Below are 144,179 nucleotides of genomic sequence, written 5' to 3'. Positions count from 1 at the left end.
ATAATAATTAATGAAGATGTTACGTAGCTAATGAGTGCTGCCTACGTTTTGTAATCAGGTGGTGAAGATGTTAGTATGATTGTTATAAATGTATGGATACGGCATATGCCGCGTTTTCGCTTAACACTAAAGCGAAAGCTGGTATATATAACAGTATAGCTTCAGCACGTGCCGGCCTTCACTGGCCTCTTTTTTTTTAATAGCCGCGTTAAATGAATACCACGTCGCATAATGTAAACGTCGGTAATGCGCTAGGAAGCAAACTATCGCAGCGCAGATGTTACTGTGCCATTGCTAGTGGTAGCTATGACGTTGAGGTGTGATGCTTGCCTATAACTATACTTTAGGCTCAAAGACGTGTGACTGATTCGTCTAGTTGGTGCACCAGTAGCTTTTTGCTGCAAGAGAGTGTATACGCGTCCCAATAAAACAGGACGACATGCAGCAGGCAAGGACGAAAAGTCCGACAGGTCTATAAGATGCATGGACATAGAAATGCTCACAGTGCATATATGTTAGTCAACGAGCGTTTGCAATACATATATATATATATATAAGGAAAAGCATCACATCTCCTGCGAAACGCACCCTCGTGCACCAGCTTTCTTATATATATGTTTTTTTTTTCTGCCGTATCGAAAAAGCGCAGAGAACAATGCAAAGAAGGAATCAACAAAGCCGCGTGTCTGTTTGTTGTTTTTGTTAATGTGGTTTCTTTACAGTATACCAATAATGCGTGACAACGAGCATTTGGGGAGGTGAGTCGGTCTCATAATTTGCCAGCAGCTCTCTTCGCCATATGTTACATGTTCGCGTGTATCATTTCGCTTGTTTAAAGAAGGCTAATTATGTAAAAAGAAAAACCGTTGTTCGTGTTAATTGTTCTTTAAAGATTAACCAGAGAAAATCTCTAAATTTGGACAACCGGGAAACGAAACCGTGATTTCGCGCCGGGTTTCTCTTTTTAGAAATAGCACCCAATTCTTACGCCACCATACCCCCCCCCCCCCCACCCCCCCGGCCCATTTCTAGAAATATTAAACCCAGAAACGATGGACCCTAATTATATGTGACTTCCTTCTGCATAAACGAGAAGAAAGGGGGTTAACCGAGGGGCCCGATTTTTATTAGTCATCTCATAAGAAGCCAACAAACACTGACACCAAGGACAACATATGGGAAATTACTTGTGCTTAATAAATGAAATAAGGAAACGATAAATTAATGGATTAAAGTGGACCTGCGGCATGTTGTTTTTTCATCCACTTTAATTACCATTAATTCATCGTTTCCTTATTTCATTTATTAAGCACATGTAATTTCCCCTAAGTGGCTTCTTATGAGATTCCTTCTGCATATGGTATTTCTGTTATCGTTGCCAAGAAATCTCATATATATATATATATATATATATATATATATATATATATATATATATATATGTGTGTGTGTGTGTGTGTGTGTGTGTGTGTGTGTGTGTGTGTGTGTGTGTGTGTGTGTGTGTGTGTGTGTGTGTGTGTGTGTGTGTGTGTTGTTACAAAGAGCCACTGCAATTGAAACGCGTGAAGCGAGAGTGGAGAAAAAGGAGGGCGACGTTGTTGCTCCTACGACTTTCACGGTCCTTGTGCCTCTGTGATCATTAAAACACCCCCTGAAACCCCTCTCCAGAGCCCGTAACAGATTGGCGGAGGTGACGGGGTGGCCGGCAAGGCGTGCGTGGTGGCCGTGGCGTATAGAGAACGGGCGGTCGAAAAGCTGCGAAGACGTGTGCAGGGGATCTGGCTCGTAACAAGGGCGGTGTAGCTGCAAAAGTGCGAGCCGTATAGCACACCGGAAGAGGTCGAGACTCGTGCGACAGCTCGGAGTAGCCAGGCCTCTCAGAAGGCATTGAATGGATAGTATGTCGCTCCTTCGGTGGGGACGGTATAGCAGTGGCGTAGCTAGGTCGTCTGGCACCCGGGGCCCATAGGTCTTCTGTGAACCCCCCTCCTACCGGGGGGAGGCGAGGAAGGCGAGGATATCGACAATTTCCGGGTGTCTTCAGACGCATATGACACCCCCCCCCCCCCCCTCTGGCCCCTTGCAACCGGGTGCCACGCCCCCCCCCCCCCCCCCCCCCTTTGCTACGCCACTGGACGGTATCCATGCCGACGTTCGTCGAGAGAAACGCGACGAGCGAAAACGGCGCCCGTAATTGGAGGGTGGTCGATGTGAGTACCCAGATCGTGGTGTTCCTCGGTATTCATCGACGACGTCTGCTGCGTTAATTGCCATGGCTGCCACATGGGGCCGAAGCGGCCGGCGTTCGCGTGCGTTCTGTTTCTCATGCATAGCCGTCCTGAAAGCCACCGGGGCAATATGAGAGACTCGCTCACGTCGTAGTAATTCTTCCCTTACAGTCTGCCGTATTGTCGACGAGAGGCCAGTATAGGCGTGTCATATCACATGTACGCCGCACATATCCAATAATCTCGTATGATCATATGGGAACAAGAAGAAAGAAGGTTAACCGAGGTGCCCGATTTTTTATTAATCATGTAACGAGAAGCCAACAAACAAGGACACCAAAGAAAACATAGGGGAAATTACTTATACTTACTAATTGAATAAAAAAATGATAAATTAATGGCAAATGAACGTGGATGAAAAAACAACTTGCCGCAGGTGGCGAATGACCCACGTCTTCGCATTACGCGTGGGATGCTCTTCTTTTTCCTTTCTTTTTTTTTCAAAAGTTTTTTTTCGAATACACGAGCATTTCGGAGAAATATTAAATTTCAGTTTATCATAAGCTAAATTGGCGGTATAAATGTGTACAAAATTGATTTATGTGGTGATCGCGTGTTTTTACGCTATTTGTATTTACTTGCGTTGTGTATTTTGCAGCGCAAGTGCTTGTGTTCTGCGTTTTCGGCCATTCGAAATATTTGACTTTATATATGCCTATGTGCACTGAACTCACGCACAAAACTTTGCGATTCATTAAATGTTGGACTGTGTTGTTTTTATACATATAGTGTTCTACTGAGTGTCGTATATTGTGACATTATTCTCCGTTTTTGTGCATATTTGCTTCCTTTGCTAAGTGACAAGGAGTATAGCCAGTGCCGTCATAAAGGCGCCAACCTCTCCTGTTAATGATTTCAATAAAAAATAATAATAAAAAAAAGCTTCGTTATTATCCGTGGCAAGATGCGAAGGTTCACGTCACATGTTGCAGTCTCGCATTCGCGCCAGTCACGTGCAGTTAATTTGAGGTACTCACAAGTTAAGTTTTAAGTTATACGATAGGCTTCACAATAATTTTATGCACAGTGCGTGTCCACTGATCCGGACGGTTATAATTGCCTTTCGCATTTTCGGACAAAGACTTATCGATCGCGATTGCGAGCGGTTCCGACGGGGAAAAAAATTACTCGTACTCCAAGTTCCCGAATGCAGGTTTCGCATTAAGTCTCGGCCGCGGACAAAGAGCAACGTTGTGGCATGGAAAGAGAGAAGAAGAAAAAAAAGAAAATAATAATGCGCCGACGCAGGTCAGCCGAACGATTATTTCTCGATCAAGCGAGTTCACCTTTACGCGGCCAGCTGTCATTACTTTCCCGATTCATTTCTCTTACCCGATATTTTTGTTTCGAGCGTTAACCTCCCGAAGCGACTCGGGGGCTGAGAGTATATTGGAGGGCCGCGGATAAATTTCGGCCACCACGAATGGGGCGATCCCTTTGACGTGCACCTATCAATCTAGACGCATGAACGCGTGTTCGCATTTCGCGCTCGTCGAAATGCGGCCGCCGGCAGCCTGCGGGCGAAAGGAAGAAGGAAAGTAATGGAATGAACACGTACGTTTACGGGGCTCACATCTACGAAACGCGCATCTTACCGCTCCTGACTCGTCGTGTAAGGGAAACTGCTTGAAAATCCGTCGTCTCACTCCCCCCCCCCCCCCCCCCCCCAAAAAAAAAAAAAAATATATGCGAAGAAATATGCGCCCCTTTCTATTTTTGTTTCTATTTTTTTTTTCACCGCCGTCGGAGAGCTCGAGACGTGATTCGTTTAATTAATTCATATCGTGCTTCACACCCACCCGCATCTGCGAAAAAGGCTCGGTGCAATGCTGTCATATCGAATCGTTTCTCACATCGCCTTCCTCCTTTCCGAAAAAAAAGAAAAAAAAAAAGAGAGCGATCGACAACCTAAAACCACGGTGTCTCGTCTCAGACGACGACTATATCACTTGTATACCGTCGGGATTGAAGGTATTAAAACAAATATGTGTTTTTACACGCGAATAAACTCAAGGTAGCGGAGATGAATGATGAAAGTATATAGAGATCGAGATATAGCATTACGATTATCGAGCAACCATTATTTCACGCCCTTAGTGCGGATCTTACACCGAAAGGTTGGCGCATTGTCGCCGCACAGCAGAAGACGCGTCATCAATCTCCTATAGTTCCTCATTATACTGTATTGATTGCGGGCATGGTAAATGTCGATACCGCGCGATACTTGCAAACAATGGAACGGATCGCCGTGCGTATGCAGAGGGCGGTGTCCACACTTTCGTCGCGAGAACGTGCCCCATATTGGGGTGAGATAAATCGTACAATGCGTTCGCACCGCCCAGTATGAAAGCGGGGTTGCCTCACTGCAATTGACGATAAGTAAATATAATTATTAATATTATTATTATTTGTTTTGAACACATATACACATATACACAGGTATCAGGAAAGGGAAAGCGAGTACCAGGCTGGCAACTGCCACCGGAAGGGGCACAACGCCTGGCTACTCCTCTGAAGGGAGGTGACAGCAACACAGAAATGGAAGATAGGAAGGAGGATCGCTGCGCAGTGTGCAAAGCAGCCTGGCACCCTAACAACGATTAGTGGAAGAAGCCATTCAATGTAATTATTTACGTGCTAATCGCCATAAATATCATCTTCTGCAGCGGATAAGCTTGATAATTAATGAATATGTTAACAAAGAAACATATTCACTTGCTGTCAAGAAGCGGGCGTGCGAATCGGGAAGCATTTAAATGCAATATTATGCGTTTACCGACCATATAGTATATCAGGAGCGTACGTACGTATCACGATATGACTATTCAGTTGGAGCTACATTAAGAAACATACGTCGCACCTAAATATGATTATTTGTACGTTTATTATACACGAAGCCTCGGGTCACTGTTACGCGCGTCTGCAACCAAAATGTGCGTGTATAGTTGACATGATAACAACGTTGCAAAAACCATGCGCGCCAACCGTCACATAAATTTCTGTAAAAATTGGTTTGGTGCAAAAAAAATTTTTTTTTTGCGTAAATATTTAGTTGTGTTTGAAGCATTCATAACCTCACAAGTACCTGCAGTTAGACTCTCAGATCTGTTCTTATCTGCTGAATTAAATTCGAGCGTGCCTGACAGAGGCATTCGCATTCTTTTAGCCCGCATATACTCCGCATTTTAATGCGACGAAAACACGCGTTGCCGCTGTCAACCTAATCTAATCAAATTCAGCTTCGACCGACTTCAAGTTCTCGAAAATGCGCGCAGTTATTATATCTGACAGCGCCTAAATGCAAACACAAGGCTGCCCGAGAATTGTAGGTTGGGCTTACCTGCACAGCGTTGGAGTAATGCGTGCGGCTTACTCCGTCTGGTTTCCCCAAAGCGCCGTTCTGGGTTTCACTCGTGATCCGTACGCAATGAGGAAACTTTGCACACTCTAGGTGGGCAGCTTGTGACTGGTTGCTCTTTTCGGCACTGGAAGTGTGTTTTGGAAAACAAAGAACCACGCACACACACCGCTGACAACATCCTCGGAAACGAGTTTTGTGGTGAAGAGTACCCGAAGGCGACAACGAAAGGCAGACTGTGTCGCCATCTGGTTTACGGAAGCGCGGCACACAAAGTTAAATAAATAGGTTAGTTGAATGAATGCATTGATACCCTTCGGAATTATCTCCGTATTAACGTCCGCGTAGTCTTACGAGTGTTGTTTGATAGTATTGTGAAACGTATACATTGTATTTACTCAAAGAGCGCATGAAGTATTATTTTATTTGTGGCTCTGTAGACTCATTTTATTCCATTATAGTATGTCTATTTGGTTCGTTCTAGTGGAAAGTAATAACAGCTACGAGAAAAGTAAATTTGTGACCTGCCGGCTGACATAATTTTTTTTTTCATTCAATGCTAAATTATGTCGATGCTGGCGACGTGCCACGGCGGTTTGTCGAAGCTTCGTCGGCGTCTCTCGTAAGGGTTTCTGGGAATGTCAACAAGCCTGTGCGTGCGTGCGTGAGTCATTGCGTGAGCACGTTTTTTGTTGTCAGCGCCGTATATTTGTCATTTTTCCGCCTCGACGCTCTGGTGATCGACCTTGTTCTGTGCCGTGACCGAACGAGCCATATGGAGGTGCCGCTGAGACCACGTTGACTGACTGCGCCCGGCGAGGCATCGTGACCGCGTCCGTGTCGACCCCCTCTCAACGAAAAAAAAAAGAGCGTAAGCGACCCATTAGCATCACACCGTCTATTTAAAAATGTCCGCCGCAGCGTGCTGTGCACGCGCGCTTTGTTGTCGCAAATGAGCTTGCTCGCTTTGTCGTCACGTGCGCAGCAACCTCATTTGACGAAGCCGCGCAGTCTTATCGGAAGGGATAGCTGGGCGGAGCATTCCTCGCGCGTAGTGTCTTATCGGCGAGCATCGCCAAGCTAGGGTACCAGGCTGCTTTGCACACTGCGCAGCGTTTCGTTTTACGTGCGCTACCCGCAGCCGATAAATGTGTTCGGCCGCGAATTCGACCCATAGCACTGAGTTAAATACCAGACCGTCTTCTGTGCCGCCGTCACTTGTGTGTTGTAAATTTCTGCAACCTGCGACTTTTCTGGAACATTTGCTCTAATGTTGGTTGTTGCGTGTTAGTAGGGTGCATCACCGCCTCAGGGGCAGTTCCGATCCGGTGCTCGACCATCCGGGCTAGCGGAACATGCGTTTAGAACAGACTCTACTCCTATGTACTACCTGCGATGTCAAAAGCTTAAAATATTACCCGAGGAAACGAGTTTTTATGGTACGCAGCGGTGAAGTCGCTGCCTTTGCGTGCTCCGTAGTAGGTCGGGGTTGGTCGTCGCATCTTGCACTCGTATAACTGCTGGCTTCACCTACCACCGTGATTGCGAGATCTCCGAGCGAGAAAAAAAAAGAGAAACTCTTCTGTTCGCAGCGTCCGCCGTGTTGAATACACCAAACACACGGCGTCGGCGAGGTCGATAGCTCCCACGGTCCGCCGTTCCGCTACGGTGCTACGCTACGCACCTGTAGCGCGTAACCGCGAGACCCGGATGTCCGCATGATCTCGGCACTATTCTTGACGCCAGCTGCATAACTCACCGGCCGCCAACGCTCCATTCGGGGCGCGCGCAGTTTGCGTGCCTGCTTCGTTTGTTTGCGTGCTCGTTTCCTTTTGTTGTTTGAAATCGCGTGCATCGACCGCCGAGGTGTGGCTCGGTGGCTTTGCACGGGCGTGTAGCAAGAGATATGCCGCGCGCTCTTTTGAGCGATGCGAGAGATTGCGGCGTGAAAAAGTGGCGGGGTGGAGCTTGCAAGCGCTCGCTTGTCGGCTGCGATTGGCGCGTAGCTGCTTGTTTTCTCGCGTCTGTCTTGCGCAAAGGCGCCCGGCTCGGGAGCGCGAGTAATAATATCGGTGCACAGCTGCACTGGGCTGTCTCTGCACAGCTGTCTTGGGCGCGCACTCGAAACTAAATGTGCGGGGCTTTTGCGTGTAGTCCCGCTTGCCGTTGTGTATCCTTTTCAGCGTCACGGAGTCGTTCTGATAACTAGTCTGTGTGCCTGCACTGTTGTATACACTCACAAATTTATCCAAGAGCATTCTACAGGTTTACAAGAAACGCTGTGCAAGCCAAGCAGATGTTACGTTTGCACATGCCTTATGCGTCTTCACGGGCATTACGCGCCGTGAGAGTATGTCAACAAAAATTCACTAATAAACTTTTTAATTACGAACTTTAGCACACATGTGTAATTATGGAGCCAGTATGTGCTTACAGATGGGGCAGGGAAGGTCGAACACAGCACTTTGAAGGAACGCTTACGTAAAAGGCAGTGCCAGCACATTGGCCTTTGTTTTTCCACAAAGCTTTCGATGCAGTCTGGTGTGCAAAATTGTGTGCAATACTTATGTCGCATATCTTGGGGCCGTATATATTAAAACTGAGGATAGCCAAAGCATTTCTGTTGAATGTGCATTCCTTGAGCACTTATTGGCTTCAATTCCACAATCACATGGCATCAAGGTCTAAGGCTAACAATGTAAATCATGAGTCGTAGTATGTGTTTCATAAGGGCAAAGCTTTTGCAAATAATATTTGCCAAAGAGCATATTTCTCTTTAAAAGCATCATTTGTGTAGCTCGCAAAGTGTGCTTAGTGTGATTGGTGTAATGTTAGAAGCAAGAGCATGTTGCTGGGCTAGTTTGTTTGTACTTACAGGATTCAAAAAGTGCATGTCGCAACAACATGTCACAGGACGAAAGAAGACAGACGCAGGGCCAAGCACCCGTCCCATATCCATTTTCTTTCGTACTATCTCAAGCAGAGCGCTTCTTGAAACTTGCAATTGAGAGAGAGAAAGACATCATAAAGATAGGAAAACAAAATGTGGCCTGAATCCTAACAAACACCTAAAAAGTGTATTCATTATAAAAACATTTTTGCTTGCACAAACGTGGCGAGTGTTGGCAACGTGGCAAACGTAAGTGTTGACATTAAGCCAACACTTGTGACAGTGGCTCAGTGTGCTAGAAAATGGGATATTTAACATTTCTCTCTTACATTTTACATTGTTAACATATTTTTTCACGTGCCTAGAGCTGGCAGTGTTATAGTTTACGGAATGAAAATTAAGAGTAGTAGTCCGTGCCTGCAATGATGCACAGGAAAGTGTCACACTTTCGGCAATGAATCAGCATGCTCAAGTTGCATCGAGTTTTCAGCCACTCTGTGGAGATTCCACAGGCATTGGCCAGTGATTGCTGTCATCAAATCTGGAGTTCGCCGGCATTGGCCTTGAAGTGTGCAAGCCTCAGCGATGAACGGATGAACAAATATTAAGAGTTTCCTAATTGAAATGATGTGGTGGCAGATGTCACGAAGATCATAACTTTTACCTTTCTTCTGCGCCGAGTTTCATTCTTTAAGACACCCGGTTTGTGCTAACAACTCATTAATCCCGAAAGAAATTTATTGCCCCAAATTATATTCTTTATGTTCCTTACTCTTGCACCAGCAGTAATCTTTTTTTTTTTTTACCATTCTCCACCACAGATTAGGTAAGCTTTCCTTTACTGTCCCTAAAATCCCAGTGCCTAGCATAGAGTTTCTACATCCTCATTGATCTCTGGATGGATACTGCGATATGTTAACAAAATACATGGTTTCCACATTATTTCCACGTGCTATGCATAGTACTATTGTCATCATCGGCAAATTTCCTCCTATAACACCTTCAGTGCTGTGATTGCTACTCTAGTTGTTCCAAACTGCTCCAAAAGGAAACCTTGCTGCATCCTGCTGCATTTTCCTTAATGTGTGTTAAAGCAGCGGCAAAATTTGTTTTCTGCTACTTTCTAAAACTACCGTATAGACTCGTGTAAGGGCCGCATGCATGTAATGGCTGCACTCCGAACTTGGCAGCCCAAAATTTGGAAAAAAACATTCCAGCGGAGAAGCAATCGCAATCGTTGAGCAATGCTGCTCGCGTGCATTGGTGAATTTTGGCGCGCTGCATACTTCTGCATGTCGCTACTAGGTGGCGAGAGCTGCGCGTCGATCTCTGATGCAGTGGCCTCAACATTCTCAAGCACATTACAGTTAAACATTGCAGTAGGAGGGAGCTTAGGACTTGCCCTTCAGTACCATGTCATTTTTTTATTGCGATAAACATTGCACTGAAAATTAATTAAGGATATGAAAAGTCCCTTATGTGCTTTCCCATACAATGTCAAAGGTGCCAATCTTGGTGTAATGTTTAGGTCTAAAATTCTTGCTGCTGGTAATAAGGTGCTGGCAGTTCATTCAGAAAGCACGAAAAAAAATGTGCACCCTGCACCTCAGAGAAGTTGAAATGGATGAAAATGCAGTTTGCGCCTTCGGTGTTCGTATGCACGCACCACCACTGACGAGGATAAGAGAGATACATGGAGTTTGACAAATCGTGTAATGTGCAGAGCAGATAATGAACCCTTTGCATAACTGTAAAGCTAGCTTTTCAGCCAGGTAGTGTGCCCAGCTAATGACGGCATGGTCATTTCTGCAAACAGCGTATACAAGCGTGGTTTGGTTGTGTCGTGACCTGAAAAAATGCAGACGTGGCTCTTGTGATGAAACCATGCGCATTAAATGAGACCCAGCATGGGTAGCTAGCACTCCATTTGTAAGATTACCGGTGCTACCATTAGCTGGGCTAATGCCAAGTGCAGGGAAGCGCAGTTGTAAAGTGAGAAAAAAAAGGTCTATTCAGAGAAACGGAATGTGTGCTAAGGCTGGCTAAAGGAAGAGAAAAACATTCAACGATGGTGGATGATTGGCTGGTGCAATGAAATTAGGAAGTTAGCAGGCATAAGATAAGAGTCAGTTGATGTGGAACAAGCGTAACTATTACTGGGAGAAGCGTTTGACCTGCAGTGGACTGGACTTAGGTAGGTTGATGACGATATAGGCCAGGCACCTGGGCAGAATCACCGTTGCACCATACAAGACCTGAAACTAAGTCTTATGTGGCTGCCATGTAATACCCGTGTCACACGGGCGTTTGGAAGGCCTTCCAACCGATAGTTGACTCAAAGGTCAAGTTCGAGCTGCTACATGGGCGGTTTCGAAGGCCGCCGAGTCAATAGTCTATCGAGTCAACGGAGCACCCTGCAACTCTATCGAAATCTCGATGGCCTTTGAGCAACGGAAGCGGAAACAGCGCGAACATGCCCTCTCGTTCACAGTGTGCTCGTACTCACGGTTAGAAAGAACAAATCAAACCAAATGCTCTAAAAATACTATATATGAGTGTCATTCATTATTCAATAAAATGTTTTTGCCACTTGACATGTGCGAACACACACCAAAACGGCAGCCGCATCGAGTGGCGCAAATGTTGCCGCAGTTTCGCTACTCAACAACTTGAAAATTAAACATATATGTATGGCAATGTATAAACAAACATAAAAGAAATTATAGTATATTTAAATGGTTTCAATGTTGTTTACCTTTTCGTGACATGAAAACGAAAATAAAGATCCACAGCGCCACACAATTTTGTGAGAAACGCCTGAACCACTCAACGGCCTTTCAAAAGTGCCGTGTAGCAGCGCGACAACTCCTTTGAGTCGATAGAGTTGTGGCATTTCAAAGGCCGTTGACTGGAAGGCCTTCCAAATGTGCCCGTGTGACACAGGTATAAGTAATTTATGCACATCCTACTAGGAGTCCCGATGACTGCCTTCTGTACTTTCATAAGTGTGAAAGGATTCTTGTAGCACATTGGATAAATTTATTTTTAATAGTATTGGTCACAGGGGGCGCATTGTTGCACATCTATTCAGGTAACATCAGGTAGCATTTATGTTGTGGAAAAATTTGTTATACGAATGGTGAATTAGTACTAAGTGACACGGTTTAAAAAAGTAGTTAATGAAAAAAACCTTGCTGGAACTTTTTTTCATTCCGTCTTTTGTATTTAACCATGACATGGAATGCAACACAAAGGCCTTTGTCATTTGTTTTGTCCTTAAGCTGCAAATTCTGCGTTGGCTTTTTCGTGGTGCGGTTTCGTGTGCGCAAGGCTGCTCTGACAACCACGTTGGCATGGACTTGTTGCAGGCAGCTGCTGTTCCATCAGTGGCAACAGCGGTGTGCGCCGTCTCCCACCAGTCGCCGTGTCGTCAGTTCCCTGTGGTGGTGCACGTGGCGGCACCCAGTGGTGATGGAGCATGGGGGGATGCCTCAGTCTTGACGATGAGGAGAGGAAGGCGCGTCTGCGCAGTGCCCAGATCGACCGGCAGATCGCCGAGCTTGCACGCCAGGAGTGCAATGTCATCAAGATCCTGCTGCTCGGTGGGTGCACGGTCCTCCTTTCCTCTTCCTTTCCTCCTCGGTATTCACCATGGTGGCTTAGTGGCTATGGCTGCTAAGCGACCACTAAACGAAATGTGGCTGCCGTGGCCAGGATTTGATCCCACGACCTCGTGCTTAGCGGCACGAGGTCGTGGGATCAAATCCTGGCCATGGCAACCGCATTTCATTGCGGACAAAATTAAAGAACTCCCTCGTGCCATGCATTGGGTGCACATTGAAAAACCTCAGCCAGTCAAAATTAAACCGGAGTCCCCCACTACGTCATGTCTCATAATCAGATTGTGGTTTTGGCACGTAAAACCCGAATATAATGCTTTCTTTTCCTGCTCGAGATACAGATTGTTCTGTAAATGGCAGCGTGAGGTATACATGACACTTCCGGCTAATGCGCCAGCTCTCTTATGCTCATACTTCATACAGCGGAGGAAGTGCATGCAACCATATATGAGTGCTATGTTCCTTGAAGGGACAGTAAAGGCAAATGCTAAGTCGACGTGGACTTGCAACGCTTGTTTCGCGCCAAGAAAAGACTTAGTTTACAAAAACGTTGCATCTGAAAGGTCCGAATACCTTTTTTGAAATTGAAATCTCCCACCACCCAACCGGGGGAGTGGTGACGTTGCATATGCCATCACCACCCTTTGCTGCCGTTGGTGAGTAAAACGGCACCCAACAGACGGTGGTACTGAGCCAAGACAGAGCGGTGGATTCGTCGCTGCAGCTGCTTTTTGGTCAAGTGGCCTAGACCATTCGGGCATCCCGCAACAACACATGGAAGTTGAATTCTCTGCTACTTGCAGTTTGTGCGAGTTTCGCGAGCCAGCAAAACCAGCACAGCACTATGCGATAACGAAACTACTAAAACACGAAAGCGTGGGCGGTGCGGAATCGAGCGAAAACGAAACCTTTCGACCACCCGTCTCATTGTCAAGGGTAATTTCACTGTGTTCCTTTTGTAAAAGTGACATAGAACTGGACAAGTAGGATTTTATTTCGTCTTATGATACAATACAAGGATGTGTTGTTTTGCAACGAGTGGTTGAGTACTAGTGACAATTTAACTGAGGAGTGCTTTCGTCATTGGGCAAGTACTTGAATATCCCAGGGGAGTGTCTAATCACGTCCTGCATTTACCTCAATTTCTCGATTATGAAGGCTCTGTTCGGGATAATATTGACGCCTTATTGTTTCTCGAGCACTGATCTATCACTTTAGTTGGACTTAATATTTGCCTTTAGTGTCCCTTAAGGTGTTTAATTCATAATCGATCGAAAGTATATGTCATGTGCAGCATTGCTATATAAAAACACTATTCAGCATTCACAGGAACAGGACGATGTACAGTCGAGTGCACCTATAACAATACCAGTTTTAAATATATTTTAGATATAACATGAGCAGCCAATGCACCGTCAACTTTGTATGTGCTCTATGGTAAAATAAACCGCTGACTACAGTGCTTCCATGCCGTGTTATTCATTGTAACACTGAAATCTGGCTCCTAGGTGTGTCCATCGAAAGGAAAATTAATGCAAGATCCTTGGGAGGGAGGGTTGAAGGGAGGGTTACTCAAGCCCGTTTGTCACACTTGCCTTTGTACCATGCATCCTGCTCGTCACACCTTCGTTGCATCGCATCAGTGGCCTCGTGCAGCCCTCTCCCATTTCCCTTCTGCCTTCTTGCCAATGTCGGAGGGGCGGAAGGGAGATGGAAGAGAGGCTACAAAGGCATGTCGTGTCGGGTATGCTGCACGAAGGTAGGTGTGGCGAAATGGCTCTCATTTTTCTTTTCTTTATTTTCCTGGATTTCGCGTTCCTTTTCTCTTCGTTGCAGACACCTACTAGTACCCAAGTTCAATTGTCGTAGTCAATAAAGCAGCATGGGAACATTGTAGTAAGCAGTTTACTTTACCCTAGACTACGCGCAAAAGTTCAGCGTGGGGCAGCTGCTTATTGTTACATTCGAATGTTGTTAAATACAGTAATGTATAAGTGGGTTTGACTTTGTTTCTTTCTGTCTCAATGAAATGTTTGAATGTTTGTCCCCTCTGCTTACTTTCTTTTGACCCTGTTATAACAATTGTTAGTTGTAACAATGGGATTTTCTTGGCACTTGAACATTATTGTAAGTGGGTTCAACTGTAATGACGAAACCGGGTGCATGTTTTGTTTTACCCTAATAATGACAGATGGCACCACTGTTCCATTTCAGCAAAATCACCTGCTCAACTTTTCTTTCTTTTCTCCTTTCTTTCTCTCTCTCTTTTGCATTGCATGGCTGCAGATAACAAGTATTTCCAGTTCATAGGCATGTAGTAAGCTAGGCAAGCATATAGCGCAGTGTTGAAACTCCATGCACCTCGAAGTGCTGTGTCTGTGCAAAATTTGAATGCAAGTGACTTGGAAGAGTTGTGTTCACCCAATATATATTCAGCGCATGTGCATCTGTTACTTTGCTACGGCACAATGAATGTTGATAATGTGCACAATGTCAAAGAAAATGTGAGAAAGCCCACAAGATGGCAAGCATGGAATGCAAATGGTGAATTGTGACCAGACAGCTTGGCATGGGAAAAACAAAAGACAGAAATCGGTGCAAAAAGACTAAAGTGGTGTCACTGAGCCTAGTTGGTTAAATTTTCGCCCCTAAAAGAAATGCATGGCCACACTATCTGGAAAACTAGTGTGCCGCGACTTCTGGTGAGCTGCAGTGTTTTTCTTGTGTGGTGTGGTGTGGAGCACTGTGCAACTAAGAGTTGATTGTACATAACTGCAGGTTAGGTTGCAGCTCGTTGAGGGATGTCTCCGTAGTTTGTGCTCAATGGGGATCAATCATGAAAGCGGTTATATACAGAAAAACCTAGCTTGCATCTCACTTTGTACACTAAATCTCGTTGTCGGTGCCTTTACATGCTCAGCTAGCCGTCATAGTACTGTATTTAGATGACCTCTTTGTTTTCAGCCATTGATCTTTGCGTGAGATCACACTTATCGATTAGCCCTTAAAGGGCAGTTTATGTTTTTCTATTGCAGATTTCTAAATTCAGAATAACTTGTTTCCAGAAAAATTCAGCAAATGATTTTTTTTTCTTATGTAACGTTAGAATGACAAAAAAGATTTCGTACCGTCTATGTGGTTTATGCTTTAATACACGAATGTTCAATAATAAGTATTTAAATACATAGTAAAATTCCTGTGACTAGATTGTATCTCCAAAATAGCTGAAACAACCAGCATATGCAGCCGTAGTAAAAGTCATGTGTGCATGTGAGCACGCACATATAAGTTTGTCTGAAAGAGCAAGCAAATTAAAAATACGATGCAGTAGTTGCTTGTCGGATCACTAAATTGGATACAATCTGATCTCCCATGTCAAGAGAAAAGAAAGACATGCATGGCATTGTCGTCAATCTCTGAACACTTGCCCGTCAGCAGAGGAATTGCAAGCCTGTGAGAGAACCATACTGGCAAGCATCTCATGGAAATGACAGGAAATGTGATACAAATCAGTTTTTGCTGCCCCCATAACCAGAAACTGTGTGCAGGTGTGAGTATGCAGCAGCAAGCAAAGGTGAAGCATGCAGCCAGTGTGGTGGTGGCCACCAGTTTGCAAAGTGATGACTGTTTCTCACAGGATCCAAGTGGCAAATGAACATAAATATATTTTTTTGCTGGTGCTTCGTTGCAAAAGGCACATCTTTCAGACATGCAGTCCTCGTGATATGTGTATTTATTTATTATTTATTTATTATTTATTTACAAATACTGCAACCTCAATATGAAGTTTGAGCAGTGTGGATTTACATTTGCTAGGGCTTTGGAAATTGGCAAACAAAAAATAAAAAAAATGAAAGAAAACATGTATGCCTTGTTTGCAGCTTGTTTTCAGTGCCATACATGTGGGGTGGTGACCCCGAAAGGGTTAATAATGGCCCACACATCAAGTTTGTTGCGACAGCAGGAGTCTTGACAGTGGCTTTGTTTCCATGTCCCACCAGGTGCTGGGGAGAGCGGCAAGAGCACCATCGTGAAGCAGATGAAAATCATCCACAGCGAAGGCTTCTCTGATGAAGAGCTGCGCAGCTTCAGGGTGAGCGACGAGGTCTCGGACCACGTTTCCCATTGGCTTCATGACTGCGTGCTTGCGTAGCATGATGCCCTCGTGGCAGGGGTTTCCAGTGAACAACATAAAAAATAATAGTAATACAGTGGAACCCCGATTATATGACTTTTGTGTGACCTTGCAAAAACATTGTTAATCCGATCATCTTATAGTCCAACTAACAAAAATTATGTCTATAATACATGACTTTGTGTGGCAGAGTTGCAAGGAGCTTCACTTTAAGCTATAGAACAATACCCTGCAGGACTCAGAAATGAAAACTGCCAGGAAAGCATATGCAAAAAAAAAAAAAAAATACTGCAGTGCAGGTGCCAGTCACGGTTTATTGGATGGATTTAGCATAACATGTACCACGATCCTCCCTGCCAGCATGCTCAAACATTTTTTTTTTCTTCTAACCTACAAACTTTTAAAAAATTGGTCAGTTTCTTATAGACTTTCTTTGAACCACTTAGCAAGAGCATTCTTTTGAGTGAGCAGCATCGGCTAGGAGGCTATCTACAGCATCACCTGTACAGATGAACTTCTGAATGTTGTCGATGCTACGTAGCGCATCCACAAGCACAGGCACTGGCACGGCAGCATCCGTGGTGTCATTCTCCTCCGAGGCAATGGCCAGCAGTGTCGGCACGAGGCAGTGCACCTCGCACGTCCCGTCTCTTGCAACGACCCACACGAAACCAGTAACCCAGCGACGGGTGCATGAAAGGTCTTGTGGGCTTGCGTGTTAACAGAAAGCTCCAGACTGTGTACGCGAACATACATTTCTGATACAATCTGCGTGCCTTCCAGTAGCTAATCGGTTCGATCTTCACACATGTTTTTATACGTTACTTACCTGCTGGGGCAGTAGTCTCGGGTAATTACTTTCAAAGATCACTTTCGCGTGACTCTGCACTGGAAGCATTGAAGCAGACGGCTGATAGCAGTCTTGGCACTGTGCAAATATGGCAAGCTTGACTGACACTCTGACCAATAATGCGGAGGCATTCAATGCCAAGTCACGTGAAAGTGAAACCATCTTGGCAAAAGAAGTGTGGAAGCACATGGACAAGCAGTAAACACAAGAGACACTGAAAGAGAGGAAGCGCAATGAAACAGCAATGAAAGGACGAAGGTTAGCAGCGGTTGAGCGAGGCAAAGAGGAGGAGGAAAAACAAACGCTAAGACGGCAGCGTTGTGGGAGATACGGGTGTTCTCTCCTCCGTACTCTTGGGACAAAGGAACGACAACACACAGTAGTGCAAACAATCACAAGGGCATTTATTGCACCTTTCATAGATCAATGCCAGCTAGCCGAGTGGCTATCCACAAAACATGCCGATGGGCGCGCGACAAATCTAGAAGTCCGACTCACCGCGTCCTCGCGAGCGAATATGTTCGCTCCATGCTGGATCCCAACGCCTGGTCGTTCGCGTGTATAGTCACGCGAATCGTGGCGCGTTCGAAGGCGGCCACGCGAGGCGGTCTCGCAGATGCATCGGTCGCCGCGCGCTCGCGGGAGACGTCCTCCGCCGCGCGCCGACCCGCCGGGAAAGAGGGGCGCTGCACGCGCGGCAGGTCCGTGCGGCCTGCTGTCTCCAACCCAAGAGGCCAAGCGCCTTCCCTTTCGGCGCCCGAGTAACCCCGCCGCGACAGTCGCGCCATCTCTCGCACCGCGCTTGTACCACGCCGCGGGCGCCAGGCCACGCGAGCCGTGCGGGAAAACAGCATATCAGGGGATGCGCTATGCGGGAAAAACATCAGGGGACGCGCGAGAGTCGCGCATCCCCACAGCGTACATGAAGGAAGGAAAAAGGAGGCTAGGGAGAGAGCCCAGAAACCACTTTTAATTTTCTGCATACGAAGGGGACAGCGTCGTAAAGCTATTGGAGGCTGGGTGGCGCTTCTCACGTGCCTGCCGTGAGGTTCGCAGTTTCACGTGGGTCATCACGCGAGATGGGACGAGCATATCTCGCATCGTATAGTCGAGGTCTTTAATGTATTGTTTATATGAGGGCGGGAGTTCGCTAGGACTGCACTAATTTATCGTTAAACCCAGGTCGTCGCAAAATCGAGCGATGCATAACTGGGGTTTTGTTGTAATTGACAAAAATGACCCAATAGACTGTATTGATACACATTTGCTAAGAATCACTTTGTTGGACAGCAAGTCCACTGTGGCTTGATTGGCACCATTTAACATGCTAAGGGAACAACTAGTGCCGCGGGAGACCTCATTTGCAAGGACTTCGAATGCTTTAAGCACCTTATATCAAAACGTGGCCTCAGCGGCTGGGAGTCAAACTCGCTACATTGGGCTCAGTCGATAGAGGGTTGAAGGAATTTTGCAGTTTCCACAGTGTTGGAAGATCATCTCTTTCATTTCGTGGCAGTTGGTTGGGATTGACAGTGATGCAACAGATGCCGATTTGACAGAATTTCAGGAGTCCTTGTGCTTACTCTTACTGGCACTGGTCTGTCAGTGCGATTGTGCGATTGCTTGGCGTCTTTGTGGTGGCTTTCTGCAACAAAATGTGGTGTGTTGCCTCTCGGATCAATCTTCCAAGGAATACCATGCACTGTTCAGTGAGACCCACATTTATATGCAGTTATATATCAGACACATTAGTCGTGGCCTAAATGTGCTCTCACTGAATGTCTTACACTAGACACACGCTAACAGTAATCGATGCTTTAATAAACAAGCATTTTCGGCGGCCAGAGAGAGCATTATGATACACTTAAACTGGTCATGAATTTACTTGTTCAAGTAGACAAGGGAAGCAATACTTCTTAAATGTTGCCACATTATCCACTCAGTGCCATCGCACCTTGGCTAACTCCAGTCTTCAGTCTTCTTAGTTTGTGCCAATGCTGCAACGAACTGGCCACTTTTTGCCATCACTCCAATACCATCAAAACAAGTAGCTTTCGGAGCTAAACTAAATGTTTCAGACTGCTGCAAACTGTGTTCTTGCGCAGAAGGGGTAGGTGCTGTCACAAACAATTTGGTGGTGACACAACATGGTAGTCTGTGGAAACCTAAGAATGCAGTGTAAAATACTCTACTGGGCACCTGAAATTGAATGTGTACCATGTTTACTCGATAATGCACCCCCTAGTGTAACACACAGCCGGTTTTATTCGCGGCCAGAAATGAAAAGTGAAACACCTTTGATCGCACTGCACACTCCTATCATCGAGAGGAACAGCATAATTTGTTTTCCCTCAGAAAAATAAATATTTTAAACTCTGAAGTTGCTGGAGGCGAGATTTAGACGCGTCCCAATGCTGACAAACTTCCTGTGCTCAGAGTATGACAAAGCAGTGCCTTTGAGATTAGAAGATGGGGTTTGAGATTGGGCGGGTGGAATTTGGGCATTCCCCATTGCATTCGTAGTCGATTCTGACGAGCACATCATATTTCAGTAAATTTTTCCAGAAAGAGGTTCTGGCCGTTAGAATCGAGTGAATATGGTGTATAGATGAGCCAGACAGCTGCATTAACCCATTAGTGTGATGTCACAGCAGAAATGGACTTCTTTCAGTATCGGCATTTCTCAGAAGTTATGTTGCCGAGATGTGGTTCTGTGGGCGAAATTTTTGTGGAAGTCTCGGGTTGTTATACTGAGCACAGTGTGTGCTGGCAGTGACTCAACTATATTTTGTCATATGGTGCCTGTGCCATGCAGCCGACGGTGCTGGACAACATACTGGGCTCTATGAAGTACGTCCTGACAGGCATGGGCATCCTGCGCATCAACCTCGAGAATCCCAAGAACAAGGTGGGCACACAAGATGCTTCGGTTTAAACCTAGCCTCTTGCATTTTTACAGTGCCTGCTGAGTCATGCATGTGCACGGGCAGTCGAAGCCACTTATAACAATATTCAACTGCCAAGAAAATGCCATTATAGCCAATAATTGTTATGACCAGGTTGCATTAAAAAAGCTGATGGGACAAACATTCAAATATTTTAATTAGGCAGAAGTACAGTCGAACCCACTTATGGCATTACTGGTTTTAACAATACACGGATGTAACAATGAGGAACTGCTGCACTCTGAACCTTTGTATGTGTTCTGTAGTAAACTAAACTGCTTACTATAATGTTCCCGTGCTGCATTATTGGCTATAAGAATTAAATCTGGCTACTAGGTGTCTGCGCTGAGAAGTAACGAAATGCAGGGCAAGAAAAAAAAAAATGCCAGCTAGTTTGCCACAGCTCCTGCCTTTGTGCCACTCACCCTGCACGGCACGCCCTTGTCGCCCCTTTTTCGTCTCTTCCACCCCTCCAGTGTGAGAGGGCGTACGAGGCCGGCAATGTGATGCGACGAAGGTGTGCCGTGCAGGATATGCGGGACAAAAGTGGATGTGGCGAAGTGGCTCACATTGTCCTTTCTTTTTTTTTTAAGCTAATAGCTTTCTTTGGCCCTGTAAGCCATTTTTACTGTAGGTCATTGGTAAGGCGGCAGCCGGACGTGGGCGAGGAAAAGAGCCAGCCAAAAAGGCGCATACTTTTAGGCAACCAAGTTACAAGGAGGGGGGGGGGGGTCATTGTGCATGAGCTCTCGCACAATGGAGTGGTGAGGAGGGATGGGAAGGAGGCAAGGGCACTGTCACTTCCTTAATTCGCTTGCTCATTTGCCGCAGGAAGACAAGGGACAGTTCGCATGTTCTCAGGTGCGCGAGTTGCGGGGTAGAGCTGGAGGGAGGAGGAGAGATGAGGCTTTCATTCGTTCGTAACAGGACATGCTGGAAGGTCTGGTGACAAAAGAGGTGGCTTGCTTGCCCGAGCTGAATTACTCCAGGCACCAGATATATTAGGTCCTTGACACTGTTGCAGGAACATATTGAAGCAGCTAAGGCCTAACTGCTGTTAGCACGCTTTTAACCCATGCACGGGCCCACTGCATCAACTCGACTGACCCTCCTGCCTGCCTCCATTGTGTGGGATACTCTAATGGACCACACATCCTTTGGGAATGTCCCGCCATTCGGCCCCACTTGGCCCAATATCCCGCTTGGCCCAGCCTGGCTCGATCAAGCGACATCTGCAGAAGACCAGCAGTGTCTTTATCTGAGCCAGAAAGACACCCTGCAATAAGGGTGTCGTGTCGCTAGCGACAGAGTTTTGTCATCGTCGTCGTTTGTCACATGTCTATCTCCATGGCTGTCAGGAAAGAACTCCTTGAAGGTGAAGGGAGATGGCGAGGGAAATGGTGTATGCTCTCGAGTACTAGCGGGGATGGGTGGCAAGAAGGGGAGGGGGTAATGACCTCACTCTCTTGTCCATCCGTTTGTTCGTTTGGGCTATCACTTGATTGACAATTGTCGCCGATGGTTTGTGCATAATAATTTTTTTATTTTTCAGTTCAACAAAGGCGTTTCGTGCTTGGTGTACGGCACAAACACGTGTGGTGAACCTGCTCATTGCTGTTTATTCTGTGGATTTTGCTTATTTTTATTCTTTCGGTGCACACACCTGGTAACCAAATCGTTATAACTGATAATGCGGCACGTGAGCATTCTAGTAAGCAGTTTATTTCGCCATAGAATGCATACAACAGTTGATTGTTCACCAGCCAGTGTATTGTTAAAACTGGTATATTACTATAAGTACTATTACTATAGACTGTACATGGCCTGATACCAGCATCATCATCTGCTCATTTTATGTCCACAGTAGGATGAAGGCCTCTTCCCCCTTCCTAGTGAACTCTAATCATAGTACCTTTGTCTTGTGCCAACTGTAACTCATCTTATGCCTGCAAATATCCTGAATTTCATCACATCACTTCTCTGCTGTTGTTGACTGCACTTCCCTTTTCTTGGCTGCAATCCTGTTACTCCACTTGACCATTAGTTATCTGCCCTATACATTAACATGGCCTGCCCCACTTCATTTCTTCCTCATGATGTCAACTAGAATGTTGGCAGCCCTCGTTTGCCATCTAATATTCATTTCCTCTTATCATTCCTTTAAAGTTGTTTAGGTATTTCAAGACGTCTTACTTTCTATTGATGAATACAGTCCTTACACAAGTGTTTATCTATGTTCTTTTCTCCTTATTGCAATGGCAATTGTCTAAGGTATTTCGAGACGTCTTACTTTCTATTGATGAATACGCTCCTTGCGCGAGTGGTTATCTATGTTTTTTTTTTTCTCCTTATTGCAATGGCAATTGTCTGAGCCTAACCTTAAGCTGGTCCATTGCGCTGAAGATGTATGCGCAGACGGTGCTGAGCTGTCAGTGCTGCTTTGACGAGAGCATGACCATGCTGCCATTTGTGGCGTCCGCCCTGAAGAACCTCTGGAACGACAAGGGTGTCCGGTTGGCTGTCGCACGGGGCTTCGAGTACGAGCTCAACGACTCTGCGCTGTAGTGAGTGATGCACCAATGTACTCCCTCTAAGACTTGGGGGTCCTGTTCCTACAAGCAGCTGTAGCCTGAACTGGTGGTTATAGTGCTACAAGTGCTGCTGCCCTGTGCAGTGACAGTGTGCGGTGATAGTGACAGACTGTGGTTGTGTACCTGTGCTCCCTTTCTCTCTCTCTACTCTCTCTCTGTCCCTTTCCCTCTCTCCCCAGCGTAGGGTAGCAAACCGGATCCTCTCCTCTGGTTAACCTCCCTTTGTTTCCCCTTTCTTCTGTCTCTCTCTGTCGTTTAGAGCCCTGTGTGAGCAGTAAACAGAACTGGCTGAACTTCCAGCTGCAAATGGCCACATTTTAATGGGTGCAAAATGCAAAAAACAATTGTGTACTTAGATTTAGGTGCATGTTAAAGAACTACAGGCAATCAAAATTAATCTGCAGCCCTAATTAATCAACTGTGATGAATTGACCCTAATTTTGCACTATGTCTGGGAGGAAAAATCTGTTACGCTAGTAAATGTGGTACACTGTTTCTCTATGTGTTCACGCATGTGTTTATATTTGACAGCCTAAGATAGCACACTGCATTATATTCGCAACCAGGCTCGGAATATAATGTGAGATTGTAATTATAATGTGCAAAACAACAAAAAGCTGAGAAAGTTTCCATCATGATTTTAAAAAGCAGGCAAAAAAAATAAACAAGCTTTGTGTTGTCCTTTTCATGTCTCTTGGGGTAATGTTTTCTTACGCCTGCTTTTGAGAAGTCATCTTTGAGATGCTTTTGCAAGTCGGGAGGTGATGTGTGCGTGCCCACTAGGCTACAGAGGGCAAGGTGACATGATGATGCTTCATTGCGACAAAGCTGCAAGCAGAACAACAATGTGGGGAAATGGATGACCGTGCCCGCCTCTTTTGCAGCCTGTTTGAGAACATGGACCGCATCTGCTCGGAGAAGTACATGCCGACGCCACGGGACGTACTCAGGGCCCGAGTGCGCACCAACGGCATCATCGAGACCCACTTCAAGATCGACGACATTGTCTTCAGGTGGGGGTCACAGAATATTGTTACATGCGGAAAGACACAGACAAAAGAGACTAGTATTTACACTATATTCACGAGAGCAGCACAGCCAGAGGCCAATATGGTGACCAGCTCATGCCAAGCCCAGATGCCTGTCTTTGTCTTACTTTGCGCCAGCCATGTCTCTTAAGCGCGCCTGTTGTATTGCAATAATATCTCCACAATTGATTCTGCGTGGAGTCGATACGTCTTGGTTGCATGTATGTAGTGAGTAACACGTTTGCTTTGACTTGGCTGATTTGATGTGGAGGTTAAGCTGGTGTCGCCAATGTTTGCCACTACCAATTGTTTTGAATGTACTGCCTCGTGAAAGAGCTGTTTCAACATTACCCAGGTCTTGGCTTATTGGTTGTAATTTTGGTTGTAAAATGCCTTGAAGTGCATCTGAAGTGAATGGAAGGGCTGCAACATAGCACTAGTGTTAATTGCTGTTGCAACTCTGTGATCTATCTTGGGCTTGGTATGCTTTCCATAATCTGACTTGCATGCAACCTTGTGAATATGCTAAACCATTGTCTCTTTCATACCAGTAAGAGGTTTATACCTTCAGAAAAAAACAAAAGCTCGGCCATCGTGTAATGTGACCAACAATCAGTTGCCTAGGCAACGTCTAGTGGCATCGAATGCTTACTTTTTATAGCTTCCACTTGACTGCGCCTTGTCTGCTTGCACTTCCTCCTTCCACTGCGTCATCTACTGCAATGAAGATTCCTCACTTTTTGATGGAAAAAACATCAAGATTCTTGGGAATTGTAGTCAGTGCTTTCGAAATGTGTGCTGTGGTCCAGTAATAAACTGAATTGTGCGTCGACCAATCTGCCATCACTGCAAGATGGCACCGGTTGGTTAGGCAGCGCTTGAATGGCGCTCGCTCTAAGTTCGAGTTGTTTCAGCGCATGCTTGTCACTGCCGCAACTCGTTATATATTTTATTTGTGGTAGCTTTGCGATGAATTAAGTACTTATAATTACTGAAAAGGTAGTTTATGGCATATACAGCCCAAATATGCAGTTTTCTAAAAGTAGAGGTTTTCACGATTTTTTTTTGCTTTGAAAGGCCGCTACTAACAGAATTCTAGTATACTGGAACAGGGTGAGAAGTTCACACCTCTACAAATCTCACTCGACTGCTTGTCAAAACAGCACCTTTTGTAGCTTTAACAAATAAAGCCTTAAAGGTCTCTCAGATAGGGGTACAGATATGAGAACCAAATTTTCCAGCACCATATGTGCATTTTACGCAGATGTTTTTGTGTGCGGATATAGCATACAGGTCCTTTGCAGTAGGTCATACCCTATTGGGATGTGTGGTTGTTCACCGCTATGCCACTTGAGACTGTACTGTACTGTAGCGCTGCATCTCTCTCTGTGGTTATCGCCTGCCTGCAGGATGTTTGACGTGGGTGGCCAGCGGTCAGAACGGCGCAAGTGGATCCAGTGCTTTGACGACGTCAAGGCCGTCCTCTATGTCGTGGCCCTGAGCGGCTACGACATGACCCTCCAAGAGGACCCCACTGTGGTGAGTGGGCGATGCGAAGAATCTTTTAAGTTCCCTGCATTGGGCACTTACTCATGCAGTGCCCGCTGCGGTAGTGCAGTAGCTATGGCGATCCCGGCCGGAGTGGCTGCATTTTGATGGGGATGAAATGCAGAAACGGTTGTGTACATAGATTTAGGTGCACCTTAAAGAATCCCAGGTGGTCAAAATCAATCTGGAGTACACCACTACAATGTGCCCCATAATCAGATTGGAGTTTTGGCACATAAAACTCCAGAATGTTTTTCTCACTCAGGTAGCATTCACTGGGCATCTGCTTTACACTGACTTGGTTTATCTGCTCCTTGCTTCTCCTGTTCTATTTGTGATAGTACTGCCACATCTCAATGTGCGAACCAAGCAGCCTTTGAGAAATTCTAGGCAAAATAGTTCAAGCCTAACTTTGTGCATAGAGACTTCAGCACAAACGAGTTGAGGTGAGGAAGAACGTAAAGAAAGCAGCAACTACAGTAGAACCCCTGTAACACATTTTCCTCATAACTGCTGAAGAAAATGTACACCAGAGAAACGTATTGCACGAATATGCTGTTAAAATCACACAAACATGCTGTTAAATATTAAAACAGACACTGCATGGCTCAGCCTCCAAAGGATACACAGTCATAATGTGGTCTAGAGGGGGACAACCTAAACGTCCGATATATTGGATGCGGCAGAGAATGAGTGACTTACCCTTAAGATGGCTGAACGCATCGGCATCTATGAGCGGCGGCTTTCTTGGCTCAGTGCCAAACAAATGGTCTTGTCACAGTGCCAGGATTGCTGTTGCTTATTGACGCATCCAGGGCCGGTATTTTGTAGCGATGCCTTTTCCGATTCTATGCTTTTTCAGGCTTTTCACGCTTGGCCAGTGGTCAGAGCGACGGTCTACCCACATTATCAACGGGATCAGGCGGCCGTGTGTGGTGGATTGTGTCACTATCTTATGTGCAAATTAAAGAAACACTCGATGCGCAGAACTTGTGCGACAAACAGCAGATGCTGCCGATGCGGCCTCTCAACACTTAGTGGCTTGGCTTGTCCTGCAGTTTGGGTGCATTTGGCAACTACTGTATCGACTAGGCTTTGCTAGTTCTGGTTTCGAGGAGGAGCTGGTGACATGTCTCGACTTGTCCAGTAGATGCATAATTTTTCCTGGCAAGGTACTTGTGTTGTGAGTGCTTGGGATTGTTCCTATGGTGGGGATGCCTCACTGCTTGCGTTCCTTGTGAGCCTGTTGCTCACTAATAGTATGCGTTCTGCGTGTGGCTTGTTACAGAACCGGCTGCACGAGAGCCTGAAGCTGTTCTCTTCCATCTGCAACAACATGTTCTTCACCGACACGTCCATGGTCAGTAACTTACTTCCACTCTTGTGTCTGCCACCGATGCTGAAGCCGCCGCCTACCACACACATCTAAAACTCGCGCCTAAATATCTATATGTCACACATCTCGAACTGCTATAGGAATGTGCACTGTAGATAATGGACATCTTTTCTAAAGAGGACAGTGAAAATCTTACAATGAGCTTTCCATTCTCATTAACATTATAACCATAGACAACTTCCAGATTATATCAAGCCTGTTTTCTTTGCCAGCTAGAAAAGCAGTCACGTCTCCAATGGCAAGTTCAATTTGTTTATTTGTCGTAATGTATATTGTCATGTAGTGGTGACGGTGTCCTGGCAGGAACATATAGAGGCAAAGTTCAATGATAAACTGCACTTCATCACTACGACTGTAACAGTTTATTGTTTACGCAAATGGCAATATGCTGAAAGGTTTTTGTAGGACTTTGTAGGTGTAAGGATCTGGAACACTATTCCAACTTACATGAAACATGCCATACATTTCAACTTTAGCTGCAAACTTTTCCTGCTTACTCATCAAGTCTCAGATAAACACTCTGCCAAAATCTTGTCTGTGCCGTATTTTATTTCGATTTGCTCGCAGTGACTTTTTATTTGCTGTATTTCTTTCTCTTAAGTCATCTTGCAGCTGATCTTGGGCAATATTCTGTAACGGTTCACTTTCACAAATGCCATTGGCTGGCGCTTCATGGTCGTCATTCCTGGTGGCCGTGACTACAAATTTTGTTGTCGTCGCACAGTTTGCCAATCATCTGGAAAGTGAACTCGTCATCTGCTACGACCAGAACCACATAGAAGTGATTCACTCAAGGGTCACGATCCTGATCTCGAGGGTTGCTAAGGCAACCAAGGCCGCCAGTTAGTCTTGCGTTGGCCGGCACGATGAGACAGACGCCAATGACTGCTCGTTTGGTTGCAAGCATTGGCGAAAGACAATGACGTGGTGAGAGGCAATGGCGCGACACATCTGACATGAGTGAAGGAGAGTTCCGAAGGCATTTTAGGCTCTCCGAAGACACAGTGCGATGGATTTGTGACGAGCTAGAATATCTCGGACCACAAGATTTAGTAGCGTTGACATTATGACAAAAGTACTGTGCGCATTGCGTTTTTTTTTTTCATGCGTTTTCAGCATTCTGTCTGGAATGAAGAAGCGGCTGCATTGCCACAACCGTCAGTCAGTCGCATCATTACCGCCATCGCTAGGGCCAGTACGGATGAGGGAAAATAAAAGGTGTAGGTGAGATTTCCCTCCACGATGCAGGAGAAAGCTGCATTCAAGAAACACATCCTTGACCCCGGCAAGATTTTCGAAGTTGTGGGATCTGTGGATGGAACTTTCATCGCAGTAGTCTGCCCTAAAAAGCTCAGCCCCAGCTAAACGGAATCCTATTAGAGCTGCAGCATACACCTAGAGAACTGCCTGGATTACTTAACGTATGGTGCACCATCTAGCGACCAAAAAATAAATAAACAGTGCAGTATGAAATTAAAACCACCAGCTGTCCATGTCGTAAGCTCTCAGCTATTACTGGAAATTAAACGCATGTATTTTATACAAGCCAATGATTTTTATCCAACTAGTGACATCCTTTAGTTACTGTCTCATCCCCAAAGTACAAACAAAAACAATGACGTTACTTCCTGGCATATCGCCACTCGTTGATCCGTTCCACTCTTCCTCTGAGTGACGTAACATCCAGAGTGAACCATTACAGAATATGGCCCCTGTACAATCCTTATTGGTTTGTACAGATTTTATCAAATGTAATCCATAACACTTGAATTGATTTTATATAGAATATAATTTGTCCTCGTATAAATCCTCATGAGCCACAGCAATTCAGGTGTTTTGAGGTCTTTTTCTGTTTGCTTATTCGTGATTTCAAAGAGAATAACAGGCGGCTAATGGCTGATGGGAATTTCAGCGTGTCATCGGATGCACTTGAACACCAACATGAACTTTATTGCAGATCTTGTTTCTGAACAAGCTGGACCTGTTCCGAGAAAAGATCCTCTACTCAGACCGGCATCTGCGCTATTACATGCCAGACTACAAAGGTAGGCAAGCTCATACTCTCATTCAATCATATTTTTCTCCCCCTTGAGTGTGGTGGACTCATTCTGGATGTTCTACTAATAAACCAAATAGTTTTCATAAATACTGTACCTTTATACATACAAGCCACACCCAGAATACACAGTCGAACCTAATTATACCAAACTCCGGAGGATTTGCAAAATAGTTTGTTATAGCCAATATATGCAATATAAAATGGCCTGGAAAATTGCCCAACACTAGCATGAATCAGTCGGCAGGTAGCCTAGAATTGATGGGACACTTACCTGTGCAAACGCAGTAACTTATTGAGACCTAAAAGACATTGGCAGGATGTTTGTTTTTCTGCATTGATGGTGTGCCGTATAATGCCTTGCTGCTCATTGTTACATCCACTGTGCAGCAATAGCACTGCGTCAAAGTCAAGGCAGCCACAGCCTTGCCTGAACTTGGTGGCAAGATGTTTTCGAAGTCCACAGTTTCATCCTATGCGGCTTCATTCGCAAGCTGCTGGTGTGTCACCTCGGCAGCAGTTTCCAAATTTGTTAGTCTGGCAACCACCTTTGATGCGCCGTTGTCGCCAATAAAGTCAGCCACTGTCACCGTGTCTGACACATTGCCCACCAACTATAAAAAATATTGCCCCATGTTTCTTTAAGCTCAAGCATTTCTTCACGCTCGTCAGCAGTTCCATCTCCAGTGTGCTCTTCAGCCGCTTCGGCGCGAACGATGACGCCACCGTGCTGAAAGCAGCTGGCGACCGTTTCTTCGTTCAGCAATTGTATTGCACCGAACAGGTAAATTTCTAGCTCTACATTCATTTGAACGCGAACGAGTAGCCTCTCGTTTAGCCTTCACTTGTAGAATGCCTTGAAGGAACGAATAAAGCCTTGATACAGTGGCTGGAGCTGGGGCGTGGTATGTATTTCATGGCAGCAACTTGAGCCCTATATTGCTGAACAGCACATCTGTGTAGTGTGTCGGGCAAATGTGAACGAGGAGGCACACTTTCCGGCACCGATCCTCGAGCTCTCCATCCCAATCCCCCAACCATTTCCCGAACATTTCACATGTCATCCACAATTTCCTGTTCCAAGCAAAAGTGACTGGGAGGTTGACTGGGGGGCAGTTCAAGCAATTCGGTGTCTGTAACTCTGCAATCCCAAATGGACAAAGCTTCTTTGTGCCATCCATGCTTGTAGCAGGCAGGACCGTGATCCAGGCTTTGTTCTGTTTGCTACCGTGACATTTCTCCCTGCGAGTGTCAAGAGTTTGCCACGGCAGCATCTGCCAGAAGAGGCCCATTTCATCCATGTTGAAAATTTTCCTTGGTTGGTACTTGGCAAGCATCTGAGGCCACTCTTCTCTCGGTCACTTACTCATTGCTATGGTGTTGGCAGAGTCTCTCTCCCAAGATGCCTTTTGCAACAATAGAGAGTTTTAGAATAGGGGCCCCAATATTTTGGGGCCCCAAAGAGCTTTGCGGGTGTTTGCGTTGGGGCACGCAGGAGTGAAGAGTTTTAGAATAGGGCTTTGCGTTTGCAGATAGCGTCTTGCGCTGACAGTGCCACTACGGCGTCTAAGAAAAACGATTAAAAATAATTAAATAAAATATACCATGTTATGATATGAATAGTAATTTTGACTTGCGTGTATTCGCGTTTAATTACAATTTAGAGGTTATTCTTCAAGCAGCAAACAATTAGTTGTGCTTAGTTTGGAGCAACAAAACCAATTTTACGTGCCTTCACCAGCCAAGCTTAGCCGTGTTAGGCCTACGAGCCATAAAATCCACACTCGAATTCGGAATCAGCGGCGTCTAATGAATCAATCTTCATAACACACGCTAGTTGAGAGAAAGCGATAACTGCAGTCACTTCTCCTAGCTTGCGAACTTCACGCATTACCGCGAATCGAACCCAGTTTGGTGCTAGGTTAGAGCCGTCGCTTCGATGGGTGCCGCCATGTTTGTTGACGCAAAGCTTTTGGGAACGCTATTTGAGCTCCCGCTAAATCGGTGAAATAGCGTTCCCAACGCAAAACCCAAACGCAGTTTGCGTCTCGCGCATGCGCAGTGGCTTCGACGCTATTTCTTTGCGGCCCCAAAATGTTTGGGGCCCCTATTCTAAAACTCTCTAATGTCGTAGCGATTCTCATAGCGCTGAAGCGTCGGCCCGGACATTGCAACAGTTCGAGCCCTGACGTCAACAACCCACCACTTGTGCAGGCATTCTTCCACATCTTTAGAAGCGATGGGCCGAACACGCCGTGTGTTGGAATGCTTGCCTCCATCCTTCTCCTCTCTCCATTTTCCTCCTTCAACTTCAACGTTTCCCGCCATGGTCAGTGCACACAGTACCGACAGCCTGCCGACCACCAAGCTCACATGCACTAGGCAACGAGCAGAAACACCAAACGCGCATGTACAAAAGCAACCGGCATAAACTAGAAATGGCGACGTGTCAAGTTGGCCATTTATGTTGCTATGCTTGAGTAGTGCGCTAGGCACATCGGATGTAAAAATGCCACCGCCGTCTACCATTTGCTACATTCTAGTGGCGCTCTAGGCACTTCGGATGTAAGCGCAGCAATGACTAGGCTCAAGAGCTCGCCGCGCCATTGCAAACTACCGCTGTGCAGCACAGAAGCCTAGTGTGTGCTCTCAAAGTGCTCGTACTCCTGCCGTAGAAAATTCTGTTTATCCATTGTACGTTCAAAAGGGTTCACTATAAATATCTTGAACGGCATGTAATTCTTAAAAATTTTGGGCTTGAGTTTGGCATATGCAATAATTCGCTATATCCGCATTCATTATATCGAGGTTGAACTGTACCCTGCACCCTGAAATTACAACTTTCAGAAAATAGAAAAGAAATTAATGAGAAATATAATGCATGCATATCACATCTGTGAATAACCACATACAAAAATGCACTCAAGCATTCACAAGACTAGCAATCCATGCTTCATTAGGTGTACACTGCTTCACGGCAGTGTGCACCTAGAGGTAAAATCCACATGTCATATACAGCACCCCGCCCCCACATTGCACTGCATATGTCTAGAATTTTTGGTGCATGTTAAGCACGTGAAAATGATGTATTATCGTAACTGTAGTTGCTATCTTAGCTGTACTGGCGGGGGATAGTGCTGTACAACTTGCATTGAGCTCTTTCTTTTTCTTTTCTTTTTTCTCTCCTTCTCTTGCGCGCCACTTTAGCCATTGTTGCCAACAAAAGACAGGGTGTTGAACTAAACTGGAACCTAAAACCAAAATGAAAATTATGTGGATCCCATGCACTGTGGGAATCGACGTAAGCGAAGCTTTCTGTGCTGATTGCTTTGATTGACGATAATTAACGGTGATGTTGACGGCAAATGTTTAATTTCTTCAGCACTTAGTCAAATACAAGAGAGGTGATATTAAACATTACCTTTTGTGCACTACTGCTATTTGTCTGTATAGTACGCAGAACACACAGCAAGGCGTATTTGCTTGAGGTGTTATGTGAAATTGTTCATAACCTCGAGAAGTTTAGTATTGTCATTGCCTCACATGTCACATCGCATAGTGGCAGAAGTGTTAAACTTTAATTAAATTATGGGGCTGCACGTGCCAAAACCAAGTGGATTATGAGGCACGCCGTAGTGGCAGACTACGGAATAATTTTGACCTCCTGGGGTTCTTTAACGGGCACGAAAATTCAAGTGCACGAGCGTTTTTGCATTTCACCCCAGTCGAAATGTGGCTACCGTGGTCGGGATAGAACCCGCAACCTTCGGCAATGCCGTAGGCACAGAGCTACCACAGCAGCCACAGAAGTATTGATTTGATGTGTGACCACTTCCGTAGCGTCACCTAGACGTTAATGCAGCTTTGCGTCTGCATGCCATGTGTCAGTTGTCCGCTTGACAAATTTGCTTATTTATTTTTCAGAAATAGCAGAAATGTACCGTACTGTACCTTGAACTTAAATTTATCCAGTTTGTCCGCAACCTCTGTCATGTCTAGTAGTAACGTTTCCTCGCCTTCTCATGTTTCCCTTTCCCTCTCATGCCCTCCCCCCAAATGTGGGGACTGTGAGCAAAGAGTTGCAAGGCTGTTATTCACTCGTTTGGTGGCTGCATCAGTTCTATCCATTCTCTACCTTCTCTACCTACCTCCGCTCTACCATTCTATCTACTTCCCCTCTAGACTGTTACATGTTAGTAGAAAGGTAAATGCTGCAGTTTCTGCAGTGCTTTTGGGGAGGGGGCCCCACGGATAATTACAGCTGTCAAGAGGGTATTGTGGCGACCCCAGGGAGCTCCAGAGAGCATTGTGCACATGCAACGCAATGGAAAGGTCCAAACAAGTTACTTGGCATCGCCTTTCCTCTCTGGCTCCCTCCTGCCATGTAAATATGCGTGCTCTGAACCACCTCCTGATGTGGCATGCAAGACAGTAACAGCAGCAGCAGCAGCAGCAGTGGAAAGTTGAAGGAAGAGGCAGAGAAAGCTTCGCTATAAAACACATTACCTTTGCACAAACCAGGAGTGAAACATTAACTGTTTATTCTACTCCGGAGGGAGACCAAAAACAAACAAGAAACGACAGCTTTTGGTTCAGGCTTGACAATCCTTTTTAAGAACTTCATCCATGCATTTTCTGTAATTGTGGTTCCAATGCGTGGCACATTCATGAACAAATATGGGCCTAATGTCATTTTAGAGGTGGCAGAACCCTTGTTATGGATCTCAGCATAGCTCGCCAGGAGCAGGCATGTTAGCGATACACTCTGCAGCATTCAAAACTAGTTGCCATCAAGTGGCTTGGCAGTGGTTGCAGACCTGCACAGATCACAGGTCATAAAAAAAGGCTTCCTAGATGGGTGATTGCATTCGATCACACTGGTATATACATTGAAGATGTGACATAATGACTGTGGATCATATAACCAACTCAATTCACTGAGTGGAAGCCACACACATATTTATTTAAGCATTAGCTTTCTTTACTTCTGTGGGTCCTTGTGATTGTGCCTCTCTCCTGTCTCTCTGTCCTGTCACCTCTTTCTTTCCTTCGAAATAGAAAGGACTGTGTACCTCCGTGGTGCACATACCCTATACGACGTTAACACAGGGTGCTCTCACAAACTCCTAATAAACTCACAAGATGTCAGAACTTGCTGCATTTTGGATGTCTCCCAGGAAACTTGCAGAACTCTTGTGGTTGTGAGTCTCATACATTGAGTTCAGTAGGCACTGGTGCATCCAAGACAAGTTGCATTGTTGAATGCACTTCTGTATGCAGGTGCCGACTACGACGTGGACAGTGGCGCGCTTTTCATTCAGCACAAGTTCCAGAGCCGCAACCGGGACCCGAACAAGGTGGTGTATCCTCACTTTACCACGGCCACTGACACCAGCAACGTCCAAGTGGTGTTCCAGGTTGCCATGGACACCGTCTTGAGGGGAAACCTGCGTACTGCCACCCTCCTTTAGGTGATCGGCACGGTCACTCCATGGTCATTTCGTGGTCAGCCTGGCGATGATTGATGCTACCGGGCTTGCAAACAAAAGGCAGCACATCAGAGATCTCGAGAAAATGTGCACAGTTTCTCGTATGTTTTGCGGAATGTAGAAGATGTCTGTACATGTGTACGCTTGATTACAGCTGTCCAACGTGAACAATGAATGCATGCCGCAGTTAGTCGAGTTCATTGCATTTCTCTCTGTACATTTGCCCATGATTTGCATCTGTGGACACTGCAGACATCTGTGCCGCTCACGGTCCCACATCGTGAGCAGTGGTCAGGTTCCGCGCTGACGGCGAAAGAGAGGGACGCCCTCCATCGCTGGAGCCTTTGTGCTGTAATGTTTTATTGACAGTTGCATAGCACGCAAAAGGAAATAGGGAGTTTTAGCTTGTCTCTAAACGTATTTCCCTTTGCGGAATACTAGGTTATCGGTGACATAAATGTGGGCAGTTGGGATGGTGCTGCTATCTGGTGACATGTAGGTTAACCAGAGAAGACACAGAGCTGGTATTGCACTGATCAAGTACATTCTACTTAATTGCTGAGGTAAATTTTTTGACTGCCACATGATCGTTAACATGCGGCCTTTGTTCATTTTTATTCGACAAGAACACCCACGTAAACACGAGGATGTGTCTACTGTGTTGTAATTAGACAAAACGTCACAAGATGTCGCCACCAGAGTTGTTTCTGCCGCTCACGTTCCCTGTAGCCTGGTATGACATGAAGTTTAATGCGTTTATGGATGAACTAAAACTCTTTTACGGGCGGCATAGTCATTTGAAGATCTAGCCTGTTACTGCATGCGAGCGTCTACTATAGTAGGAGGATGGTTACTTTTTTTTTTTTTTTTTTTGAAAGGCAATGGCTCTATTTGAAACTGCGAGTGATGGCAATCTGGTTACCTTGCTGCTCAGGGTATTGTAGATCCCTGTTGAGAATCTCCCCCTCACTCTTGCTCTGTTCCTCTCCGATAATGATGACTTTTGCCACAGGGTTATTCACTCCGATGCAAGTTCGCCATTATGTGCATGTTATATGCTGCACGAGAAAGAATGAATGAGTGGATGCTTCTTCTGGAACAATTTGCAGGTCACGTGCAATATGCGTCCACTCCACCTTTTGACGTGTTCATGCTCAAGCAGCATCTGTAATTGCCGCCCCTGCATTTCTTTCGGTCGGTTTGGTAGTGGATCTTCGGCCCTGGTGTAGTCCTGGCCTTGCCCATCTCTAACTTCAGATTTTTCAACCATGCGGTGACATTGTGCAATATTATGTTCAAACTGCTCGCACTCCGTAAAACTGATGTCGGGACATGAGTTGCATCCTGGGAATTTTACTGCACATGTCTTGGAAGCATATTTTTGGCTCATCACGCTGCGGTGCTCTGAAGCACAGCTACATATTTAGCTTGTCGATAAGGAGCATTTATTTGGCGTGTTTTGTTCATGCATTTGGCAACAACGGAAAGCACTCTGATGTTCTTTTTCTACATTTTCTGAGCGTCTTTTTGGTCAAAGGAGCTGTGAGGTCTGGCTAGTACAGGGCAAAATGACTGTGCGGTCACCCTCCTTCAGAGGCAAGCTCCGAGGTGCAGAAGTTGTCCATCTGCGTCGTTTACCGGTGTTCTTGTTCCTACAAAAATCTGACACTTATTCAGCTCGGGTACACTGACTGCGGCTTAAAGGTCCAAGAGCGACCAGCTAAGGGTACCGTTTCTGAGAACTACCACATCTTTCTAAGCGGCAAGGTTTGAGGGCTGCAGTCGAATCAAAAGCAGAAAATTATGCTTCATGTATTTTTGGAACAGTATATATAACAATATTTTGGTTGTGGTTCCTATGTAACAGACATGTCCATAAAGGGCAGCCTTTCTTCTGCCTACCCTGCTCATGATTAGCATACCGGTCAGTGTGATTGTTGGTGCAGCCGGTGCAAAGCCTACAAGGGATACAAAGTGCCTTCTGGGGACGAGAGGTCCTTATACAGACTTCGATGTCATAGAATATGCCTTCTGTTTACCGGACGTGTGTGTTTTTATCTGCTGAACCGATTGGCGTGCTCGCTACCAAAAGATGTAGCCCTATTCCTGACTCGCCAATTGGCCACCAGTAACGATTTCATTTGAAAGTATTTCAGTGGTCATCTGAAATGAAATCAGCATGGGTATTGCAGGATGAACATGCTGTGATACCAACCATAATGGTGCCATGCACTTAACTTGCACTGGTGTTAGTCCACTTTTTGTTTCACTATACTGACGGGGCTTGAATGAAAGCTCAGTACATAGCTGGAAGCACGCAAGCAGTGGAGCTTCTGGTAATGAAGAAATGACTGCTATCTGTCGCAAACTATCCAAAACTCGCTGAGCTGTCAAGGAGTTCACTTGTGCATCTGGGTATTAGCTGACTGTCACCACATAGTGAAAGAACAGTGTTGTAGTTGCGTCATCATCATTGGTCGTCGTCTCGATTGTGAACATGCCTCTCGCTTTTATCATTTCCATGTTGGCTGTTTCGGAGATGCCGCATTCATTGTCACAAGGTTCACAGGGTAGTGTGTGCCACATTGGCAAGGGATCTCTGGTGCATGACACGAACAAAGACCGGTGGCGTGGCTGTGGAAACGCTAAGTTCTATATAGCTTTCTATACCTTTCTATATAGCTTTTTTTTTTTAATGTGGCTTTGCATGAGCTCTGCTTCTCTCTTTATTAATCTCCATTTCAGTAGTAAGCTTGCAAATCAAGCTGAACCAGAACAGTGTCCTTTATTTCTTTATGTACTATGTACGCTTGTTGCTTCTCAATGCAGTCGGCTTAGGTAACTTATGTCCTTGCTCAGCATTTTGTGTCAACACTGACACAGTTTTGCCTCAAGCTTTCTCACTGCTTTCTGCAGCCCTCTTATGTTTTGGATTTATTTTGTGCGTTCTTTTTTTTTTTTTTTTTTTACTTATCACGGTGTTTAGCTCAGCACTGAGCCCAGTGATATCACAATTGGCTTGTTCGCATCCTCTCCCCAGCGGTGTTTCTTCAAAAAACTGGCCAGTGCAAACCACGGAAATCTCGCATGTTTTCTATGTGGCAAAGTTGAGCCATTTGTCATTTTGCCAGCATGACAATATACACAGGGTGTTCCTTTTTAAACAATACAGAATTTTATCAAATCGCCTGCGGCAGATAGCTCAATTACATTTTTCAATAGATGAAGCGCCAATAGTAACGGCACACAGGAAGGAATACAGACAGGACAAGGCGCTACTTGCAACTGTTTATTGAAGTCAAAGGTGGCTGATTATATAGCCATGAGGAGCGTTCCCCTCTCCTCATGGCTGTATAATCAGCCACTTATGACTTCAATAAACAGCTCCTAGTAGCACCTTGTCCTGTCTGTATTCCTTCCTGTGTGCCATCACTATTGGCGCTTCATCTATTGAAAGCTATGCACCAACTAGCCCCACAACGTGTTTTGCAGCACAATTATAATCCTTGAACTGGATTACTCAAAGAAACAGACATTACTTCCACAAGAAGTAAAAATTTGTAATCGGCTGACAAAATTTCACGAATTAAGTTTTTTACAAGTTACTGCATCACATATAATTCAGTTTATGAATTGTAGCCAGCAAGTTTGCATGGCATATCGACTTCGGACAAATTATGAGGATGGCAGCAGTTTTGAAATCCGCGTCGTCAGACTTACGGTAAGAATGCACCATTGACCCTCTTGCTTTTTTATCAGAACATTGTTTTATGCATAGAAGCACGAAAGTAAATGGACTGCCAGTGTATTTCATCGCCTGCTCTGGGAATGAAGATCTTGAAACCCTTGCCATTCTTAGAATTCGTTCCAAGTGGATACGCCTTGCGAATTCACCGGCTATGATTTATACGTTGCAATATGTGCCGTAAGGTAAGCTAAAGAAAAAAATTAAGTAGCTAACTTGTATGATTTGTTCATTATGCATTTTGATTTCTAGTGCATGTAATGCCGGCCTCTTCAAGTACTCCAGCTCAAGGATTGTGCTATCTGCCAGCAGCTTCTTTTTTTAAATTGCATATCGTCTGCAAGAACACAACTCGTACATTGTTGTTACCTGTAGACTTGTTCATAGTAAGCCCTCAGTCACCATTTGATTCTTTTCTTTACATTGCCACATCTAGTTTTGCTCATGTTTATATTTTTATTGCATTTGTCATTCTCAAACCTGCTTGAAGTCCTCTAGAGCATCCGTCCATTAGCGCATTTTCTTTCCCCTCGCATTCTCTTTATTTATTGGTCATATGCAGAATCACTTGTGTACAAAACAACGCCGTGATTTTTTTTTTTTTTGCACGGAACATGGTCTTGCTGTATGGTTGTGAAGCATATACTTGCATATTTATTATCAACTTTTTTCTTTTGTGCTTGGTGTTTGTTTTCAGTTTGGAAGCCCCAGATATTCTTTTTTTTTTTTTGTCCCCATATTATTATAGATACAATTAGTCACTTCATTTTTTTCGAGCGAAAGTTGGTAACTGGAGCTTTCACTGAGCTGGGAATTTCGGTGTACCATGGAGAAGGTATATATGATGCAAAAGGAAATGGCGCCAAAGATTGAAAACAAAAATCACTCGAAATCTACCTTCTAGGGCTCTTTCATTTTGAGCTGATGACAGTGTGTTCGGTAACGGCGGTTAAGGCTTAGAATTATCCATTCTTTTGAATCGCATTTAATTTCTTCTCTTTAACCTCATGTCAGCCTTTCACCTTCAAGCTTCTAATTACGTGCAACTGCAGAAGCAAGTTGTCATGGAATCTTCTCTGGCTTTTTTTCGGTGCTTTGGTTGGGGATGTTTTGTACTTCTGTTTCCATAACTGCAATAATGTGATTTACATGTACGGTTATGCTCCTAAAGCGACACCCAAAGGAACATATTAAGCTGAGTTAGATCAATAGGTTATTAATCTAGAAGTCTATCGTCGTTTTCCGAGTGCCAGTATAAGACTTTGTTGCATAGAAAATTGGCACTGACGGTCGCTCCGCTCCTCCTCAATTTGAACAGCCTGTGCCGTGTTGTGTCAATCGGCAAGTGCCGACGTCTCATCCGAGGTACCAATAGTCCAGAATAGGTGGCGCCACTTCACATTTTCTATTTTTGTCATTTCCTTGCTTACACAAGCTTTGTCCTCGCTAGGAACAACGAATTTGTTGTTGCCGAAGCCTGATCTTTCAACCTAGCTCTACTTGATATTTTCCTTTAGTGTCCCTTGAAGCTACTTCTTAACTACGCTTCTGTTAGGAGATGGTTTTAATTGCTTGGTGGCCACTGTGAACGGACTTTCCTGTTTGTACTCTTTTTTTTATTATTATTCTTGTTGTTGTCGTCACTGCCATGTGTGCCTTAGGTATTCTTAAACTCTCTTGTGGGTGGTATATCTGTTGATGTAGTGGTAGTTCTTCGGGCTTTGGGTGGCAGTGCTAGGTGATCTCGAGGTTGTGCTATTGTGCACCGTTTCCTGTTGACGTCGAACCAGTGCACATTTGAGAAAGATGTGTGGTTATCTGTTTGGGCAGGAACCTGTCTCTGGCAAGGCAAAAGCGCTGTTTACAAGACGTGTGCAGTCGGCCACGCAAGTTCATGGGGCACAGATTCCATGACAAATGCGAATTACTGCTCTGTCAAGGCGTAGCGCTTCTAATTTAGTGGATGACTGCGTGGGTTGCAAAAGCTACTATAGATAGAACCTTTAAAGTCGAGACTGCGTGTGCAGGCTTCGCGAGAATTCACCATTCTTGCAAATCCGTATCTCGTATGCTTTTGTGGCTAACTATACGTGCTTTTCACGTAGGCGGGCTTGCACGTTGACAAGTTTTTAATTGGACGTTCACTCTGAAGTTGAGTTTTGATTGGAAGTGTGAGTTTGCTAGACCTTGATTTTCAACAATGCTCACTGCTGTCAAGTGGCTGGAATTTTTTTGTTTTGCCAGCCTTTGTACTTTTGATGTCTGTGTGTAGCACCTAGTGGTGCGTCTGTTGCATTCCGGTTCACTTTTTGTTTCCAATGTATAACTGTTTGCTGCTTGCAGCTGGTAATAAGGATGCCCAGACCATTCAAGGCATCCAAAGTACAGGTTAATGTTGCTCTTTGCCTGCAGACGCAACAGCAGTGGCAAGAAAGACATTCTGTGATGCAAGTTTTTTCATTTCACATGTAGTCTATGTGTGCCGCATGTCCTACCACCCCATGTAGTGTCGCGCCAGAATGAAACTCGCTGGTCAAGTGAAGAACATCTCTTGTGCCAGAGTACTTGAAAGTTAAACATGTGGTTGGCCTGTAGTTGGGTGCTAAGTGCATTCTGGCCCAGAAAGTGAGCTTCTTTGAATTAACCCTTTGGGGGTAAAATGTCTTTCTCAGAAAACATGCCTGCATGGTCAATCTCTCTTAAATTGCTTGAAGACCAATTGAAAACTCATGAATGCAGTAAAAACTTATTGCAAACAATATTTTGTATCAGAAACGCTTTACGTGCACCAACAGTATAGGCACAAACATGCTGTACACCAAGAGGTCAAGACAAACGTCTACAGCAACTGTACCAAAACCACGAGTGTGTGCGTGGCAGTATACGGCAATACACAAGCCACAACCGAAGGCAAAGAAAAATGAAACGTCACTATCTTGGAACTTTCGCCGTGCAGGGCTACATCTCGGCTACCAGAAACACAATAGCGACAGCCGTAAAAGGCTGTAGCATCGCCTCCAGGCATGTCTTGTAGGTAGCTGACGAGTTCACCAGCATGATAGCAAGCGCCCAGAGGTAAACAAGTCGAGTTGTGCACCCCGGTGAGAAGGAACGCAATCTTAAATGACTGGGCGACTCCATAGAGATGGCAGCAGCTCTCAACAACCAGTAGTCTCAAATATGCATGAAATGTCAAACAAATGATTGGTACACATAACAGAAGAAACCCTCAAAAGGTTAATCACGCCAATGCCACGCACAGTGGGCAATTTGGAGAAGGAAGTTTGTCTTCTAGTTAACTTTCTTGTTTTTGCGTTTTCTTCTGGCGTGACGACACTTGGCACACAAGGGAAGCTTTTGGAATGCTCTTCACTGTGCTGAGCTTCGTGCCAGTGTGGCTTCATTGAGAACCTCGGCGGAATCAGACCGAGCTCCGTTCAGAATGCGGCGACACCTCTTAGCTGCTAAGAAACACATTTTTGCCATGCTAGGTATTCCCTAAGTCACTCGGTGATTGTCAAAAGCTTTGTTCTCACGAATAAGTCAGTCTCAAGCTCGTTCTTTATTCACTTTTCAACAGTATTCAGTTGTAGTATTAATAAATCCTGCAAGCACATTGTTGGATAGACCCTTTCTGTAATTGCGAAGCTAGATTTTCTGCATGGTAGTTTGTCCAACTGATGTCACAGTCAGTTTTGGAAACAGCGTGTACAAGCACAGCTTGCTTGTGTTACAAGATGGAAAATGTACAGGTGATGAAAGCATGCGCAAGAGACAAGCCTCTGCATGTGTCACTAGCATTTTGTCTTCATTTGAATAATGACTGGCGCCTCCATTTGTTGGTCAAGTGTGCAGTGCAGGGAAGTGCACCTACAAATCTGGGAAAGGGCCCGAGCAAACAAAAGTGCACGGAACGCTGGGCTCGTGCCATAAGCGACCAAAATTTCCTAACGTGTGAACTTCAGAAGTTAAAAAAAAAATTTGCACAGGGATCACTGAGAACCATCGCAGTGGCCTCGGTGGCTGTGGTAGTGGCAGCCATTGGCAGCTGCATACCAAAGGGGTGGAATAGAAAGTGCACCATCATTTGGATGCATGTTAAAGAAACCCAGGCAGCCAAAAGTAATTTGGAGCTTTCCATCATGGCACGTTTGATGGCCCCTGGTTTGCTTCGGTGTGTTAAGCCCATGTGATATGATTAATTTTCGTCTCTCTTTTGTTGTTAGTTATGCTAAACGCTGGCACCAAGCTCAGCATTTTTCTCGGTGTGCTTCGAGACAGTTCCATCCTCGGGCGCCCAGGTCTGAAGACCTCATTTCGCGTGGCTGTGATGCATCGTATTTTGCTGGGACTGGTTTATGCGTGTGTGAATTTTTAAGGCTCATTGTTAGCAGGCTGCCAATGCCTGTACCAACAAGGTTGGTGCAGCCCTATTTCATGTTTGTGCTGACTCAACGGTTGATACGAGGGTGAAAGAATGCATTTACGCAGCCTCGTTGGTTTGTACTCAAACAAGGTTTGTGCTGTTGTGAGACTGTTGACATCTGTGCATGTGAAGGCATGTGTGTGCCAGTATTTCTTTTCTTTTTTTTCCGTGTCGCCATCAAATGTAAGTATTTGATAATGAACCAGAGCTGAAGCAGTGTTTTTCATGCTTAGCGGCTCGGGACCAATTTACACAGATGTATACATGCCTCAAGTGCCATTCTTTTTACAAGTGTCCGCATTTATTTTGTGCAGCCTGAAGCTTTTCTTTTTGCTTGTAAGGAGCTGGTGGAGCTTAAATATTGATCTCTTTTATATGGATTTTATGTCTCTGTGTTGTTCTTTTCTCGTTGTCACACACATATGCCACAATTCATGTTGTTGCAATACAGCAGACACTTAAAGAGACCAGCACAAGAGCACTAGACCAGCACAAGGGAAGACGAAGACAGGCATCTGTGCTTGAAACAAGCTGGTTTCTATCGTGGTCTCTGGCTGGTTCGCTCTTGTAAATACTACATCATTATGATACTGATGCTGCCTGCAGTCGATGTCAAGCAGCCAGATCTGTTTCTGCAGTGTGTGCCCGCATGGCCTCGCCTGCATGAGTGCAGCTGTCCCTAAATGTGTACCTTGAGCATAGCCTCACACTTCTTTCGGGGAATTCAGTGTGATCTATTGTGTACATCACATCCATCTGTGCTCTACTGCATTTACAGCCCGTCTGTCACGGGCATCCATTGCATGGAACTAAAGTGCCCCATTTTCAACACACAGCTACCATTCGGCTACGTCTCCGTAGTGCATGTTATAAATGCAAGACACTTTTTCATTTTCGAGGACATCGGGGGCCCCTTCACATGATATTTCCATTCATGTTATGCTCATGTAAACACGGTAATCCACTAGGGAAACTCTCCTGGTTTTCAGGTATTGGGAATGCAGAAACATTTTTGTTGTCCCTGTTCCGTGCTCAGACATAAACATGAACATACGCCACGGATGCATGAATTACTTGGGGACGATCACATTCGTTGTGTTTTGGCGGGAAGCACATTCAAATGGGTAACATGCAGCCAGCATAACACATACAGGTAAGCTCCAGTGCTGCGTCACTGGGCAATGCAACATGCATGGTTTTTGCATGGGTGTGAAATCTATCTAGTGAAAGAAATATAGGAGCAGGGCATGGCAATGTGTCAGAAAGATAGAGAATGATTTGGATTTTTGCAGCAGTTACATACACTAACAACAATTAGTATGTGCGCTTGCACTAACTGCGTGCAATTGCACACGCAAAGCACGCCTAAGTTTACTGAGGCATTCCAGTTATTTGAAACACACAAGTGGAAGGCATAAATATAGATCATGTGCCCTGCACAGTAGATTGGAAAGATGCCACATGCAGGAGGAGGAAAGTAACATTTTTTTTAATTTGGGCTGGGTAAATAGTTCTTGCACACTTAGTAAAAGGGAATGGATGAGTATACCATGGCTAGCATGCAATAAACCCTCCAGTAATTCTTCGTAAATTTGTCAATTTTCTAGAGTCGAGGCAGTGGGAGAGAGCCTCTGCGGTGGGGAAGGGTAGCTCCTCCCGTCCTCGCACCGTCACTTAGCAGCAATTTATTTGTTATTCTCTCGACTATTACCAAACTCGTTTTAAACATTTTTGCAGCAGAATGCTTCCTGGATGTTGTTTCACAACTCCCAGTGTATAACCAGAATTTTGGATAAGACGTGGCAAGAGGCCGTTTAGCAGCAATAACGAGTGTGACATCTTAACAGTGACTGTTATACCATAGTAGGGATAGCGAACATACCAGTAATTATCAAAGGCGTGGCACTGTTAGCCAGGGTGCTCAACCGAAACTGTGCTGAAACAAAAAATAGAAAACATTACTTTTGCTCAAATCGAAACTAAACCAGTACAAATTTTTTTTCTTTGTAATATAAAGAAAAAAGTAGAGGCATCGATTCGAGTTGGCCACTTTTTCTGGAGTTTCTCATATTTGCACTGCGTGCACTTGTAGTTCAATCATGCTACCTCATTTGTAAAGGGTAAACCCCATGAGAGCGATTTTGTGCCCGACGGCGATGAGCGACGGCTTCGAGCAACAAAACGGGCCGTCGCTTGAACAGATCGCTCAGTCTTGTCGCTCGATCGCTCGGTTCTGGAAATTTAGAATTTGTCGCTCGTCACCCAGAAGTGCTTTGAGCGATTATCTAATAGCACGAAGCCAGAACTGGATGTACATCACTGAAATACTATCGCTTGTCGCACGGAACGATTAAACGATTGAATTTTATACATATGAGAATAAGAACCTACTGCAATACCTTCAGAGGTATTTTCTGCTGCTTTTTAAAGTAAAATACATGAACTTAAAGTAACAAAGCATGCATCGCGCTAGTATCGATGCGCGTTTGCTGCCTTCATACCGGCAACATCGGGAAGACGTTGCTCATAATTGCCGCTCACATGGGGTTGTAGGCGACGAGTGAATGCAACAGCCATCTCCATTGCATCGCTTGTCGCTGTCGCACGCAAGATCGCTTGCATTCCAGAAGTGACAGCCCCATTAGTGTGGTTTTCAATGTGTCACGCTACCAGTACAATCACGAGGAGGAGGAGGAGGAGGAAATAACTTTATTCAGTCCTAAGGTACCCCTCCCCACCCACTCTTGGTTTAGTGCTCGGCAGGGGTCGCGGGCCGCACCCACGTGTTTTAAATTGGCCACCGTGAAATAGTTATCCACTCGTGGGAGACCAATGGATAACTAACAGTGGATAAATATTGAAATGAAGAAGAGCTTCCTACCTGGGCAGTGAAGTTTTTTATCATGCTAGTAGGTTAACTTAAGTAGGTGCTATAAAAAAATCACTTTTGACGCATTGCTTCCGAGGTGTGCTTCCACAATGTGTGTTCTTTTTAAGCTACTTGCAGCTTGAAGAGTGTCATGCATACATTTCTTGTCTTTCCAAGCAGCTCAGGAGAACTGCATAAATAGTTTTCCTGTAGCTATTTTTAGCTAATGCAAAAGCAGACCAGTAGACTGTCATTTTTTTTCGCTCCGGAACTGAACCATTTTTGCTGAAATAATACAAAAAAAAAAAGTACCGGTCTGACATTCTGCTCTCAGCGGTGTGCCAGACCTGTAATGATGGACTGATAGCCGCACTGAATCGGTGGGACTGGCATATGGATTTCAACAGTGTTGACCCAAATTGCAGACCAAACAAACGCTGGTGTGACAGCATCCTTTATTTCTTCCCAACTAGTTACATTAACATGTTGCTTCCTCCAACTACATAATAGTTATATCACACGCGTGCACATGCACAAACATCATCTAGAGCATTTTTCTTTATTTCGCAACCGTGACACCATGAACAAAAATTGCAAACCCTCGCGAAACCTCACACGAAACCACCAAATGCACTTGTGTCGCAAACATACTGCTGATGAAACAAACACGCAAACAAGGTGCACGTGACCACCGGAGAAATCAAATGCGAGCTTTTACAACCAAGGCATCCGAACTGATTGCAGCTTGCTAGCCCACGAGTTGCCGTGCATTCGTGTCGGCAGCTACGCAATGGGAAATAAGTGTTAGCCGCCAAAATAACAGCTGCCGCGCATTTCATAAATAACTCACACACGCTTATCTTTCCTAAAAGCTTCAAGGTACGCTAGGCGCCGAAGTGCTGATCAGAGGGCGTGTAATGCATTTTTGGGTGGGACAGAATGTGTGGAACGGCCTCTGCGTGTCGTTCGCAAAGCTCTGGGGACCCACATTTTCAGTCTGGCTCAAAAAACATGTGGCATGCAAAGAAGCTTTTGGTTGAGGTGAAGAATAATGCAGTGCTTCGTCACGCTTATGTAGCAGAAGGAAACACAATGGTGTAGGCATTAGAAACACTTGAGCTAGTCACCGTCAGCAAGAAGCCATTTTACATTTCTACTGGAACAACAAAAAAAAAGGTGAAGATTGACTCTTTGACAGACGGCACCTCTAAATAGTCTTTGTAATGCAAAACAAAAAAAAATGTCCATGGGCCTAGCTTGTGTGAGAAATGTATGTAATGCACAAATTGCCTGCCTCGCTGCAACTCGTCGGTAAGGTTCTGGAAGCTGCTTTGTGCTGCAGTGAACACATAGAACGACACCAGCCTGCTTGCAAATGTCCTCTGCACTGTAAACAAGGCATATGCGATACGGATGTCACAAGCATATATGTACAGGCACGCGAGAGACACTGTAATATTTACAACATTGACCAGTGAATAGGTGTGTTTACATTGAGAATATGGTACACGACGCCTTCCCTTGGGTGTGTGTAACGTCTGCTCAAACGGGCTCTGTCTCAGTTAAGGCCAACATGAAAAAGTTTGCAGACAGATGGAGCTGACGGGTGTTTCCGTATGGCTGCGCTGTTTGCTCACTTCTGTCGGCTTACGTCCTACTCTACAAATTTCGCGATTGCCATGTGCTGCTGTAATCTACTGCTCGTCTGCTTTGCAGTCGCCAATTCTGAGCAGTCGACACTCGCATTCAGGCAGTTTTAGATAAACTTACTTATTACGATCGCTGCTGACTTTGAGACTTTCAGGACCGTTAGCTCCCTTAAAATCAGGCGGATGCATTATACAAAAAGCAAAAAAAAAAAATCCATCTTTGGAATAATCTGTTGCACAGTGCTCACGGAACGAAACGCGTCAATTTAGGACTAAGTAATCTGCATACTTTCATTTGAACTGGCTGCAGTTCGGGTCACATCGACGTAATTCTGGCGCGTACACTTACATCGGAGTCCTCGTCACCTTTGGTGACCAAATTCCTAGCGACATGACATGGTGCTCTCGCGTACTTTGCACATACGTAGGGTTCTACTAAATTCCCCGTGTCCCATTTCATTCCGTGAGCAGTGTACATTGTGTTCAGTTCCTCAGCAGACATGTGCCTTTTGTTCTTACGCCAGATGACCACATACCGATCGGGGCATGTTACACTGGGCAAGCTAGCAGATTTTTGGTAGCCACCTTCAAGATTGGGACAGATTACGGCTGCGAAAATTTGGCGCGACATCACCACTGTAAGCCAGTAGAATGTCAACAGTGAGCACAGCTGAAATGTCTGCACATTATCTGCATGGCATTTTGCTCACAAAAGCAGCTAGCGAGGGAAGCTTAATGCATGCGTGAGGCGGTAATGATGGCTCTTCATAAACTGCAAATTTGACAGCTTGGCATCAGCACTTTCCTTCTGCTTGGCTGCAGATGCTGGAACGAGCATCCATCATGCTGTCTGGGTGTCCTCAGTGCAGTGGTGAAAGTGCTTAAAAAATTTTGATAATAGGTTTTATTTTGTATGGTAATATTCTGGCCATCAGAATCAGCGGGAAAGCAAGCAAAAAGGCATAAATTGTTGATTACTGGCATCATTCTAAAGGAGCGTCACCTATGGCAGTTACAGCTTTCAGGATGCAAGTGCAAGGGAAACAGTGTGATGGTGGCAGTCTCCTTAAAAAACATTAACGAGCATGATTCAGTGAAATGAAATTGCACTTAAAAAGATTGCACATGAAATTGCACACATAAGTACAAGTCGTAAATCAAACCGTCAAAGTTTGCAATGACTTGCCAATTATGACATCTGTCTATGTCTTACTTTCTAAGGACCACAGTGCCTGCTGTGATACCTTCTGTAACACGGCCACTTTCAATCGTTCGCGAGGCTGATCAGTACTGAATTTCTCGAGTAAGATTAAAATGCAGAGTGCAGCTGAGTACTGCGAGACTGAAGTCAAGCAAGAAACATGTAGCAATGTCCAACATGCATTGAGTTTGATTTGCATTGACTCTAGCGTACTTGAAGATTACTTGCGATAGGTGCAAAAATGTGTCTGAACAAATCAACATCTTGCAAGTTCATCTCCACGTTGCGCCATAAATCAGAGACGACAAAGTAAGCGACATTAGGTTCTGCCCATCTGCCCAAGGGCCGCATTTACTGCTACAAAAGGTGCCAGATGTTCCGCACGACATGGAAGGGAAGCTTGTCAGAAGGTTGTGGTTCATTCCTCACTACAGAAAATCATGTCGTAAATTTGGTTGGCTTTTGCTGTAGGTAAGATGGGAAATGTGGCGGTGGCAGCTGACAGGATAAAAAGAAACATCTTTTAAAACATACACATAGGGCCACATTTTCTAAAGGTGCAGCTATATTTCAATGCCATGCTGTTCCAACAGAACGTGTATCGGACTACAAAGAAACAAATGGAGATCCCTTGTCCATTTAAAACCTAGCCAAAACGGTTTTAAACAGGCAAATGTGTTATGTTAGTTCATGAATGCATTGTTGATATGGGGTCATGAAAGCTGGGCAGATCGCGAGTTAGCCACTGAGGAGCGGAAAAATGCGTTCCTGATCCAACGTATGCCCAAAGACAGCACACGACAGCCGACCAAACGTTTCCTTCCGAGGCACGGTTATTGCGGGTGTCTATTGTGTGTGTGTGCACGCCTCGCACAAAAATACATTTTTGTTATTGCAGTCTTTTTTTTTTCTTACCGAGTGACGGAAGTAATCGCAAGTCGCGGAGAGAGAGAAAGTGGTGATATATGGGCACGGACTTCTTTGACGAGTGTTTAAGACACAGCAGGGTTTGTAACGACGACTAGAAGCACAGAGAAAGTGTGCGCGGTTGTTCATCATTCTAATGCTGGCACCTTTTGACGTCGAGTCTAGTTGTGCGGGCATGACTTTTGAATGATGGGAGAGAAGCAAGGACAACATTTTGACAAGATTATAGGAACAGTGTGGAATGTCAACGGCGTGTTCAGCACCGTCCATTTTTTTCTGCCACCGAGCATAGCTCTCTGGCCAGAGACTAGATATGCCGAGGTTGTGCCAGTTTGTCCACTGTGCGCCCGTTATCGTCGCGGCAGCACTGCACGGACAAAAAGAATCTCATGGTTACACTGACAGCGGCTCTGCAGTGCAACAATTTGACAGTAATAGTTTACAGAGGGGACAGTTCATGGTGTTGGCCACCTTCAGTATTGCAACTGAAATGCAAATGAACATCACTGAAATGCATCTCCAAGGGAGATGCTCACATTGCATGCACTTGGAAGTGCAAAAGCGCCGTCAACGATTTGCAACATGTCTTTAACAAGGCGTTGTGCCAACACAACCTCTCAAAATAGGACAAAAATGTTACAGAAAATAATGTACTTTGACTAGAGTCATAGTCCATCCTACTTACACATGCCGTGTGGAACCAATGACGAACACAAGGGTGTCTCTTGGCAGATGCTTATGGCCAAGTAATGACCTGGGGGTCGGGGACAAAACTTTCTGGACTGCATGTGATGTGAAAACATGAAGGGTTTCATCGAATTCAGTGCACCACCGGGAATTAAGTGACACACTAGCATTCTTGGGCGAACAAATTTAATGGTCCCTTCTATGTAGAAAGCTGCATGCATGGGCCACAGTGAAATTCGGCATTTTCTCTGTGCGCACAGTCCACAAACTTTCGTCCCTGGCAGTACATATTGTCCTCCACAATATATAAGAACACGTAGTGCCAAATGAGATCACCCAGAAAATAATTCGGTAACTAAAACAACAGCTAACATTCAGTTTTGCCTGCAATTCAGTGGCACCAATGTGCACCCCTTGACCTTGTGAGCGACCTCACAAGGTCGCAAGTAAAGGTTGCGGCAATGTTACGCTTGAGGCTGAAAGGTAGTGCCTCCAAGACTTGGACAGTGAAGAAAGGATGGCAGAAGTTCTGTAATTAGAGACTCTGCCACAACCACGCATGTTCACGACAGCACCTAATGGTGGCACGCCAGAAATTTCTGGAGTATGAACTTTGCAACAGCAGTGAACGCACTGCACAACAGTATGTGCGTCACGCTCTGCTTCCTGCAGCACAGAAATATGGGCGTGTGAATTGTGGGGTGCGCCTTTCTTACATCACCCACAAGGTCGCACTTTTGTTTTAAAGATGCTACGATCACCATCACTGGCACCGCTCTCCACGGTTTTACAAAATATTGTGATGCTCTGGTTCTTATTAAAAACAAGAACCCCTGCCATTATTAGCAACAGATGTTCCTGATAGTGGCACATAAGCTTCACACAGGTGCTCTGAGAGCCTGTGCACACTTTACACTCTTTAAAATTATACACCTTCTTGCATGTGATTCTGGTCATGCATCAATGGTTTTTGTCAATCTGGTGCGCATTTCCTGAACCAGCCACACTCTCGGCAGGAATACTGTGAAACAGGCTAGCATGGCTCTCCTGGCAGAAAAGTATTGGGCTGGCAGTGTTGGGAGAAATGCACACGAGATTGACACCAAGAGACAAAGTTGCTCCTTAAAGGGCGCCGAATTTTCGAAAGTGTACGCTCCTAAAAAGGTTTGCACCCTTTGGGGCTTATGTTGTCCCACGACAATTGTCATCTGCCGTGCTTGCGTTTCCTTTATTGAAAACGTGGCACTCGCTACTTTCCTGTCGAGAATGCTGTGTCACGCTGGTAACGCACAAGCCGTTTGTGACTAGGAAGTACCGGGCTCGCAGTGTTCAAGAAAGGAAATGCGGGCAAGACAGATGACAATTATCATTGCGGGACGAGATAAGCCCCAAAGCGTGTAAATTTTTTTGTGTGTAGGAAATGGATGTAATATGGGGTTTCATTATCTGGAGTCTGGAAATATGGTCATTTCGATCAAGGTTTCGATTAGCCACAAGTCCATTGCTTGCCCTAGTAGCTCGAAAAACTAGAGTGGGAATGGTGAGGATACTGGCACATGATGCAGCTTCAGTGTCTCGGAACGCGCGTGCTGTCATCTACAACATTTGTTCTCACAGATGTTTTCCATGCCACTTCTGACTTATGTCGAGCACCTTTTGAGCGTGCATTAAGCATTTGTCAAGCCCATGCTCGATATTTGGTTTCCTTGCTCTGCGCAGGAGATGTTTGTTAGTATTCTTACACTCCAACATATGTAGGCTGTCAACAGCATCAACACTGTATCAACTGTCGACATGCGAGTCAGTTCCTGGATAGACAGTCTGTAAGAGAGAGTAGACTCTTCTTGCGGGGAAAAGCGATGGAGTGTCTACTCGACTAAGCTGCCTTGGGGACACGCACACTGTCTTCAACACAACCCAGAGTACACTTGAAATCTACACAGCCATTCACTGTGGCCTTGTAGAGAAACATGGCACTTGCACATAAAGTACACAGGCAATCATAAAAGATCTGAAATTTCATCCACACACAGTTTCCACTAGCTGTACGTCGCAATGATAAGTTTTCGAGCAAACATCAGCCCTTTAACAAAAACGCTAGAAGGATGCCAGGCTCGTACAGCCTCTGGGGATATACCATTGTTCTCAATGGGTAAGCCAGACGACCTGTGCACTTTCTGTCGCCTTGTTTACTTTTTTTTTTTTCCCACCAGGTATTCTGCACATTGTGTTCAATCCTGTTCTTGAAAGGAAACGTGTTTGCAAAGAGAGAGAATGTCCGATGCGGATCCTAAAAAAAACTGCAAATGTCTCTAAGTTTTAGTACACAAGCATTGCTGCATCTCATTCTCCAGGATTTATACCACAATATCCCGAGTCATCTCCAATCCCCAAATTGTGCCCACCTCCCTTGTGTAGCAAAATATCACTTCGACAAAACACACCGAGAGATCATCAGCTGCCAGGCAAAAGCACCACAAGTCGCGCAGTGCTGCACACTCGTGCAAGGAGCAATTTGTAGGTGACTGTAAGCAACATGTTTCTTGTTGTGACTGTAACTGTGACTTGTGACTGCAAAAACAGTGACTGTAAGCAACATGTCTGCCTGTTTTTTGTCGAAAGTGAGTGTTCACTAGTGATGTATGGCAAGCACATTCCTCTCTCTGGCAAACACTTACAAATGTTTTGCTTACTAATTCCTGTCGGCAATGTAAGCTTGTCTTGTGAACGTGGAGAAATCATTCACCCTATTTTTCGCTGACAAGTTATATCCGCTGGTGGGGTGGGCGGTGACACGGAATATTATGGTAGTACCTGTGGCTGTAAGTCGAACACATGATGTCCTGACTGCACAAGCTTTTTCAACAAATGTACCGATACTTTAGGTTAAGTACAAGCCGAGCAACTCACCCACTACTGACCTCATTGTCACCGTACTGCTAAGTAGGGTTTGCCTAGAGTAATGAACCTAATTTAATTCCCCGCTCTTGCTCCCAGCTACAGGCAAGCCAGAGCAAATGCCATGCTTTCCTCTGGCCGAATACACAAACAGTAACCGTACACCCATAGCAGAGTCTCCTACTGTGCGCGGCTGTGAGGCCCCTTATGCGAGATCCTGACATGCAGTCAAACTAAAAGAAAGACGACATTCGCGCCACCTAGTAACAACACAAGAAAGTTAATTAAGCCTTTCTCTTTTTTTTTTCTCTGTAAGCAGCAAAGTATCACACACTTTCTTAGGCTTTGTTGTCCAGCCAACATTGCAATTATTTTACTTCGACACATGTTACATATACAGTGGGCAGGACCTTCAATTTACACAACCAGAAAGCACTGCAACAGCAAAATTTACGCTGTCAGTGAGTGCAAAAGAAAAACTGCTCATAAGGACACCAAACACCTAGTTCCAGCCAGACCTTGTCTCTTTGGAGCTGTCATCACACAAGTACTTTCACGCTAGGAACAAACACCCTGGTCACACTCTGCATAGAATGGTTTGAGAGGACTCCATGGCGCACCATTCGGCTCGAAATTTTTTCCTTGATAGCGTATAGTGGCGAAGATATGAAACGGGGGGGGCCTCCCAGCTGTACACACAGTACGAGGCCCTGCTCTTGCGTGCACGGCCGACACACAGACAGAAGACACGTAGATCACCAGTTTTCCCTCCCCTTGGCTGGAGACATGCATACAGGTTGAAGAAGGAGAGGAGGGCCCAAAAGAGAGGGAGCTAGAGGGATCACAGACGGGGAACATGGGGCAGGCTAGTAGGCCGGTGCCTGGAAGTTTCCACCACCCATGCCTCCGGGGTCAGCTTTGGTGGAGAAGGGAGGCTCCTGGTAGGCATCGCCCATGTCCCCAGGGTAGCCACCAGTGAAGGGTGTGCCCCCACCACCACCCATGCCGGTTGGGTCAGCCTCGTAGCTCGGCATGAAGGGTGCATCAGCGCCTTGTCGGTAGCGTTGGTAAGCAAGCAACACGCAGCCCACCTGCGGTGTAACATTGGTTTGTGCTAGAGTGCTCTTCCCAAAGAACGAGCCCTGCTTTCGCTGGCTTGTGCCCCCTGTCAGACAGACAAATTCAGCACCATTTTGAGGGAATGCACTTCGCCATTAGTGACACTCGCAGCCTGTCACATAGGAAGGCTTAGTGACACTTGCTGAAGAACACGCTCACCGGCAAGTGTGTTTCTCGAACTCACTTCACTGTGTTGAAGTGTGAAGCCTCAATGGCAGTGTCTCAAAAATCAATGAAATAATACTCAGTGCAGGGTTGGCACTACTTCTGGAGCCGATTTGTTGCGATTTCAAGTGATCTGAGCATCCCTGCTTATGGAAAATGCTATTCTTTCTCTTTCAATGAAGGGCATCTTGTTGTAGACACCAACGCATCGCCATTCTCAGCACTTTGGAACACGCAGCATGCCATTTGGGTGTCGAGTGTGATGCCATCTTGCCTTTCCTCGTGACAATTGATCCTGTTAACATGGTTTTGCAAATATTACTTAAAATAAATTTGCTGGCTTATTTACTGACTGACACTGCCATCAAATTCAGATGACACTTTCCTTTGTCACCTGGCAGCTACTACCAAGTGCCACTTGCTGCAGGCAAATTGCAGTAAGTAGTAAGTGCACTGCGAAAGGTGCAGCGGTTTAAAACAAGAGGCTGATAAAATAATTGTTTTCTTTAAACATTATCTATTGCAGGAATATACATCTTTATTTTTGTCTTTTTTAATAACTGAGCGGAAAAGGGTAGCTATCACCAGTGAACGGTGATGATAACTCCTTGATTTATTTTTATTTCAACAAAATATTACACATGCAAGCACTTGCGTGTATCGTCTTTTGCTCTAAAACAGTGCCTCCTTTATTTCCCAAGTGTGCATAAAAAATTGCTCGCATTAAATTAGCAATCTGCTAATAGTACAGCAGTTGCTCTGGATGTACTACCTTCAGTTTTATTTTACGAAGCATTCAGCACCAGCCATCACAGCAGCATGAGGGTAGTACACAAATTAAGTTTCAACTTCCGCACCGATATTCAGCAAATCTTGCGGCCGTGTGACAAATGCCAGCACAGGAATGACCTGACAGAATGAAATCTGACATGCTGTAGTGTAGATGCATAATGGAAGGCACAGATGCAAGCAGCAGTGCTTACTAATGGGGACATACTGTGGTAGCGGGTTAAACCAAAGCACGCAAAACATTTACTGCAATTACCAAATGTGTATCCACTTCACTGCCAGTGTAAACATGCCAGCAGCAAGTAAGATAATCACACACATTTTTTCCATCCTCAAAGTGTTGCAGAACAGAGTGATGTTTCTTGCACGCTGTGCTTGATCGCTGTGTTGCCTGATGTCGCCAGTAGTACTACTGGTCTAAGTCTTGGTCATGTCACCTGGTATTATGGTGCATGTCCATGATGACACTTCTTGGCTAAGTTTAAACTCTCTATTGATACCTGTACGAAATGAAGTCGCACATAGAAAATGTTCTTTGCCAGCAATCAGTGTTCAACGATCAATGTTCAACACCTCATAGAAGTTTCACCTACTCCCTCGAGTTATGTTGAATTTTCTAACTTGCTGTCTTCACTACCGATGTTTCTGCAGCGCAGTTTTGCACTACTCATACAGGAGGAACCATATAACCGGCAAGTGCATGCCAGTCAAGTGGTACACGACTGGAAACCATGAGCTGCAGTGATGAACAACAGACCACTTGACAATCGGCCTAACCACAGGTTCTTGCCTCTGCCATGAAATGGTGCCGCAAGTGCTCGTGGCTCTGTCAGAGCACTCTTCACAGTGCGCTCCTCCTGCTCGCCTGTGTTGGGTTGCCTTGGCTTTTCCAAGGCAACCACTGCGCGATGAAGTTTGGGAAGGCAAGGAGTACTAAGCCACAGCCTACACTCACCCACGTGAAGATGGAGAAAAAGCTGAAGGCGATGGCCGCTCGAATGTTGTTGAGGCCGTAGCCATCGCTTGGCATGTCCGACTTGCGCCAGGCGTCGCACAGGTAGCAGAAGCACACGACCCACATGAATGCCCACAGGCCTGCACGCAACAAACCAGAGCACACGTTAACTCCCTCGTATAGCAGAGGAGCAGTGAACTCCTAGATATACCAGGGCGCAGCAGGAGATTAGTGTGGTCTAGATGTAGCTAGCATACAGTGCTGCATGTGTCTAACAGTATGCAGTAAGCTCTTGCTATAACAAAATTGTTTTATTCAAAGTTTTTCATGGTTTCAACTGCAACACATGCACTTTAGACCTGATTATTTATTTCTTCATTCATTCATTCATTCAATTCATTCATTCATTTACACATGCTGTCAATCCCTCTTGGGATTATAACAGGAAGGGCGCAAGTGCTGCAAAGGTAGTTGTGAACAACAAAGCAAATATTAATAAAGCCTATCATTATAAGATCATTATTGCAAAAGCATTCAGCAGGCTAAAACAACAGAAATAAACACACCTGGAGTGAAGACTAGTGAAGTAAATAAACTGGAGTGAAACTAGTGAAAAAGACTGGACTGACAGCGAGTGCGTTCTAGAATATGAAATGGGAAATCTACATGAGACCAATCAGTGGACTGATGGCAATATTTTTCTTTCCTTTCTATCAAGCACAGGTGTTGGTGCAATTTCACCATTGAAATTTTACCACTATCAAGCGTTATTTCAATATGCATTTTGAAAGCCTCGGAGTTGTCGGAGCTTACCTCCTGCAATACTATGACTCCTTGTAGGGACTCCTCACTTTTAACAAAAAACTGCTTTTTATTAGGACAAAGTTTGTCACCTGTTCTGATTACTTGGTTATAAACTTGGTTATAATGAGGGTCTAGTGTGATTATTTTCTTTCAATGCATCCGCAGATGCAGGGTACTTCCGTTTTGGTAAAAAGTGTGCTTATAACATCAGATTCAATAAATGTGAAGTGCAGCATTTTCTCAAGCCACTGCGACATCATGGGTTGCACCAGACTACATTACAGAATGTGGAAGAGGTTAGCAGCCAGGGACCATGACCTACATAAGCAACTTGCTGTAACCACTGGTTAGCAGACTCATTGCCACTGATTACGAGCGATCAGATACTAGCTCATTCTTTCACTTTAGTCATCCGTAAATTAGTTATTGTGAACTGGCACACGCCCATCAAGGTTTTGGTCTGTGCTGTGATTACTGCACCTGCGTTTTGGTAAGTGCACGCCATCTTGTATCGTATACATTTTCATCATGACCAAATCACTGCAGGTCATCTATGGTGCAGCTGGCGACAAAAAGTGGCAGCAAGCCTTCGTACATATTTGTGGATAAAACGAATGGCATCTGGGATTCTGTGACGATGCCTGTCTCAGATTTGAATGCCCAATGCCAGAAGCGATTTGATGGTCAAAAAGAAAAGCGAGTAAAAAGCACACACACGCAGACAGCTGTGGACATACCAGAGAATGCCATGTCGGCGACGACGGCCCGGCGACGGATCTTGATGCTGGAGAAGCTCTCAAACATGGCCTCAATGGCAAGAAAACCACAGGCGCCCAGGAAGGCGAGCACTCCAACGGCCACGCCGAAGTTGCAAGCATTGGAGTCACTGTTGTATTGGCACCGCTCGTCCACCCAGGCACCAGACGAGATGCACCCGAACACCACAATGGCGAATAGCTGCGGAGAAAAATGGTTCAGAGGCAAGGGAAAGCAATAAGTAGCAAAATACAGAACTGGCGCAGTCATGTAACCAATGTTCTGCACAGTTTGCTTTAGTATATGAATAAAACCTCAATACAGCAAATTATCCGACATAAAGAATATAGTATATATAACAAATATATGTTTATAGGGAAGTCATTTTCATGCTGGATATGACTTTGTTATAACAATGCTCAGCTGCACTGCTTTCTGCTTTGTTCAAACATGGCAGAGGTTCACAGAAAGACAGGGACTCGAACGGATGTTATCCCTGTCGAAATGTTGGCTCCCGCTTGAGACATCCCTTGTTTGACTGCCGTTAATCACTCCTGCTTTGCAGTACACTAAATGGTTGATACTGGAATCTGACAACTTGCAGCACAAGTGCGAATTAACAGACTGAGAAGACAACTGCTAGTTTAAGAGTAGTTTGCATTTGCAAGTTGTCCTTCATGTCTGCGCATATTTTGAGGCAACGAGTTGTCGCAACTGAAGGTAACATATCCTTCTGAACAGCATGACATACATTTCACATACAATTCAAAGTAATTCAATCCACAGCACCTACGATGAGATATGTTGTGGAGCTGCAGCCTAGGACCTCTGTAGAAATTGGTAGCTCTAAAGCCCAACAGATTAAGAGGGTGCTGCTTAATACTCAAAAACTCTGAAAGGTGTCAGAGCATGAGACGTGACACAAAGGCTCTGCAAAAGATCTTGCCGTCTCTGTATATCTAGACTTGGGGTTACGTGAGCTCCAGGTGGTGAAAACTAATCCGGAGCTCCCCATTATGGCATCTTTCGTAGGCTGATTGCGAGTTGCTCTGGGGAGTAGGAGCTTGATAATAGAACCTTGTAGTATGTGCCTAACATATCATTTCTACTATGCCGAGTTTGATACCACAAACTTCTGATTTAAGTATGCTAAACTTGACACATATTCTTTAGTGTTTTTGATAAGCTGGAGCAAGGTCCCTATCGCTTCAACTCAACCAGTTGTGAAGAATTCAGCAAGCCAATTGCTAATTTCTACCCCAAATAAATTTTTGCTCGGAAATGCATTTTTTTTTACAAATGTACTCTCCATGGCTAGAAATAAAGAGGAACAAGTTGTTGTACTTTTCACTGCTGTGGAACTGTATTTGGGCATTACAATGCTAACTTAGTTGAGATTTGGTCACTCATACATTGGTATGACACCTGTGACAAAGACTGTATGTGGCAGTATTTTTGGACAACCAAAAGTCCTTCTGAACAGTGCTTATCCTAGCTAGCTTAAAAACTTTCCTCTTCACGTGGTGAGTTTATAGCCATTAGACCAATTACCACCAGCCCCATCAGCTGGTCCAATGCTGGACAAATCACCCTCGCAAGGATTTTCGCGTATCCCTATCCTATTACAACACCCATTTTGTGCATGCGAATTTTCTAACCTTGTCAATCCATCTGACTTCACAATATACTTAAAAGCATTAAATTTCACCTGATATCTGTTACTAATTGTAATAGACTAACAACAAAGAAGCTAACAAGGATGTTCGTCCCCCCACATTTATAGCCATCAGAGAGAGACCCCTTGACCAACCCACAGTCAATTCAGAGGTTTCCTTGTGCAAGTTTCTACTGTTTTATGCTAAACCATACTGATAAAGAGTCAGACGATTTAGGGTTACAACAAATAAAAGGCATTGATACCTCAGCTGCCAGAGCAATGTGTTAGATTTTTCAATTCTCGTGCACATTTTGATTTTGGCATTGATTGAGTTGCATGCTGGTAACAAGAGCTCTGATACCATGTTCAGGTGACACCAATCTTAGTCACTACAGTTTCACTTAATGTCAAGTCTATTTTTCTTTTTTCTTCTTTTTTTAATTTTTGGTCAGATGAATCTATGACAAGAATGCAGCTTTACAGAGATGTTGCTGTAAATGGCTTTCTAGTCACCTATCTCCTAGCTGTGCAAGCTGTCAATCGTGCCTCTAGAGTCGTCAGTGCAGACCCCTTCCAATTACTCACTTGAGGATATTTGTAAGTTTGCTGACCACAGTCCAAGGAACACCACAGTAGACCACTGGCTATTTTCTATGCACAGAACAGCTTTGAAATGGCAATGAGCAAGGCTATAAGAATAAGGCATGTCGCGCCTTTGTTTTTTGAGGCACATGCGTGAGGGACAGCTCTGATATGCTAAGTTTAAGTCTTTCACATCTAAGACCAGATGTAAATGAAGCATGAACCTGACACTGTATAAAGCAACTGAAAAAAATGATAACCTCACTTTCACTTTGTTCTGCCTCTCCTGTGTGCAACATCTTGACAGCACATGGCGGCATTCATTAACCAGCGGCTAGTCCTCAGAGACAGATAGTCATGGACTATGTCCTATAGGTGAATCTCTTTAATAATGGAGTCGCATCCAATATTGCAATAGCTTTTTTGTATCCAATATTTCTTACAACCATAGGTTGAAGAAGGAACACAGAAGTATACATCACTATATCCAATGAGTTGTCATATCTGTGCTAGTTATATTTAAGTCCAACTGTAACAGTTTTAGCAGACTATCTGTAGTGGACTACGCCCATGTCCCACACAGTCCTAGCACACAGCTAATCACACCAATTTTCGAGGCTGCATCCCTGACGTTGTGCAAACCCTGCACATGTGATGCCACTTAGACATGGCTTTTGACCCCACACATCAATGCATGATGACAAAAATTTACCATAATTTTGATGGCAACCCTTTTCTAGATGTCTTACGCAAAAAAAAATAATGCCAAAGAAAATCTTGGTATGCCTGCAGTGTTCTTGCCATCGCTTTCCTTGTTTCTTGTTTTTGCGTTTTCACAAGCCTTTTGAATGCAGCTGAATTCCAGCTAGTATTTCAAAGAGTTAAGGCATCACCACAGGAAGTACCTTTATAGCAAGCAGCTAGCACACCTGTGCTTGTGTTTCTTTCCATGTCCTGTGTGGCCCTGTTGAATCTGCTCTTCACCACGGTGAAAGGCAATTTTTTCCTTGCTATGAAAACTCTGTGTGCCATGCACAGATTGAAATAGATGGCAGCATTTAACTTCTGGTAGACTGCAAGCACTGCTACCGGAGAAAGATAAACGAAATAGTCACATGATCTCGGATCATAAGTAGAAACATTCTGGACTTTGATCATGATCAAATTAGTGATCATAAAGTAATCCATGTCACCTTCACCTTTATTCCCAGCTTACACCGTTCTTACAGAAAAGTCATCCGCCTCTATGACAAAGGCAATTACGCTGCAATAAATCACGAACTACACGACTTTTATGAAATATTCGAATCAAGTTTTCATTTGCGCTCTGTGGAAAACAACTGGTCTCTCTTTCTTAATAAACTTAACGCCCTAGCAGAGAAGTACCTTCCAACTATAACTGTTCAGGCTAACTGACATCAGCCATGGTTTAACAAAACACTTAAAACTCTCGAGGACAAAAAGAAACGTCTTTTTCGATCTGCAAGAATGAAACCAAGCCCCGGTTCCTGGGAAGGATACTACGAGTCTGAGCGTGTCTACTTGGACGCTATCCGCAGACATAAACACTTGTTTTATCATAACGACCTTCACCGCATGATAACTGATAACCCAAAAAGATTTGGCACATCATTAATCCCCACACACCCCGTGCTATCAGTATCCCAAACAAAATGGGTGACCCTTTATCAGACGCTGACTGCGCTAACATTTTTAATGCAACACCTTCTTCAGTTTTCACCATAGAATCCGATACACCCATACAAAGCATTTTTGCTCCTACCATGTAAAATGCATACAATCATTTTTTCATTAAACGGTATCTGCAGCATAATAGAAAACCTCAAGATGTCATCGTCTGCTGGCCCTGACAAAATTACTTCAAAACTCCTAAAAAACACTAAAATCATTTCGGCTTCCTTTTTAATCTTGCTGTTTTCCCGATCATTAACCACAGGTAACCTAACGATCGAATGGAAAGTGGGCGAGGTCGCTCCGGTCTACAAATCAGGTAATAGGAACTCGCCACTAAACTACCTCCCGATTTTCATAACAAGCGTCCCTTGCAAAATCTTGGAACATGTCATTTTCTCACAATTAATGGAGTTTCTCGACTCACAATTTTTTTCATTCATCACAGCACGGTTTCCGCAAGGGATTTTCTTGTGAAACTCAGTTAGCAATCTTTCTTCATGATCTGCATTCAAACTTCAATACTAATACACAGACTGACGCACTTTTCCTCGATTTCACAAAAGCCTCTGACAAAGTAGCCCATCAATGCCTGCTTCTAAAACTATCACAGTTTTATATTTGCCCTAATGTTCTAAGATGGATAAAAGGATTTCTTACTAATCACTCAAAGTGTGTACAAATCAATAATAGTGCTTCTAACCAGCTTCCTGTAACATCAGGCATTCCACAGGGCTCTGTGCTAGGACCCCTCCTGTTCTTAATATATACCACTTAATGTCTCTAGTCACATCCCCGTATTTGCTGACGATTGTGTTGTCTACCACGCCATAACTAACATCAGTGACCAAGTATTGCTTCAGAACGACCTAAACAATATTCAAAATTGGTGTGATGACTGGCTAATGCTACTAAGTCCTTCTATATGCAAAGCAATGTCAGTAACCCACGGTCAAAATCCTCTCGTAATCTCTTAAGTAATAGAAAACAAGTCTATTGCACCATTTAAATCTTTCCAATACTTAGGCATCACTTTCTCATGACCTTGACTGGTGTTCGCATGTGAATAACGTTATAACATCTGCTAACAAAAAGCTAGGTTTTTTTTTAAACGCCACTTACGAAAAGCTGCTCCCCACGTAAAACTACTAGCATACAAATCGTTCATCAGACCTAAACTTGAATACGCTTCTGCTATCTGGTACCCACATGAAATTTACCTTATTAACACCCTTGAAGCCATACAGAATCGCACAGCTAGGTTCATTCACTCAGCATATTCTTACAACATCAGCGCATCATCCTTAAAAGCAGACTCCAATTTATTAACTCTTTCGTATCGCTGTTGCATCGCCAGCTTATTATTTCACAAATTTTTTTATACTTTGCTCGCCATTGCACCATACATTTAACCGCTGGCACGAACATCACGTCGTACTGGTCATTTATTAAGTGTTGCTCGCCCCAAAATGAGCACTGTCACTTTTTCATCCACGTCTTTCCCTCGTGTAGTTGTAGACTGGAATGGTGTTCCTTATGACATCGCTGCCATCACCAGTTCATCTGCATTCACAAAAGAAATGTCAGCAATTCTCTCACCCTAACTAATATTGTTTTAACTATTGTTGTAATCCCACCCCTTATGTAATACCCCCATGTGGGGTCTTTAAGGAAATAAAGAGAAAAATATGGGTGATGTAGGTATAACATCAGCATTAAAAATTCATAGATTGTATGTAGGCGATCACTAAATCAAATCTTTATTGCTACCTAAAAACATGCAGACAAATATGCACTTAACTGCATAAAGAAGAATACACCTAATTACATTTTCTTCATCTTATTTTTTTGTATGCGTGTCTGTACGTAATGCATATGTGCCACAAATTGTGTATGTTGTGTACGTGTATATGGAGTGCACTGGCTATAAAAAATTATTTGTCCTTTCCATTTTGGAGAAAGAATTATACATCATGTTCTTATATGTGCTGCTAATTATAATAGCCACTTCTGAAACGCATGCTTCGATGTATGTGCGTTTCCAGCAAGCTTAAATACAAATTCATTGTGCACCACTTATGAGTAGGAATATCCATGTTCACTGCATGTCTTTGTACGTGAGCGAATTTCCATGGTATATCGATTCCAACAATTCTAGCAAACCTGCGAAACAAACTTATTTAAGCGTCATAATTACGAATACATACTGCGATCTCAATGCTCAATGAACTGCAAACATAGCGCGTCGTTTATAAACAGTCGCTCCCACCCTTTCTCTCTTTAAGGCCTTGTCGTCTGGCCGTTCGCAAGTACCCTGAGAAAAAGCCGGCACAAATGCATGCACGTGCAACGCAGCTGTGCGTAAGAGTAATCGCCTTCATTCGCACGCCAGTTTTTACTGCCCCGCCCCACGTTTTTCGAAGTGCAGTCAGTGAGTGATATTCACTGCACGCGAGCAGCTCGATATCGCGCGCGAAGTCCGCTGCGCCTGCATGCATCCCACAGCAGGGCCAGCAGGGTTGGGCTTCGCCGCGCGGCGTTCCCTTCTCCCCGCGCGCGTCGGCGTTCTTCGGAAAGCGAAAGTGAAAGCGCGGTCATGCTCGAACGCGCGTCCCCGCATGCCGCCGACTCATCGAGCTGGAAAAGAACGCGCCGGATACGCACGACACGCAAAGGGCGCGAGAGCGTTTTTAGCAGCCGCGCAGCATCGCCCGCCGGCCCGGCAGGACACGGTCCGCCATTCCCAGCGAATCGAGCAGGGAACGTCCGCGGCGAAAAATCAATATAGCCTCCCCCGAACCACCACACACAGATGCACGCCGCGCCACTCGCGATTGCGGCACCTCGACAAAGAAACAGGCTGCGCGGGCGATCTCTCTCGCCCGCGGTCAGAATGTTGCGAGATTGAGGGACCGAGCGACTCACCCAGCACAATATCCTAAGCATGACTTGCGGTTTTAGCGCGAAAGTGATCGGGTCGAATCCTCCGCCGGCCTTGCCAGCCCCGTACGCTCCTCCGTTCATCTTGGGTCGGTCGTTCGGTCACCGGCGCTATCGACGTCCACTTGACACACACACAAACTTTCCTATACGGCTTCGGCGGGAGAAACCGGCGTGAATTCACTCGTCGACGACTACGGCGGTGTATCGCGTGCGACTGCGAGGGCTCGCGTTCGTTGGATTGGCTTTTAGCGAAACTAGCGTCTTCGGCGCCAGCGCGCGCTGCGCTGAGGAGAAGTTCACTTGAAGGAGGCGAACGCCGCCGCTCATGCCAGCCGATCCATCGCTGGGAACTTTGTTCGCCTCGCCGACGCCCCACGGTGGGAGGAACTGGGGTGGTTATCTGGGCCGCTAGGAACCTCGTCTCCGCGAACACTGAATGAGGGCACGCCACAGATTCTTATTTTGATCGGTTCACTTTTTTTTCTTTCAATTATTATTATTTTTTCATTCCTGCGCGGAGAGGTTGGCATCACCGTGCGAATGGAGAGCAGTAGAACAGTGGGACGCGCCGTCAGCGCCGCTTAATACTAACTAAAGTTTAATGTTTTATCTTGAGCTGTACACCCTAATTAAAATTGTGAACATTAATAGTTCATTTACATTGCTTTTTGGATTAATTAAAGAGCCGATAAGTGTTGTTTCTCGGTTTTGTTGCACCTGTCGCTGTTTTAGACGGTACCGAAACCGAAATCACGCGTTGTGTTATTACTTAATTACGCCGTATAATAACTGCTGATTATTTGTAGCAGAACACCAAGCACATAGTTACCAGTAAAAACAAATACCTGCTGTGCTGCCAAATGGCACAAATTGCGACTGATCAAATGGACTGATCTGTGTGTGCGAAACTGCCTTAAATTGAGCTTCCGCTTTGAATTGCGCCGACCTCGGCCGTGCCGTCACTTCCGCTCATCAAGTTGTATTTCTCCATTATCGGCCGTATCTGTGGTGTTGGCTGGCGCCGAGTGTCCGTGGGCCCGCCGTTCAAGCACCGAGCGAAGGAAAAGCCTCCGTATTCGTGTCCCACTTGCTCCGCAAGGAAAGTGCCGCAGGTATTGTGCCTCTCCGCGTTCAGCCTCCGATTCCAAGATGGACGTCAAGGAAGACGACAACGTCTGCATCGTCTGCTGGCGTGAGATCCACGTTTACGCGATCGGCCTGTGCGACCACCCCGTCTGTCACGAGTGTTCCACTCGCATGCGTGTGCTGTGCCGTAAGAGCGAGTGTCCCATCTGTCGCCGTAACCTTCCCAAGGTGAGAATGCTTACCTAATTTTTCTCTCCTGTCTTTAGCAGCGGGAAACGGCTCCCGAGATAATCACACCGCCGACACACAACGAGGCGGTTCAATTCCGCGGTCTTAATAACAGCCGGCAATGTCTTCCAGAGCTGTGTGAAGTTGAAGCGGCAATATGACTTACTAGTCGTTTTTCTTTTGGCTTGCCTCCTCTGTGCACCGCATCACATTGCTTGGAATTGGGACAGATCGGTAGGCATCGCTTCTGCCCCTTCTGGCCTTAACCGGTGTGGCCAGGGAGATAGGGGAACGGTCTGTGCTGCTGTCGTCGTGTCCAGGAAGAAACCGAAAGAATGCGTGCCGACTCTGCGCTGCGAGCGGTAGTCGCGGCCGTCCGAGAATTACAACGTTCTTTTTATTCTCAATCCGATCTCCGAGTGCGACTCGGGACAGTTCCTGCCACCAGAAATCGCAGCTTGCAGGCGGTCACACGTCATGACAACGGTCCGACCCCGCAGTTTCGTTCAAACGAAACTGCCGTGACGGCATGGCACGTCTCTGGCTGTTATCGCCTCGCTGGATGTAAACGAAGGTCACGTTAATTGCGCCCTTCGCTCATCATTAAAAAAAAAAAAACGCTGTAGCAAAAGCGGCAAAGCTCTCTTCCGCCAGTTCAATTCGGTAACCGCCGCGCCTACCCGACGGTAATGTTTCGTAACGAAAAAAGCATGGCTGAGATAGGCATACGCCCTTTGTTTTTGATAGTCTTGAGTGGTAGTGTTGGCACGTCTGCTTCGTTGTATGTGGTCTAAACGGCCGTCTTCGAATGAATGAATGAACGAATGAATGAACTAGAGAAACCACCGAAAGAGAGTTGTATTTCGGTGTCACGCGAAATCACGAATAGGTGGGCGCTCGTCTTGCAACTTTGATTAACCGCCACCGTGCAGCCGATGTTGACTCGATCGCCGTTCTTTCTCGAATGTACTCGCACCTGTTGCAGCGACCATCGGCAATCTAATTGTTATTCATCCGCCTGCCGCCCGTTCCGAAGCAGTGTCGACGTCTCTATGCCAAGGACGCGCGATTGTTAGCGCCTACACTATGGCGAGCAGCCTTGACGTCTTTGACCTTGATCTTGTTTCGTTATGGATTAGTCTGAGCATTCTTATTGCATAGTAAGAATGCGAAGCGACGTATGGCGCTTTATGTTATGATGGGAACTGCCTCGGCTGCCAGATGTGATGAAATTGCAGAACCCTTAGCCTCCCTGTCACAAATCGTGGAATGGACTGTACAGAATGTGTGGCGCAGCTACTTCAGTGTGACAGACCAAACGGCCACACTTCATGAACCCAGCAAAGAAAGAAAACTGGATTTTGTCACTGCCCTGCGGCCAACCTGCAATTGACTGCTTAACTTGTCGCCAGGGCAGCTTGTGCCATCTAGTACCTTTTGTGAGCAACTTCATGTGCACTTTTTACGTTCACATATTTCTTTAGGTTTAATTTTTTCACACAGAAAATATCACAGTCACTGCCATGCGTGATCCCCTTTATACTTTGTGTGGGATGCTTTCCAGTCAGTTGCACTGACGTGCAGTTCAGAAGTGGGACAATCTTCGGTTGGTTGTGCATCTTTCACTAAAACACCAAAGAAATGCAACTTTCGGGCAGAACAGATGACTAGACGCCGTCTGTTTCTTCCTTCTGTCCTACGGAATCGAATTAAGTCTAGCACTATTGCAGTGTTGCAAAACTAGTGCACATGGAAATTGCTGTATATTTGAGCATGTACTTTGCTGATGTCTGCACATAGTGGTTAAGTTTTAGCGCGCAGTTTTTACATAAGCTGCAAAGCCACACGAACAAAAACCATGCGCAATGCAGGTGTGTCGCACATGGCACACTTCACACGTGGCAGAATTTCATCTTCCTTGTGAATATAGTAAAATTTCGACCCTCGAAATTTCAATGGTTCAGTCACGATTGTGAAGGGACTTGGAATAGAATACCATTTGTTAAAGGGTAGGGCATGGCGCGAAAGGGCATGGCATCATGAACATTTTCCGACGAAGCTTTTGATATCGTCTTGTGTGCACGAAGCCACCAATGATCACCTGTTGCCACACCTTCACAACGTACCTCTACTTATTGTCCTTCTTTCTGTGCTTGAAGCTGCGCTGCTGTGCCAACTTAAGCAATTCCTGCATGGCTTCACCTATCACTACACGGAGCTCTGGTAATAGTGTGGCCTCCTAAGTTAATTCACTTTGGCATACCGTATTAGTCGGTGTTTATTTTTTATTTCCACCACCAGATGGCGTCACTGCCTTATCCATTGTGAGATTTCTGCCCATTGCCCTGTCACAAGCACTGCTTTGCCGCGACGTCTAAAGAGATACAGGCAACAGCCACTGTGTAATGGTGTGTCACAATATGTATGATAAGTTCTGGGTACTACAAGATATCTAAAGGGAAAGGATAGGCATTCTTCTTATTTTTTAATTCATTTTGTTTCACAATTACTGCCAGCCTTTGCAGAAGGCCTTAGGCAGGAGTGGTATGTGCATACAGGTGGGTACCCAAAAGTAACGGGAATAACTTTTAAAAAGCTATATATTTATTCATTTTTTTATAACACGACCTTGTCACTTTGATGGTACTCTCCGCAACACTTAATACATTTGTCCAATCTGTGATTCCATCCTTCGAAACATTTTTTGAACTCATCTGTTTTAATGGCGTAATAGCCTTTCATGTCATTCTTCATCGGAAAAAAAAAAAAGTTGCACGGAGTGAAGTCAGGTGAGTAAGTAGCGCGAGCGCCTGGTCTCGCTTTGTGTGACTTATTTTTGTTTCCTCAGATCCAGAATTACTTGAAAGAGCTGCAATTTCACGACATAGAAGAAGTGAGGGGAAAAACTAGAGAGGAGCTATCAGGCCATCGAAACAGATGAGTTTGAAAAATGTTTCGAAGAATGGAATTGCAGATTTGGACAAATGTATTAAGTGTTGTGGAGAGTAACTAAAAGGTGATAAGGTTGTTTTGTAAAAAAATTAATAAATACGTAGCTTTTTAAAAATAAGACCGGTTACTTTTGGGTACCCCCTCGTAGTAAAAGGGCAGAAATGCATAACAGAAAAAAGAACCCGCCTAAGCAGACGTGAATCAAGCAAATAAGAAAATCAGACATGATCAGCCCACTCGAGGAGTTGGCCAGTGACCGAAAATGTGGGTCAAATGACCTGCTCATCGGTACACTGTTTGTACAGTAAATTTGACAAAAAGAAAGAAAAATACATAAGAGCACATATATATATGAAACCAAACGCACAAAAATACTGAGCACCACATAAGAGCACCTCAGGTGAACAGGTTAAAAACGGTGGTTCAATTGATACATACATTAGTGAATCATTCATTCCACATTCCAATAAAGAAATACAAAAGAAACAATTCTAGATGAAGTATATTGAAGTACATGGAGATGGAGAATTAAAGCAGATATATTAAACCACATGGACATGAAACGCTAAGCACCACACGTGAGCTGATTAAAGATGGCGTCTCAATTTCGATAAAAGACCCTCGACAGTTGTGCAATTGTATGTGTAAACTCGATTAAATATCAATATTTAGCTTGATGTTCATAAGTGCAGTCTGGCAACCACGCAGGCTATGTTAAAAAAATGTCGCAGGGCCACCGTAATGCATACTAGTTAAGATTGGCTGGCTTGTTACGAATTCCATTTATCCGTGGTTGATTTATTCCAAAGCACTCTCATTCAAGCTTGCAGTTTATACAAATTACGCAGTTATGCAGAGAAAATACCTCATCTACTGCCCCTAAAAAGTTAAAGACAAAGACAAATTCGCTGCTTTGAGGAAATACTCATTAGGCCGGAAAGCAGCTCTCTTAAAAAGGGGAAAGTTACACATTTGATGTTTTTCTTTTTTTTTCTGAAATCAGTTGCTGTTGAGTCACTGCAGCTTGATCGTTATTTCAAATGCAACCAATTAGGTAAAGATCTGTTCTGCACTTGCTGAAGGAGAGCGTTTCTGCACTCGCTCTGGATTCAAGTATGGAGTAAGTGCTACCTTCTATGTTCCGGTCTTTTTAGTTAAATCTCAATGGCCCCAAGTTCAAGTTTGGTTCTATTCGAGTGTACATCACAGAGAGGATACACTGAGATGGTCATATTCGGAAGTCCCAAGGTGATGAAACTCTTTGGGAAACCCCTTCAAACGAAACTCGTTTATAAGTGTGCACCCCCCCGCATGGGCATCTGCGTCAGCAGGCGTTTGGTGTGTTGCGTCACCAGGTGCCCGAGCACACGAGGGTTGGACCCTCTTGCGTCTAGCCATGAGCGGCATAGCGGTGTCTGGGGAAAAGAGGATCCCTGGGGGTTGAGCCAATGCTTAGTGTTAGGGCCTTCATGGCTCCATCGACGGAGACAACACAACCCTTTGGCCTCGGCTTCGGCACTCCCGGACTGACCTATCCGGGAGCAGTCACTAGTTGCTTTTTCTTATCCTCTCCACCTATTCCTGTTTTCCTATTCCCCACCTGTGGCAAGTTGTTTTTCATCCACTTTCATTTTCATTAATTTGTCGTTTCTTTATTTCATTTATTAAGCACAAGTAATTTCCCCTATGTTGTCTTTAATGTCAGTGTTTGTTGGCTTCTTATAATATGACTATTAAAAAATCGGGCCCCTTGGTTAACCTCTTTTCTTCTCGTTTATTACATAACAAGGGTCTCGAATCTGGCAACACTGATGCCTTCCGGTAGCATGTGTGGGTTTATTGACCGGTTGCCTTCACCCAAAAAGGTCACGTTCTCGTGACGCCTGCGGCAGAAAGGATGTTCCACATCCGCCGCCAAGGTCTGTGAGTGGCGGAGCTGGCTAACACTCCCAGGGTTGTACTAGGAAACATAAATACCCAAGGAAGTGGATGGGGAACCAGCTCCACGGTAGCTCAATTGGTAGAGCATCGCACTTGAAATGCAAAGGCTCTGGGATCGTTCCCCACCTGTGGCAAGTTGTTTCTTTATCCACTTTCATTTCCATTAATTTATTGTTCCTTTATTTCATTTATTAAGCACAAGTAATTTCCCTTATGTTGTCCTCGGTGTCAGTGTTTGTTGGCTTCTTATAATATCGTTAGTACAGAGTAGCCAAGGAACACTAAAGAACACGCAGCCAAAGAGGACACCATGAAAAGCTCTGAGAACAAAATACCGCAGTCGCCACACTCACTCACGAGCACTCCACACTCATTTCATAGGCGTGAAGTAGAGCGCCTTCTGCTTCTCGTTTCTGTTGTCCAGAATGCGGTGTTATTTACCTCTTTCAGTGAGGACGGCTGTGAGAGGGCATAAGTACGAATGGGAGTGAGACCTGGCGAGTTTGACTAGATGTTAGTAAGGACGCAAGTGAGTCCTAATTAATAGGAGGCTTTAGCTTGGGGGCTCCTGTCTAAATACATGGGAAAGGAGAAATTGTTTTTCTCGACAACCACTGCACCAAAATTGATAAGATTTGTTGCACTTCAAAAAAAAAAAAATAGTTTAGGGACTGTTGGTTGCAAATTTCTGATTTAGGCTGTAAATTTGTTATTAAGGATTAGGAAATATGACAGATTTTCAGAAAACGAGACTATCAAGTTTACAGCTTTTTAACATGCCAATGAAGAACGTTGTCACAATTCTGTAAATTGTGTCTAATAGTACATCTAAAGTGGACGAAACTGATATACATGTCCCTCAATATACCACTAATGTGCGATTAGAACTTTTGCAAAACAGCTAAGTACATAACAAATTCACGTAAGATATAAATTGAAATAAAGTTGTTTACAGAACTGCAATATCGTTTCTTGGTGCAGAGCTACAAATTTGTAAACTTCGTGCTTACATTTTTTCTAACTTGCCAATTCTTGAAATTTCCCCCATTTTTTAAAAATTCAGGCCTTAAATCAACACACTGCTTCAGCTGTCCATAGAATTTAACTTTCTCTCTCAAATGCAATAAGTTTAATTAAAATATGCCCAGTGGTTGTCTTGGAAAAGTGTCTGCAGTTTACGTGTATTTGAATAAGCGGCATCGAAGTTGGGTCCGAGCTAAAGCCTCCCCTTAAACCGAGTACGAGGGAAAGTCAGTTACGGTGCTTTTGAATGGATGTGAGTGCGTGCCGGTGAGTGGAATTGCACGCAAATATCAGCGCGAGTGGGTGCTTGTAAGTGCAAACGGAAGTGATTATGAATGCGAGTGAGTGCTGGTGAGTATGAGTAGGAACGTGGCAAGTGCTGACAGTACTAACATGCTAACAGTACTAAGTGCTAACAGTACTGAAGTGCTAACAAGTACTAACAAGTGTGAATGAGCACACGTCCTGCGAATGTATTGGTGAGTGAGCATCCACTTATTCTGCCAACCTATGAGAAATGCACAGTAGCAGCGTAGGCCTATATAACATTCACAACCGTGAACTTGCAACAAAACAAGCAACATTTAAAAATAATTGTAAAGAAAGAAACAATATATTTTGAAAAACAAACCTAGTACACACCACTTAGTTACCAGTTGTAGTATGCACGAGTAAATTACCAGTTGCAGTTCTAACTTATATAATTGAGCTTAAAATGAAGTAAAGAGGATATAAGAGTTCTATGATACCTTATAGGGTGCTTGCGAATATATTAGAAACTTTTGAATGAGTTGAATATTGCCCTATTCAGTTCGGTCGGCGAAATGAGTAGTCGTTATTCGTAATTGTGATTATTTTTCTAATAGTTATCAGATTTATTGAAATTGTCAACTGTGTTCAATCAGACATAAAATTGGAGCAAAAGTAAGATAAGTTTAATCCCTGTGGCCATAGACATAAAGCACAAGTGGTGGAGCAGGCTAAGTCGCTCATGGAGCCAGATCTTACCGGCTAAAGCTTAATCATTCACACTCTTCACTCTGAAGAGTCCTGCATATACAAACTAAATACATACTTATTCCTAATGCTCCATTTGGGCTTCATAAGCAAGGTTTCATAATGTGCAGTGTAATAACAGAAACTGGCTAACATTACTAATACTAGGATGCAAACATTGTTTTGTAATAATGGGGAGAACAGCTATTGATTATTCGAAAAGTATTTCCTTTGATTTGGTCTTAAAAATTACTATTTGCAGCACCCTCAATTCTGTACACTGCAGTATCTGATATGCATCAGGCTGTATCACAGAGTGCTGTGCTAGCTCTTACCTGCTAAGTGCCTGTTGCACACCAGGGACTGCTTTTTAGCTGATGAAGCTTATGAGAGCAAAACAAAAAGTTTGCAGGTTTAGCTAACATGCACAGACAAATATCTGCCGTTCTTTCTGTTCTAATACCATGCATAAACAAGCATGGTGCGCAGTCCCTTAACCAGTCCCCTGCTTCATGCTGAAGAGGCTCATGGCTGGAGCACCTTATTTACCTGCTTGAACATCTTGAAGGGCTCCTCACCAGGTTTAAGGCATTGGAGACAGACAAGTTTGGTGCATATATTGTGTGGCGACAATCAAAACCTTGCACACAAGAAGCTATTGCTTGTGCGAGCTGGACTATCCGTACAGTGGCCATATGGCAGCGCCTACACAGAAAAATTGCTGTACTCCGTTCCGATTACTGGTAGCACCCTGTTTGCAGGAAGAATAGCACTTGTCATACTTATTATTGAGAGAAATGATGGGTGCATGCCCCTGTTGCAACTCATATTGAGCACGATAATAGCACATCTGGGAAATGAATACTAAATTCTAAAAAGAATTATGGCAGGACCCATCTCACTATAAATGTTGACGTTAATGTGATTAGCGTTGAAGCAATGCAGCGATGTGCCGTATTGGTGCAGCCAAAGCGCATCACGTTTGAAGCATGTATGCAGCCAGACGGAGTCTTCTTCCTCTTCGACTTCCTGCTGCTCATTGTAGCAGTGGCCAGTTGAGCACTTAGTACAGCTGTGCAGAATCTTGTAAATAACTTCAGCTGATGAATCACATTAACGTCGACAGTCATGTTCCCCTGAGCTCCCACTGCTGCATGTGACCGTAAGCGGCAATGACCCAAGTAGGCGGGACACGGTTAGGCAGAGACAAACACACAGACATCTGCAAACTGGATGAGGTTCCCTAAAAAAGGCTAATCGCATTCAAATATGTATGTGATGCCGTGCTGGTGGGCGGTTCTTATATCCATGTTTAAAGCACCCACAATATATTACACATATGGCAGCTGCAAGGACAGCTGAAAATTCAGGCGAGAGCCTACGCATTTCTATTCTCAGAGCAGCCACTCTCCCTGGCAGCTGAGGTGATGACAAAGCTCTCGCTTACATGTCGCAGGGCCCACCTGTGGGCGGGGCCTGGCCCAATTTCACGTATCATCCAGGGCTAGTGGCACATTTGAAATAAAAAATTGTGGCAGAACCCATCTCCAGTAATGCATTAGCATTGAAGTAATGTAGTGTCGCTACATAGTGCCACCTTTGAATTGAGTTATATGTATGAGGCGTGTACTGTAGCAGGACTCTACTATGGCACTTCCCTAAGAACACCACACGCCACCTAGTGGCACTGCCACGAAGTCTGCGCTTGGCCTTTGAAATGCATGGCGTGTTGTTGCATGCAAACACGTCGTGTATGAACTGGTTTCCTCCCTCGCGCTTCTTTCTGGACAAGCTGCGCCATCTAATGGCACTGCCGAGAAGTCCACGCAAGGGCCCCAAGACGAGAAGTGTGACACAGCAGTGCCTAAAAATGCTGAGAATTGTTCGACAGTGCCTCTGACGTCACAAGTTTAGAGTTCAACTAGACGATTGGGCATTGCTGTGAAGCATTTATATAAGCTTGCAAAGCAGTGTAGCTTAGCACGTTATGAGAGTTCTGTCTGCACGAAAACAGCCCGAATACGAAAACAAAAAGCTTGGAATCTATGATGTCAACTTTTTATAGAAAACTCTTTGAGGTTTTCTGCATTTAGAATCGTGATTTTGTCAGGTTTCTTCCCAACTGTGCACGTATGCCTAAAACTGCTCTGGAAGCCCTCATATGTGTATGTAGTGCATGTCAATTCTTGTTTATGCATTGCTTTTTTTTAAATACTTACCTGAGTAGTGTATTTGGGACAGTCATTAGAAAGGCCATCTTTTCAAATTTTCAATATTTAAAAGAAATATTTAAGATCTAAAAATGATAATAAGTTGTGGGTGCAGCATCCAGTTGGTGGAATGCTCTTCCTCTTTCGTTTCCCCTGTTTCTTAGTATTTCTACATTTCAGTTGAAAAACACAGTTACATGCCGATTGCAACAAAACTTTGGACTGAGTAAAGAGCCTAGTTTAAGATAATACAGACACTTAGCAGCCTCCTTGCAAAATTTGACACTCGAGATAAGAGCGGAAGCATCACGAAATGCTTGCAAAAGACTAGCCATTTTTGATACTAAGTTGAAAAAAAAAACACTGCCATTAGAGCCTACCATAAGTGACACATGACCAAGTTCGTGGTCTCTCGGCATGACCGAGGATCTCGGAGGCCATGCGGCTGCGTACCGTAGATGCTGTGAACACCACAGTTTGCCACGACGAGCCCTCTCTCCGCCAAGACGCTCGGAACTACTGCATGCTCTAAGTGTGCTCTGTAGTTCTCCAGGCGTGGTGACTTGAGCCATCCCTGGCACTCGCGGCAAGCCGAAAATGTCTCAAAAACACAGATGCGAGGTGCTCTGATTTATGTCATAGTGACACCACCAGCTGCACACATCGTCAGCTTAGGTTGCTAACAAAAAAAACTACATTTACCAGCTCTCCAGCTTTGCCAAGATTGGTTCGAGGGTATATACTGCTCATTTAACACAAATTTAGCCAAAATGAAATTTTGTTCCAGTTGGCCTTTTAATTTTCCTGTGCGTCAAACTACGAACATAGAGCTTGGACAAAACAAATGAACAGAGCACCATGATCATTTCTTTCTTTTTGTGCAAATTCTGTATTCGTGCTTTGTCGTGTTCTATATTCGGGCTACCATCGTGCATCGTTAGTTAGCTAACAGTGGTTTCGAATACCATTTTCAAGACCTTCCACGGCACTCACAAGCACACTGCACCATCTAAATTCTTTTTTTTATTGCGAAGCAATACTACTTTAGGTCGCACTTCAGCCCGTTCCGTGGCGAGGCGGTGGTAGGCACCATTGACCTTTAGCGTGACCTCGCTGCGTGACGTCACACCACGTGACCCAGAGTGATGTCACACCAGCTGTGTAAAAACGGGGCCCCATCCCACGCCGTCGCGAGGCGAGGCGGTAGCCACCAACAGCGGCCTAACTCCCGCTCCTCTCGCCAGGGGCGCGGCGCGGCGCCCGAGTCATCCTCGCGTGTCGCGACATCAGCAGCGGCCTCTTCGCAGCCGCCGACATTCGGCGGGTGTCGAGCATCGAGAACGTCGTCATGCGCTACTTGGACCTCTCGTCCTTCAGCTTGATACGGGCGTTCGCCAACGCCGTGCTCAAGTCCGAGATGCACCTGGACGTGCTGGTGCTTAGATGATTCACTGTAAGCCGTAACACTAGCATAACCCAAGACTACCACCAGCCATACTACCAGCTGATCCGAAAATAAGACACTATTGCTTCGCAATCACCAGGCTTAACCAAGCTAAGCCACGGCCGTTTTTTTTTTTTCTGTGTGGCGGCAATCTTTAAACAGGCTCGGAAGGTGCAGGAGTTTGCAAGCAAAAATGGCCAACTCTGCAAGTGCTTGACGCACTCCAAAACATTGCAAATTTCACGATTGTGCTGTGTCTGTGGTTGTTTTCTAGATGATTCGAGTAGCAGCAAGTCAGAGGATCTCCTGCCTTTTCATCTGAATTTAATTGAGGGGGCTACAATGGGGGACGCATTGCCCGTTTGTGCTCCTCCACCATACCAGGCCATTCAGCACCAGCCAGCTAAAGTGGATGCATACCAGAATTCCAGAAAATGCAATGTTGGCAAAACCCAGCAAAAAAACAATTTACTGCAATATTTGCAACATTTCCCTGTGTTTTACATCAAGGAGCTGTTTTGCCACATGACGCACGCAACTATAGGGCTTCCAGAAAGTTGGTTCTAGTGGGAGTGCTGCTTGAGACAAAATTTTTATTTCGTCACAGATAGTGACTGTTAGATGGCGAAAGGTTTTGCATATTTCATAATCTTTATAGGAATATTTCTTTTTAGGTACAAGGATATCTTTGCAAGTTTTGTTCAGTATTATTCTACAATTTTGTTTTTGGCAATTAAAAATATGTGTTGCCACAAAGAACTGGTTAATAAAACTTCTATGCCTGAAAAGCACATTTATTAAACTTTGTGTTCGTGTATTTGCATAAAATGTTAATTGTAATAGTTCCTTCAAAAAAACAATCTAGTGTAACCTACAAAAAATGGCCATTTTACCCTCCTCCTGCCCCCATTTCCCAGTAAGGTAAGAGTTAAGAAGAGCACTGTGAAAGTGCTTGTGCTTTCATGATGAGAGTTAGTGAATGCATTCGCGTGACCATCCCAGTCTGCTTATTGCACGCCACCCTTCTATATGCAGGTGATCTTTGTGAAGGAGTGCCGCCCCTACGAAGAGCTGAACAAGCGGCTGTACCAGGTGGACGTGCGGCCGCATATATGCTTCGAGGATGAGTCGGTGCGGCAGGCCTACCGCGAGCTACTCGACAACCGCTGCAAGTACTGCCCGCTGGCACAGGGCAAGCCGGCGCCAATCTTCAGCAACTTTGGCATGCTGCGGAACCATGTGCGCAAGGAGCACAACCGCACCTACTGCGACCTCTGCGTCGAGCACCTCAAGGTAGCTGGCCGCCACTGGCTCTCCTGCCTGCTTTATCACTTTTTTATTATTTGCCTTCCGAGTTTTTGTATTGCACATTGTTTGCCTTTCGGTTTTGTTGCATTAGTGCAAAGTCTTTTGAAGTGCACCCTGGAGCAGAAGTGTAAGGACTGGGGATCTCACGATAAATCTGATATTCTTCTCCACTTACGAATGCAACTTGAAATTGAGGACTGCATTCCGTACTTGGCATTGTGACCTTTCCAGTGCACTCTGCATTTTCAGTTTGTGTGTCTGAATTACAAATAAGCTCAGTTTCTTGTGTGTTTTTTTTTTTTTCCAATGAGCCTGTGCTTTGTATACTTTTGCTCAGTGCTGTACAGAAGGAATAGAGCTCTCAGGACCCAACAATATTGTATAAGGGTTTGAACAAAACATTCCGTGGGGCATCAATAGACAGCATGCAAACAGCGTAGGAGTGTTAATACTAATGATGCAAATAACAAAAAAGCAGAATAAGCAGAGAAAAAATAGAATAAATGTAAAATCCCGACTAAACACAAAAACATGAACGCAAAACAAGAAAATGCGGCACCTATGAACTAGTAGCTCTAATAGCAAACGTTTGTAAGTCTTCTGGAACATACAACAGTCGAATGCCTCTACAGTGAAATGACCTGTATAAAGAAATACTGACTTTTTCCCGGCTACATTCCTATCTTTCCTATTTATTGTGAACACCTCTACATCGACGGCCACTACAACCAATTGGCCTGTACAGGGAAGTAACTTAGGCTTCCCTGATGGCTGATATTTTGCTTTAAAGCCATGTAGCAATGCCGCCCACTGCCCTCTGCAAAGGTCGCCAAGGTACGGTGATCGCTAGTGACGTGCTTGACGAAAGTGTCGATATCAGAAGTAATCCTGCTGCCCTGCTCCATGAATCGCCGAACTATTGCACTACTTGCAGTAATGCATCAACGGGTGCGACGGCTTACGAATAAGTCACATTTGATGACGACGTGGTTATGTAATTTTAACTGACGACCAACGATGTTTTCAAAGACATCAAAGGTAGAAAGGATGAAAATTTCAACGAAGGCAACAGTAAGAGAGAATGCTGCAAACGAACCAAGAATTTTGACGGCGAGGGACTCGACAGCGGCATTCCGCGATCTGCAGCTTTACTTTGCTTAGTTCCTGTGTTTCGCCGCGGAGTGTACTGTGAACCTCGCTGCGATAACGGTGGCTGCAGTTGCGCATTTTGTCGGGCAAGGTGCGCATAGCAAATTAGTGACCTATTTCACTAAGTCTCTTTGGAATTCATGTTAAATCAAGGTTTTCTTTTGTTGAACATGCTTAGGCTCCTCTGTTGTGAGTGGCAGGCATTGCGGGCTTTACAATGAAGTGACTTGTATAATGAGACGTTTGACTGTATAAGAATATGCTGATTGGCGCTATTGTTTAAATCATTCCAAGTTATAATGCAGAAAAATTCAAAGCCTTGATTGTAATAATTAGTATGTATTTCGGGAAGAAGGTACCAATGGCGTAATGTGGAGAGAGTTGTGTCAGAGGGAGAAGTCGGACATTAGTTAAATGTAATTGGTTGGTGTTAAGTAAATGCATTAGAGAGGCAGTATTGTATTGAACAAGGTTACGGTGTTAGTGCTTTATTCATTTGACATTGTTCATTTACTGTCCACTGGGACAGCACTCTTTCAAGGTCCCGATTTCCCTGCATTGTGACCTTCGAGGTGGGAGTTCCAAGTGTAATTAAGGATTTTAGTTGTTGGTCCATTAGCTTGCTTTCAGTTTGTATAAGATATTCATGAAGGTAGCTTCCAATAAAATCAGGGTAACACTTCAGTCAACTTACAGAACAGGCTGGCTAGAAGAAGCGGTTTGGAACAATGGACCACATTTCATGTCATCAATTAGGCAATGACAAAATCTGTGGAATATAACCAGCCCTTTTGGCCTCTGTAGGTCACTGGGAATTATTTTAATTCAGTAGAGGTACCAGCACTCATGGAAGTGTGGTGAAGGAGCATAGAAAACATAACTGGATATCATAAAAAATGCTTAGAGAGATTCAACAGCTACCATATTCCTTCAGAAAAAGAGATCATGGAAATACAGGTTAAGGTATTTGTCAGGCAAGAAGACGCAGTATCTCCAATGCCACTGCGTGCTTGCAAGAAGTATATATAATATTCGAGATTGGGAAGGATGAGGTGTTAGGATGGATAGGGCGAATGTCTCGGCAACCTAGTGATGTCCTGTCTAGTCTGCGAGTAGGTTTGATAGTTCATATGCAGAAGACGAAGGTAATGTTCGATAGCCTGGCAATAGAATGGGAATTTGAAATTCACAAACAGGCCTGTTGAAACTTTGCAGAAGAGCCGTCTATACCAAGTCATCCAGGTTACAAGATGGAGATCTCGAGAAGAGTAAAAATCGGTTGGTGCACGGCATGCGCTCTCAAGTTGTTTGCAGCAGCTATTTATTTATTGACACTGCGGTCCTGTTTGCAGGACCTTAGCAGGGTGCACAACAAAGTGAAATTGAAAAATGTTAAGTACAATATGTAGTGGTACATAACATAGGTCACTCGCTATGTGCAAAGGCAAGCAGTTACTGAACCAGACACAGTAAATCACTCGCTACTTAAACATAGATGTGACATATAGCTTACCTGTATCCTTGAAAAGAAAACTATGCAGCCAGTGTATTCTGCCACAACCAGCTTAGGGGCTGGAACTTAGAAGAACACAAAGAAACTCCAGGAGCTAACGATTGCATAATGAGTGATGGAATAGAAAGTGATAGGTGTTAGTGACGGGTAGAAGGCTGTGTAAATCAGAAAGAAAGTGCAGGTGACGTTCTAGTTGAGAATGTTTCCTGGGTTTTTAGTCCCAAAGGTAGTGTAGACCCAGCGGTGTGCAGCTTGACCTGGTAGATCGGCGAAGAGGGCCTGAGCATAGACAAAGCAGTGCAGAAAAAAAAAAAATTCACTGATGATTACGATACTCCCTAATTTGAAATTTGAGCGCAGCTCTATATGTGTTTTCATTTCGTGATTTATTGGATGGCGCAGACAATCTGTCTCGTGCAGCATGTTGCAAATGGAGGGAAGTGCACCCTCCTCTCCACTTTCCTCCTTGCGCCTTTCATCCCCTGCTGTGCTTATTCACTCAGTTACACCGATGCTCGCCGCCGGAACGGGCACCTCAGAGCTGTACTCTAAAAACAAAACATTGAATTATCTCTGTAAATGGTCGTCAGCTTAACGAGCAGCTCGTGAGCAAAAGGCAGAGGCGATTCCACCGGCGAGGCAGACTGTTTTTTATAGCTTTCTAGGAACACACTTGCCCCGTAGAGAGAGCATATCGTCAGTCGCACGTGCTGTCAGTGCTTGGTTGTCACATCTTGGCACGTCACCATTAGCCCTTCATGCTGTTGTTTTCCTGCAGTGAACTTTGCTTGCTCTCCCTGCATAGCACATGGTAAGAAAAAGAAAGAAGGTTTCACAATGGGACACAAACACACTCGCAGACACCTACGTGCGCAGTCGTGCTTGTTCATGCTTGCCACAGGAAAACAGGTCTTTTGGCATTTTGTTTATGTTGACTTGTTTATGTTGTCAGAGCGATAATTTGAAGTAGTAGTTGTTTTTGTCTGCATAACATGAATGTTAGTCCTGGAGGTGAGCCATAACAGGAGGTAGAGATGGAGATGGAGAAGTCATGTAATGCACAGAACAGATAACTGGTGGTCTGTCGGACTAACATAATAGATACTCAAGAAAGATAAATGCTTTCAACGCGTAGCAGTGGCAGGGCAGTGTATGGTGCAATTAGGTTGAGAAATTTGCCTATGAACTCTTTGTTCATCTTGTCTCACAGATCTTTCCGTGTGAGCGGACAGCATACACGCGGAGGGACATGGCACGGCACCTAAGCCAGGGGGACTTGGATGACACCTCGCACAAGGGCCACCCTCTGTGCAAGTTCTGCGACATGCGCTACTTCGACAACGACGAGCTGTACCGGCACCTGCGCCGGGACCACTACTACTGCCACTTCTGTGGCGACGACTACCGGCTCCAGTACTACCGGTGGGTGCTGCTGCTCATCTTTTCGCACTAAACATCTAAAACAGGGCATGCAGGCTGCGTATGCACTCAGCCTACTGAGAGTCATGCAAAGTCATGGTCGCGCTAGGAAAGGAGACTCACGCCAACCTGCCGACCCCGGTCCAGGCGTTAGCAGACTGCGCTGGACAGTTGCCACTCCGTAGCAATTTTTCTTTGCTTCCTATTTTCCTTTATTTATTTAATTATTTAAATAAACAGCCAATTACAGCGAAATCGCAATATAATGTACTTGAGAAGGACCATGGAAAAGTGTTCGTTATTATAGTGAAAACCATAGAATTGACTATTGCATCAATCAACTCATCAGTTGTCACCGTATGAGCTATCCCACTGTTGGCTCTCGGCTCAAGCTGTTGCCTCCGTCACCACGCACCACCGAAGCACCATGCAGAAGAGTGGTATGCTCAAAAGAGACCCTGACGCCGAGAAAACTACCAACAAAAAGGAAGCACCATGTCGCCTCCAAAGCACAATGTTTCTTTTCATTTGTTTGTTTTTCACATTCCTTGCCATGGACACCGCAGCTGTCTTGTTTGAGGTGGGCACCTGAACTATTCTAAAGTGCAAGCGCATGTAAACAAAGTCCGGAAAATGCGACCGTGTGGCATCCCCATGAGCACGAAGGTTACGTTGCTCCACATGTGTAGCTGATACGGCCACAGAAAAAAGCGCGAAGGAATGAAGGGGCATATGCAGAAAGAGGAGTGAAAAGATGAAGACATGCACCTTTGTTGCTAGGCAACACTTGTCTTGGCCGAGCATGCGCTCATCACACCTGATGCATTGACACCTCTGCAATAGGTAAAAAATGAAGTCCTCTCCCACCCTTCTACGTTTTCCCCATCTGGCACCATCTCAGGTTTTTCGAGCCCATGTGCCGCGGCGGCATCTGCTTTCTGCACCTTGTCTTGTGCTAGCCTGCTGTTCCAGCTGCTGTAAATGATACATAGAAATCTAAAGATCCCCAGATTTCATAACATTAATATGTAGTACTGAGGTGTTAGCATGATCCAGAAACTGAATAGTGATCGTTATTCTGAAAGGTTCAGTATTCTGAAGTTCGTAGTACTGAGGTATGTTCACATTGAAGCTACCTATAAGCAGTCAGCAGGGGATTTATAAAAGGTTTGTTAATGTGGTGTTCGTAGTAATGAGGTTTCACTGTACTGTTGACCTGCCCCCCTTCTCCCTCCACTCTCCCTTCCCATGCACGGGCATGTTTGCATTACCACGAGGAGCTCACTTTCCTCCCTCTCTTTTCCCTTTCTCTTGCGGGAAGACAGTGCTTGTCAATCCACCATCCTTCTTGCCTCCAGGGTGTCTACCAACTGGGAAAAGTGGGAATTCAGAAAGCACAACGCGACGTATGCCGGTTTCAGGAAGTAAGCTTCGCCTCAATACAGCACTGTTACACGGTGAACCATACGCGAAGCGTTGCAGTGAAGCTTAACAAGTGTGGGAAGGGGCAGTTGTCACGGGACCCAGTATGTATTCATTAATTATGCACGCGTGCACCCGCCATCTCCTGTTCCATTACGAGCACTGATAAGTGTACTGGCAGGCATTAAGCGCTTTTTTGGATGTGCCTGTGGCAAGTTGAGCCTTTGAGGGTAGTAAAAGACATGCATTCATTTTTTTTCGAACTGCCCGAGTTTTTTGGACGTATTTGCAGCCCTTAGGAAGTCCAAAAAATCGGACGTTGACTGCAACTGACCAAGAGGATGCTTCATATGGTCTGTGGGGCGAACACGCGGCGAAAGGAGGATGAGAACAGAAATAACCTATGCATTGAGGAATGAACAGGAAAGGAAGTGTGCCACCGCTTCTTTAAAGGAGCTTGAGCTCAATAAGCAAAGTGTTAGCTGGCGCTGAGATGGAGGTGTCCCTCATTTAAACCAAAATAAACTTTTCAAAGCAGTGAAACGCAACACTGAGGCATTGTGCGCAGGTGAGAGTATGTCAGAACAGTTGAGGTTGACTTTCCAGCTGCTGAGAAAGAAACTCACTTGGGATAAAATTCAGGCCTCATACCAATGAGCTTGCTATCAGTTGATAGAAATACCGTAGTGCGGAATATAGGTCGAGGTTTTTTCCAAAAAATATTACTAAAAGTTCACCCCTCGACTTATATACCGGCCCTTGGCACAACGTGAATAGTCGTCTGGCAACCTGTAGGAGCGCAGACCTTTCGGCATCCGCATCGTTATCACCTCCTTGGTGACCGACGTGGCCCAAAGTTAACACGGCCCGAGAATCCGGACTGCCCAAGGAACAATTCAAGGGCTCCATTTATTGGGTTCATCGCTTCATGTGCGACGCAAGGGATTCGCACTTCGACGGCGCACATCAATCTGCCAGAAGCTGCCAGAGGCATACGAGGACAAGCTGGTCAAATTCGTTATCCGTCTCTGGCATCAGCATGGTTACATGTTGGGACAGATCGGCAACGCTGATGAAACGCCGGTGTGGTTCGACATGCAGTCGCCCACCACAGTGTGCGAACGCAGCGCAAAAGAAGTCTAGCTCCTTTCTACGGGGAACAAGCATTCGCGCTTCACGGTGATGCTCATGTGTACTGCAGACGGCAGAAAGCTGCCCCCATACATAATATTCAAGAGGAAGACGCTGCCGAAAGAGGCTTTCCCGCGGGGTGTTGTCGTTTGCGTGAATGAAAAGGGCTATATGGATGAGGCCCTCATGCTCTATTGGATTAAGATCGTCTGGAATCGGCGACCCGGCGCACTCCTGCGGTGTCCGAGCATGCTTGTCTCGGATGCCTTTCGCGGGCACTTGACCACAGGTGTGAAGCAGGCACTCCGCGACGGGAGGACGGAACTCGCCGTCATTCCGGGAGGCATGACGTCAACACTTCAGCCACTGGACGTCGTACTCAACAAGCCCTTTAAAGACCGTGTCCGTGAACGCCACACGCAACAATATAATCAGTGGATGTCCAGGGACAACCCGACTACCCCAACCGGCCGGCTGCGTAGGCCGCCTCTCGCCACTGTGGCCACATGGGTGTCGCAGGCTTGGCGCTCGCTGCCCGACGATATGGTGGTGCGGGCATTCAAGAAGTGTTGCATTAGCAACTCCTTGGACGGCACCGAGGATGTCATGCAGCCAGTGAAAAGCAGTCGTCTTCGGACAAGAGTTCAGACAGCTCAAACAAATGAGCAGGTGAAGAGTCTGGCAGCACCACTAAATAAAACGAAGTTTTGTGCCTTATAATTTTTATGTTGACTTCTTTGCTTCGATGTAAGGGGGTCGACCTATATTCCACCTCGACCTATATTCCGCATTATGTATACGGTAGCTCACATTCGAAAATATTTGCTTCTGTATGCTCTGTATGCATCTCTTTATTCTTATTGAAAATATACGGCTCGATTTGCAATGGGCTTTACCTTTTTTATTTAAATATATTTGAGTTGCTGTGCATTTTACTAACCACTTCCTTCTGTTTTCTTTTTGAATAAAATAAACACTACTCCTTAGTATTCAAACTGGATTAAGTTGTTTTTTTATTTTTTAACGTACTTACTAGAGAATGATAGCATGGGGTGACATTTTTTCAGCCCGCCTTGGCATAAAACAAAGATCTATATCACTCAAGGAATATTGCAACGACACTGAGGGAAAACATGGAAAACTCAGGGAATTTGTAAATGTCAACTTGGTAGACGCCCTGTGGCTCACTCGCATGTTTTCACTCGCACCCAAAGCATATAGCGCATGGGGTGTGATAGGATCTTGTCGCACTTGGACATTATATGGAACATGCTGCTCTGTTTTGGTGGTCGCTCTCGGTTGTGCGGTGCATGATTTGAGAGGTGCGTTCGCTAGCAGCCGCATGTAATTACCATCTGCATCTGCAGAAGTTGCCATTTATTGTCTCAGTATTCCTTTGCGATGGCGATGAAATTTCGTCATATTGAAATCGTGTGCAATACCATCATTATATTGAGGTTCAATATACATGGTGTTTTATGAACAAGAAGTTATATAAAAATTCAATACTTTGTTACATCAATAATTTCGTTATATCGAGGTTTAACTCTGTACTACTCTGTACTATAGTACCATTGACTTGTGTTGATTGATTTGACCCTGATGGGACCGATGAAATTGATCGAATTATTCAGCGGGTTGAATTAGACAAGACGCATATAAAATGCCAAAGCACATCACCAATTCATTTCGCAGTATAGTCAACGACCAATTTTTCGGACATGCCCGATAATTCAGACGCCTTTGCGGCACTGCCACATACACCATAGAGCCAATGTAAGTACATCTGAAATTTCAGCTGCAAAAAAAAAAAAAAAACCTTCGCCGTCCGATTTTGGGGACTTCTTGCCGTGACCACAGGTCTGAAACAGCATTAATCGAAGCCACCACTGCCACCATTTTTATTATCTCGCCGCCTCGAACTGGCGCTGTCACACACAGATCCTCTGGCAGCCGTAGTCACCACCAAGGTGACGCTAGGCCAACTACTTCGACGTTCGCTGTCAATCTTCTTGCTGTTCGGTGCTGTGCTCTTCATAGAAACAATTCGCCGCTGTTGGCAATGGTGCCGACTCCATCTTTGTAATCCGCGCCAATGGCTTCGAAGCTCAGAATGCACAGTGCGTTGCATAATGCTGGTTCCTTAAAGTCAGCCTTGCCTAAATACAGCAGTGTTACGCGGCGAAGCATATGCGAAGTATTGTGGTGAAACATATCAAGAGTGGAAATGGGCAACTGGCACGGGACGCGGTATTTCTTACTATACGTGCGTCACGTGCACCTGCCATCTCCTATCACAGTACGAGCACCGATACCCCTGATAATTGTACTGGCAGGCCTTGAGAGGTATTTCGGATGTACCTGTGGCGATTTCTTGGGGGCAGTAGAAGGCATGCATACATTTTTTTTCAGACTGCCTGATTCTGCGGCTGTTCTCGCGGGCCCTAGGGAGTCCAAAAAATCGGACGTTGACTGCATTTTCTGCAGTCTAGCATGCCCCCTAATCAAACACGCACCCACTTTATGTGTCCAAAGTAGAAAACTGACTTCATAATTACATTAAAGCTCCCAAACAAAGTAGAAATCTAATGTGCACCCAATTTTTTAGCAAGAAAAATGTGCGTTGCACAATGGTGGCCACTCTCATAAAGTCAGCTTCGCCACATTACAATTGTGTTTTGCGCTAAAGCATATGAATGGCACGAACGCTGTTTTGGTTTGATATTCGTTTGTACTGTGCAGGCAATCTTTGGCCCAATTTTCTAGAATAATAAGGTGCATGTTAGAATCGAGCAAATATTGAGGTGTGTTCAACAAGAAACTGAACTTTTGCTATGACATCTTTATTGCTTATTGTACATCTTCACACTTTCCTGACTGCAGGAAAATCGGTACTGTTCAGGTGGTCTAGGAAATATTTTTTTCCTGCTACAGAAAATGGTTGATGTTAAAGTGTATGGTGTCAAATTGTAGAGGAAGCAATTATCTTTTCATCGGTAGTAGTTTCAAACAACATAGTTAATAATTACAGTATGAAAACAATTATTGAAACAAAACAATAACAAAACAAGAAAGATAGATAGAACCTTCAATGCTACTTTGCACAAAATGAACATAGAAAAAAATTTGATCCGTACATTTTGAATACAAGGACCATATGCAATAATCCTGTAAATGTAAGTACTGTATTCACAAAATTTTTTTAGATGCATAGGAAAACATTAGCCCTAGTGAACCGCCACACGGCACTCTGGAGCGCAATGCCAAGGTCCACTCCCGGCCATCTTCGTGCACAAAACTCCACTTTCTGCGCGGCCACCGGCTGTTAATTTTGTCGTTTGGTCCCACCCGAACAAGGTTGGCACCCTGAAGATAAGAACTGTGGCTTTTAGAACATGCCGGATATACTTAGATCAATGGGCGGCAGCGATGAAACGGTCCAAGAAGAAAGCGAAAATCACCTATGGGTGCCTGTTGACGTCCTGGGGCGGTTTGATACACTTTCGCTGTCCGTACTAAAGTTGAATTGAAGTTGTCTTACAAATCAGTGCTGCTACCATCATGCAGAAATTCGAGCCCAGATGCATCGGAATGTGTTGAAATTTGCCATTTCCGTGGTGCAGCGGCGCGCAATGTCGACGCCATCTTCGAAAATATGAACGCTCATCATCCCAACTACGATGTCGCTTTAAAAATCCCTGCATGGTAGAAAATAGAAGGGAAAAAAATACGACTGATAAAATAGTTTCTTTTTAACGCATTGGGTGGCGCTAGCTGTCCAGAAGCACTCGGAGAGTAGCAAAATTTGAATTCATAACCATCGATAGCATGTTATCGATTGGAATAGGTGCAGTCATGAAAGTGTTAAGCACTGTCCCCCTCAAAGCAGTCCCCTCTACTGGCAATAAATGCAATGTTCCCGTCGTGTTTTTTCAATTTTTTGAAAGCCTTCTGGAACGCATTTTCTGAGATGTCGCAAAGGGTACATTATCCTGAACCTCCTCGGTGGTTTGGAAACAACGTCCTTTCAATGTGGTTTTCAGTTTTGGAAACAGGAAAAACGTCTGCTGGGGCTAGGTCTAGAGAATACTTGGCGGGTGGGACACAATGGGAGTGTAATGTTTTGCTGGATAGCTGCGGACATAGAGCGACGCATGAGCCGGCACATTGTCGGGATGCAACCTACAAGTCTGGCTTTCCCGCAGTTCAGCATCCTTCAAATGCACTAGAATTCCCTCTAAGACTTCCTTGTTTACCATCCGATCACGTGGTACAAATTCCTGATGCACAATGGCATTGCAGTAAAAAAACACAACCAATGTCACCTTGGTCTTTGACCGACTCATGCGTGCTTTCCTTTTGGACGAGGAGACCCTTTTTTATTTATTTATCTTCGATACCTTCAATCACCGAGGCATTAAGGAAGGGAGTAGGCGACAATATATAAACAAAGAAAAGAACAGAATTCAACGTGCAGCATTATACAGTATTAGCGACAAATTGTAAATGTGAAATGAAATATAACAGAATGAGATAACAAAAACAGAAGTAACTTAACAGAAGAAGAAAAAAAAATGCTATACAGTAGCAGCAAAATATAAACATAAAAGAAATATTGAAAAGGAATAAAAAGAAGGGAAAAAAACATGAAGAAGAGCAAACGAAACTTCAGTCATCGAGACATATGTAAAAAGAAAAGGAAATGGCTAGGGAGGAGAGATACATGAAATGATTAAGCAGGGTTGTCGCAATGTAGGTGTGCAGATAAAGAATAGCGAAAAAGAGAACGATCAGAAATGGAAACACTGTCCTTTGCCCACGCACTGCGACAACTGCACCTTCGTTTCAATATCATAGCCATAAACGCACGTCTCATTGCCTGTTATGATGTTCTTATGAAAGTTTTCATTGACTTTGGCAGTGGCAAGCAGGTCCTGGCTGATTTCAACACGTGTTTGTTTCTGATCGTCAGTCAACAAACGCGGCATGAATTTTGCATTGACATATGACGCATCTCAAATTTGTCACTCAAAATTCGATGGCATGATCCTACACCAATGCTTACTTTGTCAGCAACTTCCAGAACAGTTAAACGACGATTTCCACAAATCATACCATGAACTCTCGACACGGTCATCATCTGTTGTTGTGGAAGGCCGTCAAGGCTTGGGGTACCCAGGGCCTGCATGCAGAACTTATTGTTTCGTTTTCTATGGATACAACGCTTTGTCACCGAAGTTTTGTAGTTCGTTTATGTTAGTTTATGTTGGTTTTATTGGAACAGCGGTCTCGCTTTTCGGCAAGTATACTCGATGACGTGCTGCTTCAGAAAGCTTGCTCAGGGCCTTGACTCAAGGCACTGAGCGTGATCTCAGAACTCATAATTCACTTATTCAGAAAAATTAATACTTTGCATGCAAACAAAAACCGTTATGAACTGTTACGGATCATTTTTTTTTTTCTGGAGCAGCACTGGAATGGAACTTCTTTCGGTGGAACAAAACTAAAACCAGAATGAAAAACATCTTGTTCCGACGCCCTGCAAGTTTCACACATTGTTTTGGGATGAAAATATTTTTCGAGCAAGAAAGACAAGAAGTTTGAGAGAGTAACAGACATTTCATTCAAATGAAACAAGGTTGGTCGAAGTTTTGAAATTTCCAAACAAACATTTTTGTGAATGCGTATCTGCTGCTACATCATCTATAATAAGAAATTTGTGAATGTGTCAAAGTATCTTAATAAATAAATGGAAAATATTGTTCCGGTACAATAATTGCAGTAGTATCTTGTACCTGTATCGTATCACGATACAGTTGCAAATTATCTTTGCCCAGCCCTGACTTTGCTTCACCACTCCTAGATAGCAGCGCCATCCTGGCAAGAGATAGCATGTTTTATGTATTTGTGCCGACGTCACATCTGTTACAGGAAGTTGATTGTGGATCCTGGCACAAAACACCTCCGTCTTAAAAATTTTATAGCAGGAGATTCATTAGACAACGCCCTTTGATAATGAGGCCATTCCATGATTAGTTAGCAAGTGTTTCAGGGCCCCTTTAATGGCAATAATGTTGTACGTGTGGCACAAGTGAAACACACTGGTTCCTCTCTCAGTGCTCTGTTTGTGGTATGCCTGAGTGACCTTTTTATCATGATTTTCAGCAACTACGAATACCTGCGGGCGCACTTCCGAGAAGAACACTTCCTGTGCGAGGAGGGCGACTGCCGCAACGAGACGTTCACGGCTGCCTTCCGCAGCGAGATCGACCTCAAGGCTCACCGCGCCCAGCAGCACAACCGGTCGCTCACCAAGGCCCAGGCCAAGCAGGCACGCACCCTTGACCTCGAGTTTGCTGTCACACCGAGGGCCAACTCCCACTGTGAGTCCCACTTGCTTTTTTTTTTGAGCTTATAGTATGTATTGTATCCCCTAGAACACACTCTATAAAAGAAATTTCCCGTCAGTACTCCATCAATCATAGATCTGGTTCAGTTTTGAAGTGAAACACCTGATGGCCTCAAGGGGCCACTGCCAATGGCTCAGTGATTCATGAGGCCCATGGGCCAGGCAGGAGGTGAGCAGCAGCTACTCCAAGGTGTCTACCAACCGGGAAAACCGGGAATTCTCAGGGATTTTGAATAGTCTGGAAATACTCAGGGAAAACTCAGGGAATTCGTGCTTCTATCAGGGAAAATTAGCTGTAATTTTATTGAAAGCGAAGGAAAGTCGTGGTAGTGCTGGTTCGAGTAACAGAGGGATCGAAACGAATCGTATTTTGATGCCGTGTCGTCGGCTGGAGGAGTTTTTAGTGTACAGTCAATGACCGACTTTTGGAATGCCTGATAATTCGGACGGCTTCGTAGAACCACCACGTACCCCACATAGTCAACGTATAAGAACGTCTTACATTTCGGACGCAAGAACGCTTCACCGTCAGACTTTCCGGGCATTTTGCCGTGACCGCAGGTCCGAAACGGCATTAATCAGACACCACTGCCACCGTTTTGATTACCTCACCGCCTGGAACCGGCGCTCTCGCACGCAGATCCATTGGCAGCAGTAGCCACTACCGCGTCAAATGCTAGGTGCTTCGACGTTCGCTATTAAGCTTTTTGCCGTTCAGCGCCGTGTTTTTCAGTGAAAGAATTCGCCGCTGTTAGCATTGGCACAGACTCCGCCTTCGTGGTCCTCGCAATTGGCTTCGAAGTTTGGAAAGCACGACGCGTTGCATAATGCCCAGTTCCGAAAGTCAGCTTCGCCTCTATGTACCAATGTTACGCGGTGAAGCATGCGCAAAAGTATTGCGGTGAAGCATAACAAGCTTGAGAAGGGGCAATTCCCACGGGACACAGTACGTATTCCTCAATTATACACGCGTCAGCCTGCCATCTCATGTCACAGTACGAGCACCGATATGCCTAATAAGCATACTGGCAGGCCTTGTCGGACGTGCCTGTGGTGTTTTGAGCCCTTAAGAGCAGTAAAAGGCACGGATTCATTTTTTTGAACTGCCCGATTTTTCAGACATTTTCGCGGCCTCTATGTAGTCCGAAAAATCGGACATTGACTGTAAAACTGACCAAGATGATCCTTCAAGTGGTCCGTGGGACGAACGCACGGTGGAAGGAGGACCAGAACAGAAAGGACCTATGCATTGAGGAATGAACAGAAAAGGAAGCATGCCGCCGCTTCTTTCACGTAGCTTGAGCTCAAAAAAACAGTGTTGGCTGACGCCGAGATGGCAGGTGTCCCTCATCCAAACCAAAATAAACTCTTTAAAGCAGTGAAATGCAACACTGAGGCATTGTGTGCGGGCTGAGAGTATGTCAGCACAGTTGAGGTTGACCCACCAGATGATGAGAGAGAATCTCACTTGTGACAAAGTTCGAACCTCATACCAATGAGCTTGCTATTAGTTGAGAGAAATGCCTCACATCCCCTTCAGTCATGTCGTCCACATTGGTGGGTGTGGCCTATTTTTGCCATTTCTGTGCAATGGTAGTAAGGAATAGAGCACAAACATTAAGCTTAGGGTAAATTGAACATTCTGATAACCTAAATTACTTCCATTTTACTTCCGAGTGATATGTATCGTTACAAAGTACTGCTTTGGTGAAGGCACTACCGTGTTTTACGCAACATTTGACGTGGAGCATGTCAGTAGCAACCTCGAAGTATATACAGTCGAACCCGGATATATCGAACTCGCCAAAAAACGCCTATCAGTTCGATATAGAGCATAATTCGATATAAGCCTGCTAAATAATTGGATGTCATAAAAGCACATACCATTCATAAAATCACTTTATTGATGAAACTAGCTTAGTTTCGCACGAAATAGTCCTGCATTTTCTTCTGCTTGGGCAATTTCGCTGCGTGCAAGGCACGCACTTTTCCACTTTGTTTAAGGAGTCGGAGCAGCTGAGGCCGCAACATTCCGCATTCGCGCAGAAGCACCGGACTAGTGCGAGCGCACCAATCACTTCGGAGGATGTGGGCCAAAGACGGTCGTTGCTTTCCTCGTTGTGCCCATTTTCACTTGTGCTCGGCACGATGTCAGCAATGTAGTCTTCGTTTCCGGGCTCTCCCGTGGTCGCGCCACCATCATTTGCGCTCACAAACTCGTCCACCGTTGATTCGTCAACAGCTTCCGGAAATTCTGACAGCTCGCTCCAAACTTCGGTAACAACGGCAACGGCTTCGTCGCATTAATCAGAATTTACAGTCATCACCGAGCACGCGGAAGTCGGTACGGCTGAAGCTATTTTGGATGAAGCACTCGTACACGGCCGTGCGTACGCGTCGGGCGCCACGGGCGTAACTACGGGCACCGGGTCGCGAGTTAGGCCGCTTTAGCCCTAATTTCCCCCTTCAAGATCGTGCCGAGAGTGCACCTCGGAATCTTGTACGTTGCGGGGACATCCGACTTGTCACCGCGTTCGACCCGATTTATGATTTCGAGCTCCACGATGAAAGGCGAATTCTGCCGCTTCATCACGGCAACACTGCGGGAGAAGGCGCACACAATGAATCAGATAAGCCGCGAGACAACTCGCACTTTCGCTGCTTTCGCCATCTTGCACGACGAGGGCACAAGAGCCTCTGATTGGCTGTCTGAGCAAGCGCTGCGGGCGGGCGGGCCAGGATCATTTTTTGTAGGGGGGTGTCGGCGGCTCCGAGGTAGCGCGGTCACGTAGGGAGAGCGGTTGGATGGAGCCGCGCCGCCGGGTTTTCCCATCACTGCGAGGGAAAGCCAACTTCCGGGGGCACTTTCCGCCGCTTGACGTTCGATATATCGGGAGTCGCTACTAGTTTTGTTCGATGTAAGCGTAATTTTTGCTATATATACTCATTGTAACTATACCGTGTCCAGAAATTGTTCGATATATGGAATAATTCGATGTAAACGGGTTCGATATAGTCGGGTTCGACTGTATATATTCTTTCTTGAAATGCTTGAGGCCAATGAATGACTTGTGCGTGTAATTCGAGCAGGGGATTTAATCCTTTTTATGAAGAAACGTAGCATGTCTGACTTTACAGTACTCAATTATTTAGTTACTCTGTAATTATAATGACTCATCATAATATGCTCAGAGACATTCTTTTGCTTTCAGTGGAGTCTCAAGCAACAGCTATGTTTCACGCATGTATCGACAGTCAATCAATTCGTGACTGAAGGGGATATTGGAAAATATTTATTTCTGCATGCATTTCCTTTTTATTCATATTGATAATGTTCAATTCCATTTGCAATGAGTTTTACTATTTTATTCAAATATATTTTATTTGCTGTGCACTTTACTAATTAGTAAAGTGCACAGTGAATAAACCTCTCCCTTCGGATTTTTTTTTAATAAAATAAATATTTCTCCCTGAATTAAGTCGCTTTGTTTATTTTTTTAGCATGCTTACTGGAGAGTGATAGCATTGGGCAACATGGTGTCAGCCTGCCTTGACATAAAACAAGGTTCTATGTCACTCAGTGAATTTTGCAAAAGCGCTCAGGGAAAACCTGCTTGGTAGACACCCTGTACTCGGATAATGTGTTTACAGGGCACATGTGCTACCAAAAGGGCATGTCTAGCAGGCAGTTTTAAACACAGTCCATTAATATTCACCCTTACGAATCGGGGGCGAATAATGAGACACCATAGACCGTCTTATCGAGGATGCCGCCATTTTGCGATCACAGCACTGTCTATCGTCTGGCGCCATGCTGGTATGTGGGATCCCACTGGTGGGTGCACAGCGAACATGCTGTTGACAGGTGGTTTTCACATTTTTCTGAGAGGTCTCAAGTTCTTGCGATTGGGAAACTCCTTAGCATGTCATTACTAAACTTGGAGCTTCAACATAGTCGCAATATCGAATGTCAACAGGCCTAGAGGCATTGCTACAGCACTGCCTGCCATGAAAATAGGAGGCGAGTCAAGACTGAACATTAGCAATACATGCAATGTGCTATTATTGTATATCTAGCCTTGAACTCTAATAAATTATCACTCAGGTGACAACAATCAGAGGTGTTTCTGTGTGCCATGTGGTGTACCATGTGGTGTGCCACACCAGTGTACATCCAAATCCAGGTAACTAGCTGAACTCCGAGGAAACACATTTTGCTAGCTTTAATTGTCCTAAAATTCCTAAGCGTTGATTTCTTATGCATTGTGTACCTAGTATCACCTAGGAATCAAGCTTTACAAAATAAAGAACTTTAATATAACTGGACCTGAAGGGCCGTGAACATGGAGTACTCGATAAAACAACGTGGTGACAGTGGCGGCGAATATGCCACAATCAACCAGATGCACGCGACACATTGAAAGAGTATGCACACTCTTAGGTCTCTAGTGGTGCCTGTGCAAGGGCACATCACCAACTTGAGAGAGCTGAAAAACAAGCTACTCTCTCCAATGGCAACTTTATCTCCAGAAGTAACACAGCGCGCGATGTGCGGCGGCATGATTCGGAAGCGTAACAGAGCCCATGTGAACTATGGGCAGTCAACACACAGTAGGCATAGCTTTGGTTACAGAATGAAAAAGAACACACCTTCGTTTCCTTTGTCGGCATGTACTGTTCTCGCAATACTTCCCCGGTCAACTTCCACCAGAACGTTGGCTGCCAAGCATGATTATATTCGAACACATTTGGACAGATTAACTTTAATGTGCATGCCCGTAAAATGGTTGACTTTGTCCACTGGCACTAGCTGACCGATTCGAATATGCACCTTTCATTCACATCCCAGTTTGATCATGGGTGCCCAGTCCATTGCCATGCGCTCATTGGAAACAAAATTTTCTGAACATACACGCAACAAAGGTGATGGCATCAACACTGTTGTGTTTATGCTGGCAATCCAAAGCCGACGTTTGTACGCAACTACAACGGTGAACTCCACAGAGCTGCTGCTGCTGAAGATGCACTTCACATTCACTTCTGAAAGTTATTTTTGCTGTCAAATATAGCGCAGTGGTAGCCCGTCAACCTTGCATCATCTGACATTGCAGGAATCACGGACGGGACATGTTAGAATTGCACCAATTCACAGTGACACCATTACTGTGCCAAGCTGCCACTGGGAGAAATGGAAATCTGCACATACCATTGCGAGGAGAAGAGAGGCGCGGCACGCTGGCTCTAGGCTATGTTTCCCCCCCGCTGATAAAATGGTCTATGGAGACAAACTATTTTAGTAAATCTTTCTACAATACCAAAAAGTCACTTTTACTGCAAGAAGACGCTGCCTTAAAAGATACAAGAACGAAAAGCAGGTGGTAGTTCCCACACCAGCTTGCCGTCGTGTGATGAATTTTGACCGCGTCTGCTCAAGCATAAATAAATCCTTATTGGTTTGGCAGGACTGTAGATTGTGTTCTAAAAGAGTCAAAGGCATAGCTCGGGAAGTTCTCGGGAACTTTTACCAAGCCACAATGGCCCAAATGAGAAAAGAGACTTTGAACATTTGTGGCATACTGGGCCTGGGGTTTCGGCACCAAATTCTAAAAATGAAACTTTGACCTTCTTTTTCTCTTTAGTGACCAATATATTACCGCAAGATAAACAAAAGTAGAGTTCTGAAAGAGTAATTTATTGTGTGGCTGTTTGCCTCCTCTCAAGAAGGCGATCATTAAGTATGGACATACATTGGCATACCAGAGAGATATCCAACGCCTACCATATGAAACTATGAGTCCATTGCATAAGCTGCCCTTGTATACACTACTCGATAAAGACTTTCATTATCTAGCTGGAAAGAGATCATCAGCTTTCTTTTGCACATGTGCTGCTATCATTTGACTGATTTGTGTACTTTCATTCTTTTTTTTTCAAATAATTTTAGTTCAGTCAGCACTTTTGTCATCTTCTTTTTCTTGTCTGTATTTAACGCTCTGAATATTACTTCCATGGTGAACATTTTATCAATATAAAGTGATTTAATGTTTCTCTTTTGTGTCCCTTTAACATTACCTTGTTATGGCTTGGCGTGCAGCATCCAGCGGCTACCACGATGACTCTGGGAGCTACGGACGACGCCCACTGCGACAACCGCGGTCAGGGAGAGGCCCACCGCCAGACACGAGCAGGTATGCTTTGGCATCCTGGTGCACTGGCATGTATGTTTGGCGAGCTCTGGGACTCTGGTCAATATACAGCCAGGCACCGAAACTTTGTTGGGCAAATGATTCCTGTGGGAGTCTTAGTTTTCTGCAGCAAATATCCAACATCCAGAAAAACAACCAACAAAGATATTTTCACAAACGTGAATGCCGGCAATGCCAAATTACGTAATTTGTCGACTTTGTGCTGGCAATTAAAAGTGACTGTCCCTGACATTTCACAAATGTTTGAGTGGCACTAAGCCGAGGTTAGGCCTCTGTGTTGTGTCTTTGGAGCCCACTGCATAATGCATGGCACCTGCCTTGGATGGTTACAAAAATAGTCATCACAAAAGTCATTTTTTTGTCCAAAAGGCAAAGCATTGATGGCGGTAGCAAATCATTAGACAGCTATACAAAATAAGGTTAGTCGTTTTATCAGCTGCATAAACTGCTGTAAACATTCGCTCATAAGTGAATTAACAAGCACATAATGCACTCACCCTCCCCACATTTGTCCCTAGCAAGCACAAGAAGACACACACGCCGTATCGCCATCCTTCTCGGCTCACCTTTGCAAACTTTCGCTTGCACCTGCGGCATATGGCGTGCCGCCACAACCTTATAGGACTTGGACTTTTGATGGAACATTGGGGCGACGGCAACACCTGTGGAAATTTGCCTTTAGCGTCCATGTAATTGCTATCACAATAATAATCTGAGTCCAAACTTCACTCTGTTATGTTTATGAATTGAGAATGCCTGAAGAACCACATGCTGCTTACAACACATCAGAGTTTGTGGCAGTTCAGGAGGAAACACAACTATCAGTTCATTGCCAGTAACTCTAGCGAGAATTTCTTACCATCCTTTGTCGTATAGATATGCACATAACATAAAATTTCCGCTTCATTAAATAAAAAAAGTACGGACAAGAAATTGTTAAACTACGCAGGGATAATGTATACCAGCGGTCCCTCAATATTCAAGCGTTCCAGAGACTCCGTATTGACGTGCTTGCTGGTTCCCACAAGGACACATAATTATCATGATTTTTGCGAATTCCCAACACTCTGCGAGCCATCGTACCTGTAATATTGCAGTGCATGTCACCTCTCCATCAGTAGCATAGTGTCCTTTTCTATTTCATAAAACTATTGATCCCTATATTCCTATTGATTAATCTGCTCAGAATTAGGGAGAGGAAAAAAATTGGCTTGTGTGAGTACCATGTTTACTCGCATAATGATCGCACTTTTCTGTAAAAAAAAAAAAAATTAGCGCTATTTCAGGGGTGTGATCATTACGCGGGTTAAATTTCCCGAAAAAAAAACAATTTTTTTTTTCATTTTGCGTTTGCTGCGGGATGACAACAGCTCAACAATTAGGTGGCTGCCACTGTATGTAGTGCGGGACACGAAAACAAAAATGGTGGCCGGCGGAGCAAGCCGAACGCACCGAACGCGATCTTTTTTCTTCTCGTGAGTACATTACGTGCATTGAAACACTTTCTTTCGTATCTGTAAGGAATAATGTCGTTAATATCGGCAAGTTTGTGGCAATAACGTAGCCATGTCCACTTTGAGGGGACCGAAACAGATGGGCCCGCTTAGCTGCCACTGACATAGAAACACATGGCGGGCATGCTGCGGAAACTGCGGAATTTGTCTTCACTACTATCCTAATATGGCACGTTTCCGCTAAGGGTGGGCGAATATATTAGCTGTGTTACAAGCGTCGGCGTATGAATAGGGTACACTTGTAACCTATCAGTGTAAACGTGCCTGCTATCGTTGCTGCTTGCGGTTTGTTGCGTGCCCACGAGTGCAGACGAGAAGAATCGAAAGGCGCCTTTTTTGTTGTTGTTGTTGACCACAACCATTATAAAGCCTGCACATAATACAGTGCAGTCCACTTATAACGATATCGAGAAAGACGAAAAATATGATCGTTATAACCGATGATTGCTATATCTGGACTGCAGTTATCAAAAAAAATAAATATTTTTTTAATGCGTTTGCGCTCTTTACCTTTGCAGCTCTGAACTCGAATTCGCTAGTTGCTCTAAAGAATAGATGATGTATACAGTAGGCCGTGAAAAACAAACTTTATTTTTAGCGCCAATGACCGTGTCAAGGATTAGGCGCGCCGAAATAGTCCGAAATCTGCACTTGCTTTTGCGGCAGCTTCAGCTTCACAATCGCGGTGTGCATGGATTCCAGCTGCTGCGCGAACACTGGCGGCAATCCTTTAGCATGCATAAAATCAATTGAGTCGATCGACGACGGTGCACTTTGCGTTGACATCGTGGTCGGGGTCAAGGAGCCACCGTCGATCTCGTTGTCACTCGCTGATGCCGTCGCCACCGTCGCACAACTTTGCATCTGTCGAGACAGCACATCATCGGCGATCGCCTCGTCGGTGACCTCATCGTAGAACGAGGCAGCACTGTCTGCAGTCAAAAACTCCTTCGACACACCACCTGTGTCACCAGTAGGAATGAGCTCCCAGAGCTCGGTTATGTCAGCGACTTCCACCGGGTCGGTCTCAGCGGGTTGGGGAAGTTCGTCCTTACGCACAAAGCCCGCCTTCTTGAAGCAATTAGTGATGAACCACTGGTAAAGCGGCTCTTCAACTTCGGCGTACAAAGGGTCTGTAACCCCTTTTCCGCTGATCGGAATGGCAGCTGATAGCTCCTGCCTTCACAATCGCGGTGCTCCCGGTTTTCAAGATGGTTGATATCGTTAACTGGACGAGCTCATACTTCTTCACGAGTGCGCTTACCTTGAAGCCGCATCGAGAGCCCTGCAAAATATCCATCTTCGTGTCAAGAGACACAGCTTTCCGCTTTGTCGGCGCCATCTTCGAACTGGGTTGAACCGTTGGTTGCACGCTGCTTCGGTGGCGTCAGCCTGCTATCGCGAGAGAGACGCGGGACGGGCACCACCGCGCCGCTTTGCTTGTCGCTTCTGTTTTTCTTTCTCTCTCTTTCGGAGCGACTGTGGCCGACGCGCATGAAGCAGCTAGCGCCATCTTGTGGCGCACTGCGCCAACGTTGGCTGCGCCTACTCGTGCGCGGGCGGGGCGAGACGCGCTGCGCGGTAATGGCGGCAGATACGAACTTACGGAGGTAAACATCGCCTCGTCTCGACATTGTTCGTTTCAGGGAACTAAGCAACGCAAACGTTACGATTATTTGGCACGGAAAACGCCGTCCAGACTGCAAAATTTTGATCGTTATATCCGATATGCGGTGAATAACCTATCGTTATAAATGGTTTTTTTCCCCATAGACCTAATGCATAAAATGACACTCATGTCGACCCATCGTTATAACCGATATATCGTTATATGTGGTATCGTTATAAGTGGACTGCACTGTAAAGGCAAGTGTGGTTGTAGTTCCTTTTTTTTTTTTTTTGTCATAGAAGTGATGAAAGGAATGAAATGGGGCCATCTGCTTAAGAATGTTTGGTGCGTGCAGACCAGGAGGTTTGTCTTGAAGAGTCGTTCGCGTAGCATTCGACAGATGGTAAGCGCGATCATTATTAGCTAGACTTGGCACACGACATATCGCTGCAGCAAGTTCGGGGTGCGGTCATTACACGGGAAATAAAAAAATACAATTTTGATGACAAAATTCAGGGGTGCGATCATTATGCGAGTAAATACGGTATTCAATATTTTCTAATACAGTAATACGTAATTGATATGTTCTTCTTTGTTACGCTTTCCCGGTTCTTGCACTCTGAAACGCCAGTCTCGTTTGTATTCCTAGTTGATGTGACACTGACGGACTCGCCATGAACTTCTGGTAGAGTGTGTCGCCTGAAGCCTAGTAGCGGCTGTGTGCGTGTCGTGTGCACATTTCGTTACATGACGCTCCATGCCAAGTTTGCCCATTAAACCAGAAACTCTGGGTGTCTACCAACGAGGAAAACCAGGAATTCTCAGGGATTTTGAATAGTCTGGAAAGACTCATACACATTATGGGGTTTTACGTGCCAAAACCACTTTCTGATTATGAGGCACGCCGTAGTGGAGGACTTCGGAAATTTCGACCACCTGGGGTTCTTTAACGTGCACCTAAATCTAAGAACACGGGTGTTTTCGCATTTCGCCCCCATCGAAATGCAGCCGCCGCGGCCGGGGGGGAAAAACTCAGGGAAAACTGATGGAATTTGTGCTTCAATCAGGAAAAATTAGCTGTCATTTTATTGAAACGGAACGAAAGTCGCCCTGCTGCTGGCTCGAGTAAAAGAGATGAATTGTAATGAATCGTCTTTGACACTGCCACGTCGGCTGGAGGAGTTGCCTGTGTACAGTCAACAACCGATTTTCTGTATGCCCGATATTCCGGACGCCCGATTTTTGGGAAATGCCCGATAATGCAGACAGCTTCGATGCACCACCACATGCCCCATAGAGTAAATGTATAAGAATGTAATTTTAGACGCAAGAACCTTTGCTGTCCAATTTTCCGGACTCTTTGTCGCGCCCGCAGGCCTGAAACGGCATTAATCAAAGCCAACACCGCCGTTTTGATTATCTCGCCGCCTCTAACCAGCGCTCTCGCACGCAGATCCACTGGCAGCCGTAGCCACCACCGTGGCAACGCAAGACTTAGCTGCTTCAACATTCGCTATTAAGGTTCTTGCCATTAGGTGCTGTGTTTTTCATTGAAATAATTCTCCGCTGTCTGTAATGGCACCGACTATGCCTCTAATCCTCGCAATTGGCTTAGGAAGCATGGTGCATTGCATAATGCCGCTTCCTGAAAGGCAGCTTCGCCTCAGCACAACGATGTTACGCATGAAGCATATGTGAAGTATCGCGGTGAAGCTTAAGAAGCATGGGAAGGGACAATTGTCACTGGACAGTACGTATTCCTTAATTATACATACCTGCAACCGCCGCCTCCTGTCACAGCGTGAGCACCGATAGGCCTAATAAGTGTACTGGCAGGCCTTCAGAGCTTTTTTCGGACTGCCCAATTTGATTCTTCAGACGTTTTCGTGGCCCCTAGGAGTCCAAAAAATCGAACGTTGACTGTACAACTGACCAAGAGGATGCTTCAAAATGGTTCGTGGGGCGAACGCGTGGCGGAACGAGGACAAGAGCAGAAATGACCGCTGCATTAAGGAATGATCGGGAAAAGAACTGTGCCGCCTCTTCTTTAAAGGGCCCCTCACCAGGCCCCATAGCAAATTTTGGTTATACGCTGGAAGTTGTTATGTGTACTCTACGGAGTGTTCTGCCGCAAAAATTTTCCAGATCGGCTCACGAATAGTCGAGATAGAAATATTTCAGTGCCACGAACCCATGATTTCAGAAGGCGAGTGCCACTGCATAGCGAGAGACTCTGTCCACTCACCCCGTCTAGCCTCCACAAGCAAAATTTCTTCCCAGCATTCTCCCATACCCGACCTTGAGGATCGTGTGACGCACACGTCACAAGCCCCGCCCTCTGTTCCCATCCCCCGCCTCTTGGCGATGCGCCTTTTGCTGACAGCATTGTGCGCAAGTTGTTGTGATCGCAGCGCATGATTTCGCGCACTGTGCACAAGGACACATGATTAGCGGTATAATTCAGTGCTACACAAATACTGAGGCAGAACAAGTGGATCACAGAGCATGATCACATGCTGGAACATAGAAGAAAATGGCATAGTTTCGGTACTTGCGCACGTGACTGCACGACCACGGGAACAAGCAGAAGTAAATCTCTCTTGCTTCAGTGCGAAGTTAAACAAAAAAACTCGCAGACATTCTATTTCTGTGTTTTATTAGTTCTCTAAATTTCAATTTGTCAATTCAAGCAACAGATCACACAAATAACAGACATTGCCTTGAATAATTCTTGAAGTCACGTGTCACCATGAGCGATGTCACACTTCAGACACGACTACGTAGGCGCAGGGACTCGAGTACTTCACCATCCGGCTTAAAGCATGGTCGCAGCGAGGGAAAGGGAAAAGGGTGTTCGCATTGAAATTTCAGACCTTTCCGTGGCACTTAGCGATGTAATTCTTTGCAAGAACGATCGTTAGCACACGTTATATGCTCTGCGCTTGTCAGCTCAAAATAGCCAGACCTGGTGAGGGGCCCTTTAAAGGAGCTTGCGCTCAAAAAGCAAAGTGTTGGCTGATGCAAAGATGCGCAGGTGGCCCTCATCCGAACCAAAATTAAATCTTGAAAGTAATGAAACATGAAACGTAGGCATAGTGTGCGGGCTGAGAGTATGTGACGACAGTTGTGGTTGACTTTCCAGCTGCTGAGAAAATCTCACTTGTGGCAACAGGCCTAATACCAATGATCTTACTATCACTTGATAGAAATCGCTCATTTTTGAAATGATTTGCTTCTGTATGCATTTCTTTTTATTTGTATTTGAAAATGTTCTCAATTTACAATGGACTTTATCTTTTTTTTATTGGCTGTGCATTTTACTATCCCCTCCTTTCAGCTTTTTCTTTTGAACAAAATAAACACTACTCCTTCCTATTCAAACTGGATTAAGTTGTTTCTTTATCTTTTAAAATACTTATTTGAGTGACAGCATCGAGTGACGTGGTGTCAGCCTGTCTTGACTTAAAATAAAGTTTTTTGTTGCTCAGGAGAAACCTGGAAAACTCGGGGAGCTTGAAAATGTCAATTTGGTAGACAACCTGGTAACTGCAACAGGACACCAACAACACAGCATTGTCCATTGCCGGCATCTGTGTTGCCCGCCGCATGTCTTTGCTTGACATCGCTTGTCTCGAAGTTTGTTTCAATAGTTTCAAGTTAGACAATTTTCAATAGTGTGTGGCATTTCTATTCAACTTCAGATAATGTTTTACGCGAGAATAACTTCTTGTCTCATCTGTAGTGCTGCAACAATTGTTGTTGCGTTTTCCTGTCATCTGAAGCAAGTACCAAAAGGGGTTTACTGTATTTGATTGAATAATATGCTGTTTAATATTCACTTCAGTTTGAATTTCACTATTTGTAATTTTCTGAGGATGCAAAACAGACAAACATAAATTTGAAAACTTGTGTAAAGTCATGACTTTCACTTGTGGTGTGCGAGTTGCGTTGCCATTGATGCAGATCATAGCCAGCACCAGCCTAACAGTGAAAATTCCTTTACAATCGCCGACTGACTTTTTTCGAACCTGCCAAATATTTCACCCAGAGCCACACAACACCGCCTTCTCTGTTGAACGAATGTGCAAACGAACCTTGTTAATTTGAACTTCCAGGAAAACGGAAAATTATTCCAAGAAACAGACCGAACAGAAGAGAGCCCCTTTAAATATCATGCTTTAAATATCATGCGCAATACAGTCGCTGACTGATAATTCAGAATGGACGGGGACTGCTTAAATGTCAGAATAAACGGAGTCCGAAATATCAAATTTGCAAGAAAAAATGTCTATTCTACAAGCAGCCAGAAAAGATGTCCAGTGCATTGCTGCATGCCTGCACGTATGCCTGCATGCAAACCGTTCAGTCTGTATTTTGACCATTGTCATAGCAACCGGTACAAATAAACAGAGGTGTGGTCTCCAAATAGTACCAAATCTCCATCCCTGGCATCTTAAACAGAGGCTGACCATGCTCTCGTAGCGATATGATCGTGTGTTTTTTCACAACAGTCATTGTGTGGCAGTTCCCTTGCTTAATTGCCGCCCTCTTCAACGAAGACATCAAAGGTGGAGTTGGGGGCCATTTGAAGCTGCTTGATTGATAATAAAAATTTGTGATAGCAGTCAAACAAGTTGCCTAAGACCGCGTCACAATTTAACACTTAAAGGAACAAACCTGGACTCACAGAACTCGCACAACAGACTGTAGGTGCAGACCTTCTCTAGTTAGCGGCTCAAATTGGCTTGTGCGGCACTTTGGATGGAATCGGCTCCTTCTCGATGGACTTGGTGACTAGGCAGACCCTTACTTTCGGTTTCGAGGTGGTGCCAGCTACATATCAAAATATCGCATTTCTGCTTGACTACGTTGACTGAGTGGCTGAATTGGCATGTGCATTTTCTTGACACCTTTTATTAGGCCAACCTCGGTTCTTTTCACCAGTGTTGATAGTCACTGCTTTCTTAGGCCTGGTCATGGACATGCAGAAAAGCTGCATCATACGTGATGTCCCTCTGACACAACACCGCTGCAGTTTGGGCACGAAGGTTACAAATGGAAGTTTTGCTGTTCATTTTGTTTGCTAACAACCAACCTATTTTTCTTTTTTTGCCAGAGAAGTGCATATAGAATCCTTAAATAGTGCTTTGCCACTATGGAAACTGATTTACTGACGTTCCTTGAGTCCTTCTAAAAATTCTTCCGCTCAGCTACCTTTTTCTTTCTGCAGGGATGAACAGATGGCACGGAATCTGCAGGGTGTGCAGTCGCGATCGCAGGGACCGCAGAACCTGAACATGACGTGGGAATTGCAGCCACCAGTCGATTATCGCTGCGAAAAGGAGTTCCCGCAGCTGGGCAGTGATGGGGCCGCAGCAGCATCATCTACATCTACTTCGTCTGGGCACAAGGCGTCCGTTGACCCGTTTCCAGTGGCAGCTTCGTCATACCCGCCCAGGAAACCGGACAAGGTCAATGTCAACAGTGTCGACGAGTTTCCTTCGCTCAACCCGTCATCCTCTTCCGCGACGCAGCAGGTGCCAGCTATGCCGCAAACAGCCATGGTGTCGCTTCGCAAGGCAGCGAAGGCACAAGCCAAAGGCCAGGCCAATGGAATACCGCCGGGTCGAGGGTCGGTCACAAAACAGCAGCCGCAGCAGCAGCAGCAACAACAGAAGCAGCAGCAGAAGGATGCAAACAACAATGGTACTGGAGGGAAATCCGTAGCGAACTGGTTGGCACAGGCATCAGGAGACCGTGGCTCGGTGAAACCACAGCTGCCGATGGCTTCGGTGGTGGTGACGGCGCGACCTGCACCGGAGCCATCCAGGGCAAACAAGCCGGCCTCCAAGGCCTCATCAAAAATGGCGCTCGAGGAGGACTTTCCTACGCTGGCAACACGTAGCATTGCCCGGATTTCAATCTCGTCCTCACCAACGCCTCCACCTCAATCGGAACCACCTTGGAACTCAGGGAAGTTGGCAAAAACAAAGAAAAAGAAAAGGGGGGAGGAGACTAAACAAACAGAGTCGTCGCAGCCCCCACCGACGGCTGAAATCAACAACAACAGCACCGACAGCACTGCCAAGGCATCGTTGACAGTCACACGCAAACAGCCATCTGAGACGAGTACTGAATCAACAGCGCCATCCACCGCTGCTCCCACGAACAACCTACTCCAACTCATTGCAGCAGCAAGGAAAGGGACCACTATCCAGGCACCTCCCACGCCTACCCCCGAACTGGCCTCCGACGGTGACACTTCAGACTCCGACGAACGGCCGCCGAGGCTGACGGTTTCGGATTTTCCCTGTCTCAATGGACGACCAACGGCAACCGCTGCACCTCCGCCGGGATTTGGCAAACCCAAGCCACCGCCCGGGTTTGCGCGACCCAGCGCGTGCGACGCACCGATGGGGACACTGTCCTCCCTCGTGACTACGACTACAACTCCTGCATCACCCGCCGTGCCGCCGCAGTACATGCCACCAGCAGGCTTTCCGCAGCGGAATCTCAGTTTGATCCAGGACGTGCAGCAGATCCTGGCCAAGCGTTCTGAGGATGGCCTCTTTGCCAAGTTCAAGTCGCTGTCAGGCTCGTTTCGCCAGGGGGTGCTGACCGCCGACGAGTACTTTGCCCGCTGCATCGAGCTGTTTGGCTCCGAGAAGGAGTTCATTGCCATCTTTCCCGAGCTGTTGTTCCTGCTGCCGGACATTCGGAAGCAGCAGGAGCTCATGGCCACGTTCAACGCACACCGGAGGGCACAAGCGGCGACGTCTGGCGCACTGCCCAAAGGGTCACCTGTGCAACTGCTCGTGTGCGCAACCTGCCAGCAGGTGCTGTCTGCCGAGGACTTCCGGAGTCACCGCACTGTGCACGACCCCTCGTGACTCGAACTTGCCGCATACATCCAAGTGCCTTCTTCACTTCAGCATCTCGGTACAACTTGGTAATGCCAACAAATTACTGGTGATGTCGCCGGATTACTTGTGATGCCATTGGCAATTCCACCGAAGCTCGTCTTAAGGAGAGTGGCCGTCATTCCCACCATCGCCATCGGCTGTTCAGTCGGGCGCACATTTGGGCTTCTGAACATCTGGTGTCAGGATGCCAAGTGAAGTTTCCCCAACTCAAAGCGCCGATTGTGAGTGCTTGGGACTGATGTGAACTGGTATTTCCCACAAAGAACTTGTTTTTATTATCAAAAGCAGGTGGCTTCGCTGCCTTGTTTGTACTGTGCCCTCCCCTTCCCGCTGTTTCACTCATCGCAAATGTAAAGGTCATTAACTAACCTCATTGCTTTGCTCGATAGTGGTGCCATCTTTGATCGCTCCCATCATCTTTATTTTAGGGTTGTGTAATGTCCAGCCTAAAGATGGCCAGTCTTGTCTTGTTCTGAACTCACCAAATGCATGATGTAAAGGTGAAGTACTCTGGTATAAAGTGCTGTGGAAATTGACTCAACCTTACTATTTTTTTTTCCCACTTACGTCGGTGCAAGACGTGAATGCCAATGTTGCTAGTCTGATGCGTAGTGTCAAAAGGCATTGATGCACTGGTTCCAGTCTGCCGAAAGACAAAGGAAGTGTGAATGCTGAACAAACAGCGTGTTGGCGGGCCTTTTTTCTTCTTTCTTGCTTAACGCAATTTCCCGCGATTGCTTTGGACTAAGTCATCTGTAGCGATCTTTCAAACCGTTGTTGTTCATGTTCATTTGCGTGGATCGTTGATTGTTACTTAACAAGTCCCGTTTCTGTTATTAAACCTTTGCTTTTAGACTTTTTTTTTCTTCTTTCTTTGTAACTGTGATCATGTGTGCCTTTCACCGTAACGCCGGATTATTTAATGTCTAAACAATTTTGGATCGATAACAAGTACGCACACTTCCTCCTACGCATACTTTCCTTTGTACTTTTGTAGAAGCAATAGTAATACACTCGATTTTAGTTGGAGAGATGTCTAGCAGAATTTTGAGGGGAGGTGACTGGCACCATCATTAAGTTGGATCTTAGTTGTTTCTGGACTAGTTTATTTTGTCTAGCTTACCGGTCATTGCAGATAGCACAACTTGGCTAATATAATTTGTGGGCAGATGGATTTTCAAAGCATTCTGTTCTTTCTGTTTTGCCTATTGGTTTTCCTTCAAATTTGCTTCATGCTGTGGGCGCCTTTGTTCACATTCATAATGAACTGTTGCCTGTTCATTGGGTTTGCAGATCGGGCATATTCCGTAGACACAAGTGAAATTAATCATTTTTAAGCGAACTTTAACTGATTTCTTTTTTTTATCCTTGAACGCAATGGCTCATTTGCCACCAGCTCAATGAAGACCAACATTGATAATTATTTTTGCAAGTTCACTGTTGCTATTTCCATTTCTTTTTCTTTTCTTTTGAATGTTTTTTGCTGCCGAATCAATTTGGCCTGCATTACTGGGTGGATATGTCAATCCTTGTGTGTTCTGCTCGTAGCTGTCCTTGTCATGCAGATCGATTGAAATTTTCTTTTTGTAATAATGAATTTGAACGGTTGACCCCCTCCGTTCTCCCCCCCTCTTTTTTTGTTTTTTATATATGGTTTCCAGAAGGTATGCTTTGCATTTTTGATGTGCTGAGGGGGACTACTGATCAGTGTGTATTGTAAAAGCTGCACTGCCCGCTTTTCGAATCTACTGATTTCAAAACTGTTCAGAGCTCCCATAGCTCTGCATCAGCAGGTATGCCTTGATGCAGCGTTTTATTTTTATCCTTTCATAACTTCCTAACTGCTTCATTTGAACCAAGTTCCTTTGTCTTTCATGCCTGCAGACTACCATCTCAGGTCGTTGCACTTTCGAGTCGAGAAGTACTCTCAACTTTCCCTAGAGAGTCGTTCCACACTAACATTGACAACCTTAAAAAGAATGTGTGGCCACATTTTCTTTTTTCCTTTTTCCTGCTTTAGCTTTTTGGTGGACTGTCCGACAGACCCTGTGAGGCTGGCATGCAGCACTGTGTTCACAGCTGTGCAGAATTTAGAAGCATTCTTTTTGCTTGTCTGTCTGCTGTGCCGCTTGTTTTAATTCTGCTGGTGGCAGAGTGATTGCCACATAACATGTACTGTGCTTATGCTTCTTTGCTTGTACAAATGGTGAGAGAGGTGCTTTTTCGAGGAGTAAATTATTTGTTTCGTTTGGAAGTGAAATGTTTTTATTGTGCCTTCTTACACATTACACAGCCTTTACGTTGGTTGTAGCAGTTTTGGGCGCCAGGGTGTTCCCGACTTAGTAAGCTACTTCGATATTTCAAGTTGGTAAAGAAAATGTTGGATTTCTAGCACAGCATAAGAAAGGGTCAGGTGCATTCGAACAGACCAGGTGCCGCCCCCTCTTTTTTTGTACGCTCTCTGCAAATATGCAGAGATGAGTTGAGTATTTAATGGGCACCACTAAGTTACGAGCAGCAGCTTGCAAACATCTTAGAAAAGTATATACAGTAGAACCTTGTTCATATGTTATGGAAAAACTCTCAACGAAACTAACCGGGAAAACATACAATTCAAGGTCACTAAAAAATTTGACAAACTGAACTGTAGTTGACATCTACGTAATGAAAAGTGCTGTGTGAAGTATCGCAGCACGAGTCGCTGACGTGCGCCGATCTGGTGGGAACCGAGACGCACATAGTTGTTTTGCTATTGGGTAGTGTTTTAAAGGACTAATTAATTTAATTATAAGGCTTTATGTGCCAAAACCACGATCTGATTATGAGGCACGCCGTAGTGAGTTACTCCGGAAATTTGAACCACCTGGGGTTCTTGAACGTGCACCTAAGTAAACGGGTGTTTGCGCATTTCGCCCCTATCGAAATGCGGCCGCCATGGCCGGGATTCGATCCTGCGACCTCGTGTTTAGCAGCCCAACACCATAGCCACTAAGCAACCACTGCGGGTCTTTAAAGGGACTGACAACCAATGTTCAGGATACCAATTTTTTTAGTGTAGTGGAAAGCTTACCATTCAGACTGTCTAATCATGAAGTGCTAATGCGGAAAATGCCGTGGAACATTTTTTAGCAGAATTTTTAGATCTGTAGTGAGGATGTAGCGTTCACTGGAAACATGCTAAAAACGGTGATAGGTGAGCACTACAGCGATTATGTGTCGGCATTAGTGGGAGGCAGATGACAAGTGTGGCCGTAGCTGTAGCAAAGTATGATTTTGTTTATCAAGTCGATGTTCCTGCGATTCAGGTTTTCCGAATTGTTAAATTATTTCTGTGCTAATAGCTACGTGTTTTCGTGATGTCCTGTCCAACTGCTTTGGTATTTAATCAGTAAAAATGAAATAAATCGTATCGAAAACGAAACAATGCCTTTACACATGGTACTGAGCTCAGCATGTCGCCGTAGCCACGCATGCTTTTTTGATTTTCGAAGTGTAGAGTAATGCGTGAGTGTAATAATATACCAACTGCAATCTTTGAGCAACAATTCTGCTGTACTTAACAACCGTCGACTTACATACAGCGATCGCATAAAATACATCCAAAGCACGAAGATTTCACCGCCAGGTCTCACCACTTACCGGTTTTTAAAACTCTCTTTGCGAATTTATACTTATACTTAAATCGCGAACAGCATGCTTGATTCCATCACTATAAATCATGGTCATTCTGTTTCCATCAACGTCTCGCAACACATTATGGCCAGTTGGCAGTCCCATTAAGGTGGTGACAGGAAATCGAAACGAAATCGAGTTGGTGGGTGGTGCCAGATGTCGCAGGAGCAAAACGTGACCCTCGCATCAAGCCGCCTGCAGCAGGGAACGGCGGTGGGACTAGGTTATCCCCTACTTAAAGCGTGCAGCGCAATTCCAACAGCACTACGCCCCACACACGCTGTAAAACAGATAGATGAAGATGCTTATCGCAACAGGTTTGGCAGCGTTAGCTGTGAATGCAGCATGCAAAGACCCGGGAGGAGATTTGCTGGCAGCAGAAAAAGAAACTTGAGTGCACGCTGGCGTTTTCACATGAGATGGGCGGGCAAAAATTGTGGGGAAGCTGGTACGGCGAGTGGCTGCTGTTTTCGGTCGCATACATCTCGCGCATTTTCCTGTTTACAAAAGATCTAGTGGCCAGAAAATGTATCATATGATCGCACTGAATGTTGTACTGAATGTTGCCAGAATGTTCTGAATGTTAATGAATGTTACTGAATGTCCAGAAAACACGAAACATCGTGTTTTCCCGGAACGTACGAACTGGTAAAAAATGAGTGCAGCTCTGTTGGGTCATCTTTTGTGTTCTCAATCAAGAATGTTGGCACCTGGAAATCCTACCAGAATTTTATCAACGAGGTTCTACTGTAATTAATCTGTCTTCTATCAGTAGTCAGCTGTTGGTTTGGCTCAGATTTAATTTATGATTTTATAATGGAGACAGTAATTACCTTGCCTAGGAGACAGTTAAGAGGTATGAATGATCGACAATGTATTAGCCCTCTTTCTCATCTTGCTGGGTATAACTGAGAATGTCGAAGCCAACAACCAGGCACTGAACAATTGGGGTGTTGGGGGGAGAACAGGCGCAGTCTTCAGTCAGACAGCATCATGGATCATAGATCAAACATGGGTTGACAGTATTAGTTGATTAATAAAGGGAAAATAAGATTTCCACCCAGTCGTAGCAGTTGCTAGAAAGGAAACCCATGTGGGTTCCTCGAAAGAAAGCCTCTAAGTTGAAGAAAAATTTGTCCTGGTCCGGGACTCAAACCTGGGACCGCCGCCTTTCTGGGGCAGCTGCTCTACCATCTGAGCTAACTAACCAGGCAGCTAGCAGATGGCTGGGCGAAGTCGAACTTATCAACAAGTTTGAAGTTTATTAAAATTTTCTTGCATACATTATAACAGCATTAGTGATGTTATTACATTCTGTGGTCCCATACTAGTTATGACACTGTCAGGGGGAGGACCACCTAATACTATACATATCAAGTATAGATTGCAGCATAGTCCTTTGGAAACGCTTGCAGGTTTCCACAGAACTAGGGCATTTTAGTTGAGATTAAAGAGACGCTAAATGAATTAAGTCGTGCAAGATTGAAAGATTAGGCATCTGCAATAATGAATTCCTCATTGTAGCAAGAATAAAGTTTTGCAGGCAACAAACTGACAAAAATGAAAAATTGGAGTGGTGCCACCTCTGTCCATTAACCTCAGCACTAGCTGATTCAGAGAGAGCACCGTAGAGGGCGGTCACATGGAGATTATATTGACTTGTCCGTATTGCAGTTGTTGGTTCAAATTGATAGAGCAGCATAGGGACCTTCGGCACCAATTTCATACACAACATAGCGACATATTGGCACACAGAAAATGATGATAGACTTCTAGACGAATAATCTATCCATCTCGCTCGACTTGATGTTTTTCTTTAGTGTCCCTCTAGGGGTGGAGTTTTGCGGGGTTAGTGGTTGGTTGATTGATCGGGCTTAGCATCCCAAAGCAATGTGCAGGCCGTGGGGGATTATGTGGTGATGGGCTCTGGATTAATCTTGACCTCTTGGGGTTATGTAACGCGCATGCTTGAAGCATGATATACGAACGTTTTTGCATTTCGGTCACTTAGTGATGCAGCTACTATCACTGGGAATGAGACTTGTGACCTATGGGCATGATGGCAACACAACTGCCTTAGCTGCTGAGTCACCGCAGCAAGAGAGAGAGAAGGATAGGCAAGGAGGTTAGTGACCCTTTACCTCCCAGATTCTTTTGTAAAAAAATGTGCACAAACTTTATCTTTTTTAATTGTAGAAAATTATTGCTCATTATATCCTGATTCGATAGATATGAATGGGATTTAATTATCTCCTGTATTCACTCAAAAGATGTTTATAAGAGAGATCTGCTCTGAAAGAGACTTTTCCCACGGCACATGTGAAAAGTTCGAGCATAATTATCTGAGCAAACACTAACAAAAGGAATCGAACACACCCAGGATTGTGCTCAAGTGCTGAAACTCCCATCTAAATACATGGAAGTGGAGAACTTGTTTTTTCGACGACCACTGCACTGAATTCGATAAGGTTTGTCGCACTAAAAAAAGAAATGTGTCAATATCTAGTGATTGATGGAAGCAAATTTTTTGTTTAGTTTGCTGATTTTTTAAATAAATATTGAACAATATCAAAATATTAAGGCAGAACTATCAGATTTACAACTATGTAACTACAATGAAAAATGATATAATTCTCTAAACTACCCCAAATAATGCACTTAAAGCAGACAAATTTGATGTATTGTACATTGCTCTGAAATAACCCACAATGTGGGTAAGCTTTTACAGAACACTTGTAAACATTGTCATGAATTAACGTAAGTTGTAAATTCATAAGTGAAATATGCCTGCTCTAGATGCTCTAACCAATGCAGTTTACACGGAGGAAGGAAACTAAGGAGAGGCCCTGACGTCACTCTTTGTGAAGCAAAAGTGAAGCCGGAAGTTGGCGTTGCTCATGGCGATGCTCCGCCTTTTGTGCCACCCTCCTCTCTTGTTTACATCTTTCGCGAAACCACGCCGCGCTGCGCGTGGTTTCGCACGCGGAGCGCGCGCGCTCGCGCAACATCCGGCAGAGCACGGTGCAGGTAACACAGCGCAACAAGATACGGTGACTAACGCAAACCCGCCCACACAGCGCCTTTGCCACGGCACGAAACCTACCAGAGCAACACGTGTGCGCGCTCAAAAAATCAGAACAACGCCGCCATTGTGGCCCAAAAGGCGTGGCCGTGCAGCAAAAAAAATAAAAAAGCAGCAAAAGAAATGAGAACCTATACGTCATTTCCGCCACACTTTTCTCCTAGCGCGCGGAGGGGGTAGGGCCTCTCCTTAGTTTCCTTCCTCCGTGGCAGTTTATAACACTGTGATATCTGTTTTTGGTGCAGAATTACGAGCTTGTAAACTTTGTGCTTCTATCTTCTTTAATTTAGTGATTTTCGGCAATTTTAATAAAATACACCTAAATTCTGTTTCTGCAGTCAGTAGAATTTTACATTTCTCTCCCAGTGGCAACAAATTTCATTCAAATTGGTCCAGGACTTGCCTCATAAGAGCATTTTTGCATTTTACGTGTATTTCGATAGGTGGCATTAGAGTTGGGGCCTGAGCTAAAGCTTCATCTTAATCGCAAAGTTTGCTCATCTCCAGCAAGCAAATTAGAATAAGCTGTCATATGGACGAGTACAACTTGCATTTGCGATATTGGTACAAACAGCTAAAGCTTGGTAGTTAAGGGTTAACCAGGTTGCACTTGGTTCACTACCCTACATAGGGAGGGGGAAGTGGGCTAGAAAAGGAATAGCAAGTGATGCACACACAAGTGTTCACCATGCAATAAAAGGCAACTCCCAGAGCCCAGTCGTCTTCAAAAAGTACAGCAGTGCTTTTATGGCCCTCTGTGGGGATTCAATAGTCCCAACTTCGCCTGCTTGCTCATCAGAGCGCATTAGAACAGCAGATTCCAACGGACAATGCCAACTCGCTACTGCACACTCTTGACCTGTCATTGCCCCACCAAAACAAGTGAAGCCAGGTAGGTCATATGCGTAGAATAGACACTTAACTGTGTTAAAGTGCCCCCCCACCAGGCCACATAGCAAATTTCGGTTATACGTTGGAAGTTGTTGCGTGCCCTCTAGGGAGCGTTCTGCCGCAATAATTTTTCAAATTGGTTCATTAATAGCCGAGACAGGTAATACTATTTCAGTGTCTCGCGAATCCATGATTTCAAGAGGAAAGTGCCACTTTCAAGAAACACACTCTCCACTTGCCTCGTCTAGCCTTCGCAAATGAAATTTCTTCCCTGTGTTCACCCACGAGACGGTCATTAGAGGAAACGCCAGTTCACGGGATTGGCCAGTCGTTTCAGCGGGTGCGAGAGAGAAAATCTGGGGGCGTTTGCGCCTGAAATTTCTCCCTTTGCCTAGGTACCACGGAGGAGCAGTTTCTTTGGTCGTTCTGTCCCTAGGCGTGCCCTGGCGTGCCGGCATTTTGCCGTGTGTCGGCTGGCGATCTGTGCGTCGCGTACAAGTTTTCCTCGTGCGTCTCCTTGGGTGTTGCTGGCGCAGTGCACTGGCGCGAACGATTGTTGTCGTTTGGTCAGTGGTCTCCCGTGAAGGCGAGTATGATATGGCGTTGCCCTGTCACTACCAGTGTCACACGTATACTTCTCATCGCGATCGGCACCGATCCGGATCGAAATTCTCGACTGTGATTGGGTCTCTCGCTCATTTTGTCCAAAGAAGGCAATCACGACCGCGAAATTCGATCAGGATCGGGCGTGATCGCGATGAGCAGTGAGCCGGAACACAAGATACACACACAGCGCACACTGTCAACAATTTCATTGCGAAAGCATTGCGACCTTTGAAGATTATAGCATGGCACTAGTCACTTGATAGATATAGCATATATTACATATATAGCAAAATATATAGCATCTTCACAGTTTGCCCTGTGTGTGCGTTTTCGTTCCTTGCTTGTGCCCCTGTCACACTAGTATCTTACCGTCCTCGCGAATTTTTCCATGCGTCGAACGCTTCGAGAGGGCTCAGTTGCGCGTTACTAAATTGCCATAATTTAAATATTAAAATACTATTAACTTGTAGCGTGGGGTCTCTTTTTCACGCTTCTGTGTCTTCGTCCGCTTCCGCTGCTGCCTTAGTATGTCAAACGGCAAACTTCTGACTGCTGTTGCAGAAGTCTTGGCGTCACAAGTTGGCGGCTGGACGTAATAATATTTATTTTAAGTCCAGCACGCTTAGGCCTCCGCCACTCCAATCCTACGGGCCATCCTGCTTCCAGCTTTGATCTCCCCACTACCCCTTGGGTGTCCTGGGGATCCTGCGCCGCCTGCTTTATTATAACCTCAGGTCCTCTCCTGAGCCCTCCGGTTGCATGTGCCCTCCTGGAGCAGTGCTTGTAAAAAATCCAATCTATCGTCGCGACTTAAAAAGCGACCCGCGACAACAGTCACAAAAAGCGACAACACCAGTCAGAACCTTGCCTGTCGAACCAAGTCATTCTCACCTAATTATTTAAATGATTAAGCGACTTCTGTAGGTGTCGGGCAATGTCATATTAAGCGACTGGCGAATTTGTTCCCTTTACTGGACGGATCCTGCATCTCGGCATGCATTTTGTAGCTGTGTATTCGTATAGATGTAGGAGCTCGGTGGGAGATCTATTAGTGCAGGCAGCATGCGCTAACACCATGTGGCAGATACTGCTTGATGATTTCTAGTATATCATACCCGCGCGCAGCTATCGTGTGCGCCACAGCCCTTATAAGTTATTTGGCTCAGCCATAAGTTCCAGCTTTGCTCCGACACCACGTGAGTGCTGGTTTCCCATGTCTGTCTGTCCACACAGTTCTTTAAGCTGACAATGACCGCTGTCATCATTGATTTTCATTTTTCGTTGCCAGGATCGTGATCCCCATCTTCACATTGCATTAGTACAAATAATAAGAAAACTTTGACCACTATTGTCACCACTTTGATTAAAGTTCAGGTCCCTGCAATAATGTGCATTTCACTCTATATCTATACATTTCTTTTCTTGGGAGTTCTTCGGAAGTATATTTTTTTCACTAGAAGGTTGGTAACAATGAGCACCTCACCGTCATGGGCTACCAGTTTGGTGCAATGTCCCACTCATTATAAAAATCTTATAGATGGATCGTCATTTGAAGAAAACCAATTCTTTAACAAATGGTCCATTCTGCATTATGGTTCTACCTACCTGTCTTCTACAAGCTATGCATTCACATATGAAAGAACTGTATATAATGATAGTGATGAAGCGGTGTATCTGAAATAACCTTTGACATCATCACAGGAACTTGGAAACAGGTACCACATAGTGATAACTCTGATAATCATTAATCATGTCTTATACATGGCTGCACATGTTTTCGTTCGCTTCTGGCCTTCCTTGGGTCACATGATATTTTCTGTACCTCACAATGAGACCTTAAAGCATAGGCATCTAAGGCTTTCACCTTAAAATGGAAAGACGCAAAATTGATTGCTTCAATGTTGCTTCCCATTAAAATGAACTACGTGTACTTTGTTTAATTTATTCACTTGAGAAATGCACATATAATACCATCCATGTTAACATATCAGCATAGACTGTGACTATGTGGGGGGCTCCGGGGCCCGAGCCCCCTCCGGAGATTTTCAGGGGGGGGGGGGGCTGAGCCCCCCACCCTGAAAAAAAAATTGTAATCTTGGTCCCCCACTTGATTAATGGCTAGCGTCATTACTATTGTAGTGTTGATAGCTCAGATATGTTTAAATAATTTTTGCTCTTCAAAATGAGAAAACACATGACATTGCTGAACTGTGGCTGTTCGTCAACTCTTGATATTAAACAATAGAGAATCTTCTTACCGCCCTCAAATAGTTTGTGCGCGGTTTACAAGCTGGAACATACATTCAACTAACTTTCTCCTCAAAACTTAATAACCGCTTCTCAGAATTACAATATTGAAAATTGTTCATGGCAGAACAGCCCCTATTGCATCATTTTGTGGAGTCTTGATAATAGCAATCCCTTGCTATTGAAAGTTGTAACATTCTTTTCATTAACAGACCACCTGACCAGCACGGTGACGTCGACGGAGACATCGTGGCACCCGGATAAAAGCAGCAGCCTTTTCGACGTTCCCTTCAGTGGACTTGGAAGCACTGAACGAGCACGGATGCTGATCAAATTTTTTCTGATCGCACAGGTTAGTGACCAGCATTTAGTCTCTTCAGTTAGATACAACGGCGTAACGTTAACGGTGCTCCCAAGTCCACAATGCTGTGTTGCTATTTTGCAGGGTTGTTTTAATGTTGTCCGCTTAATGTTACTAACATCCGGAGACGAACAAAATCCAGGCCCTTACTCTGATTCAGATGAATGTTCGCAGCAGGAACTAATGAAACACATTCTAAGAGAACAAAAGGAAACGAACAAAACACTGAAACAACTGTCTTCAAATATCAAGCATGTGGAGACAATAGTTGCAGATTTGCAAGAAAGAATGACAGTTATTGAGAATGAAAGGGGATTATGGAAAGAATGCGAAGACAGGATAGTACACTGCGAGGAATCTTGTAAATCTACCATGATGCAAGTAGAATTTCTGGCATCGAAGGTCGATGATTTAGAAAATAGAAGTAGGCGGAATAACCTAGTAATTTATGGATTAAGAGAGAGCTCTGATGAAGATGTTAAAACACTTGAAGAAGAAGTGCACGTTATACTTAAGAAGATCCTAGGAATAGAAATTAACTCAATAGAACGAGTTCACAGAATTGGTACAAAGCAAAGCCAAAGGACACGCCCCGTTATTATCAGGCTATTCAACTTCGCTGAGAAAAACAAAATATTATCAAGCTGCTTCAAGGTGAAAAACAGCCGGATTTCAATATCCGAGGATTTCTCAAAGAAAGTATGCGACACACGTGCTAAATTATGGTGTTCTGCAGTAAGTGACAAGGCGAAAGGGGCAAAGGTATCTCTGTTATTTGATAAACTAAAAATAAATGGCAACACCTTTATATGGAATGAGTGTGAGGTCAGAAGAATTGAACTATCTAAACCGAAAACTTCTGCACACGCTGGCCCAGCAGCTTGCGATGGCACGTGACAACAACGTGCGAAATGTATCAGAGTGTTATCACTGAATGCGCGCAGCGTAGTCAATAAGTCCAGCCTACTTGAAAGCATAGTTGCAGCCCATCAACCGCACGTTATAGTCATCACGGAAACCTGGCTTCAGGAAAGCGTCCAGGATTCCGAAGTGTTTCCACCTTCTTATCGGCTCATACGGAAAGACAGAGAATCGCGGGGGGGAGGTGTAGCTGTCGCAATTAAATCTGACATAAAATTCACAGTTTTAAACAGCCTACCTGACCATGAAAGCGTATGGTGTAACCTTACATTTAATGGAAAAAGCATATTTCTGGGTGGCGTATACCGACCTCCGAATGCGCCCCCTGAATACCTAGACGTTATGCATGATTACATTGCACAACACACTTATTCACGTTCCAATATTATTATCACGGGTGATTTCAATTTACCAGGAATCAATTGGTCTAATCTTTCGCACAACAGCTCCGACGCAAAAAGTGCTGAATCACTATTGTTCATGTCATTTACCTTCTCTCTAGACCAGCTAGTTTCCAAACCGACTAGAATAGCTGGTCAGTCATGTTCTGTGCTTGATCTGATGTTCGTAAGCAGTCTATTTCAAAATAACACATTAAACGTTGAAAATAGCATTTCAGACCATAACACTATTGTATTCTCCTGTCCGATTTTAGGAAACTGTGAACGCGTTAAGCCATCGATTGCTGTTATCAGGGATTACTCAAGAGCGGATGACAATGCTATCTCAGAATATTTAAACGCCTGCTTTCTGCAGGTTTCATTACTTCATGACGTAAATGAATTATGGTTACATTTTAAGCATATTGTACACTTTTGTGAAGAAAACTACATTCCCTCCAGAAAGAAAAGAGTGAACAGAGAACATCCTTGGGTATCGCACGAAATAATACATATAAAACGAAAAATTAAAAGGAAGCGCAGAAAGGAAACCACACGTGACCTTCAAGATCTCGTACGCTTATTACAAGATAAGATAAACATATGGCCAAGGAGCGTTTTTTCACTGTTACTCTGCCTTCTTACACGACGAATAAACCACAAAAATCCTGGTGCTACCTATCGAGGGAGTGGCACACCGTATCGCAGATTACTGTTTCAAACGAGACGATTGTTCAGCCTGACGTCATAGCAAGCAAATTTAATGAATTTTTTCTATCTGTATTTAACAGAACTACATTATCATTTCGAGAATCCAATGCCTGAAATAGATATCGACCAACAAGGAATTCTTTGACTCTTACAAAAACTGGATGTAAAGAAACCCTGTGGCCCTGATCTTATATCAGATGCATTTTTGCAAAAACATGCAGTTTGGACGTCGAAATACGTAATTTACAGGCGATCTTTGGAAACTTCAGTGATACCTGACGACTGGCGAAGGGCCAAAGTAATACCTGTGCACAAATCTGGCTCTAAACTCGACGTAAGTAACTATAGATCTGTTTCATTAACATGTGCATCCAGTAAACTGTTCGAACATATTATTTATAAGGCCATAATATTGCACTTAGAGAATAATAACCTACTATACAGCCGGCAACATGGATTCCGTTCAGGTCTAAGTACTATTACTCAGTTAGCTGAGTTAATCCATGATGTAGCTACCACAATAAATAACAGAAGCCAAATAGATGCCATTTTCTTAGATTTTTCAAAGGCCTTTGGTGTTGTTCCTCATCCAGATCTTATTACTAAACTAATTGCCATTGGTGTACATGAGAAAACAGTGTCATGGATCAAGAACTATCTCGAAAACAGAAAGCAATGCGTAGCTGTGAATGATATTACGTCTGATTGCGTCAACGTTTTTTCTGGTGTTCCACAAGGCTCGGTTCTTGCGCCCCTCCTATTTCTGATCTACATCAATGATATTCGTTCATGCGTTCAGCCGCCTATTCGTTGATGACTGCGTAGTGTACGCAACAGTGAATACCAGAGAGGATCAGGTAAAACTAGATGATTCGTTAGCTGCTGTACAAAATTGGTGCAACATTTGGGGGATGAAACTGAATGCATCAAAAACTACCAGTATCTCCTTCACTCACAAGAAAAATGTGCTTCAGTTTACATACACAATAAACAATATATCACTAAGAAAATACGAGGAGGTCACATATCTCGAGGTCACTCTTACAACGAAATTAAATTGGGAAACTCATATAAATAACATATATGACAAGGCCCTAGGTAAACTACATTTCTTGGGAAGAAAACTTAGAAACACACCTCCTAGTGTTAAATTAAATGCATGCAAAACCCTCATTAGACCCTCTTTAGAGTATGCTGACATTATTTGGGCCCCGCACCAGAAGTATTTAACCGAGAAACTAGAACGCATACAGAACTTAGCATTGAGATTTATATATTCACAATATTCACGTCAAACGAGCATTACGAACCTGCGCGTCAAGGCTAACATTCAATCACTGGCTCAACATAGAATGATTTCCAGATTAAGATTTCTATACTTACTTTATCGCGGCTCCTATCGAATACCACAAGCAACATAAATTCAAGCGTCATTCAGACTTTCTGCCCGAACCAACCATAATAAATCAATACGACACCATCCCAGCCATAATAACACTCACAAGTACTCTTTATTCCCACACGCCATTTCCCATTGGAACATACTACCCTCTAGAGCCGTAAATTGCCCATCTGCCAACGCAATTATTGACAGTATTGAGAATCTGGAATTCGAATGGTGATATTACCTGTATTTCATATGCAGCCTCTGTAGATGCATTCTTATGGTAAACGCTGTTTCTCCTGCTTCCCGGACGGCTCATTTAAACAGTGTATATATTTATTGAGTGTGTTCTTTTTTGTGTGTGCTAATGCTCTTTGTTTTGGATACACTAGTTTCACTTTATTCTTTTTTTGTACTGTATTCCATGTTGTAACCACTCATGCATGGGCCTGACGATGGCCTGCAGTATTGTAAAATAAATAAATAAGAATGCAAAAGCAATATATGTATACATATATATACATACACACACATACATATACATACATATATAAATATAACAAATTTCACAGAAGTTTACAATAAACACAAGTTAAGTTACCATCAGGAAACATTCTTTTTTTCAGAAATTATTTTACATACTTGCAAATATGTATGTGCATCTATGTTAAAAAACATAAAAAAAGAAAATCTGCATATAGGCTGCTGCTTTCGCGACAGACATCACGGCAACGTAGCCCAGGGCGTCATCACATCCTTGAATTTTAACAAACGCGAAGACGCCCTTTGCAGCATCCAGTTTACAACACGAAACCCTGCCACGTGGTTCGGGCACAATCACTGCAGCGGAAACCCGGATTCTAGGAATAGTACTTACAAGTGTGAATGTATAAACAAAATGAGAATATATGATAACTTCTGCGGAACTGTTGGAGCAGTTAACAATACACATCTATAAGAACAAATCCAATATTTTAGTTTTGTTTAGAGATAACACATCAACATGTTGTTGGTTAAAATAGTTAAGTAGGGACGGTAGTGTATGTTTAAGGCATTGGCAGCCATAATTAGTACGTGAGAAAGGGATCTGCCATGGTGCCTGGTGACGATATGAATATGCACTTCTATTTTGTTGTAGAGTTGCCGGGGCTAGGAATGAATAGAGTTTTCCCAGTATAGCATTTCTATAGTTTAGTAATGTTTTGAATTTATATATGTCACGGGCTCTGATTATTCTGTTTTGTTGGAAAAGCTCTTGCGTATGCTCGAAAAAAGAAACGTTCGCTATCGCCCGAATTGCTTTCTTTTGAAGTATTTCCAGCATTTGAATATTTTGCGCTGTAGTGTTACCCCATATAAGTGAACAGTAACTGAGGTGTGAATGGAGAAGAGCATGATGAATGAGACACTTAACTTGAAAATGTAATGCACTTAAATTGCAATTTAACACACCAACAACTTTTCGTACCTTTGAGCAAACATGACTAACGTGTTCATTCCAGGACATATGCTCTGCGAGTATTATGCCTAGGGTTTTTATGGATGACGTAAGGTTAATTTTATACAGACCCCACACAATATTATCTGGCAATGTAGTAGAACTTCCCAGAGCATGAAAAATAACGCACTTTGTTTTGGTTTCATTGAGGATGAGGCCGTTTGCCTTAGACCATGCTCGAAGTCCGTAACAAACGGAGCTTGCTATAGGCGTTATTTCTTTTAAATCTCTACCTGTAAAGAAAACAGAGCAATCATCTGCATACGTGACAAATTTACACATATCGCTCACTTGTACAATATCATTAATGTAATACAGGAAAAGTATCCGGCCAAGAATGCTACCTTGGGGCACACTCGCTGTCAAAGATTTTATCTGCGATCTGTTCTCATTAATTTCAGCAAACTGATGTCGGCTTTCTAAATAAGATCAGATAAGTTCAAGTGTTATTCCTCGGAAGCCATATTTTTCCAGCTTTATCAGCAGCAATTTCTGGTTGACCCTATCAAAGGCGTTGCTGAAGTCTAAGTATAACCCTAAAGTCAGAAATTTTTTGTCAGTGTTCTCTAGAATAAGCTCCTTCTGTATACTTAAAGCAGTTTCCATAGACCGCTTTTTCTTAAACCCGTGTTGACAGTCGGTTAGCAGGCTATGTTTTTGCGAAAATTTATTAATACAAAAGTTAACAATTTTTTTTAGTCCCTTTGATAGCACAGGAAGTATAGATACTGGCTAATAATTGCCCATATTATTTTTGTCACCTCCTTTGTGAACTATTACTCTCGCTACCTGCATATTATGCGGGAAAACTCCGGTTGACAAGAAAATATTAAAAATGTGCATTACTGCAGGTGCAAGTAAGTCTATGACGCACTTAATTGGCCTAATTTCTAAATCATCTACGTCTTGACTATGGCTATTTTTCAAGGATGAAAATGTTGTAATCACCTCAGGGATGCTAGTAATCTTTAGGAATAAAGATTCTCTTAAGGAAGCGGCATGCATTGTATCTTGAATGTCGTGATCTATGCATCCTACTTTAACAAAAAAATTTTTAAAACGGTCTGCAAGTTCTGTACCACCTACAAAAGTGCAATCAATGTTCAACGTATCTGTTTGTGTATCGACTGACTTCCGATTTAGTGCTTCGTTTATTTTTTTCCATACTTTGTCACTTCTGCTATTACCTCCATGGAGTTGTTAGTTGAGTTTTCTTCTCTATTAGTTGCAGGTGTGCCTAATACAGTGTTTTCACTTTAACCTCCTTATTTGCCTTTCTTCACTCTCATTTCCACTTGAGAATTTTGAACTTTGAGTGCCTATAACCTATATTAGGAAGTAGCTGCTAGCAACACTTGGGAAGCAGTGTTTTTTTATTTTAAGCATGAATGACATTGTCATTCACTGAACTTTGTGTGTAGTGCACAAAGCATCACATGGCAATAATTTCTTTGTTGAAAGAACTATAAAAGACACCGGTAAAAAATTACTCCATAATTAATTTGGGATAAGTAAGCTGAAAACCCTGTATTGTTTTTAGAATGCTTTTCTTCCCAATTGGATGTTTTACTGGAAAACATTTTGCAGCAGAAATTATGTTCCTGTGTCATCCTTCCAAAAGGCATAGTAAAACTTGAGCCCACTTAGTGTCTGCAAAACTGAATGAATTGGTTTTATGTGTAAGATTAAATTGCCCAAATTATACAGAATTTTTTAATGTTAATTATTAAGCTCAAGGATGTAATTAATGCTTTGAAACATTTGTTCTATGCTTCCATATATGTAAATGTAAGCTTTCACACAGTGAACACACTAAATTAGAAATATGCCTGCTATCCATGCTTTTTGCGCGTTAAAGGAACTTGCATGCTTTTGCATGTTTAGGAAATTGCCTTTTATTCTGTTTATACAGCATAATTTTCTCACCTATACTAGTAGCTACAGTGTACTGAGGTTGAGTGCCAAGGCAAGGAACCCGGAAGTTTTACGGGAATAACTACCCAAAATTACTGTGGATGGATCTGGCAGTGGGAGCGGTTCAGGAAGTGCACTGAAACTTCGAAATTAATGTTCAGTGTGACCTGCAGCATCCTGGAGTGAGGGTCTGCACTGGAAGGAAACTATGAAATATGTTAGCAACTAGTCAAACATTGTTTTAACCCCAATGAGTGCTTCTAATGGTGCATAATGGGAAAGGACAACCAGTGACATCGATGCGAGCCTTCAGACTCTAAAGTTTGCTCTATGCATTCCTCTGTGTCATTTCATCAATGGCAACAGAGCAGGCGCGTATGCAGTAATTTTTTTTTTTTTTTGGGGGGGGGGAAGCTATAGGTCTCCTTCCTATGCAAATTAGGGGAAGGGTACCTTTATTATACAAATATGAATAATGCCGACCATTCACCACAAAGACACATAAACCCGAAAAGAGAAATGAAATAAGGTGCGTCTCACAGGTAGGCCTGTGAGATGCACCTCTCCTTTACATGGCAAACAAGGAACCCCATCAAATGGACTCACACTGGAAAGAACCGCAGGAAGAACACTGCCAAGAACAAGTAAACAAGTGAAAATGTAAATTAAAGATTTCTATAGTAGAATACATAGCAACCATGGCACATGAACCGCGCGGGGTTGTGTTACTTAGCCAGCCAATCACAAAAGCAAACAAAATCATCGTCATGTGGCCTTTTCAACAATGCGTCGTACTTGATAGATCCGGAGAGTCTGCTGTTCTTGAAGAGCCTTTTATCGGCAGAAGCAATAAGGTGTGCAACAGACATGGACAAAGTGTATGGAGTCTGAGCATTTCACTCTTCAAAAGTCTGCGGTACAGTTCATTTCACTGCTGAACCAGTTTTACTCATGAAACTTCACTGCCAACTGCACTGAAACTTGAAAACAAATAGTTGCAGCAAAGCAAGCATTTTATAATTTTCAGTTGAATAAAGAATTCGACTTTCGCCATTATTTTATTTATTTATTTTATTTACAATACTGCTACTCTCATTTGAGAGCGTGGCAGTTGGGCGATACAGTAGACATGTATATGAATACGGATTTAGGCAGAACAGTTAATTGAAAAAAGGAAGAAAAAAGAAAACAATTGCCCGAGGATGGTAATATAAGAAAGAAGCTGAGTTTAGAAACAAAAATGCAAGTTTTCACATGACAGTTAATTAACATGATTCTGGCAGTTAAGAACACGTAATTAACTAGTTTATACATAAAATAGAAGCGAACTGAAAGATAACACTTAACGCGTGAAGAAATTTTAAAGTTGTGTGAAGGGATACGCTTTAAAGCATACACTTTGAGAGCGAGAAGACACGAATGGAAAAAGAAAGAACAATCTAGGCAAGCAATCAGCAGGAAATGGCAGTTATAACAATTATCTTAGGACTAGCAGTAGTACAGTAATGAAAATTTATTTTGGGAACACAGTGTACCATATGTCCACATAACGACAATCAAACAAAAATGGAAAAAGAAAAGTGGGAAGTCGAAAGCAACACAATGCGAAATTTCTGACGATGACACGTGCGATGACAAATTGTTTTATTTACGCACTGCAGCTTCCACTTGTGAAGTAAATTCGGACAACGATTCGATGGCGGTTATAGCATGATCAAGTTGGTTCCATTCAGCAATTGTAAGGGGGAAGAATGAATACTTTAACGTGTCATTGTTGCATGTGTATTCTGTTAAAGTGTGCGCATGTTTGTTACGTGTTTTTCGAGCCTCAGAAAATGAAATGTACCTGGACACATCTATCTTATAGTTATTTTTTAGAAGCTGAAACAAGAACTTCAGGCGAGCGTGTTTTGCCCTGGTAGATAGCATTTGCAATCCAGACTGTGTTAGAAGATTAGTCGGTGAGTCAGTGCGTATATATTTGTTTTGAATGAACCTTATAGCCTTTCTTTGTACTGCCTCTAATTTTGTTATGTTAGTTGTTGTATGAGGAAACCAGACTGTATTTGCATATTCGAGAACCGGCCTAACGAACATTGTGTAGGCTGGTAGCTTCGTTGATGTTGTAGAGAGCTCAAGGCTTCTTTTGAGGAAGAATAGTTTGCGTAATGCACCTGCCGTGATATTCGAAATGTGTTTATCCCACCTGAGGTCTGAGGTTAATGTAACTCCCAGGTATTTATGTTGTTCAACTTTAGTGAGTGGTATGCCGTTAATCTCATATGTAAAGTTAGATGGTCTTGTTTTCCTTGTTACGGTCATGACCACAGACTTTTTTACGTTAATTGACATTTGCCAATTAGAGCACCAAATAGCTAGAGTGTTGAGGGATGTATTAAGTGCGATGTTATCGTTATAATTAGTGATTTCACTATAGATAACGCAGTCGTCGGCGAACAGTTTTATATTACAACCAATGTTAGCTGTGATGTCATTAATATAGATTATTAAGAAGAGTAATGGCCCAAGAACTGATCCTTGGGGAACTCCGGAAGTAACGGTGACAGTGTTAGGTGGCATTTTTTCGTAGGTTACAAATTGTGAACGATTGGCTAGAAATTCTTTTATCCAGGCTGAAAGGAGCCCTTTCCCAACAACACTTTCAACTTTAGCGATTAATTTGTTATGGCATACACAATCAAATGCCTTAGATAGATCAAGTAAAATCATGTCAGTCTGGCCGCGGTGATTGATAGTATATGCAAGATCGTGGACTAGTTCTGTTAGTTGGGTTATTGTTGATAAACCACTGCGAAAACCATGTTGGTAGGGAGACAAGAAGCCAGTGCTCTCTAGAAAAACCATTATGTGCTTTAAGATTATGTGCTCTAGAAGCTTACAGGATGTACTAGTTAATGAAATGGGTCTAAAATTTGAAATTTCTGCTGTGTCGCCTGATTTATGGATAGGTATTATCTTTGCAATTTTCCAGTCGTTCGGTAGCTGTGAAGTCGTGAGTGATTTACGAAAAATTATGCCGAGGTATCTACTGCACCATTCCGCATACCTTTTCAGAAAGTCGTTAGGTATGTTGTCAGGACCGCTGCCTTTTTTAGGGTCAAGATTAAGCAGAAGATTAAGTATGCCAGCGTCCGTAATGTGTAATTCGCCAATGCTTACGCCCTGTCTCGTTAGAATGGGGGGAATAATGTTATTGTCTGTAGTAAATACTGATTGAAAAAAAATGTTATATACGTTGGCTTTCGCAGTTTCTTCCTCTGGGCTTAAGTGGGACGCTTCTCCATCATTGGTGCGAAAGTGCCTCCAGAACCTTCCGGGATTATTAGTAAGAAAGCTCGGTAACTTTACATTAAAATAATATTCTTTTGCTCGTTTGGCTGCAAGCTTGAATTCCGCGATGGCATTAGGAAGTTTCGTCACCCTGGATTCGTCTCCTCCTTTAATTTTTATTGTTCTACGCAGTCTTTTCAGACGGCGCTTTGCCTGAATTACTTCTTGGGTTATCCAGGGATTATTTTTTGGCGGCCGCTTGGTTTTAGTGGGCAAGTAGTTTGTGACGCAGTAGAGGACGATAGATTTGTACTTATACTCGCCTATTATACTTTAATAGGCGAGGGAAAATGTATAAAATTATGTGCTAATAATATTATTTTTGTGGTTACCGCCTTATTTGCCTAACAGGAAAAGTTTGAAGTATGAATTATTTGCAGCCTCGCAGAGGAACAGTGGCTGGCGGCTATGAGGCCGTGGGCGGGGCTTCGCTGCATACTTAAGTTGCATCCGACTATAGTTAGTTTCGTTTTTTAATTACCTCTAGAAGAATTATAGAGAAATATATATTTGCGGAACAATCACATTTCTTTTGGATCCCTCGTTTACTGCTCTACCAAGTGCCAAAACTGACTCTTATTGTTATTTGGGAGGTTGTGTAACGATGCGTGGCCACCAGTCCCGTGCAACCGCATAGAGCGCAGGACGCTGCGGCTCTAGACATGCTGCACCCACCGTGAAGGTTAGAAAAAAGCCCACATAAGCACAACAGAGAAGTGGCAACATTAGGCGGTTTGACCGATAACTGTACAAGCGTCATTCAAGACACATGGAATTGCTCCCCACTTCTGGCGGCGTTTACAGTAACGAACGGCACACGCGTTATCAGCATGATAGCATTGCCTGTTACTTTCCTGTCGGGAATGATAACGCGCATGCCGTTCGTTACAGGAAAGTACCGGGCTCGCCGCGTTAAAGAAAGGAAATGCGGACAAGCAGATGACGATTATCGTTGTGTGGCAAAAGGGTGTAATTATGCTTAAGAGTGTATGCTAGCCACCATACCCTTAGTATAAACATATCTTCTCTGTAAAAAAAAAAAAAAAAGTTTAACACAGTGATTTTCGTCTGGTGACAAAAAAAAAAAAAGTCGCTTCCAAAGATTGTGCGCATCTATAGCCAAGCCGATCCATGCCTAAAGCTTCCCAAAATGGCCGACTGCATCGTCGAAATCGTTAATACACTCTAATCGTTCGCTTGATTTTTCGCTGCATTGGAAATGCAAGCAGTTAATTTCGCCGAATGAAATGTCTCGACGCTTTTCAGCGCCCGTCTCGTGCTTCTGAAAAGAGCTTGCGGTATTGGCGTGAACAGACAGGCAAGTGGACGTATTTATTCTACAGTTATTGAACAGTTACTTATCGATACATCTTGAAGTTAGCCTACAAGTTGTCGTTAAAAGTTCCGTCTTTCAGTAGACCTTGTGCAGCGTACTCTCAGCTCAATAGGAAATTCTTGACTGCGTTCTCGAGTTTTGTTTAACGGTAATGAGAAGGAGTTAGATAATGCACAGAGGCAAGGTTTTGTCTGGTCTTGCAGGAGTCCAAGGTGCTTTTTCCGCCGCGTACACTGTTGCAATCGTTACACGTCTGAGGAACCAGACTGGCGGCGCATAGGTAAAGCCGGCTGCCAGTGCAAGCCGTAGTCCCCTACATTGTCGCTATAAAGAGGAAATTTGTACGTGTACTAAGTGTACGCAACGTTTCTTTGTTTAGTATAATTTGGCGGTGCCTCCAGCAGACAAAATGTGGATCCCATACTGCTCCGTCGGTTTGGGCTCGGCAATGCCTCCGCGTGGCGGGCGCGTTTAAGAGAAAGCTTTAGCTCGGGTGTTCCAATCTAAATACATGTAAACGCACTATTCGTTTTTCTCGGCAACCACTGCACCAAATTTGACGAGGTTTGTTAAATTTAAAACAAAAGCTTAGAATCTAGAATTTCTGCTGGGTACACAAAAGATGTAAGCGACACAATTGAAGCAAAGCGGGGCATGGTGCTTTCAGTGCCGAATTTTTTATAGAACATGTAGTTTTCCATTATAAAGGGGACTGTAATGCGACGTCTTTAAGTAGGGGGTTGTCTTATATTCAGAGTCGACTTATGTTTCAATATGAACGGGAATGAAGTGTTACGCAATTCTATTAACGAAATTTACCTCTGCTGTTTAGTTTCCATATTGTGCGTAGAAGCAACAGTGCGTGCACTTACAGCTGCTCAGTTTATCTTCAATGCTGCTCTCATTTTGTAGCGTTCATCACTTGTGCATGTGCAACACATTGGCGGAGGCAATACGAACTGCATTTCTCACTAGCTGGACAAGTCAGAATGGCAATGCACCTTGGAGAACAAGACTCGAATTGTGAAAGTCTGGTGGTAAGTCTGAATTAATATATTTTCATTTATATTTGGTGTTAACTTTCCAGCGCACTTTCCATCCTATTGAAGAAACATTTAGCCCCGTTTGGCCTGTTTTTTTGAGGGCCTTACATCAGGCCCCCTAGCAAGTTTTAGCTTACACTGCAATTTAAAGCTTCTTGAGACCCGAATACAGCCATGGGACATAATTACTTTTCAAGCTGGTTATTATTGCCTCCAGGCATGTTACGAACATGAAAGATGTTTTTTTAATAACATAGTTTTAAATAACTGGCATCTTCTTTAAATGTCACAGTCATATGTAGACAGGCTAAGAGCTGCATCTCCAACAAGTGAACATCTCATGTTCGCTATGGTAAAAACTGTATTTCATTGCCTGAACAGAGGTGAAGATGGAGTTATGTGTAGTAGACTGTTACTTGGCTGCTGCATCCTGGATTTTCATGCATTAATGAGGAATTCAAAACAGACTTCAAGGTTGCTTCCTGCTGTTTGTGACAATGCAGAGGTCTAGATCAATTTAGTGTGAAATTTCTTGAAAGTAGATGAGAAGAATATGAGTGAACCACTTTCGACAGTTCCACATGCATTGGACTTCATATCCATGATGAATGTTTGGAGTAATGACTTCAGACTTCTGGCATTGCTTTACCGAAATAATCTTTTAAACTGGTTCATTATTAGAGGAGACAGAAGAAATTGAATGCCCTCTTACCAGACCACCATGAGGTGAGCATGACTGCCAACAGAGACACACTCTCCCTCTGCCTTGAGTAGCATCCGCAAGCGACATTCCTTCCTCGCCTTGTCACATACTTGAGCCGAAGAACTACATCGGGTTCACGTGACTAGCACCGCCCACTTTTTTTTTTCTTATCCATTTTTGTTGCGTGGCACATTTTCCACCGTGGCATTGTGCATTCTGAATTGGGCGATTTACCGAAGTAATGCGTCATGGCGAGCGACACGACTGTGTTTTGCGTCGCACTGTTTGTTTGTGTTGCCTTGACTCTGGCTGGGTGTGGCGCTTTCTCGAGAGGGAGGAAAGTGGCATTTCATTTGAAATTTCAGCTGTCTGTATGACATGCACACATTTGTCATGAATATCTGTGTCATGTGCTGTAAGGCTGTAAACTTAAGAACAGCATTAAATACATTCTCTTAGTGGTGAATGCAACGCATATTTATCTTTTGCACACAAAGAAAATGTGAACAGTGTACAGTGCTCCCACTTCTGCGTCAGTCTGATAAAAAGGCCAACAAAGAGTGATACTGCACTAAATCAAGTATCTTGAAATTTGGAGACATACTAGGGATGCTTCTGCAGCAGACATGATTCACCAGAGAGGTTAACAATGTACAGCTGCTTGCGGTGACCAATGCACAGCACCATCAGTTTTGTGCCATGCTATAATTCTATCAAAACCGCCTAAAATTCTTGCAGCTTTTTAAGAAAGGATTAGTGGCACATAACAGTGTGCCTTTTTTTTCCTGTTTTTTGAATGTATATTTTGCTCCCACATAGCTGATGTGACTCAAAGGTTTATAGTCCTGAAAGCTTAATTGCTTTGTTATGAATGTTACCAAAAACTTACGTGTGCAAGTTTACCTCTGTCCACACTGAACGCAGACACAGTGAGTTTATTTAGTATGGAAAGCTAAAATAATGTAGTGGCTGCACTATTGTTATGAATCTGTCGTAGTGATAGATGTTGCTGATTTTATGTAGTGCTTGTTTTCATCACTCAGGATATCACCCAAAATGCTAAGAGGCAAAGAAAAAAAATTATATAATGTTCACAAGATATGGTTATGTGACGAGTGAGGGAACGAGCTCGCCTGCGGATGTTGCAACCACAAGAGGTTCAAGTAGATTTTATCGCATTAAAGTGTAACAAGTGACTAGAAAAAAAAAAGCCTGGGCATGTCATCAAAAGATACCACTGGGAACAAAAGTCTATGGATCTACACGCACCATGAAATACCCAATTTTTTTTCTTACTTGCCATGTTGGCATACACTGGTCCACAGTAAAGTTGCAGAATGGGGCGGGCCCTCCATTTCATTCCTGCTTGACAAAGTTGAGATCTCTTAATTCCACTCTTTTTAACTCCCCAGAATGCCAAGAGTTGTACCATTCCTCCAACTTCAAATGAAATTCTTACTATACTGGCTCTTTCAGTATCTACCTATAGGTCACTATCTCTGCCGTGGTACTTGCCAACAAAATGGTATTCTACTTATTGTGAAATTCTGAAGTACTGGACACTGTTCCAATGACGAGCTTTAATTGCACCTAAACACTAAGCTTTAGTTGCCAAGAATGATTCTATTTAGCAAGAGCATGCTTGGACTATGACACAAGGATGGAGGCCAAAAAGTTACTGCCCTTCCACTGCTGCGAAGTGGGGTGCAAGCGAAACTTGGGATCTGCGGCTCTTTGTAACGCCTCACGGCGAGGGCGGCACATCAACGTCGACCCCTTTCTCAAGTTCCCGGTGGCATCAATCAAACACTGCCTGTTCTTTGGCCAAAGGCACAACACGTGGCCTGCTCCCACTGCCATTCCTTCAACACAGCCTGCTCTTCGGCAGAACAGACCAAACGCAGCCTCCCCACCTGACTGCTGGGCCTGAACTGGTGTGGGAAACTGCGGGTGTCATGCGAGCGAACACACCCTTTCCCTCCTCTGGAGGAAGGGGACGCCCGTGATTGGCTCATGCCTTGCGCTGCTTCTACTTACCCACCTTAAAGGCAGCGTTTGATGAACTGACAGTGGCTGAATCGGTTAGCATGGTGGTCTCGCAACCCAGAGGTCGGTGGTTCGAATCCGCAGCCTGATAAGCAATTTCTATTTTTGCGCAGCTTGGGTTTTTTCACGCGGTAACACCGACACCAGTGAGGCAATACAAGCTTCTGTTAAAAAGGTCACAAATGGTTGCATCTTATGCCAGTTCCTGTTCATGTGGACATTCAGTGTTATTTTTCACTGTCAGAAGTATCCTTGAAGAAAAAAAGGGGAGGGGGCCAACAAAGTATCAACACTAAAGAAGCAACGTCGACGTACATGGTAGTTGAAATAAATCGATGATTAAATGTTGATTATGCTGTCATGTACGACGCACAAATTGTGAGATGGATCTGGCGAGCTTCAAGCTCACCTGTCAGCACTCTCATTGGCCTGTTGAGCATGTGTAGCGTTGGTAAAATTAGCATTTCCTCTCTTCAGCGTTGACTGCTGCATTGTGGCGTGGTGGAGCACTGCCATTACGAATCCCCTCACAAACTATGACCTACCAAGCTGCACTAAGACCAGTGCACCAGTTTCACGTCTGTGCGCACTCAAGGATGACAGCACGCATTGCATGCGAACTCAGATGTGCATACATACAAATTCTTGATTATGTCTCTCATTGTACTGTTACACTAGGGTACGTTTTAATACTGCTAAAATTACTGCTTAATTTGCACATCACATAGCATTAATTATAAAAAATTCAGCATGTGCATATTATAGCCGGCTATAAAGAAAAAAAGTTAGAGCTCCTTCCAACATGCTATGTTTCGCAAGCTGTTCCAACAATGAAATAGATGATTGCACAATGGTGGCCGCTTTTCATAAGTTAGCTTCGCTGGAATACATCTGTGTTAGTGGTAAAGCATACGAATTTGGTTTCGTGTCTTGGTGAACTGTGCAAGCTATTTCCGGCCCAAATTTCTTTTTAAAGAGTTGCACGCATTCATCATCATCCTATTTTAAAGTTCAATGCAGAATGAAGGTGCCTCCCTGCAATCTCCAATTATCATTGTCTTGCACTAGCTGATGCGAACTTGTGCTTTCATATTTCATCATCTCACCTAGTTTTCTGTCATCCTTGACAGAACTTCCCTTCCCTTGGCACCCATTCTGCAACTCTAATGGTCCACTGGTTATCTACCCTATGCATTACATGGCCTGCCCAGCTTCATTTTTTCCTCTTAATGTTACTAGAATATCGACTATCCGCACTGCTCTCTTCCTGTCTCATTGTCATTTATCATTGCATTGCTCTTTGTACGGCCCTTAACATGTTCTTGAGATTCTTCGTTAACCTCCAGGCTTATGTGCCATACTGCATGCTTAGAAGAACAACGTGTCTACCAAGTTGACATTTTCAAATTCCCTGATTTTTTCAGGTTTCACAGAACTTTGTTTTATGTCAAGATGGGCTGACGCCATGTCACCTGATGCTGTCACTCTCTGGTAAGCATGTTAAAAAAATAAAAACAATCCAGTTTGAACAGTAAGGAGTAGTGTTTATTTTATTCAAAATAGAAAACTGAAAAGAGGGGTTTCTAAAATGCACAGCTACTAAAATATCTTCGAAAGAAACTCTGTGCCCTTTTACTCTGTGAAGGATGACCAGCAAAGCTGCGTACGTGGGCCCCTTAATGGTGAACTGCACCTCTACCGCGGGTCAGCCTGGTATTGCACTACCTATGGGATTGGCCCATGTGTGGCGAGTGCTTAAAGCCTGCTTCATCTCCGCCGCAGGTTTGACTGGCATTTCACGACCTTCGGGATCAGCCCACATATGGGGAGTGCTTAATGCTTGCTTCACTTCTGCCTCGGGTTGGCCTGGTATTGCACTTTCTTTGGGATCGGCCCACCGTATGAAAAATTGTTGGTCTATGCGCGGATGCGATCTGCCAGATCCTCACCATAGACAGCTTCACTGTAAAAAAAGTGGTCTAGCTCACGGCAAATAGAGTCAAACATTTTAAAATGCGAATAAAAAGAGATGCATACAAAAGCAAATAGAGCTATTTGTATCAACTGATAGCAAGCTCATTGGTATCATGCCCGAACTTTGTCACATATGAGATTCTCCAAGCAACTGGAAAGTCAACCTCAACTGTCCTGACATACTCTCAGCCTGCGCATAATGCCTCACTGTTGCATTTCACTGCTTTAAGGGGTTTATTTTGGTTTGGATGTGGGTAACCTGCATCTTAGCGTCAGCCAACACTTTGCTTTTTGAGCGCAAGCTCCTTCAAAGAGGCGGCGGCACAGTTCCTTTCCTGATCATTCCTCAATGCAATGGTCCTTCCTATGCGTGTTCGCCCCATGGATGAAGCATCCTTTTGGTCAGTTGTACAGTCCGATTTTTCAGACTCCCTAAGGGCCGCTACAATGTCCGAAAAAAAAAAAATGAATGCATGTCTTTTACTGCCCTTAAGGGCCCAAATCGCCACAGGCACGTCCGAAAAAGCTCTGAAGGTCTGCCAGTACACTTATTAGGCATATAGGTGCTGGCACTCTGACAGGAGACTGCAAGTGCACGCGAGTCTAACAATATGTGTGCTGCGTCCCATACACTTCACCGCGTAGCATCACTGTGCTGAGGCAAAGCTGCCTTTCGAGGACTAGCAATATGCAACGCGCCGTGCTTTACGAGGATTGCAGAGGCAGAGTGGGTACCTTTGCTGACAGCGGTGAATTCTTTCAATGAAAAAGACAGCACCGAATGTCAAGAACCGTAATAGCCTAGCGTTCCCGCCATGATGATTACAGTGGCCAGTGGATCTGCGTATGAGAGTGTCAGTTCAAGGTGGTGAGATAACACGGCGGTGTTGGCTTTGATTAATGCCATATCAAATCTGCAGTTGCAGCACATTCGGAGTGCGGATCAATAGTGAATATCTCGGCAACAGTGGGGACAAATTACTAGTGATTGAGGACCTTAACCAAAAAAGTGTTAAAGTGGGTTTGAAGATTAATATGCAGAAGACAAAGTTGAAGAATTCACATCGCCAGTCAGCCTCTAGAGTCTGTACAGGAGTAAGTCAGTTGCTCGTAAGGGACCCTGATCATGAAAAGGCAATTTACCTAAGAATAAAAATGGGGTGGAATGCATATGGCAGGCATTACCAAATCATGGCTGGGAGCTTACCACTGTCATTGAAAGAAAAAAAAAATTAAATTATGGGGTTTTACTTGCCAAAACCACTTTCTGATTATGAGGCACGCCGTAGTGGAGGACTCTGGAAATTTCGACCACCTAGGGTTCTTTAACGTGCACCTAAATGTAAGTACACGGGTGTTTTCACATTTCGCCCCCATCGAAATGCGGCCGCCGTGGCCGGGATTCGATCCCCATCCTCGTGCTCAGCAGCCCAACACCATAGTCACTGAGCAACCACGGCAGGTGTCACTGAAAAGAAAAGTGTACAACTATTGCATTCTACTAGTGCTAACTTATGAGGCACACATTAGAATCGGGTAAATACCGTAATTAAACTTTGTGATATATGGTTCTTGCTTCAAAAGTTTCCTATGGCAAGCATAAATGGGAGTTGTCGACACGCGATCACACGTGTTGAATGCATACATTGTTTCCTAAGCATCGCCGAGCTAGACGTGCTGCCACTAAAGGGGTCGCTATTGGGTTCAATATAGGGGTCAACAGCGAGTCACTGTTCCAAGTTCAAGTTATCCTGTGAAGGCCAATTTTACAATCAAAATAAGAGATTCGGGACTGTAGAAATGTATGACTGCCGGCCAAGACCTTTGGCCAGGATTGAATTACCCGGAGTCGAATTAACAGAAGTCGACTGTACCGTATGGCAGTGTACTTTGCAGCAAGAATGTATCTCCTACTACACATAGCAGAATATTGGCATGCTGCAGTGCTCAGTGGCTGCAGAACAATAGACTCCCATAAATTTGATCCCGTCTGAAAGTCCCAGCCGACACACGTGCATTTCTATAGGTCCAAACTTCGGTTATTTTGATACTAAAATAGGCTTTCACCCAATAATTCCAACTTGAGCAGTCAGCATGCATGCTGACCCCTACAGTGAACCCAATAAGCGACCCCTTTGGTGACATACCTTAGAGGACAGTAGATGTGTGAAACAGACTTTATCTCCTGCAGGAAATGCCTATTTTCTGCCTGCCCAGGAGGAGCTCCAAGCAATAATCACAGATCAAAACGTCTGATTGTGGTATTCACCCATTTCTAATGTGCCATCTTTAACAAAACTTTCTTGTCGATTTTCATATGCTTTACCGCATAACACGGATGTATTGCGGCGAAGCTGACTTTGGAAAATTGGTTGCAATGTGCAACACATTGGACCCTTGTCCGTTTTTTTTAAAACAAAAATTGTGTGCGCATTTGATTTCTGTTTCATTTTAGGGGCTTTTGTCCTTTCTATGCTAGTTTACACTTTGGACACACAGACAGCTGGCGTGTGTTTCACTCTGGGGCATGTTAGAATCTGTACGTAAACCATGGCAAATAAATCAGTCATGTGTGTTGGCATTTCTTCTGCATCTTCTTAAATTTGACCCACCAGATAATTCAATCTGTTTCGTCAGTCCCGTCAGAGTCGAATTAACGGAATGAAGTCAACTGCATTTTGCTTGCTGCTCAGAAGTAGGAGCTTGAATAAATAACATAGCATTACAACACGTAGGACATAAAGGAGACAAATGAAGTGCCAACTTGCCTAAGTTAGCACTATATAAGCTTGAACCCAGATGTGCCAGCTGCATTAAGGTTGTGACAAAATGTGAAATCGCATGTGTTGGAGACTCAGTAGGTTGGCTTTCCTTCTTGAAAAAGTGTTGCAGAGTGCCTGTTGAGGATTCACTGATTGATGCTGTCAAACTGTCAACAAGGCTGCCAAAAAATTATTCTTAATACAACCCTTTCATGGACACAACAAGGTAACAAATTGTTTTGTGTGTGAAGCATTAAGAGTATATTCGTGATCAAATATTGTTCTTAAAAAGTGACCTCAACGAGACAGCACACAAGACTGCACCAGATCTAACTCACCGTGTGAGCCCGGACTCCCTCTCAGCAGGATGGGCAAGCGAGCGCGATCCCCTCGTCACAACGATCTCACCCAGCATTACAAGTTAGTCAGGAGAACCATGCCGCTACCACACTAAGCACCCAATAAAGCTCAAGAAGTCACGTACAGGTGGCTTCAGACAGGCACCTACGCATGCCCGGCCTTCCTGCACAAAATCTTTCCGGACGTGCACCCTCACAATGCGTGTCACTACTGTAAGGATATAGCTAGCCTTGATCACATGCTCTGGGCTTGCCCCCTAGTGCCAGGACCACCAAGGAAGAGTGGGACCGAGCTCCACACAGCTCGGACCTTGAAGCACAGCTCTGGGCTGTCCATCGGGCCCGCGACGCGGCGGAGGGGCATGGCCTCTCTGTTCCGACGTGGGAGTGGCCCACTGCGCACTAATCGCACGTACCGACGGATGTCAAGAAATTTATTCATCCATCCATCATCAAAGCAGTTGTCAGAAAACATTCTGCAGGGAACAGCTAAAACACTATGCATTTCTCATTATAGTGATATTATGTGTGCGTGAGTTTAATAAATAGATAATTTGCAGGTGTGTGTATGGCAAATTCAGATGCTAACTTCACCAAAGTCATAAAAGCACACAGCACTCTACTTAAAAGGAATCTGAGCATTTGGCCACTGTTGTGTCACTAATGTGCACTGTCGTAGCCGTCTTCATTACCAATAATAATATATGGGTTTTACGTGCCAAAACCACTTTCTGATTATGAGGCACGCCGTAGTGCAGGACTCCGGAAATTTCGACCATCTGGGGTTCTTTAACGTGCACCTAAATCTAAGTACACGGGTGTTTTCGCATTTCGCCCCCATCGAAATGCGGCCGCCGTGGCCGGGATTCGATCCCGCGACCTCGTGCTCAGCAGCCCAACACCATAGCCACTGAGCAACTGTGGCGGGTCTTCATTACCAAGCAGAAATACACCCAACAAACTATTTTTCGGACATGCATGAGAATTCGGGTATCCTTGCAACACTGCCACGTACCTCACAGAGGCAATTAATTATAAGCACAGCTGAAATTTCGGATGCTGAAATGCTTTGCCTTCAAAGTGCGGAAGGCACAACCATTGTAGAAAGTGTTGTATAATGCCAGTTTTCAAGCGTCAACTTTGCTGCAATATAGCTTGCTACGGGAAGAGGCTTATGCAATGTATCGTGGTGGAGCATACCAGCAGTGAAAAGGGGCCATTGTAAGATGGCATGATTTACATTTTTTTATTTACACACATACATACTCTCTTGTTACAGCGCAAGCACCAAGAAGCCTGATAAGTGTTGTGGTTGGTCTACAAAATTATGAAAAATTAAATTATGGGGTCTTACGTGCCAAAACCACTTTCTGATAATGAGGCATGCCGTAGTGTAGGACTCCGGAAATTTCTACCAACTGGGGTTCTTTAATGTGCACCTACAGTAAATTTAAGTGCACGGGTGTTTTCGCCTTTTGCCCCCATTGAAATGCGGCAGCTCTGGCCGAGATTCGATCCTGCGACCTCGTGCTTAGCAGCCCAACACCACAGCCACTAAGCAACTAGGGCGGGTACAAATTAAGTTCCTTGCCTACCCAAACAAAAATGTTTGCAACATGATGTGCGTGGTATACCGTCCTTGGGAAGGCAAGCTTAATTGGTTACTGTTGGCTTTGTGTCTTGCTTCACTCTTGAGCAGCGCTTACTGACTGCACAGTAATAATAAGCTCCACCAAATGGCTAGATTACTTCTGTACTACTCCAAGTGTTCCAAGAAGACTTTTGGAACACGAAGTAGAAAAAAAATTTCTGCTCCTAAACTGCTCCAGAATGTCAACTTTGTGCTTGAAACCCTAAACTGTCTTGACCACCACTGAGGGGTTGATCTTCAACATCACTTATATACTTAAGATAAAATCTTGAGTAACACTTACTGGTTGTCTAAACATTTTGAAATGGTTTCACAGGTTCTAATTTAACACTTATATGCACTTTTTAAAACAACAGTGAATAACGATTTCAGTATTCTACAGTTGATTTGGAGGATTATGCGCCATCACTGGTCTGCAATTATGGAAGTTTAGAGACAAAAAAATGGGGGCAATAATGCCTACGTTTTACACATTGTCATTGTACAGAACACAACCTATGCAACTTGCTATAAAACTGATTTATATAGTATTTGAAATTACCATAAGAGTATGTAAACAGCTGGGGTTTCATAGTTCTAGGTTCTTGTTATGTTTTAGACTAGCACCTCCCTTTAAATGGCAGTAAAAGGCATGCATTAATTTTTTTTGGACTGCCTGATTTTCTAAATGTTTTGTTTTTGCAGTCCTCAGGGAACCACCCATCGCCACCAAGAAAAAGCACTTTTGACTGTAGCAGTAATCAGTGATTCGCCTAATTGGCAAACAGTTCAGGATGCCAAACAGCCTCGAGACAGCTGTACCTCTGACAGAAGGCACTAATACACAGTGCAATGCACTGTTTCTGCACTCTAGACTGTGGGATTCTCATCCCGTACCTTGGGTCAAAGGAACGACAATCGCAAGGGCATTTATTGCACCTTTCATAGATCAATGCCTGCTAGCCGAGTTGCTATTCCACAAAACATGCCGATGGGCGTGCGACAAATCGCGGAAGTCCGACTCACCGCGACCGGATAGCGAGCGAATATGTTCGCCCCTTGCTGGATCCCAATGCCTGGTCGTTCACGCGTACGGTCACGCGAACGGTGGCTCTTTCGCACAAGGCCTCACGAGACGATCTCGCAGAAGCATGGATCGGCGCACGGGCGGCACGTCCGTGCTGCTTGCCGTCCCGAACCAAAGAGGAAACGTGTTCTCCCTTGCGCCCTCAAGTAACCCTGCCATGAGGCGGCGTTAGCAGCGCAACACTCGCGCCATCTCTCGCGTGGCCTGGGGCCCGCGGCGAAGCCGCAATGCAGGAGACGGAAGCTATGCGGGAAAAACAACATATCAGGGGACGTGTGACAGTCTCGCATCCCCACAAGACAAATGTGATAAGAGCTGTATTATGTGACCTATTATAACTCCGTGGTGACAATACAGACAGGATATGCAGGGCATGTAGCGATGAGGACAGTAGCAATGGAATGATATCACCAGTGTACAGAGCGCTGAATTCATTCTTGCTCTGTTACTGATAATTGAGAACTCCATCAAATGAAAAATTAAGAGAAATACCATGTGTGAAGGAATACTACTCATCATATCTATTGCAATTATTCTCGGACAGCATTCCCTCTTTCTTGCTTTTATTATTAATGCATTTATATAGTACTGCTCACCTGCTGTTCCATGTGTTCCATCGACACATATACGATCAGTTCCAAGCCTCTTGAAAAGCTCCTGTTGTGGTGTGGTCATGATGACTAGCATAAAATCTCTGTCATCCAAAAGGTCCTCATTTTTTTCTCTAAAAAAATGTCACTTTTTGTCAGGTTGTCCTTGGTGTTTAAAGAAGAGCAATGGGTTTTCCTTTTCACTATGCATCCTCTCAACCCAGAGTTGCACGCTCACATAGTCATTATCGTGCAGCCGCTCGGTCTTCGAGACTCTGGCATCCCTCATTATTTTGCGGAGATCCTGCTTGCTTAACAGGTTAATGCGGTGGAATGTCGCATCCACGTTGGACCGCACATTATCCAGTACTGCATCCATGGACACGCCTTCTCGCAGCTTGTCTTGAGAGAGTAGAGAAAAAGTGTATATTAGTTGAAGCATAAGTAAAAATTACCGAGCACGCAAGGAAGTGAAATGGGCACTGATGAACATTTTTAATATCATTATTTAGAATTCCTTTATTTGAATAATGAGTTACATTGACTTACAAAAACCTTTTGCAATGGTGTGTGTTAAATAGTTCAAGCTGTCGCAATTTTTGTTCTTTTTAGGTCAGCTCTTTGCAAGGACATGGTGCTATGCAGCCTTCAGCTGCTGAAGAGGCAAGATTACATTACATTTGAAGAGGCAAGATTACATATTTAAGTGTTTCAATGTTTGGTGTCATTGATAAACGGTCATAGGGATTATCTGCACCAGTGTTATCAGGTACGTAAGTGAAGAAATTTATTGCGTGTACCAAGTTTACAGCTAGGCTGCCAATTTCATCCTTCACTGTTGGTAACCTTGTTCGCACAAGACATTACTGAACCATTGTAAAAGCATTGCACTGGACTGGACATGTGCAGATTGTGGTTCAGATCCTACCCAGGGCAAAAATGTCTTCCACTTTTAGTTCCTTTACTAAATATTGCCATTGTTATCAATTTCTATCCTACAGTTAGAACTTAATTTTCCAATTACATTCCATAGCATAAGTTATTGCCACTTCCATAGTGGCATGCCACCATAGAAGGGCAAAACAGTCTGCAATCGAAAACATGTGCAGCATTTCCAGATTAACTTAAATATAAACATCACTGTTACTGACTGAATTGATGCACATAATTTGATTAATGTCAATATAAAAATTGCCAATTAAAGCTTTCAGCAATTATTTTTAATGGTTGATTTATCAGTCATTCATCCATATTTACAGAGCAGACACACCTGTGAACGTATGCTTTGAAGGCTATGCAGTCATGTGGGTTTTTGAGTTAAAGGTATTATTTCAGTCAAGTAGAGTACTGACTGGACACTTGAAGCTGTTTTACGAGTTCATGTCTAATACCCCTGTCACACGGCAAATCTAATGTCATTTACAACGAATGACATTCGCTGATAATGCCATTTCTTTGGTGTCGCACGGTAAAACGTAAGGACATTTTCGAAAATGACATTTACAAACAAATCAGTTCGCCAAACTCATTCGCATTCATTTGGAACTGAATGTGTATCCTCGACACCACGAGTTTACCAGTGTTTCGCAAACAGTATGTGCTTCTTTTTTTGTTTTAACAAAAAATCACTATTATTCTATCCATTTTATTACCTAATTATTGCTTTAACGACATTGAAGTCCATCACATAGGTAAATACAGAAAACTACTCTCAGTCCAGTGACCAGACAGCCATCTTTAGCTTTCGCTGTAGCAGTCGTGTTGGTTCTCACCGGAGCATCGGCCGCGGCCACTTCAATTGACTTGGCATAAAAGCATACGAGTTTTTTCCTGTGGCATGCGCCAAGAATGAGGATATTAGAAGCTCGCATGCACATCAGAAAGGCGATGATATGCAACTGCCCTTCTCGTACCACATTAGCAGATGTAGCGGACGCGCCTATCGTTCTCTTCGCCCTGTTGCTTGCCTTAGCTCGACTCGACTTCGTTGGCAATGTCGACAAGTTAGTAATCGAGCACTACGGTTTGAAAGCAATGATCACATATTCTAGTAGAATTTAGCATACTGGAAAATAATTATTGGACAAAAGTGGGTTTGAGGCGTGTCTTTTTTTTTTTTTTTTTTACTATCGTCATTGTCATCATTTTCAAATGACATTAGTTTTCGCCGTGTGACAGGGGTATAAGCCTAATTATCGTGATCGTTTCAATCATGTTTCATTCACATAGCTGATTCATGAGCATTCAAAATATTTAGGTACCATATTTTCCAAACCATAGGTGCCACCATTTTCTTTTCATTTTCGTCCAAGCGTATTGTAGAACAGTGTAACTTATTTATGCAAGACCAACATGAGACATTCTTTTTCTCCAGCAATGTACTTGCAGTTTATTTTGTCTGCTAGAATGTGCGGCTCATAAAATTTTTTTTTACTGAAGTTTAGTGCCTTGGAATGGGTAAGTACGACATTTTAGGATAAGTGTATAAACATGCACAATCGCATTTCACGATGCTGACCCAAGTTAAGATAGATGCATGTTATACAATGAGTTATATACACATATTTTTTCTTTGATAGTTGTGAAAAGAGGGGGGAAAGGGGGTGACTCGTACAACAGTTCAAATTATAGTCCAGAAAATATGGCACATGGTTTGTGAGCCCTACATATAGTAGAGTAAAATACAACTTGAGCAGATGAAAGTTTCACATGGAAAGCACATCAGCTGTGGATGACCTACAGTAGTGGCGAGAGGTCGCAGTTTCATCGATGTCTGTAATACTTGCACTTCAGTTTAGTCAAAATGGCAGACATAATTATGTACAATGCACCTTAAGTAATCCCAAGTGGAAATTATTCCAGCTTACTGCTATTTTGAGACATTGAATCCCACTAGGATCATAAGTCATACCAATACAGTTAACTGAAAGCCTGAAAAATAAAACAGAAAAAGAAAAAGCCACAGTCTGCTGCGTGGCCTACAGTGCACCAGGAGGCACTACACCTTCCTGCTTGGTACATGAAGTGATGCAAACAAGTATAAAATAACTAAAGTCGTTGCCTGCAATAAGAATAGCCATATAGGTCAAA

General features: G+C 44.3%; 4 protein-coding genes across 5 annotated transcripts; 3 read left to right on the top strand and 1 right to left on the bottom strand.

Annotated features, from left to right (window-relative positions):
- Positions 1 to 11,915: 11,915 nt before the first annotated feature.
- Positions 11,916 to 37,579, top strand: LOC126526450 (guanine nucleotide-binding protein G(o) subunit alpha-like). Its single transcript, XM_050174363.3, has 9 exons — positions 11,916 to 12,138; positions 16,158 to 16,249; positions 19,957 to 20,049; positions 22,490 to 22,650; positions 23,562 to 23,690; positions 25,115 to 25,244; positions 26,542 to 26,613; positions 28,607 to 28,694; positions 33,986 to 37,579. The coding sequence occupies exons 1-9, from the start codon at positions 12,015 to 12,017 to the stop codon at positions 34,174 to 34,176; spliced, it is 1,080 nt and encodes a 359-aa protein (XP_050030320.1). The 5' UTR covers positions 11,916 to 12,014; the 3' UTR covers positions 34,177 to 37,579.
- Positions 37,580 to 45,672: 8,093 nt separating this feature from the next.
- Positions 45,673 to 64,692, bottom strand: LOC126526452 (synaptogyrin-like). 2 transcript variants are annotated; one of them, XM_055068204.2, is made up of 5 exons: positions 64,041 to 64,692; positions 57,166 to 57,385; positions 55,625 to 55,764; positions 53,446 to 53,687; positions 45,673 to 49,378 (listed from the first exon to the last, which is right to left on the bottom strand). In XM_055068204.2, exons 1-4 carry the CDS (start codon positions 64,137 to 64,139, stop codon positions 53,463 to 53,465), a joined length of 684 nt encoding a protein of 227 aa, XP_054924179.1. In that variant the 5' UTR covers positions 64,140 to 64,692; the 3' UTR covers positions 45,673 to 49,378; positions 53,446 to 53,462. The 2 variants fall into 2 exon arrangements, with proteins under 2 accessions (XP_054924179.1, XP_050030323.1); XM_050174366.3 differs by having other exon boundaries at positions 45,673 to 53,687; positions 64,041 to 64,690.
- Positions 64,693 to 65,040: 348 nt separating this feature from the next.
- LOC140214369 (E3 ubiquitin-protein ligase ZNF598-like) lies at positions 65,041 to 108,795 on the top strand. The gene is made up of 6 exons (XM_072285749.1): positions 65,041 to 65,372; positions 76,974 to 77,231; positions 81,119 to 81,330; positions 90,046 to 90,263; positions 96,384 to 96,477; positions 104,849 to 108,795. The coding sequence occupies exons 1-6, from the start codon at positions 65,208 to 65,210 to the stop codon at positions 106,506 to 106,508; spliced, it is 2,607 nt and encodes an 868-aa protein (XP_072141850.1). The 5' UTR covers positions 65,041 to 65,207; the 3' UTR covers positions 106,509 to 108,795.
- A 3,452-nt stretch (positions 108,796 to 112,247) lies between these two features.
- On the top strand, positions 112,248 to 143,778 carry LOC126526464 (uncharacterized). Its single transcript, XM_072285728.1, has 6 exons — positions 112,248 to 112,338; positions 117,252 to 117,391; positions 128,826 to 128,877; positions 129,871 to 129,932; positions 134,112 to 134,178; positions 141,702 to 143,778. Exons 1-6 carry the CDS (start codon positions 112,248 to 112,250, stop codon positions 141,746 to 141,748), a joined length of 459 nt encoding a protein of 152 aa, XP_072141829.1. The 3' UTR covers positions 141,749 to 143,778.
- Positions 143,779 to 144,179: the final 401 nt, after the last annotated feature.

This window comes from Dermacentor andersoni, unplaced genomic scaffold, assembly GCF_023375885.2.
Source record: "Dermacentor andersoni unplaced genomic scaffold, qqDerAnde1_hic_scaffold ctg00000039.1, whole genome shotgun sequence".
In the NCBI taxonomy this organism is placed as follows: Eukaryota; Metazoa; Arthropoda; class Arachnida; order Ixodida; family Ixodidae; genus Dermacentor; species Dermacentor andersoni.
This window is presented reverse-complemented; position numbering and strand designations above follow the sequence as displayed.

Coding starts and splice junctions, on each gene's coding strand:
- LOC126526452 (XM_055068204.2), bottom strand. CDS start 64,139: ATGAACGGAGGAGCGTACGGGGCTGGCAAGGCCGGCGGAGGATTCGAC. Junction 57,386..64,040: donor TGCTTAGGATATTGTGCTGG/GTGAGTCGCTCG, acceptor TTTTCTCCGCAG/CTATTCGCCATTGTGGTGTT. Junction 55,765..57,165: donor CGCCGACATGGCATTCTCTG/GTATGTCCACAG, acceptor TGTTGCGTGCAG/GCCTGTGGGCATTCATGTGG.
- LOC126526464 (XM_072285728.1), top strand. CDS start 112,248: ATGAGACTTGTGACCTATGGGCATGATGGCAACACAACTGCCTTAGCT. Junction 112,339..117,251: donor AGAGAAGGATAGGCAAGGAG/GTTAGTGACCCT, acceptor TTTCATTAACAG/ACCACCTGACCAGCACGGTG. Junction 117,392..128,825: donor AATTTTTTCTGATCGCACAG/GTTAGTGACCAG, acceptor GACGCTTTTCAG/CGCCCGTCTCGTGCTTCTGA.
- LOC140214369 (XM_072285749.1), top strand. CDS start 65,208: ATGGACGTCAAGGAAGACGACAACGTCTGCATCGTCTGCTGGCGTGAG. Junction 65,373..76,973: donor GTCGCCGTAACCTTCCCAAG/GTGAGAATGCTT, acceptor TTCTATATGCAG/GTGATCTTTGTGAAGGAGTG. Junction 96,478..104,848: donor CCACCGCCAGACACGAGCAG/GTATGCTTTGGC, acceptor TTCTTTCTGCAG/GGATGAACAGATGGCACGGA.
- LOC126526450 (XM_050174363.3), top strand. CDS start 12,015: ATGGGGGGATGCCTCAGTCTTGACGATGAGGAGAGGAAGGCGCGTCTG. Junction 16,250..19,956: donor AAGAGCTGCGCAGCTTCAGG/GTGAGCGACGAG, acceptor TGTGCCATGCAG/CCGACGGTGCTGGACAACAT. Junction 26,614..28,606: donor TCTTCACCGACACGTCCATG/GTCAGTAACTTA, acceptor ACTTTATTGCAG/ATCTTGTTTCTGAACAAGCT.